This window comes from Saimiri boliviensis, chromosome 17 (genome assembly GCF_048565385.1).
Source record: "Saimiri boliviensis isolate mSaiBol1 chromosome 17, mSaiBol1.pri, whole genome shotgun sequence".
NCBI lineage: Eukaryota > Metazoa > Chordata > Mammalia > Primates > Cebidae > Saimiri > Saimiri boliviensis.
In genome coordinates, this window is record NC_133465.1 from 52,063,808 (window position 1) to 52,182,984 (window position 119,177).

At 41.4% G+C, this 119,177-nt stretch overlaps 2 protein-coding genes across 13 annotated transcripts; one reads left to right on the plus strand and one right to left on the minus strand.

Moving 5' to 3' along the window:
- Positions 1 to 1,080: 1,080 nt before the first annotated feature.
- CDC27 (cell division cycle 27) lies at positions 1,081 to 72,712 on the minus strand. 7 transcript variants are annotated; one of them, XM_039476186.2, is made up of 20 exons: positions 72,623 to 72,712; positions 64,727 to 64,802; positions 53,774 to 53,921; positions 51,446 to 51,571; positions 39,347 to 39,444; positions 38,031 to 38,185; positions 37,714 to 37,925; positions 35,781 to 35,895; positions 31,745 to 31,857; positions 24,685 to 24,784; positions 23,162 to 23,369; positions 22,781 to 22,950; positions 20,083 to 20,235; positions 18,214 to 18,422; positions 12,973 to 13,090; positions 9,484 to 9,612; positions 8,397 to 8,471; positions 6,346 to 6,502; positions 4,328 to 4,396; positions 1,081 to 3,879 (listed from the first exon to the last, which is right to left on the minus strand). In XM_039476186.2, the coding sequence occupies exons 1-20, from the start codon at positions 72,647 to 72,649 to the stop codon at positions 3,821 to 3,823; spliced, it is 2,517 nt and encodes an 838-aa protein (XP_039332120.1). In that variant the 5' UTR covers positions 72,650 to 72,712; the 3' UTR covers positions 1,081 to 3,820. The 7 variants fall into 7 exon arrangements, with proteins under 7 accessions (XP_039332120.1, XP_010328577.1, XP_003942471.1 ...); XM_010330275.3 differs by having other exon boundaries at positions 1,081 to 4,396; XM_003942422.4 differs by having other exon boundaries at positions 1,081 to 4,396; positions 22,781 to 22,953.
- Positions 72,713 to 72,804: 92 nt separating this feature from the next.
- On the plus strand, positions 72,805 to 109,765 carry MYL4 (myosin light chain 4). Of its 6 annotated transcripts, none has more exons than XM_039476187.2 (9): positions 72,805 to 72,941; positions 90,749 to 90,863; positions 93,205 to 93,367; positions 97,604 to 97,631; positions 105,010 to 105,159; positions 107,784 to 107,957; positions 108,475 to 108,552; positions 109,102 to 109,145; positions 109,598 to 109,765. In XM_039476187.2, the coding sequence occupies exons 3-8, from the start codon at positions 93,239 to 93,241 to the stop codon at positions 109,128 to 109,130; spliced, it is 588 nt and encodes a 195-aa protein (XP_039332121.1). In that variant the 5' UTR covers positions 72,805 to 72,941; positions 90,749 to 90,863; positions 93,205 to 93,238; the 3' UTR covers positions 109,131 to 109,145; positions 109,598 to 109,765. The 6 variants fall into 6 exon arrangements, with proteins under 6 accessions (XP_039332121.1, XP_074244910.1, XP_010328576.1 ...); XM_074388806.1 differs by lacking the exon at positions 72,805 to 72,941 and adding an exon at positions 90,489 to 90,505; XM_074388809.1 differs by lacking the exon at positions 90,749 to 90,863 and having other exon boundaries at positions 109,585 to 109,765.
- The last annotated feature ends 9,412 nt before the right edge of the window (positions 109,766 to 119,177 follow it).

Consider the following 119,177-nt stretch of genomic DNA (forward strand, 5'->3'; position numbering starts at 1 on the left):
AGGTGGGCCGGGCGCGGTGGGTGGCTCACGCCTGTAATCCCAGCACTTTGGGTCAAGGCGGGTGGATCACGAGGTCAAGAGATCGAGACCATCCTGGTCAACATAGTGAAACCCCGTGTCTACTAAAAATACAAAAAATTAGCTGGGCATGGTGGCGCGTGCCTGTAATCCCAGCTACTCAGGAGACTGAGGCAGGAGAATTGCCTGAGCCCAGGAGGCGGAGGTTGCGGTGAGCCGAGATCGCGCCATTGCACTCCAGCCTGGGTAACAAGAGTGAAACTCCGTCTCAAAAAAAAAAAAAAAAAAAAAAAGCTAGAGAAAGCAAATCACAGTTACCATTAAATATGACATGAAACCTCCAGAGGAAGTCCAAAACTAAAATATAAGATTCTGAACATACGTTAATGCCAAAAGTGCCCAGTTGTATCATTTAATAGCTGAGCCTGTTTTCTCTTTTGTAAAAATGGAGTAATACCTACCTTCTAGTGCTGAGGATTGAAAAAACCATCCACGAAGCAGGTAACACAATCCATAGAGCAGGATCTCAGTAAATAAAGCCTTTTAACAAAGTTTGCCCTTAGAAAGAAAAATAAAACCTATACTGAACCTTTATGAACCATGAATTCTCAGTTAGACAAGCCAAAGAATAGTTCCACGTCTAAGCTGCTGTTTACACTTGTTCAGCTGACATTAAATGGCAGGTCCCAGGGAAGGTTATGAAGTCTGCGTTGTTCCCCTTAGAGGTGCCCAGCTCATTCCACCTTCCTATGTTTTTCCCTGTTACTGCCTTTTCTTCAAGTCTGAATAAAACTCTTCAGCTCTCTGTACTTTCTCTAAGATACCAAAAAAACAAAACAAAACAAAACAAAACCCTTTCAAAGTAGAGTAAAGTTTAGTTTCTACATCTTTCTTCTTTTGGCTCCTGACCTCTTTAAACAGATTCTAATTGGAACAAAAAACCTTTATGTCCCTTTTGAAGAAATTTCAGAAATCAAGTGATCAAATAAGCAACTGACTTGCAGATTCGCAGCTGCTAAGGGGCTTACATAGTTTGAAAAAAATGTATTCTAAAAATTACCATTGTTTTTGTCATAGTATTTATTTTGATATTCCAAATAATGCTAAAAAAGAATATGACCATTTAAATATATAAATATATTAAAAGAGAGTGTAAATTTTAAAAAATCAGATAAACATTGCCCTAGATTTTGTGGAACATAAAACTGAATCTCTCATTATTTTTCTGTGCCTTATTATTAAAATACAGATGGCACAGCTTTCATATAGCTTTAACAACTTGATTATAAATTGCTTTTAAAAGTAATTTATTTGGATTTTCCATATCCTTTAATGAATTGCAAATATATTAACAGAAAAGACTTTCCCCCACAAGACTGTACAATATCTGAAATGAGTCAGTTAAAGCAAAAAGAAGACACAAAGTTACATTGTTTCAATGCAAACAGACACACACATCACACCCACACTTGCATTTTCCCAGGTTTTCACAAAGAAAATGGGTCACCATATTTCTCAGTGAAGACCCATACTCTACTCTGGCTAATCAGAGACTTCCAAACTTTTTTCTTCAAAAAGAGCATTTTTAATAGACTAAATACTGGTTATCACTGAGTTTTTGTTTAAGGTACAACAGCAGCATGGTTCAAATGTTACTTGTAGTTCTTCGAAAAATTAAAAATTTTAAGTGATAAATACAGAAAAAGTAGGGACCACCTTTCATTATTCTGAGTACCACTGTTCTCTTGAAAACACATTCTAACCTTCTAAAATCCCAGAGTTAAGAACCATTTCCAAGGGGAAAAACAAACCCAAGGCCACAACATAACTTCGGAACAAGTGTGTGTGCATATATATACTAATGCATTAGATTGGTGCAAAAGTGCTTGCAGGTTTTGCCATAAAAGAAATGACAAAAACCACAATTACTTACTTATGCACCAATCTAATATATATGTGAAACAGAGAAAAGGATGTCAAACTACTTAGTTTAATTTCTGTAAAAGAAACTTCTGATGTTTGAAGCAAACACTTTGCTTGATCAAAATGTGTTCTTCTTCTGGTTGTTTGATCCCCATTCCATGCAAAAAACAAAACAAAACAAAACAAAACAAAGACAAAAAAAAGAAACTGCAAAAGCCACAAAGTGTTACTAGGTGGGAAATAAGGTTTCAAATACCTAAATAACTTTGAAAGTAGGTATGCGGAAAAATAAAATCAGGCCAAGCTTGGGCAGAAAGTGTCCCTCAACCAGCCATTGCCATGGTGTGTCTTACAAAACTATCCTTTTATCCTTCGTCTCAAAAAATCAGTATCAGAAAGACTCTCACCTCTGGCACAGGACATAAATTCCTACTACAAAAAGATAATTATACTTCAGCAAATTATGTTCTAAGCTTAGCTTTCTTCAGACTTTATAATGCAGAACTCAGGTTGAAGCTTTCTATAAAACTAAATATGATACTGTTATACAGCACCTTGTGCTCTGCCAATTAAAAACATAAAATAATCTAAAATTAAATATTACAGAACTAATGGATAATACAATAGCGTATTTGTTAGAATCCAAGTGCTAGCCTCTGGGAATTTTTAATTATATTCATTTTCTCCCAACTGTTCCTTTTTTAAAAAATTACTTTTTTAGACAGTACATATACACAAATTTAGGTACGGAATTCTGTTAAATATCTCTCTGGCACCTGATATCTAAAGACCCCGACTTAAATTAACTTATAATTGTATCTAATCCATGTTCAAATGAGATTAACAGTAAATTATAGAAAATTACTGAGTCTACAGGCTAAAATTTTTTTCACATCTTTTGTGATCCACCTTATTTTCACAGCTTGACTAACAAATACAGTTAAGTTTGTCCTTCATCAAATAATTCAAAATAATAACTGTAGGCCTGTCATTTATAAGAAACTATAATTTGTTATATTCTGACATTGGCACTTAATAAAATGTTAACAACTAAAGTTTCTCTAAAAATATCAATACATTACAATAAAGGAGATACACAATTTAAGACTGTTTAAATCTGTTACTGTGGAATTCCAATAATTATCATCTTATATGCATAATTAGATCCTTAAAATTGTGGCCATTTCCCAATATTATGACAAACTCAGGAGAGAATCTATCTCCTCATAAGAATGTTTTTTCCCCCTCAAGCTAAAATTTTGCAATATTCTAACTCCAATTACTCTTAGTAAACATTCTGGTGACTCACACTACTGAAAAAATCTGAAGCAGAGAGTCAAAAAGAATGGAAATGATCTCACCCAAGGGTAACCGCACATTCTTCACTCTGCTTAACCATTCAGAAAAGTCAAAGGGATAATGTCTTGAACAAATAAAGATTCAAGGTTATGGTATAATTCTGATTATATTAAGGCTTTCACTATCATGATCTCTTAAAGTCTCTCCACTTTAGTGTTCTTACTTTGATTGATATGGTGACCTTAAGTGGTTGTTAAGGGCCTTGTTTTGGCTACTCAGTGGGGAACCACTCTATCATCTCTGAATGTTAAAGGTGATCCCACAGAGCTCAAAGAGAAGAGGCAATATGGTAAAAACCAATTTTAAAGTTTGCAATACCAAGACAACAATGATCAACACTTTGAAGCAAGATGAATAAAATCCTCGGTTAGACATTAAAGCATTCTTGCCAAGAATAAGTGTACACTGTATGGAGGGATATTTGATTCCTACATACAAGTCCCAATATGCTCATTACATTTGTTTATAGGAGACACTGCAAGTTTAAGGTAATTTACATTCCTTGGCAATCAAGTTACTGTTATAGGCAATGTCTTTTATTGTTCCATCTGGCACTTGCAAACACCATTCTTGAAGAACCTAGAAATGAAGGTCAGTTACTCTGTTTATCAGGAACAGGACCAAATAAAAACAAATTTTGAAAAAGCAACCAAGAAATTCTGGTTCATCACTATTTTCCATATCTAATGGTTCCTTCAAGATAAAACATAACTCTTCCTTCCATGATAGCTTTCAAACAAGGGAGATTAAAGAAAAACAGACAAGTTCCCCACCCTACCCCCTGTAAATTGTCATTCATACTGGTAAAAGAGCCAGTCTTGTTAGCAGCTATATATTGCACTGCCTTTCATTCTGTATACAGTCAGGGTCCAATGAAAGTGGCACACTCATGGTATAAGTGATGGATGATGACTCAGAGTCGGCTCAAGAGTAAAGACTCAGTATATATGGAGGGACAAGAAACATGTCAGCACTAGTCACACATCCAGTTGTAAAAGTCTGATTTCCAGAAGTTAAAATTCATCACTTTCAGCTGCATGAAGTTGTGTGTCATCCGCATCTGTCATGCTGCTCTCCTGGGATTCATCTGTTCCCACTTTAAAAATAAAACCAAAGTCTACAGTAAGGTTTCTGACAAATATATCTTTTTGGTTCATGAAAACAAGTAAGAAAAATTGTGTTATATTCAGAGATAAAACCCTAACTAAAGGCCCTTAAAAATCCTCATAGCCTTTAGTAAAACAGAATTCAAGTTCCCTAATTTTATAATAGGTCTGATATTAGTTTATTGCATTTTATCTTTAAGGTTTTAACTACCCAAACTGTCTCTCCCTAATGAGTTCCTTATTCCTGCCCTAGGAATTACAACTAGCTAGTTCTCTGAGACATTAAAAAAAAATTGACATTTCCCCCAACCTCCAATCACGGAGTTCACTTTAAGGATACTCCATGCTAGTCCATAAAAACATAGACTATAAACTTCAGTTTCAAAAGGTTTATAGGGAATCAATCAATCAATCTCTCTCTCTCTCTCTCTCTCTCTCTCTCTCTCCCTCCTTCCCCCTCCTCCCTCCCTCCCTCCCTCTCTCTATCTCTGTATCTATCTTGCTCTGTCACCTAGCTAGGTTGGAGTGCAGTGGCACAATCACAGCTCACTGCAGCCTCAAACTCCTGGACTCAAGTGGTATGATCCTCCTGCCTGAGCCTCTCAAGTAGCTGGGACTAGAAGTGTACTACCATACCCAGCTAATTTTAAAAATTTGTTTAGAGACAGGGTCTCACTATCTGCCCAGGATAGTTATGAAATCCTAGGCTCAAGCAATCCTCCCACCTCTGTCTCCTGAGTAGCTGGGATTACATACACAAGCCAAAATGATGCCTGGCTTATAATTTTTTTTTTTTTTTTTTGAGACAGTTTTGCTCTTGTCACCCAGGCTGGAGTGCAACAGTGTGATTTCGGCTCATTGCAGCCTTTGCCTCCCGGGTTCAAGTGATTCTCCTGCCTCAGCCTCCCAAGTAACTGGGATTATAGGCTCCTGCCACCATGTCCTGCTAATTTATATATTTTTAGTACAGACAGGGTTTCACCATGTTGGCCAGCTGGTCTGGATCTCCTAACCTCAGGTGATCCACCCACCTTGGCCTCCCAAAGTGTTGGAATTACAGGTGTGTGCTACTGTGCCTGGCCCCATGGCTTATAATTTTTTTTTTTTTTTTTTTTTTTTAAGATGGGATTTCACCATGATGGCCAGGCTGGTCTTGAACTCCTGACCTCAGGTGATACACCCACCTCGGCCTCCCAAAGTGCTAGGATTACAGGCGTGAGCTACTGCACCCGGCCAGCTTATGGTTTTTTTTTTTTTTTTTTTTGAGACGGAGTTTCGCTCTTGTTACCCAGGCTGGAGTACAATGGCGCGATCTCGGCTCACCGCAACCTCCGCCTCCCGGGTTCAGGCAATTCTCCTGCCTCAGCCTCCTGAGTAGCTGGGATTACAGGCACGAGCCACCATGCCCAGCTAATTTTTTGTATTTTTAGTAGAGACGGGGTTTCACCATGTTGACCAGGATGGTCTTGATCTCTCGACCTCGTGATCCACCCGCCTCGGCCTCCCAAAGTGCTGGGATTACAGGCTTGAGCCACCGCGCCCGGCTTCAGCTTATGTTTTTAATTAAAGCCTTTCTCCAAGTTTTCTGGAACAAAGGCATCTAATCAGAATTTATCTTGTCAGTAATTTCTCCATCCTCTTATTTAAAAAACTACATTCTTATGAAGCAGATAAAACAGTACCGGTTACATATTCAAACATAAATTGAGGGCCCAAGTAAAAATTAGCAATGAATTTGTCAAAGTCATACAGCAAACTAGATCCAGAACAGACTAATTAGCTGACTCTATATGCATTTTGTTATTACATCACCCTGTTCAATTTCCCTAAATTTGGTATAATGAAAACACCATGGTTAGAAAAATAAAAGAGTAGCCTACAAATCCTTATGCAAAAAGGTAACTTTCTAAATATTCAAAATCAAATGTATGATACTTACTGATCTGCTCTTCTTGGGTTATTGGCTCCTCATCATCTGGAAGATAGCGCTTATCAATTGCCTCTTTAATTTGGTTATTGGCTCCTTTAGGATCTAAATCCATAGCCCAAGAGAAATTCATCAGGGCGAGGTGCGTTTGACCTAACTTCTTGTAAACCTAAAAATAAACAGCAGCACTACATTTTTCATTAAGTTGTGAGCTTCAACTATAAAATTCTAAATATTTATTTATTTAATTTATTTTTTTGAGATGGAGTCTCACTGTTGCCCAGGCTGGAGTGCAGTAGCACAATCTCGGCTCACTGCAACCTCTACCTGACAGGTTCAAGTGATTCTCCTGCCTCAGCCTCTTGAATAGCTGGGTTTATAGATGCCTGCCACCAAGCCCAGCTAATTTTTGTATTTTTAGTAGAGACAGGGTTTTGCCATGTTGGCCAGGCTGGTCTCCAACTCTTGACCTCAGGTGATCCACCCACCTCGGCCTCCCAAACTGCTGGGATTACAACAGGTGTGGGCCACTGCGCCTGGCCTCTAATATTCTAAATATTTATAATTTAAATTAGGCTCCTGGTGTACATGCTCTAAGCTCATTCTAAGGGTAGGACACTTTCATCTTACAGATGAACTCATACTAGCTTCTGTGCTCCTTTTAATATAATCAGATGTTATTTTCAGAATTTCTTGCTTCTATCTTACAGGTAGTAAGTTTCCAATAAATATCACTGACTGGAACAATGATAATGGGATTAAATGGATTATAAACTGCTTAATGAACTTTCATTTACAGTGTTTTAAATGGAGTTACATATATATAAACTCTTTTTTTTTTTTTTGAGATGGAGTTTCGCTCTTGTTACCCAGGCTGGAGTGCAATGGCGCGATCTCGGCTCACCGCAACCTCCGCCTCCTGGGTTCAAGCAATTCTCCTGCCTCAGCCTCCTGAGTAGCTGGGATTACAGGCATGTGCCACCATGCCCAGCTAATTTTTTGTATTTTTAGTAGAGACGGGGTTTCACCATGTTGACCAGGATGGTCTCGATCTCTCGACCTCGTGATCCACCCGCCTCGGCCTCCCAAAGTGCTGGGATTACAGGCTTGAGCCACCGCGCCCGGCTATATAAACTCTTAACAACTGTCTACAGGCACCTTAACTAATGGGCATCTGGGGGGCCAGTCTATAAAAAACTGACTAGTCTGGGCTTGGGAATCTCAGAAGCCATTTTGCCTAATCAAGACAACACAGTCCCATTAATGTTCTTTTTATTTATTAATTTCTTTATTTAGACAGAATCCTGTTCTCACGCCCAGGCTGGAGTGCAGTAGTGTAATCTTGGCTCATGGCAACCTCTGCTCCCTGGTTCAAGTGATTCTCATGCCTCAGCCTCCCAAGTAACTGGCATTATAGGTGAGTGGCACCATGCCCAGCTAACTTTTTATATTTTTAGTAGCGATTGGGTTTCACTATGTTGGTCAGGCTGGTCTCGAACTCCTGACCTCAGGCAATCCACCTGCCTAGGCCTCCCAAAGTGCTAGGATTATAGGTGTGAGGCACCATGCCCAGCTAGGATATCATTTTCTTAAGTGTTAAAAATTAAATCTGTTATTCCCAGAGCACTCAGTTTGGAGGTTTAGTTGAATTTGCTCAATAGATACTGTACAGTAAGTATATTTATCCTTTTTTTTTTTTTTTTTGAGACGGAGTTTCGCTCTTGTTACCCAGGCTGGAGTGCAATGGCGTGATCTCGGCTCACCGCAACCTCTGCCTCCTGGGTTCAAGCAATTCTCCTGCCTCAGCCTCCTGAGTAGCTGGGATTACAGGCACGTGCCACCATGCCCAGCTAATGTTTTGTATTTTTATTAGAGATGGGGTTTCACCATGTTGACCAGGATGGTCTTGATCTCTTGACCTCGTGATCCACCCGCCTCAGCCTCCCGAAGTGCTGGGATTACAGGCTTGAGCCACCGTGCCCGGCCTATTTATTCTTATAAAATATAAAAGGTCAATATTTGCTATGAAAGTCACAGTTTGGGACCATTGCCCCAGTCTTTACCTTTCCTATTAAGAAGTAAACGAGGGATTCTTTGGGAACAATTTGTTTCAATTCTTCAAGTTCTTGTAAAGCAGACTGAAAAAGAAAAAGAAAAACCTTAAAGTAGCAAAATGTTTGGAAGTTTTGGCCAAGCAAGTATTTTTACTTACTCGATTTCCCAAATCATCTTCATAAAAGCTAACTAAATCTTAACCAATATTCTTCCTTATTGCATCAGTTCTTATTGTTGTGAAAATAAAATGCATACTTATATGACAACAGGTACTAAGAAATGGCAGGCACTCTAGTACACTAAACACACACGCACGCACACACACACATACACACACACACAAACACACACACACCCCCCTCTTTGTGAAGTACACAAGTGGTGACAATTCTTGCTTTTTGATTATCTATCTATCTATCTATCTATCTGTCGGTCAATCTATTTTTATTTATTGAGATAGAGTCTTGCTCTGTCATCCAGGCTGGAGTGCAATCGCATACTCTCCGCTCACTGCAAGCTCCGCTTCCCAGGTTCAAGCAATTCTCCTGCCTCGGCCTCCCAAAGTGCTGGGATTACAAGCTTGAGCCACCGTGCCCGGCAGCTATATAAGGAATCTTTTTTTTTTTTTTTTTTTTTGAGACGGAGTTTCGCTCGTTACCCAGGCTGGAGTGCAATGGCGCGATCTCGGCTCACCACAACCTCCGCCTCCCGGGTTCAGGCAATTCTCCTGCCTCAGCCTCCTGAGTACCTGGGATTACAGACATGCGCCACCATGCCCAGCTAATTTTTTGTATTTTTAGTAGAGACAGGGTTTCACCATGTTGACCAAGATGGTCTCAATCTCTTGACCTCGTGATCCACCGCGCCCGGCCTATAAGGAATCTTTACAAGGGATAACCACATATTCCTAAATATCCACACACCTATCCTTCCTATCAATATTTCACGAAGAAATAAAAATCACAAAAAATGAAATTAACAGCTCTGGAAAAATGCCTCAGATTAAAATTAAGTAACTTTTAGTTTATTGAAAACAAGGAATAATGTTGTTTTTAAGCAATACAACACTGAAGACCCTTAAAATATATAACTTACCTTATATTTTTCATTTGCAAATAAAACTGAGGCTCTGTGAAATTTGCATAGAGGGTTCTTGGGATCAATGACAATGGCTTTGTTTAGGGTATCCAAAGCTTTCTCTGATTTTTTGAGTGCATGTTGAACCTATAAGAAATAAAGATCATGTTAATGCTCCCTCTTGATATTTATGAAGAAAGGTGAGAAGCAATGTGACTCAAAACCAACATAAAGATAATCAAATTATCAGAGATAAGGTTGTAGGGCCTAACTAGGTTGTCCACTGTAGTAAGTGGATTTAGTAATTGATTACCAAATGATTAATAGATGATCTCTAAAATCGCTTCCAATTCTAGTTCAACTATTTCACTAAAGATGAGAATACTGAAGTCCAGAGATCCTAAGTAATTTGCTCTGTGATTAAAATCTAGGTCCTCTGGTCCTTCATTACATATCTATGATGATAATTAATATTCTATCTTTAGAGCAGATATTTGGTTACTTTTTTTTTTTTTTTTTGAGACAGAGTCTCATTCTGTCACCAGGCGCCAGGCTGGAGTGCAGTGGTGTGATCTCAGCTCACTGGCACCTCCGCCTCCCAGGTTCAAGCAATTCTCCTGCCTCAGTCTCCCTAGTAGCTGAGACTACAGGCACGCGCCACCATGCCCAGCTAATTTTTAATTTTTTTAGTAGAGACAGGGTTTCACCATGTTGGCCAGGATGGTCTCGATCTCTTGACCTTGTGATCCACCCGCCTCGGCCTCCCAAAGTGCTTGGATTACAGGCGTGAGCTACTGTGCCTGGCCTTGGTTACTTTTAAGTCTAAAAGGCAAGCAAAACCTTGGTATTCTATTCATAAAAAAGATCTGTACCATTTAGCCAGATAATATTCACATTTCATCAGGTTTATGCAGTCTTTCAAATATTAGACTTTTCAAAACTGCATTTAAAAAAATTCCTGTTTACAAACCTTGTTTTACTCAGATCCATTAAATTTTCAATATTTTAGGAAGTTATTTGAAAAATGATCTTTCTGCTTTACGTAATTGAAAATCACTGATCTCTAATACTGGGAAGCAAATATTAGACATTTTAAGTAACTTAAAATTTTTTTTTTTTTTTTTGAGATGGAGTTTTGCTCTTGTTACCCAGGCTGGAGTGCAATGGCGTGATCTCGGCTCACCGCAACCTCCGCCTCCTGGGTTCAGGCAAATCTCCTGCCTCAGCCTCCTGAGTAGCTGGGATTACAGGCACATGCCACCATGCCCAGCTAATTTTTTGTATTTTTAGTAGAGACGGGGTTTCACCATGTTGACCAGGATGGTCTCGATCTCTTGACCTCGTGATCCACCCACCTCAGCCTCCCAAAGTGCTGGGATTACAGGCTTGAGCCACCGCGCCCAGCAGTAACTTAAAATTTAAAAGATTGAAACAGTACCAAACTTCACTATTCATTCATATGTATATAATGATGTTCTGCTATGTTCCTCCTTGGACAAATTATATGTTACAAATAAAGTGGGCTGGGTTGGGCATGGTGGCTCATGCCTGTAATCTCACTACTCTGGGAGGCCAAGGTGGGTGGATCACCTGAGGTCAGGAGTTTGAAATCAGCCTGGCCAACATGATGAAACTCCGTCTCTACTAAAAATATAAAGAATTAGCTGGGCTTGGTGTCGGGAACCTGTAATTCCAGATACTCAGGAAGCTGAGGCAGGAGAATCATTTGAACCTGGGAGGCGGAGGTTGCAGTGACCTGAGGTTGTTCCATTGCACTCAAACCTGGGCAACAAGAGCGAAATTCTGTGTCTACTAAAATTCCACCTCAAAAAATAAAAATAAAAAATAAAGTGAGGTGAATGAATGTGGCTGCGGAACTTTAACAAATATCACAGTAATAAGAATGTGACAGTAGGTAGGGCCAACATCTGGTTGCTAAACTCATCTATGCAATGATCTTTGCAAATATTCTGCCCACAGGATTGAGAACCTAAATATCAGTTCTCTAAAAGAGAAAAGCTTACTCTCTTACCTGACAATTTCTTCAAATAAACCACTCAAAAATTTAAAACAACCTGTTCTACAGTAACTTTGGAAGAATTCCTATTTTTAAAAAAACGTTCAACTTCACCAAAAGGTGTCTAGATACTCAATTTTGAACTGAATAAATAAGGTGATGAAAACACAAAATAATTTTAAGTAGACACAGCTCTAGATATTTTGTGTAGTAGCTAACTATAAAAGAAGTTACTGTCAATTTCTTTTTTCTTGCCCTGTCTTATGGTGCTAAACTATGTCGATTTTTAAGAAAATTATCATGGTCAATTTTAGTACACTCAATAGAGAATTAGAATTCTCCTCTCCCCAAGACAGTGACATTTCAAACTAACATAATTCCTTGACACTGTATGCCCATTCCCATAAAAACCAAACTTGCTAGGGGGAAAAAAGAGAGAAGGTCAGGAGAGGGAGAGGGAGAAAGGGATGAGAGGACGAGAACAAGAACTTAAGGTACCGTACTTAAACAGAAACGAATAAATGAGATTTTAAAAAGCAAACAAACATAATGTACATATCTTTTCTCCTATTAAAGTACAATTTACTTATTTTCTTTTAAGAGATGGAGTCTCATTCTGTTGCCCAGGCCGGAGTGCAGTGTCACTTTCTTAGCTCACAGCAGCCTTGAACTCCTGGGCTTAAGCAATCCTTGTGCTTCAGCCTCCCAAGCAGCCAAGACCACAGGTGTGTGCCACCATCCCAGGCTAATTTTTAAATTTTTTGGTAGAGACTGGGTCTCACTATGTTGCCCAGGCTGGTCTTGAACTCCTGTCCTCAAGCAATCCTCTCACCTTGGCATCCCCAAGTGCTGGGATTACAAGTGTGAGCCACTGTACCCAGCCAAGGTACAATGTTACCAGACACACTTATAAAATGTAAATATAAAAATGATTCTGCACATTGCTGTAGTGCAATGGCTTAATCTTGACTGGCAGCAACCTCCTCCTCCTGGGTTCAAGCAAGTATCCTGCCTCAGCTTCCCAAGTAACTGAGTCTACATGCATGTACCACCACACCTAGCCAATTTTTGTATTTTTATGAAAGGTGGGGTTTCACTATGTTGGCCAGGCTCGTCTTGAATTCCTGACCTCAGGTGATCCACCTGCCTCAGCCTCCTAAAGTGCTGGGATTACAGGCATGAGCCACTGTACCCAGCCTGGAGATCTCTTATATGAGTCACATAACAACTCTATGAGGTAAGGAAGTAGTACACGACATTCATAAAATAGAAGAGCTCGGAGAAATGAAGTGACTTGTGTAGGGGATAAGGGCAATTCTGTGATTTTTTTCTTAGGCTAAGCCAATTGAAAAGTATTTTTAGTTGTAATAAACTCCAGAATACTGTTTCAACAGGAAAAAAACCCAAATTTTATTATAGCAATTAAATCAATAACAAACATATTTCAAAGGGGAGATTAATAGAGTATTAATGTTTAGAAAGCTACTTACTACTCCAATGTGGCAAAGTAAAACTGAACTTTGAGGGTTGATATCAAGTGCTTTTTGGAAATGCATTTCTGCGAGGCTGAATTTTTCTTGCTTGTAATAAATCATTCCTAAACCATACCTGGAAGTATAAAACAAAGTATAATTTTAAAGACATAAACATTAGGTTGCTAATTTAGTTCAATCAGTAAAAGGACAAGTATAGAATCTGGCATTTTAATAAACCAGGGTAATGATACTGGTGGTCTTAGAGGGGAGAACAAAAGTATCAGTTATGATAAAAACCACTAAATCATTTTATTTAGTTATTTATTTATTTTTATTTATTTATTTTTTTAATTTATTTTTTATTTTTTTTTAAGCCAGTCAAATTTAGCAGTGGGGGGTTGTATACCAACTTCAGTGACACTAATGTTAATAAGTTCTGATAACCCACTACCATCGGACCAGCTCATTTTATTTATTTTTAATTAAAAAACATTCTTTTTTTGAATTGGGGTCTCACTCTGTCACCCAGGCTGGAGTGCAGCAGACCAATCATGGCTCACTGCATCATTAAACTTCTGGGTTCAAGCAATCCTCGAAGCCTCAGCCTCCACAGTAGCTGAGACTATAGGCATGAACCGTAACATCTAGCCATTAAAGCATTTTATTATTTTTATTATTTTTTAAAGACAGCATCTAACTCTGTTGCCCAGGTTAGAGTACAGTGGCATAATCATGGCTCACTGCAGCCTCGACCTCCCAGGCTCAAGTGATTGATCCTCCCATCTCAGCATCCTGAGTAGCTGGAACTACTCCATCGTCCTGGTGCACACCACCAGGCACGACTAATTTTTGTATTTTTTGTAGAGATGGAGTTTTGCCATGCTGCACACACACACACACACACATACACACAGTATATTATATATGTATAATATATAAGATGTATATTATATATGTATAATACATAAGATGTATATTATATATTATATGCATACACTTTTTTTTTTTTGAAACGGTATTTTGCTCGTTTCCCAGGCTGGAGTGCAATGGCATGATCTCGGCTTACTGCAATCTCTCCCTTCAGGGTTCAAGCAATTCCCTTGCCTCAGCCTCCCAAGTAGCTGAGATTACAGGCATGTGCCACCACACCTGGCTAATTTTGTATTTTTAGTAGAGGCGGGGTTTATCCATGTTGGTCAGGCTGGTCTTGAGCTCCAGACCTCAGGTGATCTGCCCTGAGCCACCACACCCAGCCTATATATATATTTTCTCTTTTGAGTCAGTCTTGCTTTGTCACCCAGGTTGGAGTGCAATGGTGTAATCTCAGCTTACTGCAACCTCTGCCTCCTGGGTTCAAGCAATTTTTGTGCCTCAGCCTTCCAAGTAGCTGGAATTACAGGCATGTGTCACCATGTCTGGCTAATTTTTTCGCATTTTTAGTAGAGACCGGGTTTTGCCATGTTGGCCAGACTGGTGTTGAATGAATGGCCTTAAGCGATCCGCCCGTCTCAGCCTCCCAAAGTGCTGGGATCACAGGTGTGAGCTACCATGCCCAGCCTTCTTATATTAATATATTTTTAATTTTTTTGTGGAGATGTGGTCTCACTATGTTGACCAGGCTGGTTTCAAACTCTTAGCCTCAAACAATCCTCCCATCTTGGCCTCCCAAAATGATAAAATTACAGGTATGAGCCACCATGCCCAGACCATTCAAACATTTTAAAGAGTCACTTTTATAAGCCAAAACAATAAAATAAAATCAAATAAAACTGTAATAATAAGGAAAAAAGAAACCACATCCCTAAACTCATCACTACAACATAGATTTTGTTAATTTAAAAGACAGCATCTTGCTCTGTCACCCAGGGTGGAGTGCAATGGTGTGATCATAGCTCGCTGTAGGTAACCTTGAACCCTTAGGCTCATGCGATCCTTCCACCTCAGCCTCCTGAGTAGTTAGGACTACAGGCATACACCACTATGCCTGGCTAATTGGGTTTTTTTTTTTTTTGGGCAGGGAAGGGGTCTTGGCCAGGCTAGTCTCGAGCTCCTGGCCTCAAGTAATCTTCCCACTTCTGCTTCCCAAAGTGCTGGGATTATAGGTATGAGCCACCATACCTGCCATATTCTAGATTTAAAAACTAATTTTTTTATTTTTATTTTTATTTTTTGAGATGGAGTTTCGCTCTTGTTACCCAGGCTGGAGTGCAATGGCATGATCTCAGCTCACCGCAACTTCCACCTCCTGGGTTCAGGCAATTCTCCCACCTCAACCTCCTGAGTAGTTGGGATTACAGGCGTGCACCACCATGCCCAGGTAATTTTTTGTATTTTTAGTAGAGACGGGGTTTCACCATGTTGGCCAAGATGGTCTCGATCTCTTGACCTCGTGATCCACCTGCCTCGGCCTCCCAAAGTGCTGGGATTACAGGCTTGAGTCACCGCACCTGGCCTTAAAAACTAATTTTTTTGAGTGGTTATTATATGTGTGCCAAGAACATTGCTAAATTAGGCCGGGCGCGGTGGCTCAAGCCTGTAATCCCAGCACTTTGGGAGGCCGAGGCGGGTGGATCACGAGGTCTAGAGTTCGAGACTATCCTGGTCGACATGGTGAAACCCCGTCTCTACTAAAAAATACAAAAAATTAGCTGGGCATGGTGGCGCGTGCCTGTAATCCCAGCTACTCAGGAGGCTGAGGTAGGAGAATTGCCTGAACCCGGGAGGCGGAGGTTGCGGTGAGCCGAGATCGCGCCATCGCGCTCCAGCCTGGGTAACAGGAGCGAAACTCCGTCTCAAAAAAAAAAAAAAAAAAAAAAAAAAAAGAACATTGCTAAATTAATCTCATTTAATCCCTGGAGGAATCATAGGTACCATTATCACCCTTATTTCAAATAAGAAAACTGAAACTTAGAGAAATTAAATAACTTGCTTAAAGTTATATAGCTAATAAAGATTCTAACCAGGTCCTTCCTTAATGATTCTAAGGCCTGAACTCCTAACAATGCTATTTCCACATTTTTTGTACAAATGCATATATATTTTATATTATTATAATTATAGTATACATAGTGCCATGTTTGGCTTTCTTCCCCTCCCCGCTTACTACTATCAAAAGCATGCCCCTATACTTATAGACCTCGAAATTACAATTTTAAAAGGCTATGTAATAGCGTATTAGGTTGATATACAGGTATTTCTCCTGAATTTTCAAAATGTCAAATGAGTATAATGTGGATGGTTTATATTATGGAGACTTCTCACAGTCATAATTAGATGATAATGATGATGGAGAATAAGCACCAAATGAATAAGAAAAGAGCACAACATATCTGCTTTATTTGATTGGCTTTATCATTATAATTGTGTTATAGATGAAGGAAAGGTATTAAAAACTATGCTAAAGATAGTGAAGGTGATAACAAAAGAAAGGGTATTTTGTAGTTAGAATAAAGTTGCTCAGTATTTAGAGTCATCTAAATACATCAGCATTAAACTTCTCCCTAGTAAAAGCTTGCGAATCTGAATAATCCCCCTTTAAACACAATTTTTGATATAGTTAAGTTTTTTTAAGAATGTGACTACTGCAAAATAGCAGAACAAACAATACGTGTTTTAAAAAAAATCACAAGAATCAACTAGACTTGGGAAAAAACAAAAACAACACAAGTCCTACTAAGAAATGACTTCTTGCTGGGCGCCAGGGCTCACACCTGTAATCCCAGCACTTTGGGAGGCTGAGACGGGTGGATTATGAGGTCAGGAGTTTGAGACCATCCTGGTCAACACGGTGAAAACCCATCTCTACTAAAAATACAAAAATTAGCTGGGCATGGTGGCAGGCACCTGTAGTCCCAGCTACTCGGGAGGCTGAGGCTGGAGAATTGCTTGAACCTGGGAGGTGGAGGCTGCAGTGAGTGGAGACTGAGCCACTGCACTGCAGCCTGGCAACAGAACAAGACTCCTTAAAAAAAAAAAAAAAAAAAAAAAAAGAATTCTTCTTAAAATATAACAGAGAACTTCTACCTATCATAAGAGAAGGCAGTATTGGCAATTTGATAGCTACATTGGTCAGTAAAAGCTAGCACTTTTTTTTTTTTTGACATCTTTCAGACAATGTAAGTACTACTGCAAAATAAGATGTAATCCATTAAACATATTCTCAAATCAAAAAATGTTTTAGTAATATAATGCTTCCAATTTAGAAGCAAATAGAATGATAAAACTTAACTCCTATAATAATTAACCCAAAAGATAACCATATCTCACAAAAAACTATTGTAGAGTTATGATTTCAGAATTGTATTTCCTCTTGATATTTAAACTATTAAGTCCAGAAAAATACAATAAATGTCAGCAGTAAGTATGGTGTTGAGGCAGAAATAGGAACAAATTTTTTCATATCTTATTCAGTTGATAACAATATGATCCAGGTAGTAATCTCCTATGTGTTTACTTACATACGAGCACAAAAAAGTAAAATACAGTTACTACTAAATAAAAGGGTACACTAAGTTCTTAATAGTAACTCAATAAACTAGAACGCTGTCAAAGAACAGCAACTAGTGCATTTTTTCAGTTTTTTTTCTATTATCCAGTAAGTGAATTATGCTATTCCTTTCCAATTTCCCAATCACTTTTTGTCCTAATCACCATTTCAGTGTACTAAGAAAAAGTAACGAATCAAGTAACAAAACCAACTGCACTACCTCCGTAGGTTTGGTAGAAGACTGACACTGTTGAGTTTAAGAATCTGGTATTCCATTATCATCAGTTAATTTAAGAGTTTGTTGGCTGAGTGAGGTGGCTCACGCTTGTAATCCCAGCACTTTGGGAGTCTGAGGTGGGTGGATCACGCGGTCAAAAGATTGAGACCATTATGGCCAACATGGTGAAACCCTGTCTCTACTTAAAATATAAAAATTAGTTGGGAGTGGTGTCATACGCCTATAATCCCAGCTAATCAGGAGGCTGAGGCAGGAGAATTGCTTGCACCTGGGAGGCAGAGGTTGCAGTGAGCTGAGATTGTGCCATTGCACTCCATCCTGGGCGATACAGCAAGACTCTGTCTCAAAAAATAAAAAGAAAAAAAAAAAGAAATAATATAATGTTAAAGATATACATCTCATAAGAAAGCATTTGGATAGAAGTTATTGACCAATATGTACCATCCCTAAGTATTAGTAACCAAATTCATGACAATAAAGAGCTATCTAATAAGGAAAATTAGTGAGTACCAGCACCATCATTAGCACTTACCATGCATTATAGTGTCTAGGATTGACTCTGATAGCATTTCGAAAACAAGCTAATGCTTTGTCCAATTCTTCAGTTAAGACAAACTCATGCCCTAATAGAGTATAGGCATAAGCATAATTTGGATCAACTTGGATAGCTCTCTGGAAGAATTTAATTGCAATATCATGTTCCCGTTGCAGACTGAAACAGTTTCCTGCAGCACACCAGGCCTTAAAAAAATGGGAACAAAAACCAAACAGAATTAAAGTTTTATTTTTTTTTTAAATATGACTAAAACCAAACCTCAACTCAGAACAGAAAGACAAAAATGGAAAAGCTTCAGTAGTCAATTCTACTTATTCACAGATTCCATATTTGTGAATTTGTCTGCTTGCTAAAATTTATTTATAAAACCAAAGTCAATACTTGTGCTTTCATGGTCACCAGAAGGTATGTTCTCATTTGAGGTCGAATAATGTGACTGTACCTTCTTGTTCTAGCTCTCCTGTATAGAAGTGACCAGGGGACAGAAACTCTGTGGGGTAGTTTACTGTGGTGCAAGAAGCTTTGGTTCTAAGAACAGTTGGACAGAATTTGAATCCCACCGCTGGCAATTTTAAGTAGGGTAGCTTTCAGGCAAGTCACCTCTGAATCTCATTCTCTCTCTCTTTCTCATTTATTTATTTATTTATTTATTTATTTATTTAGAGACCTGGTCTTGTTCTGTCACCCAGGCTGGAGGGCAGTGGTGTGATCTTGGCTCACTGCAACTTCTGCCTCCTAGGCTCAAGTCATCCTCCTCCTGTCTCAGCCTCCTGAGCAGCTGGAACCACAGGCACCTGCCACCATACCTGGCTAATTTTTGTTTTGTGGAGAAGGGTTTTGTCATGTTGCCCAGGCTGGTCTTGAACTCCTGAGGTCACGGGATCTGCTGGGATTACAGGTGCGAGCCACCATGCCTAGCAGCGTTCTCTCTTTTGTAAAGAAAACAGAATCTACAAGGATGAGTTGTTTTTAGGATTCAAGATAATGATCTACAATCTATCTGTTTTTCTCCATCACCTCTAGGAACATTGGTTCAGTAGCACTAACTCGGTGTTCATGTTGACTACAGAATTACCACGAATAATGGGAATTGACTGTATTTAATTCTAAACTTAGACATGTCACAACAGTATCATTAAGTATTTTTGAGATGCAATGAAAACAACCTTATAAGATTAGAGCATGGAAATTAATTGTACCTATGTCTTAAAATAATACTAATTTATTTTAATTTAAAATTATTTTTTCAATCTGTGTAACTTCTGCTCAATGAACTCTAATCTTGGTGACAACAGCAAATTTTTTTTTTTTTTTTTTTTTTTTGAGACAGAGTTTCGCTCTTGTTACCCAGGCTGGAGTGCAATGGCACGATCTCGGCTCACTGCAACCTCCGCCTCCTGGGTTCAGGCAATTCTCCTGCCTCAGCCTCCTGAGTAGCTTGGATTACAGGCACGTGCCACCATGCCCAGCTACTTTTTTTTTGTATTTTTAGTAGAGACGGGGTTTCACCATGTTGAACAGGATGGTCTCAATCTCTTGACCTTGTGATCCACCCGCCTCGGCCTCCCAAAGTGCTGGGATTACAGGCTTGAGCCACCGCGCCCGGCCTGACAACAGCAAATTTAACATAGTCAAATCTTGATTAATCCTGAATGAAATATCTGCTTCGTGATTTTTCTATTTGTGAATCTGCACCACACATTCTAGGCCTTTCTCTTCCTTCCTAAATCCCTGTCTAGATAGAAAAAAAAGAAGAGTGGGTGACACTAAACGGCGTTTGAATTCTTTGGTTCATCTCCATCAGTTGAGGGTAGCTATATAAGCAAAGTATTTTGGTTAACATACCTCTGGCGAATTTTTATCCATGTCTGTTAAGTCTTTTGATAGAACTGAAAGAGCAACATCTTTTTGAAGATGCCAAAGTGTTGTAGAGTAGATCTCCATGCCTTCAACTCTATAATTCTCAATCCTTCTAACCTCTGAGAATATTCTTTCAGCCTGAAATTAAAAAAAAAAAAAAACTAGTAAGAGAAAACAAGCTGATACAATTTATAGATATACACAGAGAAAGCCCTGGTTATTATCTTCACAGGATCTAAATGCTGCCTTGTATTATGGTTTTTATGTGAATGAGTATTAACACAAGGACAAATTGAGCAATCTACTATGGCAAGTCAAATACTGATGTAACCATATTGATAATCAACCTAGTATTTATACACAAGCCATAGTAAGAACATGAACTCTGAAAAGAAAATTTGAGTTTCTACCAAAAAGAAGCAAAATCTATACAAATCTACAATTCAAAAAAAAAGTCAGTATTTCCTTCTCAAAAACCACATTTCCAAGTTTTAATAATGGCTTTACAAAATAACTCTTTTAGGAAAGACGATGGAAGAATGATTTCTGTAACGTAAAATCTATTTTTGGACTGATTTTTATTGAGAGGTTGTGTTAGAAAATTTAGAGGAAAGACTGGCTATCAATCAAATTGAGCCCTGAATATACACACCAATATTTCATCTGCTAAGAATTATAGGCCCTGCCTACTAATTGCCCTTTCCTTTGTACCACTCTCTTGACTTAGGGTCTCTCCTCAGCTGCCTGGTGAATTTTTTCCCTCATCACATTCACAGCTCCCAGAACTATGTTTCTCCCGCTGTAGTTTGAGGATTTAGATTATATAAAACCCATTAGTTTCCTAGTTTATCAATTTACCAAGTTCAGAATTCTCAGCTGCCAGAAAAGGTCTAGGTACTAAAAAGGAGAAAAGAAATTATCACAGTTTAGTTTAGAATAAGAAATATCTGGACTGTTCTTAATGAAATGAATATGACAGAAAGTAAGAGCATTTTAAAACTGAGTACTTAGTTCCAAGAAGTGGCCACATGATATCTATATTAGCTTGATGATTTGTAACTTCCCTGAAACTTCTTAAAAGTTGTAAAAGTAAGTGTGCAGCCTTGACCTGCAGGGCTCAAGTGATCCTCCCACTTCAGCCTCCTAAGTAGCTGGGACCACAGGTGAGTGCCACCACACCCAGCTAATTTTTTCATTTTTTGCAGAGACAGGGTCTCACTATATTGGCCAGGCTGGTCTCCAACTCCTGAGCTCATGTGATCCCCCTTCCTTGGCCTCCCAAAATACTGGTATTACAGGCATGAGCCACCACACCTGGCAAAGTTTTTCACACAGTCATGGTAACAAGATAAAAGATCTAGCTATCAGCTAAATATAGGTAGGTACCTTTTGGTTTCAAAGTTTTCAGAATCTGTTGCTTCCTTTGAAAAATGACTATGGTATAGACAAAAAGAAAAATAGGAAAAACCTTATGAAATTAAGTTGAAACAGAGGCTTTCTTTAGTTAAATATCTGGGTCACCGCTATAACTAGGGGAAACAATAAAATTCATATATGTTAAAGTAGCTGTGAAACAATAAATTAGAAATAATTTTTTTAAAGGGCTTTTCCAAACACAGCTCTTGCCTGTCTGTGTATATACGACATACCAATAAAGGACCATAATCTAAACATGGGTTTTTTAACAATGAATAAGACTTGGTCTTCAACTCTCTTTTCTGTACTATTCGAAATTAAATTATATGAATAAGAATCCTCTGTATGTATTCTTGGTGAGAAAGAATGCCTCTCCCCTAGATTTTTGCATGAATCAGCAAGGGAAAAGTAACCTTCCCTCTGAATACATAAAAATAAAAACAAAGCAAAACAAAAATACCATACTTCATTGTCACCCAGTTTCCTCACCATGCTTTACTTTTCTTCATAACTTATTGCTACCTGTTCTTAAACATTTATTGGCTTACAATCTGTTTGTTGCTAGACTGTAAGCTCCACAGAGGCAGGAAATTGTCTGACTAGCTGTAATATAGAGCCCAGAAGACAGTCCAGGATATAATATGCACAGAAATATATACTGAATAAATGAACTGAACTGAAAGTAAATTAAGCAAAAAATGAATCATATCAACTTTAATCCATATTAGAGACATTTTATTAATATATAGACTTCTAGAAGGTTTCTTTTTTTAAGTTGGCAGGGAGAAAATGCTTTGGAAAGAACTGAGTGGTAATTTAAGTTGGGAATTAGAATTTTCTTTGGCTTTAGGTTAATTATTCTTTCCTTTTCTGGTATAGATAGATAACTTAAGAAATAAATTTAATTAGAATCAAAACAGTAAAAGCCTTGTAATAAGGATACTGTGCCCTCAACATACTACATGTCAAAAATTCATCCCAGTAATTAACTCTGTATATTGCAGAAATAATATAAATCCTATTACATGGTAAATATGTATTGATGACTGAGGCCTCTATAAATCTATTCCAAGAAGTTTCAAACAATTTAAATTACTCCTTAACACAAGAAAGAACTCTATCTATAAATTATAAATGTGACAAAATATATAGACATTACATAATAAATACTGATCTTTTAGATCTAGCCTTCTCAAGCATGGGCATTTATTTTTAAAAAACTGAAATTATCTCTAGAAAGGCATATACAACCATTTTCTATACTTACTTGCATGTACTCTGAAAGTTCAAAATACGCCCTTCCAATTTGGCACAATACCCAACCAGTATTGTAGTGATGAGAAGGTAGATGGCTCAAAATATTTATAGCTTCTTTGCAGTTGTATGAACACAAGGCTAAATAACCTTTTCCCATTTCACGAAGAAGGCTCATCAAACCTTCTAGGAGAAAACAATATAGTAAACAAAGGAAAAAACACAATAGAACAGTTTGGTTCTTTAGAAAAGCTAATTACAAACTAATCCATTAAAAATTCCAACATCTATATAGAAAACAATGAAGGTACTGTAATGAACATAAAGAAATTTACTTAAAATAAGTACATAATAAAATGAAATACAAAGATGACATTAAACACTTAAAACAGACCTGCTGCTGCTTTTTGTAGATTAAAAGCCTGAATCTGAGGTGTGATTGTGGATATTTTCCCTTCTGAAATGATGGAAGAGTCCAATTTTGTAATTTCCAGGCTATCATTTATGTTAGGTTGAGTTATTCCTCCTTTATTAGTTTTACTTTTTGTTTTTCTATTTGGGATTTTAGGTGGAAACTTCATTTTTAATTTTTTGCTATTCTCCTGTAAAAGGGAGGAAATTTCACGCTTGTTATACTCATGTATTTTAGACTACTCCTCTGCCCTTTCTCCAGTATTAGATATAAAATGTACAATATTCATTAAATCTATATTTTTTTCAGAAGAGAGTTTATCAAGACAAAGGTCATCAAAGTCATTTAATTTTAAACACAATAATTCTGAACATAAATTACATGAACTAATAGTGATGAAGGTGTGTCAGCATTATATCCTCTTGTGAAAGTATATCAAACTCTCATTTATTATTTAAAAGTAAGAAAATAAATATATGAAATCGTATCTGATTTTCTCGGAGCATTATAATAGGTCATAATATTGTTTTGTTTTGTTTTTTGAGATTGAGTGTTGCTCTTGTTGCCCAGGCTGGAGTGTAATGGCTCAATCTCAGCTCACCACAACCTCTTTCTTTTTCAGATAGAGCATTGCTCTGTTGCCCAAGCTAGGGTGCACTGGCACAATCTTGGCTCACTGTAACCTCTACCTCCAGGGTTCAAGCAATTCTCCTGCCTCAGCCTCCCAAGTAGCTGAGATTATAGGCACCTGCCACCACAGCTGGCTAATTTTTTCGTATTTTTAGTAAATACAGTGTTTTGCCATGTTGGCCACGCTGGTTTTGAACTCCTGACCTCAAGTGATCCACCCACCTTGACCTCCCAAAGTACTAGGAGGATTACAGGGGTGAGCCACTGCACCCAGCCAGGTCTCCAGTTTTAACTTTTATTTTCAAATAATTTTAGACTCACTCTTCCCCAAATGATAACATCTGACATAACCATAGTATATCATCATACCCAGGAAACTGAAATTAGTACAATATTATAAATTAAAGCCCTTATATGGATTTCATCAGTTTTTATATAAACCCCTGCATATGTGTGGGCACATTTCTATAAAATTTTATCACATGACTGGATTTGTGTAATCAACCACCACAATCAGGATACAGGACTGTTGTACCACAAGGAATTTCTTTTGTGCTATTATTTAATAGTAACATCCTCCCTACAGCCCTAACTCCTAATAGCCACCGATCTGTTGTTCAGTAGTATAATTTTGCCATTTCAGGATTATTCCTATGTCATTTTTAACTTGAGAAAAAAAAACTTTTAATTATCATAATATTTACCAAAGGACTATAATTAACTTCGCAAAAATTATAGATGGCCCTCTAAATCAAAACATTTTAAAATTCTGCATAGTCTCTTTATTAACTTATTAGGGATGGAGTCATCAATGAACAGAAATTTTAGGCGGGGAAGCATTAAGTAAATGTGACATACAGAAATCTTTAAATTACCTTGGTTGTGGAGCTGTCACTAGTAAAGAGTCGTGAACTTCTTCGAGGCAGTGCGTTTGGGGGAGATGTAATAGTGGGGCTCAATACCTGAGGTGTTGTACTAAAAAAAAAATTATAAAGGAAGACATTGATTTTTTTACTTGATTTATGACCATTAACCATTGTTTCAATTCAGGTCTATTTTAAAAATATGCATGAATTATGTAAGTACTCTAAAGCTGACGAATTTGGTCAGTCCTTTTTGTGGTTTCTCTATAAAAACGGTATTTAAAAATGAGGGACTCAGACTGGCTTTCCTCTTCCTCAGCTTGCAGACAACCTATTATGGGACTTCACACTTTGTGATTATGAGTCAACACTCCTTAATAAACGCTCCTTCATATATAAAAAAATAAAAATGACTCATTACTATAAAATAATAAAGATTATAGCACAGATCTTCACTCTACCTGAAATTGTTAATTTGCACTAAAAATAATCCACATAATATTCTGGGTCAAAAAATGATAAGCACATCTATAAATCAATTATCATTACCCCTCATTTGCAACTATAAAAAGTTATAATAAAGAAAAGATAGTTGGGCAAAGATAGTCTAAATGTGGCATATTTGTCAACAAATAAATACCACTAGAACAACTGATATTTGAGAAGTTATCTCCCTGTAAATTCAAATAAGCTACATCAAAGGTTTATTCTGTTTAGAGCAAAAGGAGCCTTGGTACATTTTTACTTTAAAGGCAAACCCAGAGACATGAGAATTCCAACCTTAACAGCAAGCAAACTTAAAATCTGAAACAATCTAGAATTGACATTGAGTAAACTTACCTACTAAACTATTTAAACTTTATAATTTATGGGAAATCTAACAGCTACCTGAGTCTGGGTCAAAGAATTTCAGACAATAAAAAGAGACACATATTTTCAACTTTTATGATATGTACATATATAATTTGCATACATAGAGGTATATGTTACACATGCAAATGAATTATTTTAATCTACATCTCATCTGATAAACTAGAAGTTTGATAACGAAAGGCTGCAAAAGTTCAAAATTAGACTTTATGTGGTGAAAATGACACACAACCTTTCTTGGGTAATTTAGCTAAAAGTACTATGCCAGTCTAATTATCTCTTAAAAAAACTTTCTAAATAGAAAGAACAGACTTCTGCCAGTCATGAGAGAGTAATACGTAATAGATTTATTCTCCCATCTCAGATAACTACAAACTGAACCAAATATATGGAACAATGGTTTTCAGGTAGTGCACAATAAGTAAAACATGGCTGAGGACAGTTCTAGGGCCACCATGCAGGAAAAAAGAATGCAAATAGAGCTCAGTGGTTCCATTGTGTTGAAAATGTTAAGAATCTGAGAAAGCCCAAGCAGCCAGAATTTGCAAAGCAAAGTACCAGAGAGAAGAGAGAGGTAGAAAGAGGGGCTTCCCTAGAGTCTTCAGTTGAAAACTCATAGGTGTAGGTATTTGAGTGTTATATAATAAAGAATTTGTCTTGTCCTTGTCCCAGGCTCCTGAGATCTACTAAGACCTTGGAATTCCTCAAGTGACAGTTGTGTCTTTGTTATTCATTGTGAATCCCTGGGACCGTGCCTAAATTTATGCTAAGAAAGTAACTCCTAGGTAGTTTCCGGATGGGGGATGGCCATGCTGTAAAGGTCAACCATGGGGCCATGTGTTCATGCATGTAATTCCAACACTTTGGGAGGCCGAGGTGGGCGGATCACCTGTGGTTGGGTGGATAACCTGCAGTTACCAGCCTGGCCAACATGGTGAAACCCCATCTCTACTAAAAATACAAAAATTAGCTGGGCATGGTGGTGGGTACCTGTAATCCTAGCTACTCGGAAGGCTAAGGCAGGAGATTCACTTGAACCCAGGAGGCAGAGGTTGCAGTGAGCCAAGATCACGCCATTGCATTCCAGCCTGGGTGACATTCCAGTCTGGGTGACAAGAGTGAAACTCTGTCTTAAAAAAAAAAAAAAAAAAAAGGCCAAATTTGAGCCAGCAACACCAGCCTGAGCTCCTCCATGAAGGAAACCGAGTTCAGTCGTATGGCCAATGATTCTATCAATCATGCCTACATAAAACTACAATAAAAAAATTTTAAATACCCAAACTTTGCTAAAATTCCTGGTTTGTGAACATACTCATTCACTGGGAGGGTGATTCCACAAAGAAGACATGAAAGCACTGTATCAGGACCTTCCCAGATCTAATCCTAGGGATCTCCTAATGGCAACCTCTATAATAAAACTATAATCATAAGTACAGCGCTTTCCTGTACTCTGTGAGGTGCTCCAGCAAATTACTGAATATAAGGGGCAGTCGGAATCCTTAAATTTGTAGCCAGTTGGTCAGAAATGTGGGTGGCCTGGGGAACCCAGAATCTGAAACTGATCTCTGAACTGAGGGCAGTTCAGATGGTTTTTGTTGTGGACTGTGACCTTAACCTGTGCTGTCTGGGCTAAGTCTGGGTAGTTAGCATCAGAATTACACTATAGTACTATAGTGAAGAAACTACCCAAAGCTGGGGAACGTATTATTGATTAGAAGTAGACAGAATAATTACCAGATCTCACTCCAAGCTGGGAATAGCTCATACTTTGAATAGAGAGTGAAGAAACCTCATAGTAAGCTGGTTTTTGAGACGAATACTCAAAGGGTACTTCCTCAATGGTGGGACAAGATTAGCCCAGACTAAGACTACTTTTGTCTGGACAAAATTTTTGTTTTTTTGAGATGGAGTTTTGCTCTGTTGCCCAGGCTGGAGTGCAATGGTACGATCTCAGCTCACTGCAACCTCCACCTCCCAGGTTCAAGCGATTCTCTTTGATACGCCACTACATCCAACTTATTTTTGTATTTTTACTAGAGACAGGGTTTCACCATGTTGGTCAGGCTGGTCTCGAACTCCTGACCTTGGATGATCTACCACCTTGGCCTCTCAAAGTGCTGGGATTACAGGCGTGAGCCACCATGCCCAGCTTTGTCTGGACAAAATTTAAAAGGCAAGACCGGAAGGGATCAAGCTGTTTCCAAGCAACTTTACTGAATCTCAGAATAAAACTTTAAAATACCTAAAAGAATGCAAAAGTATCTAGTAATCAACAATGTACAATTTATAGCCAGGCACGGTGGCTCACTCCTATAATCCCAACAACTCAGGTGGCTGAAGCAGGAGGATTGCTTGAGGCCAGGAGTTTGAGAACAGCCTGAGCAACACAGCAAGACACCACCTCTGCAAAACTGAGAAAAAATCAGCCATATGTGGAAAGTGCTTGTAGTCCCAGCTACCCAGGAGGCTGAAATAGGAGGATCTCTTGAGCCCAGGAGTTTTAGGCTGCATTGAGCTATCATCACACCACTGTACTCTAGCCTGGACAACAGAGTAAAAGACCCTGTCTCAAAGAAAAAAAGTAAAATTTATAATAACTGACATCCAATTAAAAAATACAAGGCATACAAAGTTGAAGGAAAATATAATCTATAATAAGAGGAAAAACAATCAATAGGAAACACCTAGAAATAACAAAATATCAGACTTAGTAGACAAAAACATTTAAAAAAATACAAATATATTCTATATGTTCAAAAACATACAAGAGGCCAGATGAGGTGGCTCATGCCTGTCAGTCTAGTACTTTGGGAGGCTGAGCCAGGACTGTTTAAGGCCAGGAGGTCAAGACCAGCCTGGACAACATAGCAAGACCTTGTCTCTACAAAAAGTAAAAATAAAAATAATTAGCCAGATGTGGTGGCACTGCCTGTAATTCCAGCTACTCAGGAGGCTAAGGCAAGAGTCACTTGAGCCAAGGAGTTTGAGGCTACAGTGAGCCATAGTAGTGCCACTGCACTCCAGCCTGGGTGACTCAGCCAGGGTGACTCTGTCTCAAAAAAAAAAAAAAAAAAGAAGAAGAAGAAAACCAAATCTATCTTCTAGAGATGAATGTTTGTAATTAAAAAACCCCAACAACATTGGATGTGTTTAATAACATATTTGACACTGCTGAAGAAAGATTAATTTGAAGACATAGCAATAAACACTATCCAAAATGAAACACCGAGAGGAAAAAGACTGAAAACAAAAATGAAGAGTATTAGTAAGCTGTGGGACCTCAAGCAATCTAATACACAAGTACTTGGAGTCCTAGAGGGAGAGTAAGATATGAACATATTTGAAGAAGTAATCCTTCCAATTTAGCCAAGCATTATGAAAAAACTATAAACCCACAGATCTAAGCAGCTCAATGAATCCAAAGGCTGAGAAATAAGAAAACTACACTAGAGCTGGGCGCAGTGGCTTATGCTTGTAATCCCAGGACTTTGGGAGGCCGAGGGATCACCTGAGATCAGGAATTCAAGATCAACCTGACCAACATGGAGAAACCCCGTATGTACCAAAAATACAAAATTAGCTGGGTGTGGTGGCACATGTCTGTAATCCCAGCTACTTGGGAAGCTGAGGCAGGAGAATTGCTTGAACCTAGGAGGAAGAAGTTGTGGTGAGCTGAGATGGCGCCATTGCACTCCAGCCTGGGCAACCACAGTGAAATTCCATCTCAAAAAAAGAAAAGAAAAGAAAAGAAGACTACACTAGGGCACATTATAATCGAATTGCTTAAAATTATTGATAAAGTTCCACATGAAGAGTCATAAAAAAAAATTAGTGATAAAGAAAAAAACCCTTGAAACAGAGAAAAGACACATTACTACATACAGAGGAAGAAAAATAAGACTGACAGTAGATTTCTTGTCAGAAACATATGCCAAAAATCCAGTAAAGCATCATCCCTAAAAAAACTATCAATTAGAAATTCTTGGCTGGGTATGGTGGCTCATGCCTGTAATCTCTGAAATTTGGGAAGTTGAGGTGGGTAGATCACCTGAGGTCAGGAGTTCAAGACCAGCCTGGCCAACATGGTGAAACCCCACAAAAATTAGCTGGTCATGGTGGCATGCGGCTGTAATCCCAGCTACTCAGAATGCTGAGGCAGGAGAATCGCTTGAACTCAGGAATCGGAGGTTGTAGTGAGCTGAGATAGCCTCATTGTACTCCAGCCTGGGTGACAAGCAAGATTCCGTCTCAAAAAAAAAAAGAGAAGAAGAATGAAATTCTTACCTAGTAAAAATATTGTTTAAAAATAAAGATGAAATGAGAATTTTTTTCTGATACACAAAAGCTGAAAAAATTCATTACCAGCAGAACTGTACTATAAGAAATGTTAAAAAGAAGTCCTTCAAGGTAAAGGCACTGAAAGTCTGAAAATCGCCAGGCATGGTAGCTAACGTCTGTAATCCCAGCACTTCAGGAAGCCGAGGTGGATGGATCACTTGAGGTCAGGAGTTTGAGACCATCCTGGCCAACATGGTGAAACCCTATCTCTACTAAAAATACAAAAATTAGCTGAGTGTGGTGGCACACACCTGTAATCCCAGCTACACGGGAGGCTGAGGCAGGAGAGTTGCTTGAACCAGGGAGGTGGAGGTTACAGTGAGCCAAGATTGTGCTACTGCACTCCAGCCTGGGTGACAGAGTGAGACTCGATCTTAAAAAAAAAAAAAGACTCTATAAAACTGACCATTTAAGGCAGAACCCATAACAATGCACTGTGGGGTTTATGACATATACACAAATTAAATACATTACAATCATCCCTCCCATAAAGACTAAGAGAGGAGCACGAATATATACTGTACTATACATGATATGGTCTATTACCTGAAGGCAAACCTTGATAAGTTAAAATGTATACTACAAACTCCAAACCACCTCTAAAAAGACAAAATAAAGAGCAATTGCTAATAAGGTAATACTGAATTGCACTTTCCCAAAAGACACATTGAAGTCCTAAGCCCCAGTACAAGTCAATGTGATTTTATTTGGAAATTTGGTTTTTGCAGATGTCAGTGAGTTAAGCTGAGGTCACCCAGGTTGACCCTAATCCAATATAACTGGTGTCTTTACAAGAAGAGGGAAATTTAGAAATAGAAACACACATGGAAGATGACCATGTGGAGACAGAAGTAGACACTGAGTTAAAATAGCAGATGCTAAGGAACACCTGGGCTTATCAGAAGGTGGAGGAGGCAAGGAAAAATCCTCCCTTAGAGATTCTGGAAGGAGTACAACTCTGCCAACACCTTGATTTTGGACTTAAGGCTTTACAACTGTAAGAGAATAAATATCTGTTGTTTTAAGCCACTAAGTTATGGTACTTTGTTATGGTAGCCCTAGAAAACCAATACAGGCAATTAAGGAGATAAAATGGAATCAACAATACAAAGAACACAAAATTATTAAGAGCTGATGTTTATTAGTGTTAGTATATTTGTTTGACTCTAAGTGAAATGTACAAATCTTGTTTACATATAATGTTGCTTTGCAGGAGGCCTCAAGCTCCTTTTCACAACAGAGCCTCAGGCAATCACTGCAAGCTGGCACTCAAGAGGATTAGACTTACCATTCTGGAAGCATTACAGGAACATAGAGGTCTTTAGACAGTTAACGTATATGCACACCTGTGTCTGTTTTAAAATTTAGGTACATGTTCACAATTTCAGAAAGGATAAAGAAGACTGTATCTTTCTTTTAAAATGTTAGCTATAATCTATTGAGTCCCTGAATAGGAAAAGAAAATCCTATCTAGTAACATTTCTGTGTGGAAATAGATTCATTATTTGAAGGTTTATTCATCTGTTAATTTTATGATCTGTTTATAGACATGCATAAGGGGAGAAAGGGAGTATGAAACCTATCTGTACCTAAACTATTGAGTCCATGTGCCTAAGAAGAAAATTACAAATCCATGAGACAATCAGAGTAAACTAAAACACTGCTTAACTATTGTTTTCTGTGCATTACAAAACTCAACTCAAAATTACACTAGTGTTGCATGTTACAGGTTTCAAATTTTACATATTCAAAATTTATAGTAGTTATTTTAGAATCCATGAGAGTCATTATCTGCCTAAATTGAAGAAATATAAAGAATCAAGTTTTATGGCGAGAAAAGTTGAACAATTACCATGATAAATACCTTGTTTGTGGACCAGAGCTTTGTGTTTGTGCAAGAATTGGAGTTACCTCTCGGCTATTTCCACTCTGTGAGAAGACAGACTTTGTTCCACTTTGGCCGATTCTGGCAACAGACTGTAAAACATGAAAAGTTTAAGGTTTGTGAATTATAGACTGCACTGTAAATGATAAAAGACACCACTATACTCCTATCTACATTTTCCCAATACAAGCAGCCATAATATACTGTCACTTTAAACAAACAATGTCATTATTGTTAATTATTGTTACATTAGTATAAACATTAGTCTATTTCCCTGTTTTAACCTCAGAGTATTTTTACCTCTATAATATCTTTTCATCTTTCACTTTTAGTTTCAAAGGCTAAAAATTCCCAGAAGTTACTCTTTTCATCTCATTGTTACTCTTTTCATCTCCATTACATATCTTCTCTATTTGGGGTTAACCACTAAAAAATTTTAAGACAGTACAAGTCTCAAGATTTATAACTTATCTTACTATACACAGAAAAAAATAATAATACAATAAGATTTTATATTCCTTTGGCTTTTGGTAACAGTTCTAGAGGAGTTCAGAGGAGTAGATTTAAAAAAAAAAAAAAAAAAAAAAAAAAAACCACCCGATTACTTTCTTTCATTAATTGGTCTCTGTTCCCTTGGAGAAAAAAAATCTTTGCTTGGCTCTTCAGTCTTCTCTAATTTATCCCCTTATTTCTATTCATTTCCACCATCTAGCTTATTTAAATGATCTATGACTATTTTATCAGTAAATATATTTCCCATTTGGCTACCAGATAATTTTCTTCAAAACTTAACTGTTACCCTGATATCCTGTACATAATCCTCAAACTGCATATTATAAATAATCACTAATAATCACTGTCTGATCAGATATAAAAACCTTACTTTAGCCTTTCCTGCATTCAACATCACTGATCATGCCCTACTTTTTTTTTTTTTTTTTTTTGAGACGGAGTTTTGCTCTTGTTACCCAGGCTGGAGTGCAATGGCTCGATCTCGGCTCGCCGCAACCTCCGCCTCCTGGGTTCAGGCAATTCTCCTGCCTCAGCCTCCTGAGTAGCTGGGATTACAGGCACGTGCCACCATGCCCAGCTAATTTTTTGTAATTTTAGTTGAGACAGGGTTTCACTATGTTGACCGGGATGGTCTCGCTCTCTTGACCTCATGATCCACCCGCTTCGGCCTCCCAAAGTGCTGGGATTACAGGCTTGAGCCACCGCGCCCGGCTCATGCCCTACTTTTTGAAACTTTGTGTTACTTCCAAAACATTACATTATTTGTCCTGCCACTTCATTTGCTGGTCCTTCATCCTTCTACTATTTTTGACTCAGGTTTACTCTGTTCTCCTTAGCTACTATTTCTTTCCCTAAAAGAGCCTGGTCATTTTAATAGCTTCAATTATTATTTCTATCAGCAGGTCACATTTTTTCCTTTATGACTAACTTTCTACTGAATATTTTTACTTAACCTACCAACTTCCTTATTCATAGAGGAAAAAAGTCATAAGCCTTTCCGTTTCCAAACTGAGATCACTACATTCATCCAAGGTACAGAACTTAAGTCAATTCTAGCCCTTCCTTATTTATCAAAGAACTATGTACACTGCACTCACTACCTGGTTTGATATTTTCAGTTGACACTGCACACAGACCTACATGCATGACTTTTCTGGGAATGCCTTGTAATAGCGTTAAGAAGAAAACAGAGGCAGAAGAGGATGCGATAGCAATCTTATTATTTGGGCACTGAAATCATGTGCCTACTCACTGCCTTAACTTGCTTTGGTTATTACGGCTCTTCTAGTTTTGGCCTAACTCATATGGCATGCTAACTACCATTTCGCTTCGCCTTCTTCATAACTGTAATGTTTAAAACAATCCATACACAAACTACTTTGCAGTCCCTCTTATTCTTGGAGTTCTTATTATCACTCACTAAGGAGTTATTATAGAAAAATATTTTTGCCGGGCATGGTGGCTCACGCCTGTCATCCCAGCACTCTGGGAGGCTAAGTGGGGGTGGATCACCTGAGGTCAGGAGTTCAAGACCAGCCTAACATGGTGAAACCCCGTCTCAATTAAAAAAAAAACAAAACAAAAATTAGCTGGGTTCGTGCAGACGCCTGTAATCCCAGCTACTCAGGAGGCTGAGACAGGAGAACCTCTTGAACCCAGTAGACCGAGGTTTCAGGGAGCCAAGATTGTGCCATTGCACTCCAGCCTGGGCAACAAGAGCAAAAAAACTCCATCTCAAAAAAAAAAAAAGAAAAAAGAAAAAGAAAAACCTTTTGCAGATTCTAAGGATGTTCACGAGTAAAACAGTAAAAAACAACTATAAGAAGAAACATGTTTCTATTAAGAGGCTATAACTGTTATTCACATATTAGTATGACTTGTTTAGCTTCCATTTCTTGAATATCTATTAAGCATGGCAATAGGTATTTTAAATATAGAACCTAATTTAATTCTCACAGAAGATACCTTGTGTCACAGATATGCTTTTAAAAAATGGTACTGGCTGGGCACGGTGGCTCACGCCTATAATCCTAGCACTTTGGGAGGCTGAGGCAGGTGGATCATGAGGTCAAGAGATCGAGATCATCCTGGTCAACATGGTGAAACCCTGTCTCTACTAAAAATACAAAAATTAGCTGGGCATGGTGGCACATGCCTGCAGTCCTAGCTACTCCAAAAGCTGAGGCAGGAGAATTGCTTGAACCCAGGAGGTGGAGGTTGAGGTGAGCCGAGATCATGCCATTGCACTCCAGCCTGGGTAAGAAGAGTGAAACTCCGTCTCAAAAAAAAATAAAAAAAAAAAAAAATGGTACTTTGGCCTCTTTTGCCATATACCTATATAAGGGAACATTATAAAACAAGAGCCTCAGATGGGCAGTGACTCATGTTTATAGTCCTAGCACTTTGAGAAGCCAAGGCAGGAGGATTGCTTGAGCCCAGGAGTTTGAGACCATCCCTGGCAACATAGTGAGATCCTGTCTCTATTAAAATAAAAACTAAAAAAATTAGCTAGGTGTGATGGTACACAGCTATAGTCCTAGCTACTTGAGAGGCTAAGGTGGAAGGATCACTTGAGCCTGGGAGGTTGAGGCTACGGTGAGTCATGGTAGCATCACTGCACTCCAGCCTGGGCAGCAGGGTGAGACCCGGCCTCAAAAAAAAAAAAAAAAAAAAAAAAAAAAAGCCTCATGCAACATGCTACAACATTTACTCTAAGTAAGTATACTACCAAACATTTTTCATTTTAAAACTATATATCCACGATCCACCATAAAAGCCTTATTATCAGAAACATCTGGCTTTATCTGAGCAATTTTTTTTCATATAATTAGTGTTATTAGAAAAACATATACACAGTGGTGGGGACAAGTAAAAACTAAGGCAGACATAATTTCTGTTACTTATATTCAAGTAATATAAACAATCTTAATTTTTTTTTTTAAGGAATTTAAGGCTGGGGGCGGTGGCTCATGCCTGTAATCCCAGCACTTTGGGAGGCCGAGGCGGGCAGATCACGAGGTCAGGAGATCAAGGCCATCCTGGCTAACACAATGAAACCCTGTCTCTACTAAAAATAAAAAAGAATTAGCCGGGTGTGGTGGCATGTGCCTATAGTCCCAGGTACTCAGGAGGCCGAGGTAGGAAAATCGCTTGAACCTGGGAGGCAGTGGTTGCAGCAAGCCGAGATAGTGCCACTGTACTCTAGCCTAGGCGACAGAGCGAGACTCTGTCTTCAAAAAAAAAGGAAAATAAAAGTAAAAATATGAATACACTTATTTAACTATATGCTGAAATAAACTAAATTTGTGAGATACACTTGAAGTCTGTCTCTTATGATAACCAAGAGGTTACAACAATAATGACATTCTTTTATATTTAGATCAACAAATCTAAGGCAAAAGCAATTATATAACATTAGATTCTCCCTGAAATTATCTTTAAAAGACTGAAATGAACAAGTTGCTTTAATCAATACCCAAACTGAATTTTACATGGAAAATACCTTTTTTGAAGGGGCTCCGGTGGATGGCACGTCAATTACAGAAGGTGTATTAGTGTAGTTTTGTAAATAGGATCCATCTCCAGGACTTGGGGTTTCTAATGGCAAAATCCCAAAACTGAGAAGAGGTTGAAATCAAGGTGTCAAAAAGTCATCAAGGCATATATAAAGCAGCAGTATACTTAAATTAGAAGGTCTAAAAGGAAGAGAATGGCAAATCAGTCTTAGGGACAATGAGGATCTGAGGGGCAGATTAAAAATAAATTAGAAAAAGATATCAAACAAGGAACTAAACTGAGCAACAACTACTGATCTCAGCAGATTTATTAGAAATAAAGAAGAGTGGCTTTATAAATCTAAGATACAAATGATCAAATTACTTCAAATTATTGGAATTTATGGGATTGGGACACAACTATAGAGAAAATGTCTTTAGAGACCATTAGATAACTGTAACTCTCCAGAGTTGCAATCTCATGGTCATGTTATTTTAGTAGTACCCTGGCCTCAGGACTCCATTCATAGAATTTGTGCTAGCATATAATGTTTTGTTTTTTTTTTTTTGAGACACAGAGTCTCACTCTGTTGCCCAGGCTAGAGTGCAGTGAAATGATCTTGGCTCACTGCAACCTCCACCTGCTGGGTTCAAGCTATTCTTGGGCCTCAGCCTCCCAAGTAGATGGGATTACAGATATATGTCACCATGTCTGGCTAATTTTTGTAATTTTAGTAGAGATAGGGTTTTATCATGTTGGCTAGGCTGGTCTTGAGCTCCTGGCCTCAAGTGATCTGCCCACCTCAACCTCCCAAAGTGCAGGGATTACAGGCATAAGCCACCATGCTTAACCCGTTCTAGCACGTAATTTTTTATTTTGACACTTTTGGATATGTATCTTCTGGGCTGAGTTCCTGTTTTTATATATACATATACTTCTACTAATTTTGATAAAATATTTCATATTAATAGGTGTGACAGCTAGGCTCAGTGGCTCACTGTAATCCTAGCACTTTGGGAGGCCATGGCAGGAGGATCACTAGAGGCTACGAGTTCCAGATCAGCTTGAGCAACATAGGAAGACCCCATTTCTACCAAAAATTAAAAAATTAGCCAGGTGTGGTGGCATGTGCCTGTGGTCCCAGCTACTCAGGAGTCTGAGGCAGGAGGATCACTTGAGCTCAGGAATTTGAGGCTGCAGAGAGCCATGACTGTGCTACTGCACGCTAATCTGGGTGACAGAGTGAGATCCTATCTCAAAACAAAAAAAGGTAGGTGTCAAATTTCCTCCATGCTTTGGAAAAGAGCACTTTAACAGTAATCAATGGTGTCCTGATTATAACATTTAATGAGGCTCACTGCTATCCACTAATGCACAGCCATAAAGACAGTATCTTTTAAGGTGTCTACTACCTAATTAAGGAATATTTAAGAGTTTTAATTTTTTCTCCAATATTTAATATCAATTTTTTTTTTTTTTTGAGCTGGAGTCTTGCTATCGCCCAGGCTAGAGTGCAATGGCACGATCTCAGCTCACTGCAAACTCCACCTCCCAGGTTCAACCAATTCTCCTGCCTCAGCCTCCCGAGTAGCTGGTATTGCAGGCACCCACCATTACGCCTGGCTAATTTTTGTATTTTTAGTGGAGACAGGGTTTCACCAGATTGGCCAGGCTGGTCTCGAACTTGTGACCTCAGGTGATCTGCCTGCCTCAGCCTCCCAAAGTGCTGGGATTACAGGTGCTAGTAAGCCACCATGCCCAGCAATATCAAAATTTTTATGATGTGCTGTTTTTTACTTCATTTTCTGAAAACAGAATGCTCTTGTTTCCACAGTGATTTAGAAGTGGCTGTTGTAGTAATCTGCATCACTAAAAATATGAGTTACTAAAAGATCATTTGGTATTATAGCATATTTGAAATTATCTTTTGTTTGACTTACCTTGGGGTTAATGGGCTAAGAGCTGCTGGTCCTCCTAATAAACTTCGACCAGTTTTTGGTTTATTTTGAACCTGTTTAGATAATATGGAAGTTCCTGTTCCCAGTGGCACAGTATCGGGTGAAATTACAGCTGAATCAATATAAGACACTGATGAATCTGTATTCAAGGAGTACTTTGAATTGGAAGATTCTAAATTCAATCTGTTTAATTCCTGAAACAGAAAATTTCTACCATGTCATTTACAATATATTATTTAGTTCAGCTCATTCTTTGTAGTTCTCATAATATTTTGAACACTAGAATGTAAGACACTTACAATTGTGTCCTGGGGTGTTTCCGTAAGAACTGTCTCTGGCTGTCTGTGAGATAAACTATGATTAGATACTAGTGTTGTGCAGGAGTTAGGCAGACAGTTGCTAAAGTTCTGTAAAGATGTTAGTTTAAATGTTTGGTCAGGATCTGGCTTTTCACCTGTGAAGACCAAAAAAAAAAAAAGTTTGTCTCTGAGGAAATGAGGAATAAAATTTTTTCAAGTATGCATAAATCAGTGGAAATAGGAAATAGGCCTTATCAAAAATTTTAAATTCTCTTGTCCACTTCTGTTAATCAAATTTACCCACTAAAAGGCCATCTATCAGTATATCATAAAAGTTTACCAGTAGGATAAAGCTGTAAATTTAGAAAATAAACTAACTACAAGAACACTAATTTTAAATATAACAAATCACAGAAAAATGCAGATTTCTGTGTTTGTTTTAAAGCTGAAAATAACTAATGTCATTTTTCTCAAAGTAAATGAGGTTGAAGAGTTAAAACCCGTTATGTTTTACAATAAAGGTTGAAGCACTTCTTTTTTTTTTTTTGAGACGGAGTTTCGCTCTTGTTACCCAGGCTGGAGTGCAATGCCGCAATCTCGGCTCACCGCAACCTCCGCCTCCTGGGTTCAAGCAATTCTCCTGCCTCAGCCTCCTGAGTAGCTGGGATTACAGGCACGTGCCACCATGCCCAGCTATTTTTTTTTTTTTTTTTTGTATTTTTAGTAGAGACGGGGTTTCACCATGTTGACCAGGATGGTCTCGATCTCTTGACCTCGTGATCCACCCGCCTCGGCCTCCCAAAGTGCTGGGATTACAGGCTTGAGACACCATGCCCGGCTTGAAGCACTTCTATGTATATAGATGCAACAATGTTGAAAAATGGTCCTTTATGCATCCTAGGCCAAATATACCGAGAAATTCCATCCCTATACTGTCCAGGTTTTGTAAGTTTCTGCTGCAGGCATTCTATTAATTGCATTAGAAATTCTATTAATTTCCTTTTTCAAAAAGCAATTTTAGCTAGTGTTAAAGACACAATATAACCCATTCTAGACTACCAGACACTAAAAGCAGATTGGCTAAACAGAAGAAACTACTGGATTTAATTTTTGTGGTAGAGTAATTTTCAGTTACATGATTCTTGAAACATACATACGATTTTAGCTTATTTCTTATTCTCAATTTTAACAATCCTTAGCTTTGTACAATATTTTTCTTGGGGATAGATGATTTGTATTGCTCTTCAAAAATTATGTAGCGGAAAAAAGAGAAGAGGAGATGGGAACCCACTCACCTCTCAATCGTATCCACTTACCTATTTCACATAATGATTCAAAGGGAGACCAGAGGAAAGGATTTAAACTAAGGCTCTTTTGGTAACATTCTGATCCTTTGGCAAGCCGATCTGTTTTGCTGTGGAGAGAAACAAGTAGATTAAATAAGCTACAAACCCCAAAACTTCTATCATAAAGAAACTTTTAAGATAAAAAATTAGGTAGAAGTTACAGAAGTTCTGAGAGCACTCTTTGTGATACTTCTCTAAATTACCAGTTTCTCCTATCCGCTAATCTCCAAGTGAAAGCAAATAGAACACTAATCAAAAGAAATGCTTACAAAATAAACTATCATTGCCGTCTTGAATATTACCATTACTTTAAACTTCCTGTCAGATACTAGAGTTATTGAGAGAGATGTGAAAAACATCCAAATTCTTCAGTGTTTTTTGTTTTTGTTTTTTAATGAGACAAGGTCTGGCTCTATTATACAGGCTGAAGTGCAGTGGTGTGATCTTGGCTCACTGCAACCTCTACTTCCTAGGCTAAAGCCATCCTACCTCAGCCTCCTGAGCAGCTGGGATTATAGGTGCCCACCACCATATTTGGCTAATTTTTGCATATTTTGTAGAGACGGGGTTCTGCCATGATGCACAGGTGGGTCTTGAACTCACAAGCTCAGGTAATTCGCCTGCCTCGGCCTCCCAAAATGTTGGGATTATAGGCGTGAGCCACCACACCTGGCCATTTTGTACTTTTTGTAGAGATGGGGTTTTGCCATGTTGCCTAGGCAGGTCTTGAACTCATGAGCTCAACTGATTCACCTGCCACAGCCTCCCAAAATGCTGGAATTACAGGTGTGATTCCATACTTGGCCTCAATTTTTAATCTGTCTTTCCCAGTGGTAAGTCTGAAAGTGGTTTAAATGCTTTAAATACAGAATATTTAAATGATCAGGTTTTTTCTTTTCCAAACAAAGTAGAGGTGGTAGGTCTTTTTCCTCCCCTTCCCCATCAAGATCTGTTTGTGGAGGTAGGTCTTAATGAAAATGAAAATTTATGTTTCTTTCTAAATCAGGTATATAAATGCTTACATTTGAAATCTGGACAGTATTTCTGGGAACATACATACTTGGAAAAATCTGGGGATTATCAGAACAGCATTATTGTCTCTCTAGCTTTGTTTTGCGAGTCTGGTTCTGTTGCCCAGGCTGGAGTGCAGTGGCACGATCTTGGCTCATTGCAATGTCTGCCTCCTGGGTTCAAGTGATTCTCCTGCCTCAGCCTCCTGAGTAGCTAGGATTACCGGTCCATACCACCATGCCGGCTAATTTTTATATTTTAGTAGAGACAGGATTTCACCATGTTGTTCTTGAACTCCTGGTCTCGAGTGATCTGCCTGCGCTGGCCTGCCAGTGCTGGGATTATAGGCGTTGAGCCACAGTGCCTAGCCTCCTCTTACCTTTTAATTAGGAAGATGGAAGGGGTTAGAGGCTAGTGAGACCCATTAGAACTTTCAGGTAAAAAATATAATTTACCTGGTCTGAGGTTCAAATGCTTCAATAGCAAACGGAAAAAAATTGAGAACAGCAATTTTTCCAAAATTCTAGAGTTTTATATAGAAAGGACCAGATGAATTCTAACCAAGATTTTCAGAAACCCTTAAATGAAACTATCAGGTAAAAAACATACATCATCTGTTTACGTGTGGAATTTTAGTATCACCTCAGAGAACTATGAAGAAGGTACCTGTGGGGAACCAGATACTAGTCTGCCTCAATCACAAATTTTCAAGTGAGTAAAAACTACAATAAGTGATATGGCAAAGAAAGTACTACCAGTTAAAGGATATCTAGCTTCCCACACTTGCGTAATTTAAGCTGAAAAACAAATGGATAAAGTAGGAAGCAGAAGTAGGATGCAGACTTTTGGAAAACTTAAATGAGTTTCTTTTTTTTTCTTGAGACGGAGTTTCGCTCTTGTTACCCAGGCTGGAGGGCAATGGCGCAATCTCGGCTCACCGCAACCTCCGCCTCCTGGGTTCAAGCAATTCTCCTGCCTCAGCCTCCCGAGTAGCTGGGACTACAGGCATGCGCCACCATGCCCAGCTAATTTTTGTATTTTTTAGTAGAGACGGGGTTTCACCATGTCGACCAGAATGGTCTCGATCTCTTGACCTCATGATCCACCTGCCTCAGCCTCCCAAAGTGCTGGGATTACAAGTGTGAGCCACCGCACCGGCCTTTAAATGAGTTTTATCAAAGTCTGTATCTAAGATCATTTAGATAAAATTTACCTCCCTCCCTCCCTCCTTTCCTTCCTTTTTTTGATAGGATCCTGCTATCTTGCCCAGGCTGGACTCCTGGCCTTAAGTGATTCTTGTGCCCTAGCCTCTCAAGTAGCTAGAACCACAAGTGCATGCTACCATGGCTTGCTAAAAAAAAAAAAATAAAAAAAATAAAAAGCCGGGCGCGGTGGCTCAAGCCTGTAATCCCAGCACTTTGGGAGGCAGAGGCGGGTGGATCACGAGGTCAAGAGATCGAGACCATCCTGGTCAACATGGTGAAATCCCGTCTCTACTAAAAACACAAAAAATTAGCAGGGCATGGTGGCGCTTGCCCGTAATCCCAGCTACTCAGGAGGCTGAGGCAGGAGAATTGCCTGAACCCAGGAGGCGGAGGTTGCGGTGAGCTGAGATCGTGCCATTGCACTCCAGCCTGGGTAACAAGAGCGAAACTCCGTCTCAAAAAAAAAAAAAATTAGTGTTGTTTTGCTATGTTGCCCAGGCTGGTCTCAAACTTCTGGGATTATAGGTATAAGCCACCACAATTGGTCTGAAGTTTTTAAAATTTAATTGTCGTAAGACTGGCATAATCACCTACAAGGGATAGAGCAGTAACTTAGGAAATGAAGCAAGGGCATACAAAAAAACATTTGCTGAAACAGGGTGGAACGTGACAAATCAATGCTTGGGAACTTTTAACATAAGATTAAGCAAAAGAAAATACACAGCCAGACAAGGTGCCTCACGCCTGTAATCCCAGCACTTTGGGAGGCCAAGGTGGGTGGATCACTTGAGGTCAGGAGTTCAAGACGAGATTGGCCAACATGGTGTAACCTCGTCTCTACTAAAAATACAGAATTAGCCAGGTGTGGTGGCAGGTACCTGTAATCCCAGCTACCAGGGAGGCTAAGGCAGGAGAACTGCTTGAATCTGGGAGGTGGAGGTTACAGTGAGCCGAGATCACACCACTGCACTCCAGTCTGGGTGACAGAGCGAGACTCTGTCTCAAAAAAAAGAAAAATAATAAATCAAAAATACAGTGAAATCTCATTGTTTGAGAATTATCCTAAGCTACAAATATGTCAATGACTATTTCTTCTATATTTTCTTCTTATAGTTACTAAGTAAAGCCATTCCGTCAGTCCTCAGTCCCTTCTTTAGAAAATCTCTCTCTGATGAGAATCCCTTCTACAGAGGTGACAACTAAATCTACTTTTCTGACTTCAAATTTACCTTTCCTCTGCCTAATGGGTGGTTTCATCTAGGTTTACTTCCTTATCTAAAGCTTAGTAAATCCAAAATCAAGTTCAGCTTTTCTCCTGCAAATCTGTTCTATTTCTGCGTTTTAAGGACACCGCTATTCTTACAAGTTCATAGACTCAAAAATCCTACTTAGAGATAGCACTGACTCCTTCTTCTTCTTTGACCTTCAATTCATAGCCAATCAGCAATGAAGCCACAATTCAGGTACTTTCATTTTATTTCTGGCTTAAAGTTCCCTCTTTATTTTCACTGTTAGGATCCCTATTGCTTCTCATCTAAACCATCAATAGATCCCTAATTAATGTCTCACTTCTTCATCCCTTCAATTCATGCTATTTAGGCCCTTTCTGTTTCATAACACTAATCACAGCCTGCCTATTTATCTTTTCATGCACTCTCTCTTGCAAGTGATTATAAGCTCTCTGAGAATGGAGAATTAGTCTTTTGTCATTTTTATACTACCTGCTTCCTGTTTTGAAGTAGCCCTGTCCCCTTGCTTTGCTAGCAGAATGTAACATAAAACAGACACTTTTATTAATAATTTTTAAAGTTGCATTAGTGAACTGTATGAATTATTTACATGGCCAGAAAGGAAGTAGACAAACATTGATTAATTTAAGCCAAGACAAAATAATCTTTAGGAGAAAAATATTCTGGAAAAGTAAGAGGGTAATCCTTTGTGATGAAAAGTCTCATTTCCAATACTATTTAAATTAAAATTATATTTTCTTTCTATGTTAGTGGGGGAAAAATTCAAATTTGAAGTTGGCAAGGCTGATTTTTATAATGAGCCATGATTTCATTAACAGACCCTAAAACAGAAGAAATTTAAATCAAAATTAGTGTCTGCTAAGAAATTAGATATACACGTGGATACATACACGTATAAATCATATAAGAGCTAACCAGGGAAGAAGTCTGGTGTGGAATTACAATAATCTAGCATGGGAGATAAAACTTCTAATTATTTGATAGAGAGATAAAAGGGGACAAAGATTTAAGAAAATTAAATTGCTGGAGTACTCTAAATTTAGATTGAAATTTTTACTAAAATTGAGTGATACACACAAAACCCAGCCAGAAGTTTCCTAAATGACTGGGGCAAAAAATATTATTTAAGTGGTATTGGGAAGAAACTGGTTAATTTAGGAACCAGACTTAGTATCAATTGCATGCTAAACATAGAATTCTCATATGCTGTAACGGACAAGAAGACTGAAAAATATCTATACTGGAGATAGAAAAGAAAACCTAACACACCTTAGCTATAAAACCACATGTCTGTATCTAGATTACTAGGTGCAATTCTGGCATATAATGGCTAAAAATGAAAAGCCAGTATTGGGGTAGGGTTGTTCCACTTTGCATAATCTTGTAATCTTTATGATGAATAAAAATAACCCTTGACTGGGTGCTGTGGCTCATGCCTGTAATCCCAGCACTTTGAAAGGCTGAGGTGGGAGGACTGTTTAAGCTCAGAAGCTTAAGACCATCTTGGAAAACATTGTGAGACCCCATATCTATTAACACAAAAAAATATGAAAGAATCCATCCATATTCCTCTGAAGGAGAAAAATAAAACTTCCTTCTTCACATGTATGTATATATACACATAGACACACACCTTTCTGAGGGCTTGATTTAACTGCATCTTTAAAAAACTTTATTTTTATTTTTATTTATTTATTTATTTATTGTTTTGAGACAAAGTTTCGCTCTTGTTACCCAGGCTGGAGTGCAATGACGCGATCTCGGCTCACCACAACCTCCGCCTCCTGGATTCAAGCAATTCTCCTGCCTCAGCCTCCTGAGTAGCTGGGATTACAGGCACGCGCCACCATGCCCAGCTGATTTTTTGTATTTTTAGTAGAGACAGGGTTCAAGCTTGTAATCCCAGCACTTTGGGAGGCCGAGGCAGGTGGATCACGAGGTCGAGAGATCAAGACCATCCTGGTCAACATGGTAAAAAACTTTATTAATGATTTTTCTTTTTTTTTTTTTTTTTGAGACGGAGTTTCACTCTTGTTACCCAGGCTGGAGTGCAATGGCGCAATCTCGGCTCACCACAACCTCCGCCTCCTGGGTTCAGGCAATTCTCCTGCCTCAGCCTCCTGAGTAGCTGGGATTACAGGCACGAGCCACCATGCCCAGCTAATTTTTTGTATTTTTAGTAGAGACGGGGTTTCACCATGTCGACCAGGATGGTCTCGAACTCTCAACCTCATGATCCACCCGCCTCGGCCTCCCAAAGTGCTGGGATTACAGGCTTGAGCCACCGCGCCCGGCCATGATTTTTCTTAAAATAATAATACACATATAGTTGAGTGACACATGACATTCTGTTCAATGACAAATCACATATGTGACAATAGTCTCATGAGATTATTTGTTTTTTTGAGATAGAGTTTCACTGTTGTTGCTCAGGCTGGAGTGCAATGGCGCAATCTCGGCTCACTACAACCTTCACCTCCCGGTTTTAAGCGATTCTCCTCCCTCAGCCTCCCAGGTAGTTGGGATTACAGCCGTCTGCTACATCTGGCTGATTTTTCTTTTTGGTATTTTTAGTAGAGACGGGGTTTCACCATGTTGGCTAGGCTGGTCTTGAACTCCTAACCTCAGGGGATCTGCCTGCTTTGGCCTCCCAAAATGCTGGGATTACAGGCATAAGCCACTGCACCTGGCCCCCATAAGATTATAATACCATATTTCTACTATATCTTTTCTTTGTTTAGATATACAAACATTTACCATAGTTTAGGTAACATGCTGTACAGGTTTATAGCCTTGGAGCAATAGGGTTACACCATGTAACCTAGGGTTAAACCTAGATGGTAGTAGGTTATACCATCTAGGTTTGTGTATACGTACTTTATGATGTTCACAAATGACAAAATCACTGAAGGACGTATTTCTCAGGACATATCCCCATCATAAAGTGACACAAGACTGTATAGCATATTTGTAATTTTTTCTTTTTTTGAGACGAAGTCTCACTCTGTCACCAGGCTGGAGTGCAGTGGCATAATCTCAGCTCACTGCAACCTCTGCCTCCCAGGTTCAAGCAATTCCCCTGCCTCTTCCTCCCAAGTTGCTGGTACTACAGGCACGTGCCACCATGCCCAGCTAGTTTCTTGTATTTTAGTAGAGATGGGGTTTCACCATGTTGGCCAAAATGGTCTCCATCTCCTGACCTCATGATCTGCCCACCTTAGCATCCCAAAGTGCTGGGATTACAGGCGTGAGTCACCATGCCCAGCAACTTTTTTTAAAACTTTACATTGCAATAATTTTAGACTTACATAGAACTTGCAAAAATAGTACACAGTTCCCATGTACCCTACACCCAGCTTCCTCCAATAATATCTGACATAACCATAGTACAATTATCAAAACTAGGAAACTGACATTAGTATAAAACTGTAACCCAGGCTCGACATAGTGGCTCACACCTGTAATCCCAGCACTTAGAGAGGCTGAAATCTTGCCACTGCACTCCAGCCTGGGTGACAGAAGGAGACTCCGTCTCAAAAAAAAAAAAAAAAAAAGAAAGAAAGAAAACCTGTAAACTAAACCACAGAGCTTATTTGAATTTTAGTAGTTTTTACAAGTGTACATAGAGAACATTATCACATTTACAAATTGGTATAACCACCACTACAATCAGAATATAAAACTGTTCCAATATCCCAAAGAAACCCCTAAATAGTTAAATTCTCCTCCTAACTCTAACCCTAGAACCACTTATCTGTTCTCCTTCATTGTAAGTCTGTTAGATTAATGTTATGTAAGTGGCATTATATATTTAAACTTTTGAAATTGGCTTTTTTCACTTGCCATAATACCCTTGTAATCCATCCGGGTTACTATACCTATCAGTATAGTAGTTTGTTCCACTTTACTGCTAGTGGTCCATCAGATGGACTAGCTCATCTATTTACTTATTGAATTTGGGTTGTTTCCAGTTTTGGGCTTTTACAAATGAAGTTGCTATTAACTCTTATGTAAAATACCACCTTACATTTCCTCCAGGAGTGTACAAGTAATCTTGCTGCACTGCATCCTCACCAGTGCTTGGTATTCTCAGCAGTTTTTATATTTAGCCATTCTAATAGGTATGTAGTGATATCTAATGGTGGCTTTTTCTTGCTTTCCTTAATGGCTAATGATTTAGAACATCTTTTCACCTGCTTATTTACCATCCATATATCCTCTTGGGTGAAAAGATCTATTCAATTATTTTGCTTATTTCCTAACTGAACTGATTTTTAAAGAGAATTATTTATATAGTCTAGATACAATCTGTGTTTATGTGATTTGCAAATATTTTCTCCCAGGCTGTGGCTTGTATGTATTTTCTCAATGTCATTTGCAAAATAAACAGTTTTGATAAAATTTACCAATTTTTTTCTTTTATGTACTGTCATTTGAGTGTTTATGTTTAAGAATTCTTTGCCTAACCCTAGGTCATAAAGATTTTCTTCTAAACATTTTATAGTTTTCTATTTTACATTTAGATCCATGATTTGAGTTAAATTTTTAATAAGGTGTGAGGTTTAAGTCAATTCTCATTTCTTCTGCCTATGAATATCCAGTTGCACTGGCACCATTATTTGTTAAAAAGGACATCATTCCTCCACTAAATTGTTTTTCACCTTTTTCAAAAGTCAACTGACCATTCAAGATCCTGATTTCAATTATTTTGGGTATGTTCCCAGAAGTGGAATTCTATTTTTAATTTTCTGAGAAACTGATTTTTTTTTTTTACGTTATCACTAGATACATCTGATTTTCTAATTGTTTTTGAATATTTTTGTGTATATATTCATAAGGGATACTGGCCTATAATTTTCTTTTTTGGAACAGTATTTGGTTTTGGAATCAAGAAAATGCTGACCTCATGAGCAGGGCAGTATTTCTTGTTCTATTTTCTGGAAGAGATTATGTAACATTAGGGAAGAATTCTGACTACAAATTAAAGTTTCTTTCATAATTTTAGGATTACTCAGATTAACTTGTTCAGATTTCTATTTCTTAGGTGAGTTTTGGTAGTGTGGCCAATTAAGAAATTGGTCAATTTCATTTAAGTTGTCTTCTCTCTCTTTCTTTTTGGGGGTCAGTTTTGGCAGTTTTACCAATCTTTCCAAGGACTGGCTTTGGTTTCAATGATTTTCTCTATTGTTTTTCTTTTTTCAATGTCACCGATTTCCACTTTTTATTATTTCCTTCTTTCTGTTTGCTTGGATTTACTGTGTTCTTCTTTTTCTAATTTCTTATGGTGGAAGCTTAGCGGAGTTGAAACTATTCTTTTATAACAAATATTTAGTGCTATAAATTTTGCTCTAACTTTAGCAACGTCACAGTTTTTAATGTCATATTTAATACCCCTTTCATTCAGTTCAATGTTTTTAAAATCTCCTGTGAGGCTTCTCTTCAATCCATGATTTATTTATTTATTTATTTCTGAGATAGAGTCTCGCTCTGTTGCCCAGGTTGGAGTGCAGTGGCGTGATCTAGACTCACTGCAACGTCCGCCTCCCAGGTTCAAGCAATTCTCATGCCTCAGCCTCACAAGTACCTGAGATTACAGATGTGTGCCACCACGCCCAGCTAACTTTTGTATTTTTAGTAAAGATGGGGTTTCACCATGTTGGCCAGGCTGTCTCAAGTTCCCAACCTCAGGGGATCCACTGGTCTTGGCCTCCCAAAGTGCTGGGATTACAGATATGAGCCACTGTGCTTGGCCTCATGAATTATTTAGAGGTATGTGGTTCAATTTCCAAATGTTTTGAGATTTTCTTATCTATATGTCACTTTTTATCATCTAATGCAAGTCTTTTAGACAGAGTAGTATTTATAATACTTCATTTTAGTTAATAAAGTAAAAGAATATGGTACTCTTTAGTAATATTTCTCCAACATTCCTTATTAAAATTTTGACAACTTCCTTCATAAATCATCCGCCCTCTAGTTTTTGTACAAATAATTTGTAGTTTTCAAACAACTATTTTCCTTCGGAAGTCACTCTATAGATATGACATTTGTCAAATTTTACTTTTTTTTTTTTTTTTTTTTTGAGACAGTTTCACTCTTGTTGCCCAGGCTGGAGCGCAATGGTGTGATCCCAGGTCACAACCTCCACCTCCTGGGTTCCCAAAGTGCTGAGGTTATAGGCATGAGCCACTGTGCCCAGCCAAATTTTACTTTCTCTATCAAGTCTTTCCTAGTTACCATTACCCCTCTTTTTAACCAGGTAGTACTGATTATTTTCTCATTTGAACAATAAACTGCTCAAATTTTATTGCAGAACTTTTAATGTGATAATAAAAACTAACTCTGAGTGTGGAAAAAGCAACATTTTATTTGTTCCTATTCTCTCTCAATAATAACAATCATCGGCTGCGCGCGGTGGCTCAAGCCTGTAATCCCAGCACTTTGGGAGGCCGAGGCGGGTGGATCACGAGGTCGAGAGATCGAGACCATCCTGGTCAACATGGTGAAACCCCGTCTCCACTAAAAATACAAAAAATTAGCTGGGCATGGTGGCACATGCCTGTAATCCCAGCTACTCAGGAGGCTGAGGCAGGAGAATTGCCTGAACCCAGGAGGCGGAGGTTGCGGTGAGCCGAGATCGCGCCATTGCACTGCAACCTGGGTAACAAGAGCGAAACTCCATCTCAAAAAAAAAAAAAAAAAAAATAACAATCATCAACACAGAAGACTTTTGTGACCAAATGTGTGTGTTTTTTTTCCCCTAAAACACACCAAGCACCGAACACCAGCTGCATGTCCGCTAATTCAATTCTGACACCATCTACCTGCAGATAGTCTCAGATCCCAGAGGTTAAGGCTCAGTCTGCAATACTAACCTGCCCCACCTTCAGACACCAGTCACAAGTCTGGGCCTTCGGAACTTCTGATCAACTAGCTATAAATTGGGATTCCCACAACCCGCTACTTAGGTTTGATGAATCTCCTAGAGCAGATGACTTATTATAAAGGATATTACAAAGGATACAAATGAAGAGTGCATAGGGCAAGGTATGGGGAAAGGAGGCTGCGGAGTTTCCATGGCCTCTTGAGGCAAGCAACCTGCCAGGAACCTCCATGTGTTCAGTTTTCTGCAAGCTTTCTGAACCCTGTGGTTTTGAGCTTTTATGGAAGCTTCATTACTTAGGCATTACTGATTAAACCACTGGCTGTTGGTGATAATCTTATCACCAATCTAATGGTGGAACTTAATCTTCACCTCCTCTCACCTCCTGGGAGTCTGGGGCATGGGGACGAAAAGTCCCAACCCTCTAATCCTCTCTTGGTCTTTTGCTGCCAGCACCAATCCTTAAGCTAACCTAGGAAATGCTGGCTACTAGTCAAAGTGTTTGCATACAAAAATATATCACTGTGGAGTTTCTAAGTGTATTTGAGGAAATTAGGTCAAAGACCAAGTATCTATGGTTCACTATATCACACTTAAAAACTTTCGTTTACTGTTTCTCTTCTACTTTATTATAAACCTTTGAGGGTGGAGGCTCTCAGTCATTTATCTTTATATTCCCAGTGCCAAGTGCTTAGCTATAATGGAAATAAATCTCAAAGTTTCTTGAATAAATGACAAGAAGAATCATAGTTGCATGAACTAAATTCATTATTCTGAGTCCTTAAGGTAAATGAATACATTGATATTACGTCTTTGCTGACTCCTGTTCGCAAGAGTGCTGTTAATGGCTAAACATACCTGTTACACCTGAAAATGCCCCCAAATTTACTCAAACAATTTATTCTGTTAAAAAACACATTTTACAAGGTTTTAAAAAATAACCACTATTCAAACTAGCCTCAATTTACCTTAAACTAGATGCTACCCTAGTACTTTAGACAAGCAGTCCTCAGTTACTTCTCTCACAGGGAGACATCTTCTCCCACAAATGACATGTACACATGTGATGCATTCCCATTGGTAGAGTTACCTGTTATTCTTTGCCTCCGCCTCCCAAAGTTTTGAGATTACAGGTGTGAGACAATGGACCTGGCTATCTTTTCTTCTATTTCCTCAGTGGATCACACACTCTTTTCGCCCAAGGTAAAAAAACTAACATGGGGTTGGGCACGGTGGCTCATGCCTGTAATCCCAGCCCTTTGGGAGGCCGAGGCGGGTCAATCACCTGAGGTCAGGAGTTCAAGACCAGCCTGGTCAACATAGTGAAACCCCGTCTCTACCAAAAATACAAAAACTAGCTGGGCGTGTTGGAGGGCACCTGTAATTCCAGCTACTTGGGAGGCAGAGGTTACAATGAACTGAGATCATGTCATTGCACTCCAGCCTGGGCGACAAGAGCGAAACTCCATCTCACAAAAAAAAAAAAAACCTAATGTGTTAGGCAGGGCTACTGTAACTATTATCAGTAAAGCTAAGTGGAAAGTACAAAATTAGATTAACATCTCTACTATTTTATAGGTTTAATAAAGTCAGAGAATCAGATTATGTACTACTCAGCCAAGTGCTATTTGATAAACACCGATTAACATAGGTTTTTTAAAACTATAAAACATTCTTGTATGGAAATGCCTTTCTGATAGCTTGGATCGTTCTTACTTACCAATACACATGTCCCAACAATGAAAGAGTAAAGCAAGCTGAATCACCAAACTCAGTAACAATATCATCATGGCTTTTCTGCTTATTAAACACTCCACCAGATAAGATTTGTTCCCCTTCTGCAAGCCTTTAAAATACAAATTGAAAGATTTTAAAAAACCAGTATAAAAAGCAGTTCACGTAAACATATTCTTCATTACCAAAGTACATTAAACGATGGAGACATACATTTTCTTTCTTTCTTTTCTTTTCTCTTTCTCTGTTTCCCTCCCTTCCTCCCTCCCCATCTCTCTATTTCTTTAAAGAGTCAGGGTCTTGCTTTGTTACCCAGTCCAGAATGCAGTAATGCAGCCATAGCTCACTATGGCCTCAAATTCCTGGACTCAGGTGATCCTCTTGCATCAGACTTGTGAGTAGCTGGGACTACAGGTGCACACCACCATACCCAGCTAATTTTTAAATTTTTTGTAGAGACAGGGCAGGGTCTCATTATGTTGACCAGGCTGGTTTCAAACTCTTAGGCTCACGCAGTCCTCTCATGTTGGCCTCCCAAAGTGTTGGAATCACAAGCATGAGACACTGCACCTGGCCAATTTGTTTTTTCTAAAAAAAAAAAAAAATTTTTAAATTAGAATAGTGGCAAACACATATTTATAATCATTTGGGAGGCTGGAAATTTATGATCATAAAATTTCGCTTTTACCTTTTAAAACAGAATCAGTTACATTTAGTGTATGTACAAATCCAGTCTGAGCCACATATTCAATACTCATGTAAGAAGGAACAGAAAATAATTATTATACTATGGGAGAAAATATAAATGGTTCTTCATTAACAAACATGGTGGTCCTTCTTCCTTAAAATATAAATGTATATGCAAATTAAACAAGACTAACATATTTTAATTAAAAATTGCATACTTAGGCCAGGCACAGTGGCTCACGCCTATAACTCCAGCACTGTGGAAGGCCGAGGTGGGAGGATGGCTTGAACCCAAGAGTTCAAAACCAGCCTGAGCAAAATAGTGAGACCCTATCTCTACAAAAAAATAAGAAAATTAGCTGGCTGTAGTGACACGTGTCTGCAGCTCCAGCTACATGGGAGGCTGAGGTGGAGGATCACTTAGACCCAGATGGAGGCTGCAGTGAGCCATGATCACTCTGTTACACTCCAGCCTGGGCAACAGAGCAGGACCCTTTCTCTAAAAAAAAAGAAAAAAAAAAAGGAACTGGCAAATTACATAAGAAAGTAGATTTTTAAGAATTCAACATTAGGAACACTGAAATTTAAAAATAATTCAAGAACAAATGTCTCAGAAATTTCAGAAATTTTAGCTAGCTTTAATGAAAAAGTCAGTCACTGGACAGATAGTATAGTTATTGATCAGTCTATGGTGAGACTTACTTGTATCCCCTTGTAAACCTACAAGCCAATTATACATAAAGGCTTTTACAAATATTTAATACCATTTACACATGTGACCATTTAGCTCCTTTTACCATCATTCCATCTCTTACAGTACAGAAAAGAATTTAACAGAACATAACTATCTGTATCTCTAAATACCTCCAAATTTGGTATAGGGACTGCTGACTTGGCGTTAAGTGTAATGTGCAAAACAAGTACTCAATAAAATGATCTTGAAAGGAAACTATACAATCACCTAAACACAGGGGAGTATGAATCTTAAGTGAACTGGAGAGTTTTCAGGCTTATTCAAACTGGTCTAACACTGAAAGCAAAGAAAACAAAGTATTTGTGATCATTTAAGAAACCAATTAGAGGCCGGGCGCGGTGGCTCAAGCCTGTAATCCCAGCACTTTGGGAGGCCGAGGCGGGTGGATCACAAGGTCGAGAGATGGAGACCATCCTGGTCAACATGGTGAAACCTCGTCTCTACTAAAAATACAAAAAAATTAGCTGGGCATGGTGGCACGTGCCTGTAATCCCAGCTACTCAGGAGGCTGAGGCAGGAGAATTGCCTGAGCCCAGGAGGCGGAGGTTGCGGTGAGCCGAGATCGCGCCATTGCACTCCAGCCTGGGTAACAAGAGCGAAACTCCGTCTCAAAAAAAAAAAAAAAAAAAAAAAAAAGAAACCAATTAGAATTAGTTATAACTTAAGTTTCTCCAGAGTTAAACTCTATTATTTATTACCATAACAATCAAATCTCCATAATATAAACAATATCATAGGCAACAGTATAAACATTTACTGAAATAGATGAAAAAGAGGGAAGAAAGGGAATCAGAGTTTAACATGAAAATAATTTTATCGAAAATTCAATAGTGTAAGTAAAACAAAATAGCTAAAACATATTTTAAAACTTACTTGCTGAGATCAACACAACATTTTGCAAGCAGGTATTTGCACTGCGGTGTAGTACAACTGTGTCCTTTCAACAGTCTATATGCTTTATATGCCTTTCCTGAGCGGTAATAACAGGTTGCCAGTAAAAACAAGGCTTCTTCTGAGTGTACTAAAAACAGACATTTTTTAAAAAGGCTATTGTTCAGTATATTGAATGATAATCAGTTTATCATGCAATAAATAAATTTAGCAAAAAAAAATTAGGCAAATTAGGCATGCTATTTTAACACAAAACAATTACTTATTAATTCAAATTTGAATTGTGGAGAAACAGTTTGCTTATAGCAAAGTTAGTTCCTTAGCTCTCGATTACTTTTCTCTCTAAGGAAGCAAGGAAATAATACAACGAAGACAAACATGGTATTCTCTGTAAATACTTAAGAAAAGCAAACATATATACAAATATCCCTGCCTTTAAACAGACTACCAGTAAAGGATCTTGTTTTTAGATAGTATTTCTCTAATAAATCTTTTGGGAGAAGTCAAATTTCATTAGTAAGAGAAACTTGAGTGTAAATAAATCTAATTATCAGTATGAAATAATTTTTACATTTAAAAAAGACCAGATTGAAAAAAAAACACTTGTTTTGCTTTAACATCAAATATACATTAAATTATATTTAAGATATTTAAGATAAAAAATTATAAATTGTGAATGCTCACACCATTTTACATTCAGTCGATAGACTTGTATAGTAACAATAATTACATTACAATGGCAAGACCTGAGTTATCTATCGATCTGTCCCTCTTTTTTACATTATGAAATGTCCTCTGCCTTCTTAATGCAATGTGGCATTTTTCACCCTTATTTATTCTATGTCTCTACCAAACTGATCATCACTTCACTTCTATCCCCACAATCCAGATGAGGGTCTACAGAGGCAAAAACAAAGGGGATAGAAAGAGGTAAAATCACAAAACTGTGCTTCTTAAAATGGTTTATGAAACAATCCCAGTGAGCTGACGGATCTCCTAAGCCAGTGGTTCTCAAAGTATGGTCCTTGTACCAGTATCAGCATGACTTGGAAACTTGCTAGAAATGAAAATTGTTGTGCCCCATCTCATACCCACTAAATTAGTAATCCTGAGAGTAGGAACCAGCCTGGGCAACAGGAGTGTAATGGCTCGATCTCAGGCCACCACAACCTCCGCCTCCTGGGTTCAAGTGATTCGGCTGTCTCAGCCTTCCAAGTAGCTCGGATTACAGGCATGGGCCACCACACCTAGTTAATTTTGTATTTTTAGTAGAGACGGGGATTCTCCATGTTGTTGGTCAAGCTGGTCTTGATCTCTAGACCTCAGGTGATCCACCCATCTTGGCCTCCCAAAGTGCTGGGATTAGAGCTGTGAGCCACCACGCCCAGCCACACATCTTTTAAAATAGTTAATATCATTCTAAGATTTTGGATAAAAAAGTAATTTGAAATTTTATTTCCCAAGTTTCTGTCACAGATATGTGCAGGCAAAGACCAACAGAACCTTTCTTCTCTAGCCCATCTTATGTTTTTTTTTTTTTTTTTTTTGAGACGGAGTTTTGCTCTTGTTACCCAGGCTGGAGTGCAATGGCGTGATCTCGGCTCACCGCAACCTCCGCCTCCTGGGTTCAGGCAATTCTCCTGCCTCAGCCCCCTGAGTAGCTGGGATTACAGGCACGTGCCACCATGCCCAGCTAATTTTTTGTATTTTTAGTAGAGACGGGGTTTCACCATGTTGACCAGGATGGTCTCGATCTCTCGACCTCGTGATCCACCCGCCTAGGCCTCCCTAAGTGCTGGGATTACAGGCTTGAGCCACCGCGCCCGGCCCCATCTTATGGTTTTTAATGAAACTACAGTGTAAAAAATAAATAGTAAATGATAAGAAATTTTGGCACATGTGTTAATGAGATGTATAGTAGTATTAGAGCTGCAGGTGTGAAAAAAAGAATGGGGTGCTCACTGCAATAGGAAGAAATTATTAATTTTACTGACCTACAACTTCTCATTTACATAAGTTTGCAGGGCGCAGTGGCTCATGCCTGTAATCCCAGCACTTTGAAAGGCCGAGGCTGGTGGGTCACCTTAGTTCAAGACCAACAACTTGGCCAACGTGGTTAAACCCTATCTCTATTAAAAATACCAAAAAAAAAAAAAAAAAAAAAAAAATTAGCTAGGTGTGGTGGCAGGTGGCTGTAATCCCAGCTACTTGGGAGGCTGAGGCAGAACCGCTTGAACCTGGGAGGCAAAGGTTGCAGTGAGTGAAGACTGTGCCACTGCACTTTAGCCTGGGACAGGGTGAGACTCCATCTCAAAAACAAAAAGAGAAAGTTTGATTTCCTCTAGATTTTATAATGGTCTGGTTTCTTTTCACCGTCTAAGTTTTTAAAACTATTGATTATACCAATAAACAAGGGCTCCCACAAACTAGCTTAACTCCCAGTTATAGTAATGCTGTCTTAATTGTTTACAAATACTTGATTATGTATAGGTCCATTTTCACGGCAATAAAATTCCATAATAATATAAAAATACCAACTATTCTTTTTGTGTATATGTGTGTGTGTATGTAATTTTAGTGTAACACTGCAATTAGCTTTTTGAAGCATAATAACTTAAAAATTATATGTTCAAATGGGAATATGGATTGGTGATTTAGGCAAAACAAAAATAATAAAACTGGCTGGGCATGGTGGTTCAACGCCTGTTATCCTAGCACTTTGGGAAGCTAAGGCAGGCAGATCACCTGAGTTCAGGAATTCAAGACCAGCCAGGCCAACAGAGAAAAACCCTGCCTCTACTCAAAATACAAAAATTAGCCAGGTGTAGTGGCACATGCCTGTAATCTCAGCTAATCAGGAGACTGAAGCAGAAGAATCGTTTGAACCCGGGATGCAGAGATTGCAGTGAGCCAAGATCGCGCCACTGCACTCTAGCCTAGATGACACTGTTTAAAAAATAAAGATAAATAAATAAATAAATAAAATAAAGAAACTGTCAGATAATGAAGTAAATCCAGAACAACCTGAAGTGTTGTGACATGGGTGGTTTCTTAGGCTCCTCACAAGTAATTTGGCAGCAGAGAAACATAACAGTACCCCAAACACAACTAATGAACCAGTGGTAAGCAGCCATAAATCTAAAAAGCATGGAATATGTTTACTGGCTAGGATCGACAAATAGATTTCATCTGGAACAGTAACTCCAACTAACTGATAATGGCTGTCTGAAATGCCATGTTCAGAAAAATTCTGAGGGTGATCATGGCCTAGCTAGTAAGCACAGCGATCAAAATAACAGGGTCTGGAAACAGTTACAGATGTTTGCATGCCACTATTTACCATCCTTTACTTACAGCCTTAATTAAAATATGGGATTAGAATTATAAGGTCCATAATATATTTTATAATCATGAATGAAGTTAGCATTGACTCCATGAAGTCACTCTTAAAGTAATACTGAGAAATCGATCATGTAATAAATTATGCTATGTCCATGTGATGAAAAAAAGGACATAGAAAGATTTCCAGAATGCACTGTTAAAGTGAAAAAACAAACAAATTAAGCTTGTAATCCCAGCACTTTGGGAGGCCAAGGCAAGTGGATCACCTAAGGTCAGCAGTTCAAGACCAACCTGGCCAACATGGTGAAACCCCCAGCTCTACTAAACATACAAAATTCAGCTGGGTGTGGTGGCGTGCACCTGTGATCCCAGCTACTTGAGAAGCTGAGGCAGGAGAATTGCTTGAACACGGAAGGCGGAGGTTGCAGTGAGCCGAGATCGTGCCACTGCACTTCAGCCTGGGTGACAGAGAGAGACTGTCTCAAAAAATAAATAAATAAATACATAAAAAAAGAAGTTGTGGGACACTACTGAAGTTCCTCTTCTCACAAATAGGTTCGGCTTCAAGAGTTTAAAGGTCATTTGAGTATAAGTTTAAAAAAATTAAGACAGGTTTAACCTTGCATCATCCAGATACATTTAGATCAAATAGAAAGGTAAATTAGTCCTTCAATGCTTTTAAACCAGGTGACACCTTTTCTTCACACTGATTTATAATCTAAATATGCAGCCTTTCTAAAATGGACCATTTTGACAAAACTTAAAATTTGTTGAGGTAACTGTTCTTTACCTAGCCTTGATAAACTACACAAATATCACCAAAGGCCCCCAACGTTAGAGTACTCTGCTGGCTACCCTGTCATGAACTCTGATGTTGTGTGTATTTAAGAGCACAGAACTGTGGAACCATCTATGATTTATGACACATGTTTCAAATTGATTATATAGGCCAGGTGCAGTAATCCCAACTAAGGTGGGCGGATCACTTGAGTCCTTGAATTGGAGAGCATCCTGGCAAACATGGCGAAACCTCATCTCTACTAAAAATACAACAATTAGCTGGACATGGTGGCGCATGTCTGTAATCCCAGCTTCTTGGGAGGCTGAGGTACAAGAATCGCTTGACCCTGGAAAGTAGAGGTTGCAGTGAGCTGAGATTATGGCACTGTACTGCAGCCTGGGCAACAGAGCAAGACTCTCTCAAAAGAAAAAAAATAAAACAAACTGATCGTCCATTAAGTTTTTAAATCAACTATAAGCAGCATGGCATGTGGATTAAAATGCTGACTCTGAAGCTAGAACTGCTTGGGTTCAGATTTGGCACTTCAATTTATTAGCTATGACTTAGGGCGAGTTAACTTCTCTGACCCTCATTTTTTTTTCACTGTGAAATAAGGACTATGAGTACCTACTTTTAAAGGCTGCTGTTAATATTAAATGACTTAATACATGTACAGCAATTAGGATAGTATCTGACATATAGTGAGGGCTATATGTGCTATTATTTTAATTACTGGCCTTCTCTTAAATTTACAACACCTGAATAGACATTTGATATTAATGCAGGAGGTACTTATGTGCCACTGAGCCACACGCTCAAGTAATTAATTCTATTTCATCAATATTTTTTGCTGTTATCAATTGCATGGAGACTGTTCTTTTCTTATCTTGCATTATTCATTCTGCTGTTCACAGTCATTTCTACTGTTGAACATTTCATCTACATATGCAATTTTAGCATACTAATACTATTCTCTATTTTTATCTTTTCTACATTTATTTACATCCTGCATTTCAATACTGATTTTATACATATTGTTAATAATGGGGTTAACAGTGCTCTTAAGTATTTTAAAACCAAGCTTACAGTAAAAAGACCACAAATACAAGAAGGCTGGAAGAAGTTTTAAGAGGCTCCTTAGTGTTTGAGGCAGAAAGTGGCAATACAGAAGAAAAAAGATAGCCAGATTATATAGGGCTTTGGAAACTGTATCGAGATTCAGGAATAGATCCTTACAGCAATTAGATACCTCCGGAGGGTTTTAAGAAGGAACATAGATTTGGGAGGAGAAAAGGAACAGGCAGGGAAAGGGAGATAAGGAAAACCAGTTAGTGGTATCTTAGGTTAGATTTGAATATATTGATTTCATATGTCTGTGAAACATACAAGTTAATTCAATGAAAATAATTAAGTCTTGGATCAATAAAGGCCTAAAAATGATACATTATCCAACATCTTTAGTAGAAATCTGGATATTCTTTAATAATTATCTTAACACAAGCTGGTAAATAGTGTTTTTAATATGTTGCTATTTGTATGCATATATTTCTGTGAGTTTAGGCTCTCAGTATCCTGGTTAAGAGAAAAGAAACAGATGCTGAACCTTTTATTCTGGTTTAGTTTTCTCCCACTGAACCCAATTTATTAAAATTGATACACCCAATGCAATCTATACATCTTACCCACTAAACACTAAGACAGGTAGAAAACTGGCGAACAATCTTATGGTAATTTAAAATGTATTCAAGCAGAGCGCAGTGGTATGTGCCTATATTCCTAGCTACTTGGGAGGACAGCTTATGCCCAAGTGTTTGAGGCCAGCATGGGCAACACAGAGACCCTGACTTAAAAAATAAGCAAAAAGTGTTTAAAAAGTACTAATATTAAAAAATAAAGACTGGACACTCTGGCTCATGCCTGTAATCCCAGCACTTTGTGCGGCCAAGGAGGGCAGATCACTTGAGGCCAGGAGTTTGAGACCGGCCTGGCCAACATGGTTAAACCCCCTCTCTACTAAAAATACAAAAAGTACCTGGGCATGGAGTTGGGTGCCTGTAATGCCAGCTGCTCAGGAGGCTAAGGCAGAATTGCTTGAACCTGGGAGGCAGTGAGATGAGATTGGGCCACTGCACTCCAGCCTGGGCAACAGAGGGAGACTCTGTCTCAAACAAACAAAAATATTTTGCAGTGTGGGATGTAAAACCCATATTAAGATAAAACACTGGACCCTAAGCAATTTTGAGCTTTGGGCTAGGACTCTCAAAATAACCTAGGAATCCATGTTGACACAGGTTTTCAGCTGTTTCTCTTTCTTTTCCTTTCACTAGTTACAATCCTCAGTCTCATGGAGTTCCATTGACAGCAATTACTTAATGAAAAAAATGCACATTAAACTTTTATCTGGTTGATTTTCTGAACGTAATTCTTATTTTATATGTATGTGTATACAAATACACACACACGTATACATCTCCAAGAACCTACCATAGTAGTTGCATTAATGTATTTTTTTCCTCATAGTCGGACACTATTTCTGTTTGTTCTATAGCACTTACTTCTATTCATTCCTAACACTTAATCAATTAACAAAGGAGAAAAACCTTGGTCAAGGGGATCAGATATTGGTGGTGAGAAGAAAAATACATGCTTACAATGGAAGGGAATTTATTGGAGAGAGATGGTAAAATCTGGACAGTTTTTCCAAAACAGCAAATCTTAACTTGCTAATGGAATGTGATATCAATTTAGTGGTTATCAACCTACATTAAAACAACAACAAAACCACTTAATGGAAAATATCAGAGTGTATCATTATCTAATAAGGGTAAAAAAAATCTGGCCAGGCACAGTGGCTCCTGTCTATAATCCCAGCACTTTGGGAGGTGGAGGTGGGTGGATCACTTGAGACCAGGAGTTCAAGATTGGCCTGGGCAACACAGTGAGACCTCGTGTCCTCAAAGAAACAAAAATTAGCACCAGGAGCGGTGGCTCATACCTGCAATCCCAACACTTTGGGAAGCCAACGGCGGGGCAGAACGGAGCAGGGGGGATGATCATGAGGTCAGGAGTTCGAGACCAGCCTGGCCAACATGGTGAAACCCAGTCTCTACCAAAAATACAAATATTAGCTAGGCATGGTGGCAGGTGCCTGTAATCTCAGTTACTTGGGAGGCTGAGGCAGGAGAATTGCTTGAACCAGGAGGCAGAGGTTGCAGTGAGCTGAGATCGTGCCACAGCACCCCAGCCTGGGTAACAGAGAAAGACTCCGTCTCCAAACAAACAAACAAACAAAAACTAGCCAGGCAAGCTGGCATGTGCCTGTAATCCCAGCTACTAGGGAGGCTGAGGCCAGAGGACTGCTTGAGCCTGAGAGGTAAAGACTGAAGTGAGACAAGATCACGCCACTGCACTCCAGCGTGGGTAACAGGCGATCTCAAAAAATAAAAGTAAAAATAAGAATTTAAAAAACTCTGAAAAATCACTGTATTAGGATATGCTAGAGGAGAGAAGGACTTGTAAAGGACTTTCTATGTGCCAGAAACTACAGCAGACTCTTAACATATTTTACCGTATTTAGTCCTCAAAACTATCTTGTTAAATAGATGATTTCTCTTCTCTTTTAAAGATAAGGAAAATAAGGCTCAGAATGACTTTTGCTTAAGATCAAATGGTGAATGAGTATCTCAGTTCAGATTCTCTCTTATATCAGTCTGCTATTCTTTCTCTCTTATCCCATAGTCTCAGGCCAATTATGAATCTCTTGAGAGAAAGACAAATGGGCGACAAAGAACTAGTGAAACTGGGAAATTATTTCAAGAATTTGACTTACAAAATATCCTACCTATCAACTGCTTTAGCCTCATGCCTTGCTGGATGTCTTTCTCCAAATATAGAAACTGCTGCTAGTGACATAGGAGGCCACTGAGCAAACAGGTTACATCTAGCATATCAACTGATACTGTCCAGCCAAGAAAACTGTGTTGCCAAGAATTCTGAGGTTGGTTCAGTGGGAATGAGTACTGTGATAGATTAGTGATGCCTACTATGGTTGCAAATCAGAGAAGTGGCAAGTATTTGTTACCCTTGGTAAAGTGGAATCAGACAAATCTACTAGTTACTGCCAGTGGACATTAGTCTGTTTCTTCATCCAGAAAATAGCAATAGCAATGTCTATTTTATGTGTTTATTGAAGATTAAATAACTAATATTAAGTACTTAGAGTACCTAGTACACAGTGAGAATCAATAAATAATAGACTTATTGTTGTCATTTTACTGAGCCAGGATAGTATGTGCTCCTACTACACTTAAATTCTAAAATCTTCCCTCATAAAAATACAGTTAAACAGAATGGTTAGGTTCTATATTGAAAGAAACTAACATTTAGTGAGCAACTTTCCAAGTGCCAAGCATTGCATCAGGCACATAAATAATGTGGATTAAACAGCTTTGTGTGGACTAATCTGGGAATCTTGGAATCAATTCTATAGGAAAATGTAGTTGAATTCTAAACCACGAATTTACACTTTTTAAGAAACTAGAAACTGCCTATTCTTTAATGATAAACAAATACATAAAGGAAATACTGTAAGACGGTGGCCGAGTACAGTGGCTCACATCTGAAATCCCAGCTCTTTGGGAGGCGCTGAGGCAGAAGGATCACTTCAGTCCAGGAGTTCAAGGCGGCAGTGAGCTATGATTGCGCCACTACTCTAGCCTGGGTGACAGAGACCTGGATGCAACAAAAATTTTTAAAACGACAGCAAAATATGTGATCTACTTAGGTATCAATTAAAATATATTTAAATAGATTATTTACAATAAACATTGTTTTTGCATAAGTGAATGGAGTAGGTTAATCTATTGTATCATCTTCTTTTTTTTTTTTTTCTGAGACGGAGTTTCACTCTTGTTACCCAGGCTCGAGCGCAATGGCACGACCTCGGCTCACTGCAACCTCCGCCTCCTGAGTTCAGGCAATTCTCCTACCTCAGCCGCCTGAGTAGCTGGGATTATAGGCACGCACCACCATGCCCAGCTAATTTGTTGTATATATATATATTTTTTTTTTTTTGAGACGGAGTTTCACTCCTGTTACCCAGGCTGGAGTGCAATGGCACGATCACGGCTCACCGCAACCTCCGCCTCCTGGGTTCAGGCAATTCTCCTGCCTCAGCCTCCTGAGTAGCTGGGATTATAGGCATGCACCACCATGCCCAGCTAATTTTTTTTTGTATTTTAAGTAGAGACGGGGTTTCACCGTGTTGACCAGGATGGTCTCCATCTCCTGACCTCGTGATCCACCCGCCTCAGCCTCCCAAAGTGCTGGGATTACAGGCTTGAGCCACTGCGCCCGGCCTTTATTTTTTGTATTTTTAGTAGAGACGGGGTTTCACCATGTTGACCGGGATGGTCTTGATCTCTTGACCTCGTTATCCACCCGCCTCGGCCTCCCAAAGTGCTGGGATTACAGGCTTGAGCCACCGCACCCGGCCTGTATTATCTTCTTTCTAAGCCTTCCATTCCTTCTCAGCTTTATAAATCTTTTCATTGGGACCTCAAATTTTCGGTGCATACATCTTCCTTACTGAATTCCCATTCTCCACCCAGCACCTGACAGCTCTCTCACAAGGACAGTAATAACCTTATATCACACTATCTCAGAGTCAAGTTAAAGTTGGTTTCCACTTAACGTCTCAAAACTACTTCCAACCATTGTCCTTTGTCCTTTTGTGAAATTTCCTGCCCCTGAGGTTTAGGACTTGTTCTCCTAACTCTCCAGCTACTAAACTCATACTGTTTGACATGTAAATTCCATTTAAAAATATATAACCTAAGGAAATGACTCAAAAGAAAAAAAAAAGAAAACCTGCTCACAATGATCTATATCAGCAACTTAGAAAGGGAATGATAATGATGGAAACAAAACATACATTATCAGTAGTTTATTAAGCATTTACTGATTATCAAGCCAGATGGCTATGTGAAGTGTTTTAAATACACCATCTCACTGAATATTTCCATTCTAAGAGGGAATAATTATTTTACAGATTTTCAGATTAATTAAAGTAACTCGTCCAAGGTTATAAAACTGTACATTTAAGTGACAGGTTAGGATTGATACCAAGGCTATAGAGTCTAAATCCATGTTCTTCATCACAGAATATAGACTCTTAAAAACAAAACCAAAATACACGGCATGGTAGCTCAAGCCTATAATCCCAGCACTTTGGGAGGCCAAGGCAAGCAGACTGCCTAAGCTCAGGAGTCTGAGATCAGCCTGGGCAACATAGCAAAACCCTATCACCCTATCTCTACTGGAAAATAAATAAATAGATAAAAGATTAGCCAGGCCTGGTGGCCCGTGCCTGTAGTCCCAGCTAGGTGGGAGGATGGCTTGAGGTTGCGGTGAGCTAAGATGGTGCCACTATACTCCAACATGGGTAACAGTGAGACCCTGTCTCAAAACAAACAAACAAACAAAAAAAACAACCCCCCCCACAAAAAAGAAAAAAACAAAACAAAACAAAACAAAAAAACCCACTACCACCACAACAAACCCTGGAAAAAAAATACTTAAAGATAAAAAAATGATTAAGTAAATCATAGCATAGAAACCTGAATCAACTCTACATAGTTATTAAAAGTAGCATGTAAGGGAATTACACAGCTAAAAAGATTTTATCAACTAGTGTCAATCAGAAAGAAAGAACAAGAAAATGATACCTAGAATCTTGTAACAGTGATAAAAAGTTATGTAATTTTTTATATGTTATTCATTTATCATTCTACAGCAATGAATAGATTTCAAACCTTCTGCATAAAGGCGTTCTGCGAGGAAAACCGCATCTCGGTAAGCATAGTGGTTTAGTGCTTGCCATATAGCAGCCTGCAAATGGGAGGAAAAATAACATAAATATACATTCATACAGGCCTTCAAAGTAACTACTAGCACAGAGCTTTACACTGAATACTGAAATTAATAACCCTAATTTAAGTGATCCACAGAATAAACTCCACAGTGAGCTGGGTAAGGCTCTTCACAGTATAGTTCCCAACGTATCTGAATTTCCTCCCTCAACCCTCTATGGACTTTTAGGATTCTGTGCCTTTGTACATCCTTTTCCTCCACTGGGCAATGTGGGCTCCCCTCACCAATCTTCCCTTATAAATTGCTTGTCCCTAAAGACCCAGTTTAAATAATATCGACCTCATAAAGTTTTCCTAGCTGATGTCAAGCCATTTCTTTTTTAAGATACCTCTTCTAATAGAGTACTCATAACATAGTTATTTGTTTACAGACTGCCAGCCCTACTAAACTACAGACTCAGCAGCAGTGGTTCTCAACCACTTTATGGGATATACACATCAGAGATATTAAAATGTATGTCATCCTTCCACAAAAACTTCCCTATCTATTACCTTTAATGCCACTCAATTCTCCTCCACTTTAAGGAAGCATAATGGAATGCAAATGAGTAAAGTTATCATAGGAATAACTTTTAATTTTTTGAATATATGTTTTCTCTTTTAGAATTACGAAACATATAACCTAAAGTATATATGAGATAGAAGGGCATTTTAAGTAACAATAACCAAAAACATTTAGACCCAGGTACTCACCACCCAGCTTAAGAAATAAAATATCTCTGAAACTCCCTGTGTGCTCCTTGTTGATAATAAAACCTCTTCCTGCCCTAAAGAGGAAACCACCACACTGAATTTTATTGACCTTTCTCTTGGTTTTCTTCACAATTTCATACATTTGTACGTATCATCCTTAAAACATTTACTTTTCCCGTTTTTGAACTTTAAATAAATACAATCATAATGTATATATTCTGCTATGATTTGCTTTTGAAATGTTTTGAAAATTCATTCTTTTTTTTTTTTTTTTTGAGACAGAGTTTCGCTCTTGTTACCCAGGCTGGAGTGCAATGGCGCGATCTCGGCTCACCGCAACCTCCGCCTCCTGGGCTCAGGCAATTCTCCTGCCTCAGCCTCCTGAGTAGCTGGGATTACAGGCACGCGCCACCACGCCCAGCTAATTTTTTGTATTTTTAGTAGAGACGGGGTTTCACCATGTTGACCAGGATGGTCTCGATCTCTTGACCTCGTGATCCACCCGCCTCGGCCTCCCAAAGTGCTGGGATTACAGGCTTGAGCCACCGCGCCCGGCCCGAAAATTCATTCTTGATATGTGTAGCTAGAGTTCATTTTCACTGCTGAATAAATAATATTTCTATTGTATAAATATACCAAAATCCAAAATGTATTTTATCTATTTTACAGCATGTGGACATCTAGGTTATTTCTAGGTGTTTTTTTTTTTTTTTGCAATTACAACAATGCTGCAAAAGTCTTAGATTCATCTCCTGGGGTACATGTTTAAGAATCTCTCTAGCGCACCATGGTGGTATGAGCCTTTAGTCTCAGCAACTCAGAAGACTGAGCTAGGACTGCCTGAGTCCAGGAGTTCAAGGCTATGATCACACCTGTGAACAGCTGCTGGAGTGCAGTGAGAGCAAGACTCCCATCAAAAAAAAAGCCGAAAACGCCAGGCGCAGTGGCTCATGCCTGTAATCCCAGCACTTTGGGAGGCCAAGGTGGGTGGACCACGAGGTCAAGAGATCGAGACCATCCTGGTCAACATGGTGAAACCCCATCTCTAATAAAAATACAAAAAAAATTAGCTGGGCATGGTGGCGCGTGCCTGTAATCCCCGCTACTCAGGAGGCTGAGGCAGGAGAATTGCCTGAACCCAGGAGGCGGAGGTTGCGGTGAGCCGAGATCGCGCCATTGCACTCCAGCCTGGGTAACAAAAGCGAAACTCCATCTCAAAAAAAAAAAAGCCGAAAACAATCTCTCCAAATTAGGATACGTATTTAGAAATAAAATTACTGGGTTGTTGAATATGCACATGTTCATCTTTACTAGGTAATGTCAAATCATTTTTAATAATAAACTACTTTTGAGAAAGCTCACACCTGATCATTACACAAGTGTTACTTATTTTTAACACATACACCAGTTTATAATTTGTTGAATGATTTAATATGGTTACAATGGAAACCAGTAAAATCTGGTTACTAATCACTAGCTAACATTGTACCAGTACATCTAAATTATATATGCCTTAGATACAGTAAAGGCTCAACAAATTTTGTTGAACAAATAAGCAAATGTTAATACTGCTTTAAGTATTATTAATTATAATTTTAAAAAATAAAAGTAGTAAATGACAGCCCTTTCTAGTTCCTCAAGAAAGAATAGTAATAAACTTAGTTTGGGGTCTCCAGAGCCTCTTGTTTAACCTTCGTTTATACAGCTTAAATTTTATAAAGTCTCAAAGATGTCAAACTTTATCATTCCTATCTAGATACAAGGAAAAAGATGAGATTAGGCACCATTATTATATGCTCTAATTGCACCAAGTACCTTTCCTTTGTAATACTTGCCACTGCTGTAATTTTGTATTAATCTAGGGGAGTGATGTCTTCCTCACCATATTATATACTCCAGAAGGTAGGCGCTACGTCTGTTTTTGCTCACTATTATACTCCCAGCATCTATCATGTGCTTTTAAAGCAGGTGCTTAGTAAATATATGTTGAATGAATAAACAAATGATCTTTAACTTCTGGCAGTCTTCCACTGTTAACACTCTTGTACGTTAGTCTTAGTATTAAGTTTCTTTGTATTCCTGGATGTATATCTAATAATTAAGGATCTCTGGGAGTCTCTATTGAAAGCAACTCTGTGATAAATAGAATTATTAGTTTATTATGCAAATAATTACCATCTAATTACTCCTTTATAAAATCTGGGATTTCCCAAGAACCTACATGTTTAGTTTTGTTGTAAGTTAAAGAAAATGGTGAATAGAACGAAGATACCAAAGATCTGATGTTTGGAGACATGCTCAAATTTGTCTGCCAGCACTTCCAGTAGTGGGACTTTGTGGGAAATACTCAACTTTTCTCAGCCTCAATCTCTTCATCTGATAGATGGAGTTTATTTCTTGGAGTTGTTTGTGGATTAAATAAAATGATCCATTTATAATGCTCCTTGTATATTGACGGTCACACATTAAGCACTTAAAACCTTTTCCTTGTCAATCTCTTAATATAAATTCAAGAAATACGTAGCTTCCGTTGTATAACATCTCATCAGCATACCTGCTACAACTGCTGATTTTGCAACATATAAGCCACAAAAGACCCAAATGATTTACAAGCAATTTTTTTTTTTTCTCTTTTTTTTGAGATGGAGTTTCACTCTTGTTACCCAGGCTGGAGTGCAATGGCGCAATCTCGGCTCACCGCAACCTCCGTCTCCTGGGTTCAAGCAATTCTCCTGCCTCAGCCTCCTGAGTAGCTGGGACTACAGGCGCGTGCCACCATGCCCAGCTAATTTTTGTATTTTTAGTAGAGACAGCGTTTCACCATGTTGACCAGGATGGTCTCGATCTCTTGACCTTGTGATCCACCCGCCTTGGCCTCCCAAAGTGCTGGGATTACAGGTGTGAGCCACCGCACCCGGCCCTTACAAGCCATTTTAATACTATGGACTACTAGGAAAATTTCACTCATATACTAAAGTCATAAAATCCTAGAACTTTGAAATTTTTTCTGTCTTTTTAAAGAAATGACGGGTAGGAGCTGGGGAAAAAAATCAAGGAAAAAAGGTATCATATTCAAGAGTTCCATCCATTTCCGATTTAAAATCAAGCTTTGCTCAGAACATCATTCCTTTATCACCAATTCTTAAAAGCATCAGAAAAAACCTGCCATGTAGAGAATCCCACATACAGCTTCCATCCCACTTTGCTCACTCTAAGTTCCTGATTGATGGTGTCTCTTGTGGGGTGTTTGAGGGGAGAACAGATTATTATCTAAGGCACGATACATAAGTAGTAGCTGATGACCAACACAGCTAAAACCAGCTCCTCTGCCCAACTGATGGCGTAGAACTTCCCCTAAAGAACAATACCCAGTGCATTACCGCTAGAGTTCTACAAATTAAAGCCAGATGGATGAAACGCTGCTACAAGAAAGTTATGAAGCCAAAAGAACAACACTCCTTCTTCCTCTCCGTCAAAAAATATTTAAGAGAAATCCGACTGATTAATGGGTTAGTCCCCAGTTGCACTAATTTAAAAGATAAATAAACCAACAGCTTAAAGTTGCAAAATTCCTTACCAGTTAACTATTCTTAAATATATTATTTTAAATAGAAACAAACCTCTATAAGTTATACTCAGACTTACATGTAATCACCATACATTTTTTGTTACAGAAAGTTTATTATAAAAAAATTTTATACTTGTTTTTGTCAAAATTTTTAATATATTTTATGTTCTTGTTTTTGTCAAAATTTTTAATACATTTTATGTTCCTGTTTTTGTCAAAAAAGCTAACTTTTTAAATTTTATTTTTTTAAAGAGACAGGTTCTCCCTATATTGCCAATGTTAGTCTTGAACTCCTTGGCTCAAGCAATCTGCCCGCTTCAGCCTATGAAAGTGCTGAGATTACAAGTGTGAGCCACTGTACCCAGTCAGCTGCCTTTTTAAAAAGACTTTAAAAGAAACAGATAATAATGGCTTCAGAAAATGTATGAAGATATGAAGAAAAAAAATCACAGTTGAAATTTCTTATTATACATTATAATCTAATTTCTAGGACACTGACTTAGTTTAGGTGCACATCAGTGGTTCTTATTGTAGGCAGTTTTGCCTTCTTGCTCCCAACTAACGCCCCAACATTTAGCAATGTCTACAGGGTATTTTTGGTTGTGACAAATGGAGGGGTCATCTGGTGGGCAGAAGCCAGGGATGCTACAAAACAGTCTACAATGCGCAGCTTCCAACAAACTAATAGCTTGTGTGCCAAATGTCACCAGTGTCCAGATTAAGAAGCCCTGGTCTACATTATCACGCAGTTGGATTATTCTACTAGTCTGTATGTCTAACTCTTGTCCCTTCTTCCTTTTCCAATAGCAACAGATTAATATTCCCAGATATTAACCTGGGAATGGTGCTTTTATTACATAATTCCTCTGCTCAAAAACTCTTCTGCTCATTTAATAGTTATTCATTACCAATGTACATTAAATCTAAACTTCTCATTCAAAGATCCATACTCTTTGAATCCATGTTAGATGTTGTCCCTCAACATTTTACCCCCAGCCAAAAGTACTCCTTCACCATGTAACGATCTCTAAAACAATATCATGTATATAATACCCAATTGCTATATTGCTTATGAAATCGATTTTCAAAAGGCTTATTTACAACTTCATCCAACACCTCTGTGAAGTCTTACCCCTAGGAATAATTGCTAAATCTATATAAAATCTCTTTGCTTCTTTTTTAAATACCAATTTCATCAGGTGACTTTATAAATACCCAAAAAGCTCTCACTGACGTCACTCAAGCTAGTGTGTCTTTCCAAATAGTTACCATTAAAAATAAAAGAACTGACAGAACTTCTGCCTCATATGTGAGATTTTTGTGAGGACTCAAATGTAATACTCTTCGGAGAGGTAGTAATTTGAGACAGAGTTTTAATTTAGGCATATATGGTATATCAGACTGGCCATTCTATGTTAAAACTTTAAAGAAAAAAAATGCAGAAAATAGTTGTTCATCTTTTCTGTCAACTTCTTCCTATGCCTAGTACATCAACTCTGAGGCATTCCAAGAAAGAAAACAATTTTCCAACTTATTCTCATTGCTTTCCAAATACATGCAATCTGTCATCATAGTTTTTTTTTAAAGACAGTATTTTTATATCTGTCCTATTTTTATTCTCTTACTTACTAATTCTTTCCCATTTGCAGCACTATCCTTGATCATTGATCTTTATCATTGTTGCCAAAGTTGCTAGTTATTCTCACTGCTCCAAATCATCCCTTCTTGAATGGCTGCTTCTTATACTATACAACCAAAAATCTCACTTAGTCATATCCTAAAGCTTTCTACCGCTATCTCAAAAATCTAGTGAACAGTGCTACTGGGAAAAATAGGCAAATTTGACCTTTAAGCCTTAAAAATATCTAAGTGTATAATTACTGCTAAGAGTACTTTAAGTACAAACAGGAAACCTCATGGGTATCATCTCGAAATAGGCTACATATTTCTTTTCTTTTCCACGCTTTTATAATGTCTGAAATTATTAAACGGTGGTTATAGACTGTCAATGCAACTAGTTTATCAGTTTAGAAGACTTCTGGAGCCAGAGAAAGCAAAAAACAACAACAACAACAACAAAACAAAAAAACCTCATTAATTATTAAAATGAAATTACAAGGATATGCAACAGAAATTAAACAACTTGAGTAATCTGCTTATCTATTTAAGCTCATGCTAGGCCTAAAAAAATTATGTATATATAATCACCTTATCTACAGCCATGGAATAAAAAAGTTTTTAAAGAAATGTTATACCGTTAAGAAGAATTTGGATGGAAATCGCTCTAGAAGAACTGATACAATTTACAGAAGGGTAAATTTCATAAGGTATAATCTTACGTTTTATGAATTCAAACACTAATAGCTGCTACATGTAAACAGCTGGAGAAGAAATGAGTATTTCATGCTGTGAAGAAAAATTAAATAAACAGGAAAGTAGTGGTATGTTAAAACATTTACTATTTGATACCTCAAGCCTTTTAAGGGCAATATGAAGGAATTTATAAAAATGGGTTTGCTTTGTAACTTCAAAATGAAGTCCATGACTCAATGACAGCAGTTGATAGAGGTCAATTCTGATCAAGGCAAACATCACACGGTAGGATGAAGTCTCCCAGACCTGGTCCATTCCCAAGGCACAAAAGAGTCCGTTTCTCCAGCTGCGGGGGGGCGGGGGGAATGACTTGGCAGCGCATCACATACTCAAAACCCAATAGGGTTTCTCTCATGTAACACAGCACGGGGAGTCAAAGCAAATCTTGGTGTAAGGGCGGCGAAACGGACAGAAAACACATTTTTTGTCTTTCATTTCCTGAGTGCCTTGCAAACACGCACAACAAAATGCTCCGGATGCCCCTCACCGAGGGTGAAAACGCCCCAGAGGAGCCCTTTCCACCCGCCGCCCCGGTGTAGGGGCTTGCACCTCCGCCCTGAGGCTTGGAGTTGTCTTCTCCAATCGTCATTGTCCGGTGGGAAATTCCCCGAGAAAGGCGACGTGGGCTAGGAAGTCCGCTACCAAAATAGAAATGAGTACGAAAACGACCGATCCTACTCGTCCCCTCCACCCTCTCACGTAAGACAAAAACAACAACAACAAAAAACCTCCGCAAACTTGCCCCACCATCGCTAACATCATCCAAGCTCTGATCAAATGTGCTTCTCGGTCATCGTGGAGGCAAGAGAGCGTCCGGGGAGCGTTTTCAGACCCTCTTCCCCCACCCCGGGTCCAGCCAGGCCCCTGGACTGACAGGAAGGGCTGGCCGGACGTTGGCTCGGACGCGAACGGCGGTTATGCTCAACGAAGCCGCCTACACTAAGGGTGAAAGGAACGAAGGGCCCGAGGTAACGCGGCTCAGGTTGCGGCCAAGGCCTCCGAACTGACGAAGCATAGGCAGGACTCGGCGGCAGGGGAGGCGGGAGAAGCAGCCCGGCCTAGGCCGCACCAGGCCGCGGAGTGGCCCTACGCTGCTTCCCGACAGAGGCTGTGAGCCGGGCCTCAGAGAAGAGAGTTATCATTACCTGGACGGGTTCCTGCAGCACCGTCATCCTCGAGGATCACTTTCTGCAGCGCCTCAGGCCCCCCCGGTTAGCGGCTCCGACCCGGCCAGCCCCGGCTCATTTAAACTCACCAGCGACCGTTACCGGGGGATGGGGGAGGCCGAGCGTTGCCGAGTGCCTCCGAGCGGGACACGGAAACACCCGAAGTGGAGAAAGCCGAGCGGGAACCAGACGGAAAAGCCCGAGGTATATCGGAAATGCCCGAGGTGGGTCGACGAGGAAAAAATTATTGCCGGAAATTGTCGAGGATTACCGGAAACTACCGAGTCTGACCCTGAGCGTAAGTTCCTCTTCTCAGCCACGCCTTCAGCCACGCACACCACGCCCAATCGGCCGTCCTAGGGCTGGGCCACGCCCAAGCAGCAACCAGCAGGCTGGGCGTGGCGTGACGGAACGGGCGGAGAGCGTTACGTGGCGGGGCTGCAGTGTGGAGTCGCCAGTCGGCCCTTCTGGATTAATTGGTGTGCGGTAGATTATAAAGCAAAGGGTAAAACAGCAGAGTTTGGAGCTGACTCTAATGAATCAACAAGTATTTGTCTATTGAGTTTAGATCATTCGTCCATTCCAGAAGTATCTACTCACGGCTCTGGGGGAAAACTAAAGAAATCTGGGAAGATTGCCACTCCCCGAAAATAAAGGATGGCTCGTCTTCAAGGAGATTAAGGCCTATTTAAGGGAAAAGCAGGAAACAGCGCTATATTATGTGGTGCCTATTATAAATAATACAAAAATTCAGAGAGGGAAATTGTGTTAAACTGAGCAAAGTTTTATGGAAGGAAAAAAGTTTAAACTGAAGTTTGAAGGATGGGTAGAATTAGAGGAAAAGGAACTATAGGATTAAGTGGAGGGAAGAAAAATGAGATCAGTCTGCTAAGAAGGCATTAATTGGAAGTACTTAGGTGGAGAGATCACGGAAACGCTCAATAGGCCGTTAGAAAGTTTTATTTTTGATGGGAGAGGCATTCTGCTGTGGTAGAAAGAGTAGGGGGTCGGAAATTCAGAGGCCTGGTTTGGAATTTTATCTTTAGCACTGACAAGTCCTAGGTCGTTAGGCAAATTACAACCACTCTGAAATTCTGTTCGCTTAGTTTGAGAGAGAGAAAAAAGGATTAAGAGAATTCGATGTATCACAAACGTGGCTGTGTCTAGCACGCACTGTAGACGCTCATATTTCCTTTATGTCCCTCCTCTCCCCCCAAAAAAGTGAACCAGGGAACTGTTGAAATTTTGTTTTTCAGCAGATGAGGAAGACAGCTTTTAAAGGTTACTTTACTAGTCAGGAGTTCTCTAAGCTAGATGTGGACTCGTGATATATTGTGTTGCTTGGAAATTTCCCTTTGTGGTTCCCACCTTTTATGCAGATGCCGTTGTTAGAATGGGTCACTCCTTTCCTTTGGGTGATGTTGGAGGGAGATCTTTTTCTTTCATTTGTTAAAACAAGGCTGACAGAGCTACACTGCATCCTTCTCCACTGCCTTCTCTTGTCTATGTGTATGTACTTACAGCCCCTCAAAGGGCAGGTGCTAAGGTGATTTTTGACTGCCCTGTGCCCAGTTGCTTTAGCAGGATTATGCTGGATGACTTAGGGTGGTAACAGACGTTTATACTGACCTATATAGTAGCCACTAGCTATTTAAAATTTAAGTTAAAAGAAAATGAAATTAAAAATGAAATCTTCAGATGCCCTAGCCACATTCCAGGGACTCAGTAGCCCTGTATGTGGCTAGTGACTGCCACGTTAGACAATCACACAGACACAGGACATCACCAGCATTGGCTTGACTAGGGCTGGAAGAGCCAAGATGAGTTCACTCACATGTATAGGGTGTCAGTGCTAGCTGCTGGCTGAGTGCTTCATTTCTCCTCCACATGACTTTTCTCTTCACATGGGCTCTTGTCAGTCAGTGGTCTAGCTCCAGCTTCTTGACTTGGTGGCTGGCAACAAAGTGGGCAAAAATAGAAGCTGTGAGGCCCCTTAGGCCTAGACCTGTGACCATCATTTCTTGTTGGTCAAAGTAAGACTCAGAGTTACCCTGTATTCACCAGGAGGAGAAATAGAGTCTACCTCTTAATAAGAAGATTGGCAAAGTAACACCACAAAAGGCATGGGCCATGGGAGGGGTTGTTGGGTCATCTTTGGAAACAATCTACCATGCTAGCTGTGAGATGAGAGCATCTAACATTGGGAATGGAAAGGAGGGGAAGAGTAAGAGCTATCACTCTTTAAATGTGACCCCTCCTTTTTTTTTTTCTTGAGACAGAGTCTTGCTCTGTCACCCAGGGTGGAGTGCAATGGTTTGATCTCGGCTCACTGTAACCTCTACCTCATGGGTTCAAGCAATTCTCCTGCCTCAGCTTCCTGAGTAGCTGGGATTACAGGCACCATGCCCAGCTAGTTTTTGTATTTTTTTAAGTAGGGGTTTCACCATGTTGGCCAGGCTGGTCTCAAACTGCTGACCTTGTGATCTGCCTGCCTCAGCCTCCCAGAATGCTGGGATTACAGGTTGTGAGCCACCGTGCCTGGCCAAAAATGTGACCCTTTTAACTGAACACAGTACTCCAGATTTATTCTTTTTTTTTTTTTTTTTTGAGACGGAGTTTCACTCTTGTTACCCAGGCTGGAGTGCAATGGCGCGATCTCGGCTCACCGCAACCTCCGCCTCCTGGGTTCAGGCAATTCTCCTGCCTCAGCCTCCTGAGTAGCTGGGATTACAGGCACGCGCCACCATGCCCAGCTAGTTTTTTGTATTTTTAGTAGAGACGGGGTTTCACCATGTTGACCAGGATGGTCTCGATCTTTTGACCTCGTGATCCACCCACCTCGGCCTCCCAAAGTGCTGGGATTACAGGCTTGAGCCACCGTGCCCGGCCTTCCAGATTTATTCTAATCAATTCAGAATGCAGTTGGACTATTTTTATTATCTGGACACGTCTATTAAAGTGGACTACAGTCGTATTTACATTTTTAGCAGTCACATGTCACTGTTTGCTCATGCTAAACTTGTGTGGTAATTTTACAGACTCAGCTGTTTTTTACACAACCTGCTGCCAACCCAAGTCTTGCATGTGTGCTGCAGAGTTTTGTAAACCTAAATGTAGGAACTTACCACAGAAGATACATAAAGATGATACTTTGTATGTGAAAATGTGGATCTAGAGTCAGCATTTAAAGAGTCTCTGATGCTTGGCACTCTGGCTCATAGGTTTAGAATTTGCTTAAAGCTTTTTTTAACCTAAAAAAGATCAGCCAGGCACAGTGACTCATGCCTGTAATCCCAGCACTTTGGGAGGCCCAGGCAGGTAGATCACGAGGTCAGGAGCTCAAGACCAACCTGACCAAGATGGTGAACCGCTATCTCTACTAAAAATACAAAAATTAGCTGGGCATGGTGGCAGGTGCCTGGAATCCCAGCAACTTGGAAGGCTGAGGCAGAGAATTGCTTGAATCTGGGAGGCGGAGGTTGTACTGAGCTGAGATCACACCACCGCAATGCAGCCTGGGCAACAGAGAGAGACTCTGTCTCAAATTAATTAATTAATTAATTAAAATTTAAAATGAAATAAAAAAGAGCATCTCCTTTCTGACTGTTGTTGACCAGCTTAATACATCTATTGTGGTTTCTGCTCATCCACAGCAAAGCCATATTGTTTGAAGTACTTTGCCGGGGTATTTTGGAGCATTTTTACTTCCTTCTCTGCTCTTCATTGACCTACTTAAACTCACTATTCGTCAAGGACTTGGGCATCCTGCTGTCATCCATTATCCAATATGTTTGGCTAGTGAGTAGAGTTGGATTACAACAAGCATTATTCCAAAACTGGAATTGGAAAATTATTTTTTCTCCTTAGCCTGCTTCTTGGTCTATTTCGTATTCAGTCAGATTTGAAGGCTGGCATTTAGGGAGCTATTCAAAAAGCTAGCTGTGGTATCATCAGCAAGATGTAGGTCCCACTGAAACAGAGCCCGGAGTAACTGTACTCTCCTGAAGTCCTTCAGTCCTCCTTGTCTGCAGCCTTCATTCTGTCCTTGTTGCATGTGGTCTTATGGCCTCCTTACCTGACCTCGCACCCCCGAGCCCCACCCCGCCCTCACCATGTTTACTTTGGTCAAATCATCTCCTTCTTTTGGCTTCTCTAATGACACTATCTCCTAGCTTTCCTCCTACTGCTCTGTTTTTGTTTGTTTGTTTGAGAGAGTCTTGCTCTGTCATCCAGGGTGAGGTGCAATGGTGCTATCTTGGCTCACTGCAGCCTCTGTCTCCTGGGTTCAAGCGATTCTCCTGCCTCAGGCCCCTGAGTAGCTGGAGTTATAGGTGCACGCCACCACACCCAGCTAATTTTTTGTATTTTTAGTAGAGATGGGGTTTCACCATGTTGGCTGGGCTGGTCTCGAACTCCTGACCTCAAGTCATCTGCCCACTTCAGCCTTCCAAAGTGTTGGGATTACAGGAGTGAGCCACCATTGCTGGCCTGCTGCTCTGTTTTTAAATCAGTTTCCTTTGCAGCCCCTCTGCCAGCGCCTTTAATGTTAAGAGTGCTTCAGGGACCTGTTCTAGGCCTTTTTCTTACCCTACACATTCTTCCTAGGCAAACCCATACATTCTTTCTTTTTTTTTTTTTTGAGATGGAGTCTCACTCTGTCACCTAGGCTGGAGTGCAGGAGTGCAGTGGCGTGATCTTGGCTCACTGCAACCTTCGCCTCCTGGGTTCAAGCAATTCTTCTGCCTCAGCCTCCCAAGTAGCTGGAACTACAGGCACACACCAACATGCTGAACTAATTTTTGTACTTTTAGTAGAGATGGTGTTTCACCATGTTGGCCAGGCTGGTCTCAAACTCCTGATCTCAGGTGGTCCACCCACCTCGGCCTCCCAAAGTGCTGGGATTACAAGCATGAGCCACTGCACCCAGCCCCTATCCATTCTTGTGGCCCCAGTTTCTTCTCTACAAATGGTTTCAAAATTTATGTCTCCAGTCAGACTACTTCTTAGAGCTCCAGGCCCAAGTGACTGTCAACAGGACATCTCTATCTGGATGTCTCACAGGTACTTTGTTCGGAATGGAATGCCTCATTCTCCGTGCTTAAAATATTTTCTATCCCAGTTTAAGACATCACCATCTTTTCCATTGCCCAGAGGATTAGATAAGGGTTAGTTTAACAGGGTTTGTACAGATTTCTTTCAGCCTCAGCTCTGTCTCTGGTGATAACAATGGCTTTCTTCTGGTATAAGGAGGGCAACTTTCACATGAGAGTTTTGTCTCCTGGTATCAGGAAGAAAAAGGAAGGCCAGAGTGCTCTTCTTGCATACGCTATTTTTTAATTCCACGCTATTTTCAAAATAATCCTTATGCCAAAGTGGCATATCTCAGTGTGGCGTATTTTGACTCTACAACTCCAACATCTAGTCACAAGACCTACCAATTTTACCTCCTAAATATACCTTCATGTTTCTTCCTGTGTGTTTCATAACTACCTCCAAAAATAAGTCTGATCATGTTAAGACTTCTCTCCCTGTCTTCTCCCACCCCCTAAATTCAGGACTTATCTTCAGGATATAGTCTGAACTCTGTGTTACAGGGTCCTCCAAGGTCTGGTACCTGCCTCTTTATTCAGCCTTATCTTACCCATCTCTCCTTTATATTCCACCTTCCAACTACATGGAATTTTTTTTTTTTTAAAGGGTCCCCTAGCCGGGCGCAGTGGCCTGTAATCCCAGCACTTTGGGAGGCCGAGACGGGTGGATCATGAGGTCAAGAGATCAAGACCATCCTGGTCAACATGGTGAAACCCCGTCTCTACTAAAAATACAAAAATTAGCTGGGCATGGTGGCGCACGCCTGTAGTTCCAGCTACTCAGGAGGCTGAGGCAGGAGAATTGCTTGAACCCAGGAGATGGAGGTTGCGGTGAGCTGAGATCGCGCCATTGCACTCCAGCCTGGGTAACAAAAGCGAAACTCCATCTCAAAAAAAAAAAAAAAAAAAAAAAAAAAGGGTCTCCCTGTGCCACCCAGGCTGGAGGCTTACTATGTAGCCTTGACATCCCAGGCTCAAGTGATTCTCTAACCTCAGCTTCCCAAGGAGCTGGGACTACAGGTGCATGCCACCACACCTGGCTATTTTTTGTATCTTTTGTAGAGACAGGATTTCACCATGTTGCCCAGGCTCTTCTCGAACTCCTGAGCTCGAGCAGTCCCCTGTCTCAGCCTCCCAAAGTGCTGGGATTACAGACATAAGCCACTGCACCCAGCCCCTACATGGAACTTCTTTTCTTTTTTTGAGACAGAGTCTCATTCTTGTCACCTGGGCTGGAGTGCAGTAGCACAAGCTCCGCTCACTGCAAGCTCTGCCTCCCAGGTTCAAGCGATTCTCCTGCCTCAGCCTCCCAAATAGCTGGGATTACAGGTGTCTGCCACCATGCCTAGCTAATTTTTTGTATTTTTAGTAGAGACAGGCTTTCACCATGTTGGCCAGGCTGGTCTCAAACTCCTGACCTCATGATCCACTCACTTTGGCCTCCCAAAGTGCTGGGATTACAGGTGTGAACCACCATGCCTGGCCTGACCAGCTAAATTCTGTTTATTCTTCAAGCCTCAGCTTCAATCTTCAATATCACATCCTCAGAATATTCCTAGACCTACCTAATCTAAATTCTTTTTTTTTTTTTTTTTTGAGACGGAGTTTCGCTCTTGTTACCCAGGCTGGAGTGCAATGGCGCGATCTCGGCTCACCGCAACCTCTGCCTCCTGGGTTCAGGCAATTCTCCTGCCTCAGCCTCCTGAGTAGCTGGGAGTACAGGCACGCGCCACCATGCCCAGCTAATTTTTTGTATTTTTAGTAGAGACGGGGTTTCACCATGTTGACCAGGATGGTCTCGATCTCTTGACCTCGTGATCCACCCGCCTCGGCCTCCCAAAGTGCTGGGATTACAGGCTTGAGCCACCGCGCCCGGCCTTAATCTAAATTCTTAGCTCCACCCTGTTATTTGCTCTCATGAGATCTTTGCTCTTTTCTTTAATATTATATATGGCATTTTAATCATATTTGTCTAATTTAAGCTCCATTGAAGGCAGGGACCTTGACTTAACTATTATGTCTCCATCACCTAGCTCAATGCTTCACACAAATATTACAAATATACTAAAGTATTATAAATATATAAATATTTTTGAAATATCTGATGATTGAATGACTTCACTGCTTAATTTTATCTCACTGATCTAAACATGATGCTTTTTTTTTTTTTTTTTTTTGACTTTCCCTTTCTGGGCCCAGAGAATATGCTGGTCTTGCATCTAAGTCGTTAAGGGATTTAAAGTCAAGGCAGTATCTGAAGTATTGAGGCTAATCAGAAAATGCATCTTGATTGAGATGAGCTCTGAGATGTGCTAAATGGCCTATGACTAGGAAGACTAGGACTTACTCAAAAGCACAGGGAAATAAATAAACTACAAATAGCCCCCAAGTTATGATTTTTTGACTTTACTATGGTGTAGAAGCAATATGCATTCAGTGAAAACTGTACTTCAAATACCTATGCAACCATTCTGTGTCTCATTTTCAGTACAGTATTCAATACATGAGATATTCAACACTTTATTATGAAATTGGATTTGTGTTAGATGACTTAGCCCAGCTGTAGGCTAAGGTGAGTATTTCGAACATGTTTAAGGTGGGCTTGGCTAAACTATGATGTTCGGTAGGTTAGGTGTATTAAATGCATTTTTGACTTGATATTTTCAACTGACGGTGGGTTAATTGGGGGTCAGGGAGCATCCGTAATAAAGGCAGGAGACTATAAGCAAATTAGCTTGTCTGGACTGGAGGCTGTATAAGCTTGGTTGAAATGGTGGTGTTGGAGACAGCTGATAAAAACCTTTGGGTTCCTGGCTGATGACTTTAGTTTTAATAAAATAGACCTAAGGAGCTGTTGATGATCATTGAGCTGGAGGGTGACCTCATGAGAACAGAATTTGAGAAAGATTATGCTAACAGCTGAGGATTATGTGCATTGGAGGAGAAAAAGACTAGGGCCTGGGAATGCAGCAGAGAGGCTGCCAGGGACTCTGGGCAACTCTAAATGTTCACTATTCTGGGATTCTAGATGGTTGAATCTGAAAAAGATAGAAAATTTAAACAGTTTTGAGTTACTGATTTAAAATGAGAAATATTCTTATCCAATTCCTTGTCCTGAAGGCATTCAAATTCTAACCAGAGGCTGCTTGCCGAGTACAGACTTAGAACAAAAAGGGTAAATTTAATGATCTTAGTGGCTATTGTCTTTTTTTTTTCTCAGAGTGACGTATATTCCTGACTACTAGATAAAAAATCTCTGTAGCGCCTGGAGTGGAGGGCCACCCAATAATAGGTTCTTTGCTGCTCTCTTTTCTAACTAGGTTCTAAGCAGCCTAATTTTTCTCTGGGTAAATTGCAGAGCAATGTATTAAATATGGATTGATTATATTTTAGTATTGAGTATACACCATAGTTGCCTTGATAGACTTTGTTTGTGTTACAGGTATGTGATTTGGGAGATAAAGGCTGATCTAGGTTTAAACTAGACTGAGTTTGGAGAGCCTCAGATGAAAAATATCCAAAGGTTAATTGAAAACGTGAAGCTTGGCCAGGTGCAGTAGCTCACGCCTGTTATCCTAGCACTTTGGAAGCCCAAGGCAGGAGGCTCACTTGAGGCCAGGACAGGCTGGGCAACAAAATGAGACCCTAATTTCTTTAAAAAAAGAAAAAAAAAAATTAGCCAGGCATGGTTGTGCATGACTCTAGTCCTAGCTACTTGGGAGACTGAGGTGGGAGGATTTCTTGAGCCTAGGAGTTCGAAGTTGCAGTGAGTTAAGATTATACCAGTGTATTCCAGCCGGAAAGATAGAGCAAGACTCTGTTTAAAAAAGAAAACACACACACACACAAAACAAACAAACAAACCCCACAAAAACAGCAAAAGAATTTGGGACTGGAGAGAGTTTTCAGTCAGAACTAAATTCAGTCTTTGAGTTGTGAACCCTCTTTCGTTTGTGCAGTCCTCCCGCCTTGGCCTCCCAAAGTACTGGGATTATGGGCATGAGCCACTGTGCCCAGCCTGCAGGTACTTTTACTAAGATGAATAAGAGACCATCCCTGGCCCCAGGGAGCTCACTGGTGTAGAGGATGCAGACATATGAATACATAGTTGTAATATAATGAGAAATAGTTTCACAAAGATTTTACAAGGCATTACATTAACAAATGAGTACCTGTAATCCCAGCTTTTTGTGAGACCTTGTCTCAAAAAAAAAAGTACCTGCATACTATAGGTGCTCAATACATGTTAGTTGTAGTAAACCCTTTTTTGTTTTGTTTTTTTGAGACGGAGTCTCGCTCTCTCGCCAGGCTAGAGTGTAGTGGTGCAATCTCGGCTTACTGCAAACTCTGCCTCCCGGGTTCAAGCGATTCTCCTGCCTCAGCCTCCTGCGTAGCTGGGACTACAGGCGTGTACCACTATACGCAGCTAATTCTTGTATTTTTAGTAGAGAAGGGTTTTCACCATGTTGGCCAGGATAGTCACGATCTCTTGACCTCTTGATCCGTCTGCTTCGGCCTCCCAAAGTGCTGGGATTATAGGCGTGAGCCATGGTACCCGGCCTTTTTTTTTAGACAGAGTCTCTGTCACCCACACTCTAGAGCAGTGGTGCCATCTTGGCTTACTGCAACCTCCATTTCCTGGGCTCACACCATCCTCCCACCTCAGCCTCTGGAGTTGCTGGGACTACAGACATGGGCCACCACACCCGGCTAATTTTTGTGTTTTTTGTAGAGACAAGGTATCACCATGTTGCCCAGGCTGGTCTTGAGCTCCTGGACTTAAGTGATCCACCTGCCTTGGCCTCTCAAAGTGCTGGAATTATAGGCATGAGCCATCGTGCCTGGCCTCAATAAATGTTATTTGAATGAATGAATGAGAGTAATCTGAATGAGGGAGAGGAGAGTTGGCAGAACTTTGGTGTTACATGTGTAGCAGAGAAGGCCCAAGACAAGCACACTAGATCTAGTCACAAGGAAGTCTAGAGAGGAAGACTGGTGGTATGCTAGAGAGGAAGTCAGAATTCAAGAAGTAAAAGAGGAAGTCGGTGGAAAGGGAAACTGAGAAAAGAGAATAATCTTTATCGTTAAAAATACATCCCCAATTGCTGAGAAAGAGGACCTGCTAAGGATCTGAGCCTCTTTTTGCTTACTGAAGCTACCCATGCTGTGTTTCAGGGCCATCTCTTTCATCGATGTTTCCTTGCTTCCTTGCCCCCTTGGACGCTAGGCTTCTTTCTGAGAGAGAACCCCTGTGTCAGTTCTGCCAGCTCCCACTGCTGTCTTAGAGTCCTGCATTCTAGTCTCACGTTGGTCATCAGTCAGTATGATGTTGGGCAAGTCACCCATTTCTCTCTGGACCTCTGAAGTCCCTTGTAGCTGTTAGCATATCTGGGATGATGCAGTTTGGATAACTGGTGAGGATTCCAACTTGCTCTCTGCTGCTTTGCAACTATAAATCTGTACCAAACACCAGCTATCCTGCCCTCTGCTTTAGATCCCTAGGTAGACTCTAACCCACTTTAGGCAGGGCCCCTCCCAGCACCTTCTCACAGAATTCAGTTCACGCATATGTCACTAGACAGCGTTGCCTTGATTGCAGCACAGAAATGAGCTTCAACCATTTAAACAATTGAGCAATGAATCCAACATATAGCATTCTCCACCTATGCTAAAGCAGCCAAGGAAATGAAGTTTGAGGGGATGATTTAAATTGTTGGCAGGGCACAGTGGCTCATACCGTAATCCCAGCACTTTGGGAGGCCAAGGCAGGCGAATCACTTGAAGTCAGGAGTTCAAGACCAGCCTGGCCAACATGGTAAAACCCTGTCTCCACTAAAAATACAAAAATTAGCTGGGCATGGTGGTGGGCATCTGTAATCCCAGCTACTCAGGAGGCTGAGGCAGGAGAATGGCTTGAATCTGGGGGGCGGAGTTTGCAGTGAGCTGAGATTGCACCATGGCACTCCAGCCTTGGCAATGGAGTGAGACTCTGTCTCAAAAAATAAATAAATAAAAAGAAAGTGTTGCGAGAGCTAGTTTTACTGTGGTCTTTGAACTTTGATTTTAGACACCTTTCCCCTCCTTTTCTGCTTTCATCTTTGGTGTTTGGGCCCTTATGGGTTATTGAGCCTTCAGGTTATTCACTGCTTTTTTTTCCTCCCTTCTTTGTGGGAAGGAATCTTATATACAGAGGATTGGGTTAATCATCCTCTTGATTTATGGCCTTCTTTCTTTAGTGGTCCATGCAAGGCCTTTCTTGTTTAATTACTAATTTTTTTTTTTTTTTTTTTTTTTTTTCTTGAGACGGAGTTTCGCTCTTGTTGCCCAGGCTGGAGTGCAATGGCGCGATCTCGGCTCACCGCAACCTCCGCCTCCTGGGTTCAGGCAATTCTCCTGCCTCAGCCTCCTGAGTAGCTGGGATTACAGGCACACGCCACCATGCCCAGCTAATTTTTAGTATTTTTAGTAGAGACGGGGTTTCACCATGTTGACCAGGTTGGTCTCGATCTCTTGACCTTGTGATCCACCCGCCTCGGCCTCCCAAAGTGCTGGGATTACAGGCTTGAGCCACCGCGCCCGGCCTAATTACTAATTTATTTTCCTTTATCTCATTGCCCCATCCATCCAAACCACACCCACTATAGACAATTATTGAATATTTTTAATGTGTATTTTTTTGTTTATATGTGTTCTTGGATAATGGGTAATGCTTCTAGTATGTGTGAATTATTTAAAATTTTAATAATATTTAACTCAATACACCCAAAATATTATCAACATGTCATCAATATGAGATATGTTAGTCTTTTTTTTTTTTTTTTTTTTTTGTGAGACAGTCTTGCTTTGTCACCCAGGCTGGAATGCAGTGGCTCAATCTCAGCTCATGGCAATCTCTGCCTCCTAGGTTCAAGTGATTCTCCTGCCTCAGCCTCCTGAGTAGCTGGAATTACAGGTATGCGCCACCATGTCCAACTAGTTTTTGTATTTTTAGTAGAGATGGGGTTTCACCATGTGGGCCAGGTTGGTCTCGAACTCTTGAGCTGAAGTGATCCATCTGTCTTGGCCTCCCAAAGTTCTGGTAATACAGGCATGAGCCACTGTGCCTGGCCCACATTCTTTTTTTGTACTTCAAAATCCAGTATGTATTTTACCGTTATAGCATATCTCAATCTGGATGGTAAATTTTCATTAGAAATACTTAATCTGTATTTAGATTTCATAAAATGCACAGTTGAAAAAGTTGATTCATATACCTAAGTTGTTCCAAGCATACTTAAAAGTTTTCTAATAATCAAGTATCAAAAAAAGTATTTTTCTTTAATGTTTACATGCAAACTGACAAAACTACCTCATTTAGCCGTATCAGTCATATTTATTAGCAGAATTGACTTGAATTTGAAGCAAAAACATGTCAGTTTTGAAACTACATCTGTCCAGGTTAAGTAAATTCACTAACTCTTGTGTCAATTCAGCATTATTAACTTGAAATTCAAAGAGATATTGTGTAAATTGAAAACCAACTCTAAATGTATAAATATTAACAAAAAGCAACTCTAAATTTATTAATATCAACAAAGCATTCTTTAAACTTTTCTTGTTTTTGTAGCTAATTTACATAATACTATTTATTACAATTAGAATCTTCTGCATATTTATGTTGAAAGAATGTGTATTGATGTGTATTATGAAAGGTTTCAACTTTAGCATAATTTTTTTTTTTTGCTGCAAAAGTATAGCATAAATTCTTGTACTTCTCCAGATAAGTCAGAGATGTTTTCTTTCCTGAAGCTTAAATTTATTTATTTACTTTTAGACAAAGTCTCATTCTGTTGCCCAGGCTGGAGTGCAGTGGCATAATCTCGGCTTACTGCAGCTGCTGCCTCCCTAGTTTAAGCAATTCTCTTGCCTCAGCCTCCTGAGTATCTGGAATTATTGGTGTGTGCCACCACACCCAGCTAATTTTTGTATTTTTAGTAGAGAGAGAGTTTCACCGCATTAGTCAGGCTGGTCTTGAACTCCTGATCTCAAGTGATCTGCCTACCTCAGACTCCCAAAGTGCTGGAATACCTAACTAAAACATTTCTACTTCTATCCTTCATATCTCTTTTTAAAAATTGTCAATTGAATATAAACATACTATCCTCCATATCCTCCAGTTTTTCTTTTATGTTTTCTATTTCTTTGCCTTCTTTTTTTCCTTCTGGGAGATATTCTCTCTTTTGTTTTTCAATTCCCTAATTTGCTTCCCAGCTGTATGTATTCTACCAATTTTCAAATCTATTGTGTGCTCTATTTTGGTGACTAATTTTTCATATATAACATATCTGCTTGTTTTCTAAATTAAAAAAAAATGTCATCTATTATACTTTTTATAGTTGATATTCTGTTTGTTCTTTACATTTTCTTGTCCTGGTGTCATATTAGTAATATTTTCCTTTATCTCTTTTTTTTTTTTTTTTTTTGAGACGGAGTTTCGCTCTTGTTGCCCAGGCTGGAGTGCAATGGCACGATCTCGGCTCACCGCAACCTCCGCCTCCTGGGTTCAGGCAATTCTCCTGCCTCAGCCTCCTGAGTAGCTGGGATTACAGGCACACGCCACCATGCCCAGCTAATTTTTAGTATTTTTAGTAGAGACGGGGTTTCACCATGTTGACCAGGATGGTCTCGATCTCTCGACCCCGTGATCCACCCGCCTCGGCTTCCCAAAGTGCTGGGATTACAGGCTTGAGCCACCGCGCCCGGCCCCTTTATCTCTTTTTTTTTTTTTTTTCTTTTTCTCTGAGACGGAGTTTCGCTCTTGTTACCCAGGCTGGAGTGCAATGGCGCGATCTCGGCTCACCGCAACCTCCGTCTCCTGGGTTCAGGCAATTCTCCCGCCTCAGCCTCCTGAGTAGCTGGGATTACAGGCATGCGCCACCATGCCCAGCTAATTTTTTGTATTTTTAGTAGAGACGGGGTTTCACCATGTTGACCAGGATGGTCTCGATCTCTCGACCTTGTGATTCACCCGCCTCGGCCTCCCAAAGTGCTGGGATTACAAGCTTGAGCCACCGCGCCCAGCCCCTTTATCTCTTTTAGCATGATTTTGGGGCTACTTTTAAAATATTGGTCCATCTGTTGTCATATTCCCACTTAAGGTACACTGTGTAATCAAGTAAGTTGTGTGCTTTTAAATTAGTTGTGCTACTCAGGTTCTTGCTATTTTGTCCTTGGCCATGAAGGTTGTTCTGTCCAACAATACATACTAGTGCCATTGAGCTTAGAAGTTGAAGGCTGGGGGTGAATGAGCCCTAAAACTGAGAGCCCTAGGCCCCCAAACTCTCAAGTCAGTCAGGCTCAGCCTCATAAAATAACTCTTCATGTCAGGGCTTCACCCTTTGCCCTCCAGCCAGGGAAAAGCCGCTTTAGGAGTACAGGCGTGACCCACTGTGCCTGGCTGAAACACTTCGTAGATTGTGATTCACCTGCCCTGGAAATTTAGAGGTTTAACAGTTTTCTTTTTCTTTTTTTTTTTTTTTTGAGATGGAGTTTCACTCTTGTTACCCAGGCTGGAGTGCAATGGCGCGATCTCGGCTCACCGCAACCTCCGCCTCCTGGCTTCAGGCAATTCTCCTGCCTCAGCCTCCTGAGTAGCTGGGATTACAGGCATGCGCCACCATGCCCAGCTAATTTTTTGTATTTTTACTAGAGACGGGGTTTCACCATGTTGACCAGGATGGTCTCGATCTCTTGACCTCGTGATCCACCCGCCTCGGCCTCCCAAAGTGCTGGGATTACAGGCTTGAGCCACCGTGCCCGGCCGGTTTAACAGTTTTCTAATAAGGGTTAAGGAGGGGAACATCTGTCTAGAGTTGGGTTGTCCCCTTAGCTGTTTTTATCACAAGCACAGTGTATCTCCAGTGCTTTGCTGCTACTCTTACCAACACCTGGACCACAGTTTCAGTCATGGCAAGTGAGGGAGTAGCACTGTTTGTTATAAGACAGCGGTGGAAGGAAAGAAATCAGAACCCTGAGAGCTCCTTTTCTTTTTTTAATCATCCCACAGCTGTGCCTGGCCACTTCCTGCCCCTACTCAAAGCTACCCCTCTACCACACACACACCAATTCAAAACAAGGCTCTCTCCTTGGGGCTTCTCGAGGGATTTCTTGGGGTTTCTTCGTTTCTTGTATTTTCTCTTTGTAATTCTTCTGCAGGTGACCTTGGGATGGGGAGCCACAGTCAGAGTAGTTCAATAAGGATCCAAGCTTAAAGAGCTTGAGTACTTGCTCTGTGCTAGACACTGTTCTATGTGTGCCACCTGTATTAACTCATTCAATCCTCACAACTACCTTGTGTGGTTATATTAACAGCCCTATTTTACCGAGGAGAAAACTGAGGCATAAAGAAGTTAAAAAATAGCCAGGTGTGAGGTGTGGTAGTGCGTACCTGTAGTCTCAGTTACTTGAGAGACTGAGGCGGGAGAATCACTTGAAGCCTGGAAATGAAGGCTGCAATGAACTATGATTCACTGCTGTACTCCAGCCTGAGTGACAAAGTGAGACCCTGCCCCCACCACAAAAAAATGTTAACCAAGCCAGGACTCTACACCAGGCAGTCTGATTCATGAGTCAGCCTTAACCTCTGCCTTGCAATAAAACCCAAATTATCCAGTACTCTCAATGGGGACAATTGACATAGTGTTGGCCAGGACATTGCCCCATGATGTCCAGGCTTATGAGACATTGGTCAGAGGAGAGAGAGAGAGGGTGACAGGAACAAGGCATTAACAGCCAGGCTGGCTGTCAGTAGCATTTGATCCCAGGCAGGAGATTCTAATGGATCTCACTCTAAGCAGGACACAGACAGGCTCTATGTGGTTAGAGATGAAGGGAGGAGGAGGAGGAGGAGGAGTGAGTGTTTGCGAGCTCAGCCCACATGAGGGCTGATGTCAGTCCTCTTTTGTGCATTTGTGTCCGAATTTGACATCTGATGTAAACAGTTGGTGTTAAATTCTGTCCTGTGTTTCCAATCCGCTGAATTGGGAGTCCCTCATGGGAGCATTTGGGTGGGCCTCAGCAGCTCTGGCTCAGGAACCACCAGATGCTTCCCAGAGAAAGTTGTTCGGCTGCCCGTACCTCCTGCCACACTTGCCTCTTCACACTTCTACATCTCCTTCTTTCCTTTGCTCGGATGGGTCAACACATATTGTAGGGCAAGCCCGTGTCATAGGACCTGTAAAGATACTTCCAATTGGTAAGATTTGAAGGCGAAAGTCACTGACCATGAAACAGAATGAAGACCATAAGAAGGTGGAAGCTTAGACTCTAGTTACTGGGCTCTAATGAACCGTGGCGTCATGAATTTTAGTAAAAACAAGGCCAGGGGTTGCTGTCTTGCTTCTTCATGCCTGGCTCTTTCCCTGAAGCCACAGCTCTCCTTGAATTGTTTCTGAAGTGCCAGGCACTTTTTTCACTGGGGCTGCTGAAAACAAATCAGAAACTGATTTAAGGAGCATCTCCTCCCCTGATGGGGCGCCTGTGGCCTAAGGCTTCAAGTGGTTGGGTGCCTTCTCTGAGTGTTCTCCGTCAGGCAGGCGACCTCGCCCTAGAGATGTGCCACATGCTTTCGGAGCCACAAATATTTCACACCATGAGCTCCCAGCTGCTGCCCTTCCCCTCTCTTTCATTCCTTTCCACCTCTTCCTCATTCCTAATCCCACACCTTAAAATCCCTTTAGCCACTGTCACCTTACCTTGTCCCTTTCTCGTGTGGACCTCTCTCTGGAAGTTCCAAATCTGGGAAGCCTTAATGCACCTCTAGCTTCAACCTGCTTGGCAGAGGAAAGTAAAATGAACATCTGCGAATGTTTCCTACATGGCAGAGGTTGTTTGCAGTGCCTTATGTTATTTCATACAAACCTCATGACAACTTAAAAAGGAAATGTTTACTCTCAGAGGTCCTGAGGCTACTTAGGCTTAGATTAGAAAGTGCCAAAACCAGGCTTCAGACCCATCACTGTCTACCTCCAGAGTCCACAGTCTTTGTATGATTTTGGATGTCTCCAGAGCCCCATTCAGCTTTCTCAGCTTTCTAACCTCATAGCTCTGTTCCCATGCAGAATTGATCTTTCACTTCTTGGAGTTTAGAAAAGAAAGAAGGGGCAGGGAGGAAATAAAGGAAGAAAAGAAAAGAATAACCTTCCAGCTTTTTTTTTTTTTTTTAAGGAGAATACATCTTTGTTGCATAACTAGAACAATAACATAACTTGTTCTGTGTGCATGTGTGTTTTAACTGGAAGGGGGCATGTGTCATTCAGTGATTATTTAAAAAAAGGTGAAGCCATGGAACCATAAGAAAATGATACCATGAAACACAATAAAGACCATAAGAAGGTGGAAGCTCAGACTCCAGTTACTGGGTGGCAGTGACTGAAGTGATAGTGGTGGAAGGAGCTCCAAGGCCTGGCCTTTCTAGGTCCCTTGCAGCCAGAATCATGTCAGTAGAGACTCAGGATTCTGTTGAACATGGTGAGAAAGCTTCTGATTATGTTTCCTTTTAAAATAAGCCAGCTAAGGCCTAGAGAGGGGAAGTGGCTGGCAAAGTCAGGACTAGTGCCTGAGTCTCCCAGCTTCTATCCTGCAGCTTTTTACAGAAATCTCAGGTTGTATATTTTTGCACAAACTCTGCAGGATGCAGTCCAGGGAGGGATGCAGGTGGAGGCAGAGAGGGTGGAGGGCCTGGGCTTCCCCTTTTTCTCCTTCCTCATCACCAACAACCTAAACTCCCAATGAGGTAGGTCAGGGAGAGGACTGACAGGGATTACAGAAGAGTTCAAACGAGGTACAAGGGGTCAAGTTTGGTAGCTGACAAGGAAGAGAGGTGAGGCAGAAGATGAGGGGAGCTGGTGAGGTAAACAGAGCAAAGGAGCTGCCCTCCCAGCTCAGGACCAGGGCTGAACTAGAGTCTGGGCCCTGGTCTTGTTCTAGTTCCCCTTGAGCAAGTCCTGGCCCTTTTTCCTGTCTGTTTCCTTTGAAGGCTTCTATGCCACCACCAGTGAGCGTGTACAGGCTGCAGGAGGAGCAGTGAAGAGCAGGGTGCTACAGAGAGCACTGCACCCGGGGAACGAGAATTAGCTGACCCAGCTCAGCCTGTAAGTAGCTGAATGTCTTGAGACAGCTTAAATGTTTCCCTGGACCTTAGCTTCCTTGCCTGTTAAACAGGATGGCGCCAGATGACCTCTAAGGGTCCTTCTGGCTCTGAAAGCAATGATCTGGGGCATGGAGCCTGTGGTTAGAGAGCTGGGGAATGGGCAGGTGTGGGCTCCAGGTCACCCAGCATTGCAGGCTTAGCAGCTAACAGCAACCAGGTGTTCTGTGGCCTAGCAATCTGACTTTATAGGTGAGGAGACTGGCCCTAGACAGGCAAAGTGATTTTTTTGCTTCTCTCAGCTTTATTCCCCTTTTGCCTTTGAACTGTAGAGTCTAAAGATTCAGCACATAGCAGTTTTGTGTAGTGAATACATACGCTTTTTTGTTGTTAGTTTTCTGAATATTTTATTGACTTTCAAAGTTTTTTTTACATAAACGGTAAATGCTCGTTATGAAAATTTCCATTAATACAGGAAGTGAAAAAGTAGAAAACTGCAAAGTGCTGTTATCCTCCCACGCTTACCCACTAGGTCCCCAGAGGTGTCTCTGTAAACAGTTCAGTGTGTATCCATCCTGACCTTTCCAGTGAATGCATGAACTTGTATGCCCTTCCCCCACAACTGGATTATCATACACATTATTCAAGCATAAGCTTTGGAATCAGACATATCTAGAATCTAATCCCAGCTCATAGCTAATTATTTGCATGACCTTGGCTAAAGTTATTGAACCAGTTTTAGTTTCAATCTCCCCAAGTGTAAAATGAAAATAATAATAGTATCCACCTGGCCTGAAGTGGCAGTTTACACCTGTAATCCCAGTACTTTGGAAGGCCGAGGCTGGTGGATCGCTTGAGCTCAGGAGTTCAAGACCAACCTGGGCAATTTAGCAATACCTCATCTCTACTAAAAACAAAGCAAAAAAACCCCCAAAATTAGCCGGGTGTGGTGGTGCCCACCTGTAGTCCCAGCTACTCGGAAGGCTGGGGTGGGAGAATTGCTTGAGCCAGGAAAGGTGAGGCTGCAGTGAACTGTGATTGCACCACTGCACTCTCACCTGGGCAACGGAGTGAGACCTTGTCTCTGTTAAAACAAGCAAACGGCCGGGCGCGGTGGCTCACGTCTGTAATCCCAGCACTTTGGGAGGCTGAGGCAGGCAGATCATGAGGTCAAGAGATTGAGATCATCCTAGTCAACATGGTGAAACCCCGTCTCTACTAAAAATACAAAAGTTAGCTGGGCATGGTGGCATATGCCTGTAGTCCCAGCTACTCAGGAGGCTGATGCAGGAGAATTACTTGAACCCAGGAAGCGGAGGTTGCGGTGAGCCGAGATTGCACCATTGCACTCCAGTCTGGGCAACAAGAGCGAAACTCCATCTAAAAAAATAAAAACAATAACAACAAGCAAACAAAATAGCATTTACTTTATAGGATCGTGGTAAAGATTTAATGAGATTTTATATGAGTAGCACTTAACAGTTCCTGGTACTAGTAGTAGTAAGCACTACACACACACATACCCGCACACACACACTGACACACACAGAGCACAGAATGAGTTAGACGTAGAATGAAAACTAGACCCCTAGTTTTCTGACCCTCAGTCTCTTCGACTTTCTACCACACCTCTCTGCTTCTCTCCTAGGTGCCTAGGCATGGGTTAAAGGCTCACTACTTGTTGAATGAATGATTGAGGTGGTGGGGGTGGGGTAGATCTGGGGATCTGAGGTCTGTGAAGTTTCTGGGATGCCTGCTCTGGAAAATGGAGGCTTTCTCCCTGTGAGTTGTGGGGTGTGGGGCAGTGTGGGTTGGCTGGACCAGCTGTTGCTTCAGAGCTCCATGCCTGGAGAGTTGGGCCTCTGGGCAGAGCTGAGGGCCCAGAGTGGCTCTCAGCTTAAAGGATCTTGGCTTAGAAGGAATGCACAGTGGGCTGCCTCTGCTCAGGAGGGGCTAAAAAAAGCCTCACCCTCCCCTGGGCTTTGTGTGAGGGTTATCAACTGCTCAAGTCAGCTCATCTCTCCGGCTGCTCTGGCATATTTGAGAAGGTCTGTTTTCCTGGTCCTTCTGCGTTTCCACCAATTGGCAGGAAGGGATCAGCCTGTTCTAGAGGTGAAGAGAGAGGTGTGGGGTGAAGGGGAGGGGGCTGGTGGCCCCAAACCTGGTGACAATATGCAGTTGCCAGCTGTACCCTGCTGGCATTTCTTCCTTTTATAGTCAGCAGCAGTTGCTGTCGCTCTCACCCAGCCCCTCTGTGGGGGCTCCTGCCCAGGATAAAAGGGAAGGGAGGCGGCCCAGGCGCCTATCTCGTCTCCCAGACACCACGTCTCTTGGTTTCTTCTCAGATCTCTCCTCTGACAAAGATCCCAACAAGACAACATGGCTCCCAAGAAGCCTGAGCCTAAGAAGGAGGCCGCCAAGCCAGCTCCAGCTCCAGCCCCTGCGCCAGCCCCTGCCCCAGCTCCTGAGCCTCCCAAGGAACCTGCTTTTGACCCCAAGAGTGTAAAGGTAAGTGAGGCTTAGGCATTGGGATGGATGTGGGATGACATTCAGAGTCCTTTTGCTCTGGAGCTTAGAGATCTACTTCATGTGGGCTGGACTGGGATGAGGACTAGGGCGTCCATGCCGCAGACGACAGTCCCATGGGGGAGTGGAGAGGGTGTTGGGGCTGAGGAGGGGGATATTGGGCCATAAACCTTTTCCATCAAGAATGAGGTGCTGGTCTGAGGGAGACCTGTTCTGCTACCCTAGATTTGTGCAGCTAAGCTGGGAATGGTTGGGGGGGTGAGGTACAACCAACCACCCTTCCACCCTTTTTTTAAGGCATTGTGAGGACCACCATAGCAACGTAGAAGAGACTAGCTAGCCGTTTCGTAGGAGGTAGTGGGATGTCTTTATGGAGAACGGACACGTCATGGCAGCTGCCAGTGTAGCTTGGAGTAAGTGATATAAACAGTCAGGGAATGTCCTGCCTGTGCATGGAGGACAAACACTCTTATGGCATGTGAGGGCAGGGTGGAAAGGAGGTTGTGGTTAAGATAAGAGTCCTCTCTTTCTCTTTCCTTACCCAGATGGGTCTCTTTCTCTTAGCCTGGGTTCCTATCTGTAGCATACAGAGGACTGGCCCACCCCAGGCTGAGACCCTCTCTCCAGTCGTGTCAGGAAATTGGGCCTGGTTCCTCTGCCCCACCCTGCTCTCCTCACACAAAACATTCCTCTCCCTGGAGCTGGTGTGGGCCCTGCCTGCTGACTCAGTCATTTTAGACCTCCCACCTCTCTGGCCCAGCTGCTAAAGGAATGGAACTGGGGGGAGACGGGTGGGCTGAAGAGGGCGGGGCCAGAGACCTCTGGAGAGGAGCAGTTTTAAGCTTTGGCACCAGAATGGGAGAGGTCAAGTGGCTAGTGGTATGAAGAGCTATTAATAACAGGTTGTGAGTGCTGAGCCCCCAGGGATCTCAGCCTTAGGATAGGGCTGGGGGTGGCAAGGGATAAGGTCAAAAATAAGAGCACAGGACCAGGTTCTGTGACAAGCAGGCAGGAAACCAAAACCCAGAGCTCTAATCGTATGACCTCTCTGCCCTCTGAGGATTCCTCCTGTACCCAAAGCCGAGGATACCCTACAATTATTATGCCAAAGACCCAGTCCCCTTAAGGGGCAGGAGTTAGGTGGAACTGCTTGGCCAAGAGATGGAAGCAATTGCTCCGTTTCTGAGCTTGGTTATGGCTCATTCTGGGGAACCTGAGGCTACTAGTTGACCCTGAAAGCACCTGCCGGTTTTCTAGATCATACCTCACCTCCCTCTAGAAGCTGAGCCTGGCGGGAAAAGCTGACTGTTTCCCCTTTCAGGATTCCTCCTCACCTTGATTTCTGATCTGTTCCGATAAAGCACTGTGCCTTTGGGTGGGTTGCCAGGCCTGGTCTCTGGTGTCTGGGCAATAGTTGCCTAGTGGAATTAGACTGGTGTCCTTCCCTTGGCCTGTTACTTCTTTCATTCACTCTCCTCTCCCAACTTTTCGCCTGTGACAAATTGCACCCTTGGTTGCAATCCTCTTTTCTACGTCTGTGTCTTCATGGGGTCTGTTGGGGGTGCTGAAGTTGCTTTGAAGCAGGAAAAAAAAGGTATCTTTTATGAGAGCCATTTTCCCTATTATTGTGTTATACTTACCCAGTTCCTTTGATTAGAAGGTTCTTTGCTCCAAGATAGAGCAGAAGGCAGGTGAAGTGACTCATGCCTATATGAGGCCGAGGTGGGAGGGTTATTTCAGACTAGGCGTTTGAGTCCAACCTGGGCAACATGTCAAGACCCTTGTCTCTACAAATAAATAAATAAATTATGAAAAAGATTCCAAGATAGAAGAGAAGCAAACTTAAGCCCATGTGTATAGTTATGACCATCTATTGATATTTTATGTTTTTACATTAGTTACTCTTACATGTTTATTCCTGGCACTTAAAGCATTGTGAAGTAAAGCAAATGGTTCCTTTTCCTCAGAGAGTAAGTGCAGAGCATCCTTTACTCCATCTAGGGGGTTCCTTTAACTTTCTGACCACCCCTCACTTTTGGCAAAGTCTATTCCTGGCCACAGCTAGTTTTCTTTCCAACCTAGTTAACTCCCACTGCCCCAACCCATCCCCAGCTCATGGCTGCCACCTCTGGGTCCTCATGAATGGAGACTAGTTCTCGATGAGGGGACAGGACAGGTGCAGCACAAGTAGCAGCAGAATTAGGACTAGGAATGACGGCACTTGAAGAAGAGGCTCCAGGATTGGTTACCACCACCACCAGTGGAGAGGGGATGGGATGGGATGGGGTCGGGTAGGGTGCATAAGGACCACAAGGTAACTTACAGAGTCTTAAATTAAAATGACTTGGGCCTGGTGTGGTGGCTTACACCTTTAATCACAGCCTTTTGGGAGGCCGAGGCAGGTGGATCACCTAAGGTCAGGAGTTTGAGACCGGCCTGGTCAAGTCAGTGAAACCCCATCTCTACTAAAAATACAAAAATTAGCAGGGTGTGGTGGTGGATACCTGTAATCTCAGCTACTGAGGCAGGAGAATTGCTTGAACCCGGGAGGCAGAGGTCACAGTGAGCCAAGCTCATGCCATTGCACTCCAGCCTGGGTGACAAGGTTGAAACTCCATCTCAAGAAAAAAATTAAAATGATGACTCTTGGCTTGGGCATTGTCATTCACTCTCCTCTTCTGTACTCAGCATTGAATTATTATGCATTATGAGGGGGAGATTGAAAATGTATCGCTTCATTCAACAAATATTTTTTGAGTGCCTACTATGTGCTGAGCATTTCAGTGAACAAGAACAAGAATCCTCGCCTGAGTGATGGTGGCTTCAAGGAGACAGAGTGCACATAAAGTCATGACTGCAAACAATTAAGAAGCGTGGAGGGCCCATTGCTGTCCCAGAGTGCCTAAGAGTGTCAGAAGACAAAAGTACAACACATTTGGTTTAAAGATCCTGACTGGCTTTTATGTTTGAGTCCAGAATCTGGCAACAATGAGCCGAGCAGAGGAGGTGATATTATAGACAAAGAAGAGCTGAGGGAAGCAGAGACTAAGAGCAAAATGCAAACTGGTCATTGCAAAGTTACTTTTCTTGTAAAGGTTAAAGCAGGTGGCACTTTCTTATCACGCTGGCTAAAACTGTCCTGTTTGGGGATTTGGCTATTATCTCTCATTTTCCTGATTTCTTGGAAAATCAGATGAATGACTTAGTTTCGGTTTGGTGACCTGGAACTTCAGCACGAGTGAATCTATTTTGGTTTGGTCTGTTGGGCCTAGTGTAGGAGCTCAGTACAAACCAATGGCCTCTTATAAATTGTACTTAACGAGGGACATGTGCTGAAGGAGGGGTTGGAGTGGGTTGGTATATGGGAAGCCTTCATTGAAGGGAGTGGATTAAATCAGAATCAAATAGAAACAGGAGTCAGAGGATGGGGAGCGGTGTCCCCAAAGTGGGCAGAAATACAGCATGTCAGAGGACTGTGGACTAGGAAGAGATTGAAGGGGCAACAGTGCGGGCAGTTTGTGGGTGGCTAGATGAAGAATTTACCTTTGCCCCAAAGGCATTGCAATAGGGACTCAGTGTAGGTTCTAGAATTATCCAGCGAATTTCTCCTTCCCTTTCCCTCTTACCTGGAGTCATCACTTAACAAGTGGTTTTGAGAGAGCTTTAGAGTCTCCATTACAGTTCTCCCTCAGTATCTGTAGGGGATTGGTTCCAGGACCCCCACAGATACTGAAATCTGAGGATGCTCAAGTCTCCTATATAAAGTTTGCATATTTGCATATATAATCTAGGCACAGTCTCCTGTATACTTTAAATCATCTCTAGGTTACTTATAATATTTAGTACAATGTAAACGTTATGTGATAGTTCTTGTGTTATGTATTTTTTTGTATTATATTTTATTGTGTGGTTATTTACTGTTTTCTGAGTATTATCAGTCCAGGGTTGGTTGAACCTGGGGATGCAGAACCCGTGGATACAGAGGGTTGATTGTATTTCATAGCCTGTTAGCTGTGGCTCATTCTTAAAGAGACTGGTGTTTTACCCTTAGTACCACCTTCAGCAGGCCACTGATAAGTGGGAAAGGAGAACTGTCTCAGTGGCCCGCTGGAGGTGGCCAGACGGTAGTGAAAGCCACTTCTGCTTCTTTGTCCCTTTGGGAGCCTTTACAGTTGCTTTTAGCAATCTCAGCCCTCACTCCTATTTCCCTCCCTACAGATAGACTTCACTGCTGACCAGATTGAAGGTGAGTATGGACAACCCCACCTCGCCATCTTTATTGCCCTTTCCTGGTGGAGGAAGAAAAGGAGGAGGAGTTGTTGTTCTCATGGTAATAGTAGTCACTGTCATCCTCATCATAGTAAACCTATATTGAGCATCTACTATGTGTTAGGCACAGTCCTAAGCACTTTCTGTGGATTAACTCCTTTAATTCTCATAACAACACCATGAGGTAGCAATTGTTACCTCCTCCATTTTACAAGTGATAAAACTGAGACACAGAGAGAAGGGGTGACTTGTCCAGTCTCACACGGCAGTTACCAGTAGAACTAGGATTCAAACTCAGGCAATCTGATTCTGGACTTGTGTTCTCTTTTTTTTTTTTCTTCTTCTTTTTTTGGATCTGTGTTTTCAACTACTCTGCCAGACTGCTTGGAGTGTAATAGATGCTCAAGAAAAGTGAGTGCCTTTTTTTCTCCACCCCAGAGATCTAAGATATTTGGAAGCCTCATTTCTGTTCCCATTATTGGAAATCCCTCCTTAGTTGACCAGCTTCCCCTCCTCCCATGATGAAGTCTGCCAAGATGCTAACCCACTAATGGTGGCAAGGCCAATGAAATATTTTATCATGTGATGCTACGTGTCCCCAGCCAAGCAGGACTCACTGTCATTGCAGTATCCTTCTGCTTCCCCCACCAAATGCCTCCAGGATATAAAATTATAGGCATTAGAAGGGACCCTGAAAAATCACCTAATTCAAACCCCTCGTTTGAAGCACATAATCTCTTTTAAAAATTAAATGAATACTTACACATGGTAAAAAAAAAAAAAAGCAAAAAAAGCATACACATATTACTTTAAAATAAATAATAAAAAATAAAAGTCCTTGTTTTTTTCATGCTGATTCCTCTCCCAAAGACAATGACTGTGAACAGGTGTTCATGTATCCTTTCAGAAATATATATATATATATAATGATACACAAGTTTATGTGTATGTCTGATGAATATATAAAGTTTATACAAATCAAGTCATGTGATACACACCATCCACCTTTTATTAAACATATACTTGGATTTAATAATATATATGATTCAGTAATATTATCTGGATATCTTTTCACAATTAACACAAACAGTTCTACTTTATTCTTTTTTTTTTTTTTTTTTTTTTTTTTGAGACAGAGTGTCGCTCTTGTTACCCAGGCTGGAGTGCAATGGCACGATCTCGGCTCATCGCAACCTCCGCCTCCTGGGTTCAGGCAATTCTCCTGCCTCAGCCTCCTGAGTAGCTGGGACTACAGGCATGCGCCACCATGCCCAGCTAATTTTTTGTATTTTTAGTAGAGACGGGGTTTCACCACGTTGACCAGGATGGTCTCGATCTCTCGACCTCGTGATCCACCCGCCTCAGCCTCCCAAAGTGCTGGGATTACAGTACTTTATTCTTTTTTTTTTTTTTTTTGAGACGGAGTTTCGCCCTTGTTATCCAGGCTGGAGAGCAATGGCGCGATCTCGGCTCACCGCAACCTCTGCCTCCTGGGCTCAGGCAATTCTCCTGCCTCAGCCTCCTGAGTAGCTGGGATTACAGGCACGTGCCACTATGCCCAGCTAATTTTTTGCACTTTTTGTAGAGACGGGGTTTCACCATACTTTATTCTTTTAAACAATTATATAGACTCTCACACATAGATTTAGCCTTTTAATTTAATCAGAACTATATTGATAGACTTTCAAATTGTTTCCAGTTGAAGGGTATCAGCTTGCTTTCCCCAGGTGACCTTCCTAGCAGTGGGTTAAAGGATGGCGCACTTTAAATTATAATGGTTATTGCCAGGTTGCTATCTAAAAAAGTGACACCAGTTTACCCACAAATACAACATGAGAGCTGGCACATGCATTTTGAAACTAGTGAATTGAGCCTGACTCTGTTTATATAATACTCAGTGGATACTCACTTGCAATCAGTAGTTTCAGGGATGCTGTGAAATTCTTTTTTTTTTTTTTTTTTTTTTAAAGACAGGGTTTCACCATGTTGGTCAGGCTGGTCTTGAACTTCCAACTTCAGGTGATCCACCCGCCTTGGCCTCCAAAGTGCTTGGATTACAGGCGTGAGCCACCGTGCCCGGTCAAGCTGTGAAATTCTTAAAATCAATTTTAATGTGTTTTAGTTAAATATATACTTATGTGGATATAAAAACACAATGACACTAATGAGGACTTGAAAATCAACTGATGGTTTAAAATTTTTATTTCTCAAATGGCCAGCTGGAACAGATGGTTGTCTCTTCTCTCCTAAAGATGTTCAGGGCTGATAGGGAGGGGATAACTCATTCTGATCTTTTATCCCTCCAACCTTGAAGACATTTTTCCTACTGTTGAGTCAGAATTGTTTTTCCTTCAATTTTACCCCAGCAATCTTTTCGTTTGTTTTCTTGGCGAAGCTGATAATAATTTTCTCATGTTATGGTGGAAAGAACATTATTTAGAATTAGGAGACTTTCGTATTAGCCCTAATTCTGCCACTACTGGCCGTCAGATGTTGGACAAGTCAATTCTTTAAATCTTAATTTTCTTTTCTTTTTTTTTTTTTTTGAGATGGAGTTTCGCTCTTGTTACCCAGGCTGGAGTGCAATGGCGCGATCTCGGCTCACCGCAACCTCCGCCTCCTGGCTTCAGGCAATTCTCCTGCCTCAGCCTCCTGAGTAGCTGGGATTACAGGCATGCGCCACCATGCCCAGCTAATTTTTTGTATTTTTAGTAGAGACGGGGTTTCACTATGTTGACCGGGATGGTCTCGATCTCTTGACCTCGTGATCCACCCGCCTCAGCCTCCCAAAGTGCTGGGATTACAGGCTTGAGCCACCGCGCCCGGCCAAATCTTAATTTTCTTATCTACAAAGTGAAAGTATTTGGTTTCCAATTCAGAAATTCTGGTCCATTCAGCATCCTCTAGATATCCTCCATCTATATGGAGATAGTTTTCAAATCCCTCCTAAGATTTATATTTTTCTAGGTGATATGCCCCAATTTATTTAATTATATTATTTTATTTTGAGACAAAGTCTCACTCTGTCACCTAGGCTGGAGTGCAATGTTGCCATCATAGCCCACTGTAACCTTGAATTCCTGGTTTTAAGCAGTCCTTTCACCTCAGTATCCTGAGTAGCTAGTATTATAGGCATGTACCATTGTTTTTATGTTTTGTAGAGATGGGAGTCTTGCTATATTGACCAGACTGGGCTCCAACTCCTGGCCTCAAGCAATCCTCCCCACTTGGCCTCCCAAAGTGCTGGGATTATTGGCATTAAGTCACTGTGCCTGGCCTCCCAATTTCTTTTGTGCTTTTTAAAAAAATCTCATAGGAATGACCTTCTAACCCTTGACTTCCTTCTCATCTCTCTCCAGATTTCTGTATTCTTTTAGAGAGGGGTTACTACCACTGGACTCATTGCTCTAGTAAGCAGCTGACTGCACTACTGCAGAGTATTGAGGAAAGGTCTCTTCTGGACCCTTGAACATCTCCTCTAATACCTGAAGATCACACTGGCTTTTTTTTTTTTTTTTCTAGTTGTAGTCCTAAACTTCAGAGTTTGTATTTTTATTTTTATTTTTGTGCATACCAGGCTTTCCAGCAGGCCAGGCGACCGGTTGGAGCATTAGCAGTTACAAGAAGCTGATCTCCTCCTCTTCCTCCTTCTTCCCCATCATTTCCTTGGTTTCCTTAGTGGCTGATCATAAGTCACATCTACATTGGCTTTTAAATGAGGACAATAATACCTATAGCATACATTTTTAAGTAAAGATTGATGAAGTGTTCTATGCAAAATTATTTGCTCAGAGCCTGGTTCATGGTAAGTGCTCAAATCATAAGTCATTGTTCTTTTTACCTTCCTCTTCAGGTTTCACCCTCCTTTTTTTTTTTTTTTTTATCGAGATGGAGGCTTGCTTTGTCACCTAGGCTGGAGTGTGGTGGCAAGATCTCAGCTCACCAAAATCTCTGCCTCCCGGATTCAAGCAGTTCTCTGCTTCAGCCTCCCAAGTAGCTGGGACTACAGGTGCATGCCACCATGCCTGGCTAATTTTTTCTATTTTAGTAGAGATGGGGTTTCATCGTGTTGCCCAGGCTGCTCATGAACTCCTGAGCTCAAGCAATCCACCCACCTCGACCTCCCAAAGTGCTGGGATTATAGGTGTGAGCCACTGCACCCAGCCTCACCCTCTTATTAAGCATCATTACATTTTTTTTTTTTTTTTTTTTTTTTTTGAGACAGAGTTTCGGTCTTGTTGCCTAGGCTGGTGCGTAATGGCCTGATCTCGGCTCACCGCAACCTCTGCCTCCTGGGTTCAAGTGATTCTCCTGCCTCAGCCTCCTGAGTAGCTGGGATTACAGGCATGCATCACCATGCCCAGCTAATTTTGTATTTTTAGTGGAGATGGGGTTTCTCCACGTTGGTCAGGATGGTCTCAAACTCCCGACTTCAGGTGATCCACCCACCTCGGCCTTCCAAAGTGCTAAGGTTACCTCTGTGAGCCACCACACGCATTGCATCATTACATCTTCTTTTGAGGAGGCTTCCTCTTTTGTTAAACCTGATCTCACTCTCCTGAATGAGCTAGGAGATCAAAAAGTCTGACTTCAGATTCAACTAACTAATATAAATTTATTGAGTACTGAATTTGTGTCAGACACCATGCTAATTGTTTTGAAAATTGAAAAAGATTAAATCCTGGCCAGGTGCAGTGGCTCATACCTGCACTTTGGGAGGCTGAGGCAGGTGGATCACTTGAGGTCATTAGTTCTAGACCGACCAACATGGTGAAACCCTGTCTCTACCAAGAATATAAAATATTAGCTGGGTGTAGTGGTGTGCACCTGTAATCCCACTACTCAGAAGGCTAAGGCAGGAGATTGCTTGAACCTGGGAGGCAGAGGTTAAAATGAGCCCAGATTGTGCCACTGCCTTCCAGCCTGGGCGACACAGCAACACTCTGTCTCAAAAAAAAAAAAGAAAAAAAAATTAGTTCCTTATAACAAGCCTATGAGGTAGGTGTTAGTTCCCTTTTACAAAGGAGGAAACCAAGGTTCAGCAAGGTTAAATGATTTGGCCAAGATCACACGGTTAAGTGATCCAAACTAGGATTAAACTCAGTAAGATAATACCAGCAGAATTGTTTATGCATTTACTATGTACTGGACATTGTGTTAAAGATTTTTACGTACATTATTGTATTTATATACATAGTATAGTTACATACATTATTATATTAATTTGAATGTATTTTTTTTTAATTTTTATTTTTATTGAAACGCAGTTTTGCTCTTGTTACCCAGGCTGGAGTGCAATGGCACAATCTCGGCTCACTGCAACCTCTGCCTCCTGGGTTGAGGCAATTCTCCTGCCTCAGCCTCCCGAGTAGCTGGGACTACAGGCGTGAGCCACCATGCCCAGCTAATTTTTTGTATTTTTAATAGAGACAGGGTTTCACCATGTTGACCAGGATGGTCTCAATTTCTTGACCTCGTGATCCACCTGCCTTGGCCTCCCAAAGTGCTGGGATTACAGGCATGAGCCACCGCAAATTAGCCCGGCCTAATTTGAATGTAATTTAAGAAACCTATGATGTGGGTACCATTTATAGAAGAGGTTTTTAGAGGTTAAATATTTGCCCAAGGTCAAGTAAGCAAGGGGAATGAAATTGAACTCAATTATTCAGCAATGTGAAAGAAACGTGGTTTTGTATCTTTTAAATTCATATAAGGCCTAATAAAGAGTTGAAAGTAAAGGTCTGGGGAATTTCCTATGATATGTGGAATGATTTGTAAATAATCCATATGTAGCCACTAAGGAGAGAAGTACTTGGAAAGGATTAAAATCATCTTTTTTCCCTAAGTAGTTTATTAATTCTCTTTTTGGCTTATACTGTTAATCTGCTTAATAAACCACTTCTTTGTGGATAGCATAAGGTAACTTCAGTGCCTCTCCCAGGCCAAATTACCTCCACTAATGAACTGGTTGAATCCCATTCAATGAAGAATTGGGCCTGGGTGTGGTAGCTCACGCCTGTAATCCCATCACTTTGGGAGGTCAAGGAGTGCTGGGTCAAGGAGGACAGATCACTTGAGGCCAGGAATTTGAGACCTGCCTGGCCAAAGTGGTGAAACCCCATCTCTACTAAAATACAAAAATTAGCCAGGTATGGTGGTACACACCTATAGTCCCAGGTACTTGGGAGGCTGAGGCACAGGAACTGCTTGAATCAAGGAGGCAGAGGTTGCAGTTGCAGTGAACCAAGATTGCACCACTGCACTGCAGCCACGTTAACAGAGCAGGACCCTATCTCAAATAAAAACAAAAGCAAATCAATGAAGAATTAAGGTTCTTTGGAAAAGGGACCAGGATTGCCTTCCTTTGGTCTTGGTCCAGGGATACTTGCCCTGCTGCCTTCAAGGAGTCCAGTCCCTGTGGTTCTGAGCTGGAAAGTAGGAAACAGAACTAGGAAACGTTTGTAACCACCACCTGTCGATTCCCTTATCATATGGTGGACATTGCTTGGTGTGCTTTGTGATCCCACCTGCAGCCTCCTCAAGTGATCACTGTATCTCCAGTTAGAGCTAAGAAAACAAGGGCCCACAGAGGTTAGTAGTTTGCCCAAGGCTGTATGTGGGTCGATGGCAGAGCTGGGGTGGTCGGACCATGCCTCATCTGGCCTGGGAGCCGTCTTTCAGCCTGGAACAGGCAGTACTGATAATAGCTAACTTTCCAGCAGGTCTTATCATGCTGTAAAGTACTTCCACAGAATGCCACCTCCCTTTGCTTTCATGGTGACAGGGCCAGGGAGTAGGGGGGTGTAGATGTCACTCCCTTTGTGTGCATAGGAAGTTGAGATCCAGCCCAGCTTACCCTGTGCTCTGAGGTAGAGCCAAGATAAGAATTTAGGAATCCTCAGTTCTGGGCCAGTGCTATTTTCACTCTTTTGTCATTTCAGCAATCAGGAACCTCACCTACACCAGAGCAGGATGTGTGGGTGGGAGGGGCCAAGGCCAGGGAGACATTTGAATTTGTTTTGTTTTGTTTTGTGAGATACAGTCCAGCTTACTGCAACCTCTGCCTCCTGGGGTCAAGAGATTCTTGTGCCCCAGCCTCCCAACATTCAAATTTTGTAACAACCAAGCAATAGCAGAGATTCCAGACCCAGTCCTGGAATGGGTCGCAGAGGCACCAGGCTGCCTCTTGGGTTGGCAGAAGATGGGATGGGGAAAGGTTTGAGGGAGGGCCTGGGATGATGGACAAAGAGAAATACTGGAATATTTTAACAACCACACTTGGGTGGAGGCTGATTGGCCACCAGCCACCACTTTCACTGGGAATCGAGGGGTACAGCCAGGTCTTTTCTCCACAGAGTTCAAAGAGGCCTTTTCACTGTTTGACCGGACCCCGACTGGAGAGATGAAGATCACCTACGGGCAGTGCGGGGACGTGCTGCGGGCCCTGGGCCAGAACCCCACCAACGCCGAGGTGCTGCGCGTGCTGGGCAAGCCCAAGGCTGAAGGTCAGTGCGGCCGCAGGGCAGACTTCTCCCAGGTCAGCCTTGCAGTGTCTGGCTCCCCGCTCGTCCAGATTTGTCTCTGCCATCTGCGCTCTCTATTCTTCCCTGTTAGGCCCCCAGGATCAGTCTCCCCTCCCCAGGTTACCCTAGCCCCATTCTGATGATTTATTTAGAAGTTCCCATACTTAAGTGACCCTTGAGGAATGTAACCTGGGTTTCTTTTCCTCTCAAGATTGGGAGCTCCTGGGGGGCAGGAGCCACATTCTGTTGCCTCAGTGTCTGACGCCCCCACCAGGGTGTCAGAGACACAGCCATGGGCAGGAAGGCTGGGTGGGAATCTGGAATAGCGGATGGTTCCCACTCCCCAACCCAGGAGCTCTCAGGAGAGGCATCTGTCACAGCACTGAGATATCCTGAGCTGTATTACAAATAATTTGTTTCTGATAATGGTTACAGCACTGACATTTGCAAATTATTTGTTTGATATATATTAGAGGAGCTTCAAGATTCTTAGCTCTACAGGCTTCCTCTTTCATTCATTTGCATTTCAATGGGTTTTGGTGAGTGAGTGTTTAGAATGATGAGTGAATGTTTAGAAAGCAGTGCAAACCACCGGCGCGGTGGCTCATGCCTGTAATCCCAGCACTTTGGGAGGCCGAGGCGGGTGGATCATGAGGTCAAGAGATCGAGACCATCCTGGTCAACAAGGTGAAACCCCGTCTCTACTAAAAATACAAAAAACTAGCTGGGCATGGTGGCACGTGCCTGTAATCCCAGCTACTCAGGAGGCTGAGACAGGAGAATTGCCTGAAGCCAGGAGGCGGAGGTTGCGGTGAGCCGAGATCGTGCCATTGCACTCCAGCCTGGGTAACAAGAGCGAGACTCCGTCTCAGAAAAAAAGAAAAAAAAGAAAGTGGTGCAAACCGATTCTTTTGTAGTTCCTAAGTGTGATCATTGAGTGTTCATACGCATTTTTTCTTTCTTTTTTTTTTTTTGAGACGGAGTTTCGCTCTTGTTACCCAGGCTGGAGTACAATGGCGCGATCTCAGCTCACCGCAACCTCCGCCTCCTGGGCTCAAGCAATTCTCCTGCCTCAGCCTCCTGAGTAGCTTGGACTACAGGCGTGCGCCACCATGCCCAGCTACTTTTTGTATTTTTAGTAGAGATGGGGTTTCACCATGTTGACCAGGATGGTCTCGATCTCTTGACCTCGTGATCCACCCGTCTCGGCCTCCCAAAGTGCTGGGATTACAGGTGTGAGCCACCGCGCCTGGCCTTGTTCTTACTCATTTGTGAGCTGCGCCACCGTCAATCCTTGTTACGACAGATGAAAAGAGGTGCGAGGAAGTGCGTCCCATTTGTGAATGTCATCTGTTATGTGTGCCAGTGAAGTTAACAGCTGCTGTAAAACACACACACACATACACACACACACACACACACACACACGCTTCTCCTCAGTGGTGTTGGCATGGGGCTTGGGGTGGGGTGAGCCTCTCGGCAAGAGTGGGCTTCCTGGGGCCCACATTGGTTCTCTCCCCGTTCCTTGGTTCTGGCCCCTTCCCCTTTTCCTCTGGCTGAAGATAACCTTGGGGGTGAAGGATGAGGCCAAGAAAGGATCAGAGGGTGAGGAGCTTGCTTCTCAGAAGTCAGAAGCAGCCAGGTGCGGTGGCTCAAGCCTGCAATCCCAGCACTTTGGGAGGCCGAGGTGGGTGGATCACGAGGTCAAGAGATCGAGACTATCCTGGTCAACATGGTGAAACCCTGTCTTTACTAAAAATATAAAACATTAGCTGGGCATGGTGGCACGTGCCTGTAATCCCAGCTACTCAGGAGGCTGAGGCAGGAGAATTGCCTGAACCCAGGAGGTGGAGGTTGCGGTGAGCCGAGATCGTGCCATTGCACTCCAGCCTGCGTAACAAGAGTGAAACTCTGTCTCAAAAAAAAAAAAAAAAAAAAAAAAAAAAAAAAAAAAATGTCAGAAGCAAGTCCTGGGTGCTTATAAAATAAAGAAATGCCCACATTTGTGGTAGTTAAAAATAGCTTACCTCTATTAAAGTAAAGCTTTTTAACACACTACCATGTGGGAGAAGTGTGCTATTCACAAGAGAACTGCAATTTTATAAACTTACTGAATCAGAGTAGCTTCACACAGTGTGGTCTAGTGATGGGACCCCACGCAGAGTGATGAAAACATTTCTTTTTCAATCCTGTTGGTTTGCCCCTGTGACTATAGGTCTGTCACACCTCAAGAGTATAAACTGAGTATGAGGCCCTGGGCCACGTGGCACCTCAGGCCCCTCACATCCTGCAGCTGTCGCCCTCAGTTGCTGTGCCTGGCTGGCCACCTTGTGCACGGAGGCCTGGATGGAGGGTTTCTTTTTCCTTCCACCCTATTCCTTTCACTGAGAAAAGAGTGCCCTGAGACGGTCTTCCCAGCTCCCAAGCCTTGCTTGGATCGGCAGCTCTGTGTCTTCTAGGAGCACTAATGGGTGCCCCACCCGGAAGTGGCTGCAGTCCAGGCCCTGGGAGCTGCCAGATGTGCGGTGAGGCCCCCTCCTGATCCTCTGCTCCCCTGAACATCTGCTCACGTTGCTTTCTCTTTCTTTACCCATGCCTACCAAAAGAGATGAATGTCAAGATGCTGGACTTTGAGACGTTCTTGCCCATCCTGCAGCACATCTCCCGCAACAAGGAGCAGGGCACCTATGAGGACTTCGTGGAAGGCCTGCGTGTCTTTGACAAGGAGAGCAATGGCACGGTCATGGGCGCTGAGCTGCGGCACGTCCTTGCCACCCTGGGTATGGCAGCTAGGCAGAGATGAAAACCTAGTGGGCGGAATGGAGGGGTGGGAGGTGCCGAGGTGACATATGCTGGTGGGAGTGTTATACAAGGGTCTCTGCATCCTGAGGATAATGACCTGATCCAGGCCCTGCCTCCCTGAGCTCTGCAAGAACAACCATCCCTAGCTGGGTTTGCTCAGCAAGAACCAGTGTTTGGGAGAGGAGGAGAAAGGAGGTTGGCAGAGCAGGGGTTACTTCCGGGGCCTGAGCGGTGGGACTCTGGGCTTCTGTCCTTGTCTTTGCCTGAAACACTGAGGCCCTGGCAGCTGTAAGGCAGAGGGGGAGGCTTTGGAGACTAGGCAAGACCTTAAGACCCTGGCCCCACCCTTCAAAGCCTTTGGGAGAGGCTTGGTTTCAACTGCCTCCCAGATCCAGGTAGTCTTGGACCTTCAGACTTAAGGGGGTACTTGAGTATTGCCAATTCCTCCTTTGCCATCTGTAATTAAGAGTCCACCACCTCCCAAACCCACCGCAGGAGAAAAGATGACTGAGGCTGAAGTGGAGCAGCTGTTAGCTGGGCAAGAGGATGCCAACGGCTGTATCAATTACGAAGGTATTAAGCTGTGCCTTGCTTCCCAGGGCAGCCAGGATGGTAGGATGGGAACAGCTTGTGTGGGTGGGCCCAGGAACTGGAGGGTGTGTGTCTCAGGTGTGCTTTGGTAGACCCCTCATTGGATGTTGTTCTTTTTTGTCTTGTGAGTGAACCTCCTAGTGTCATGGCGGGAGCATGGATTTTGGAGATAGCTCTGTGGTATATTAGCTGGTGCCCTTAAGTCACTTATTTTCTCTGAGCCTCAGTCTTCTCATCTGAGGGATGGGGTGATGCTGGCACCTTTCTCAAGGTTGTGGGGATTCACAGAGATAATGTAGCTCTTTCCATTTGTATTGAGAATCAGCACAGAGAGTGGTCCCAGAGTAGAGTTTAGATGTCTGCCCTTCCTCCACCTTCTCCCCACTAACCCCCAAATAAGAGCAGGAACTACATAGTCTGGAGAAAGGGGAGCACGAGGGTTGGAAGTCAGGCAGTGTAGAAAAGGGACAAGTGGTTTATGGGCCTAGAGGTGCTGAGCCACACGGCGGCTGATTCTTACTTCTTTCCTAGCCTTTGTCAAGCACATCATGTCAGGATGAGGCAGAATCTTCCGGGTGAGTGCAGCCTCTCCCTCCTTGTCCCTTCTGGGGTTACACAAGGGCTTAAGGATAATGCCACATGCCCTAGAGGGCATCTGCCCCAGTCCTGTCCCCTTAGGAGGAAACCACTTGGGAGCAGGACATGAGGACAGTCCTGCTCACTCACCGTCTCCTGTCTCCTGCCCTCCCTTGCCTGTTCACCCTGTCTTGACCCTATCCATCACATTCTCCTGCCTCTCCCACGACTTCTCAAGGCAACGCCCTTCCTTCAGGCCTGGGGCCTCCTGTACAGGCTCCTGGGGATGAGAAAGCCAGATCCCAAGTGGAAGAGAGGGTCCCCGGCCTGTGCTCTTGACTCTGTTCTTCCTCACTTCTTTCCCTCAGTTTCCCCTGTAAGCCCCCTGGGGGTGGGAAGGGGGTGGGTATAGGAGGAGAAAATGCCCTTTCCACCTAGCACTTTCTTTCAGGTGCCTGGCCCTTGGCCTTAGCCATACCAGGGTGAGTTAGAGAGAGGTCCCGGATGTGAGCTGAGACAGTCCTGGACTGATCACCACGCCAGTGCCCCAAGGACCTCACAGCCCCTCCCTGTTTAATAAACAGCTCCAATATGGCCAGGCTGGGCTCCAGGATTCTGACCAGTCTCTGCTTTGTTTGTTTTGTAAAACTAATCAACAAATTGAGTTGGTTTGTGGTGTGTGTGTGTGTGTGTGTGTGTGTATGTGTGTGTGTGTGTGAGATGACGTCGCCTGAGGGCTTGTGTGTGCTCAGAGAAATGAGTAGTATCTGGGAGCTAGGAGACAAGGACAAAAGCCTGTGGATCTGGAGATACTGGGGTCAGACCCAGGAGACCAAGCTCTGGAAGGCCAGCAGCTTGAGGGCTTGTCACCTGTAGGAGTTTCATTCCCTTCACTGCTCACCCTCTGCCTTATCACACCTCCAGGTGGCAGCAGGAGGGGCCGGGCTGAGGTAGGGACTCCTCCTATGGTCCTTGCTGTTGCTGCTTTTTAAAAAAAAATGTTGTAAAATACACATAAAATTTACCATCTTAACCATTTTTCTTTTTTTTTTTTTTGTGCCTCCCAAAGTGCTGGGATTACAGGTGTGAGCCAGTGTACCCAGTTTCTTCCCCCTCACCCCCAGACGGAGTTTCACTCTTGTTGCCTAGAGTGCAATAATGCAATCTCGGTTCATCGCAACCTCCGCCTCCCGGGTTCAAGTGATTATCCTGCCTCAGCCTTCTGAGTAGCTGAGATAATAGGCATGTGCCAGCACGCCCAGCTAATTTTGTGTTTTTAGTAGAGATGGGTTTTCTCTATGTTGGTCAGGCTGGTCTTGAACTCCCAACCTCAGGTGATCCGCCTGCCTTGGCCTCCCAAAGTGCTGGGATTATAGGTTTGCGCCACTGCACCCAGCTTTTTTTTTTTTTTTTTTCTTAAGACAGAGTCTCACTCTGTCGTCCAGGCTGGAATACAGTGGCATGATCTTGGCTCACTGCAACATCTGCCTCCTGAATTCAAGCAATTCTCATGCCTCAGCCTCCTAAGTAGCTGGGATTACAGGTGTACCACCCCGCCCACCGGCCCCCGACCATACCTGGCTAATTTTTTTTTAAGACGGAGTCTTGCTTTGTCGCCAGGCTGGAGCACAGTGGCACAGTCTCGGCTCACTGCAACCTCCGCCTCCTGGGTTCAAGCGATTCTTGTGCCTGAGCCTCCCGCATAGCTGGGACTACAGGTGTGTGCCAAATGCCTGGCTAATTTTGTATTTTTAGTAGAGACGGGGTTTCACCATGTGGGCCAGGATTGGTTTCGAACTCCTGACAGCAAGTGATCCACCCGTCTTGGCTTCCCAAGGTATTGAGGTTACAGGCATAAGCCACCACGCCTTGCCCAGTTGTACTTCTTTCTTTCTTTTTTTTTTTTTTTGAGACAGTCTTGTTCTGTTGCTCCGCTGGAGTGCAGTGGCGCGATGCGATGTTGGCTCACTGTAACCTCCACCTCCTGGGTTCACGTGATTCTCTTGCCTCAGCCTCCCAAGTAGCTGGAATTACAGGAGTGTGCCACTATGCCTGACTAATTTTATATTTTTAGTAGAGACAGGGTTCCACTGTGTTGTCCAGGCCAGTCTCAAAGTCCCAGCCTCAAATGATCCACGCATCTTGGCCTCCCAAAGTGCTGGGATTACAGGTGTGAGTCAGTGTGCCTGGCCCTAAAGCCACTACGGTGTTTTTTATTTTTTATTTTTTATTTTTAATAAGAAAAAGAATAAAGAAGAGGAAGAAAGAGAAAGAGGAAGAGCGAGAGAGGATGGGGGTATTGCTTTATTGCCCGGGCTAGAATGCAGTCTAAATATGGGTATGCCTATAATTGTCCTTAATAATGGAGACATAAAAGAAAATGAGGGAAGAGAATAACAAACAAGGAGCCAACCAAGATTTCTTTTAAACTTCTAAGTTGATATGATATGGTACTGATAAGAGTGTATATTTTGTATATTTAAAGTGGAGAGTTCTATAAATGTTAATTACATTTACTTGTTCCAGATCTGAGTTCAAGTCCTGGATATCGTTGTTAACTTTCTGTCTCACTGATTTGTCTAATATTAATGTTGAAGTCTCCCACTATTATTATGTGGGAGTCTAAGTCTCTTTATAAGTCTTGTATGTCTGTGTATTCCTGTATTGGGTGCGTATATATTTAGGATCTTTAGCTCTTCTTGTTGTTGCATTGATCCTTTTATCATTATATAATGTCCTTCTTTGCTTCTTTTGATCTTTGTTGCTTAATTGTAACTTCTGCTTTTTATTTATTGATTTTAGCTCTCTGTTTGGTTGGTAAATCCTTCTCCATCCCTTGTTTTGAGTCTTTGTGTATCCTTGAATGTGAGATGGGTCTGGATGCAGCATACTGATGGGTTTTAGTTTTTTATTCAAATTGCCTGTCTGTCTTTGGATTGGGGGATTTAGTCAATTTAAATTTAGAATTAATAATAATATATGTGAGCTTAATACTGCCATTTAATATTAGCTGGCTATTTTGCCCATTAGTTGATGTAAATTCTTCATTATATTGATGCTCTTTTTGATAATTTTTTTAGAAAGGCTGATACTGTTTGTTCCTTTCTGTGTGTAGTGGTTCTTTCAGAAGCTCTTGTAAAGCAGGCCTGATGGTGATGAAATCTCTGAGCGCTTGCTTATTCACAAAAAAGTTTATTTTTCCTTCACTTGTGAAGCTTAGTTTGGCTGGTTGTGAAATTCTGGGTTGCAAGTTCTTTTCTTTAAGGATGTTGAATATTGGTCCCCACTCTCTTCTGGCTTGTAGGGTTTCTGCTGAGAGATCTGCTGTAAGTCTGATAGGCTTCCCTTTGTGGGTAACCTGACCTTTCTCTCTGGCTGCCCTTAGTATTTTCTCCTTCATTTCAACCCTGGTGAATCTGACGATTATGTGCCTTGGAGTTGCTCTTCTTGAGGAATATCTCTGTGGTGTTCTCTGTATTACCTGGAGTTGAATGTTATCCTGCCTTACTAGGTTGGGAAAATTTTCCTGAATAATATCCTGAAGCGTATTTTCCAGCTTGGATTCATTCTCTTCGTCACATTCAGGTACACCTATCAAGCGTAGATTAGGTCTTTTCACATAGTCCCATATTTCTTGGAGACTTTGCGCGTTCCTTTTTATCCTTTTTTCTCTAATCTTGTCTTCTTGTTTTACTTCATTGAGTTGGTCTTTGACCTCTGATATCCTTTCTTCTGCTTGATCAATTAGGCTGTTAAAACTTGTGCATACTTCACGTAGTTCTCGTATTGTGTTTTTCAGCTCCATCAATTCACTTATATTCCTCTCTAAATTGTGTATTCTTGTTAACATTTCGTCAAATCTTTTTTCAAAGTTCTTAGTTACTTTAGATTGGGTTAAAACAAGTTCTTTTAATTCACAGAAGTTTCTCATTATCCACATTTTGAAGCCTGCTTCTGTAATTGGAACACACTCGTTCTCCATCAGCCTTGTTCTGTTGCTGATGAGGAACTGTGCTCCCCCGCTGAGGGAGAGGCGTTCTGATCTTGGGTATTCTCAGCTTTTTTTGGCTGTTTTCTTCCCTTCGTTATAAATTTATCCATCTGTGGTCTTTGTATTTACCATCTTTGTAGTTGGGTTGCTGAGTGGACGTCCAACTTATTGATTCTCAGCGCCGAAATCTGAGCAACCCGCTGTGCCGACTAAATCAGCGGCGTTAAAATTGATGGGCTTTTCTGACTCTGCACCAAGAACCGTCGCTCCAAGGCGCTGGCAAAACCGCCTCGCTGGTCACAAGAGTCGCACTAGTGACCCATGGGGCTCCTCCGCTGGGAATCTCCTGGTGTGTGAGCAACAAGAATTCATGTGAAGATGTGGCGTCCTCTCATTCTTTGAGCTTTCACTGGGAGCTACAATCCCGAGGTGCTAGTGATCAGCCATCTTGGATCTCTCTCCCTATTTTTCTTTTTGAGACGGAGTCTCGCTCTGTCGCCCAGGCTGGAGTGCAGTGGCACAATCTCAGCTGGCTGCAACCTCCACCTCCTGAGTTCAAGCAATTCTTCTGCCTCAGCCTTCCGAGTAGCTGGGACTAGAGGTGAGCGCCACCACGCCTGGCTAAGTTTTGTATTTTTAGTAGAGATGGGGTTTTACCATATTGGCTAGGCTGGTTTTGAACTCCCATTGTATGGATGGACTGCAGTTTGGTTTGGTCCTTGCTTTTTTAGATGCCTCTTCCGCTGAATGTGAAGCTCCAAGTACCTGTGTTAGTCTTGCATGTTCTGGAAATCTCATTGACTCCAGACCCAGGATTCCAGCTCAGTGCCCTGGAAAGAGTCAAGGTCAGAGGTCATGAACCTCAAGCTGAGAGGGGAGGGGAGCGGGGAGAGGCTCGTGCAAAGAGGAGAGACGCCAGAAAACCAGCAGTTGGGAAGAAGGAGCAAGATGATGTGATGAAGTTAAAGACACATGTATATGAGTAGAAATATTTATATGGGACCTCAGGGGTCCAGTCATCTGAGAAAGGGAGTCGCTACATCCCTGAGAATTCCCCAAGGTGAAGTAAATACTTCCCATGGCCTTTCTGTTGCATAAAACTGTCAAGCATACAGCTACAGAACTCTGTGGAACAACTGTGAGTCCAGCCAAGGCTGCCTGCCTGTCGTGGGAAGCTGAGAACCATGAGCCCAAGTTTGCCCTTCTTAGGATGTACATTTCTGGCTGGGGAGATAAGATCAAAGTCTATATATATGTCCTTTGTTTCCCAGATTTTCTTTGCATTCAGCGGAAGAGGTTTCAGCTTTGGTAGTGACTGATTGAATCTCAAAACCAGAGATCTTTATACAGTTGAGGAGGGGTTCATTGAATCCAGTGGTTCTGAAACTTTGGTTTAGCCCCATAGCCTTTTGTTCAAACTAAATTTTATGGGGAAGTCGGTGTGTGTAGCCGAAGAGAACAGAGCTTCTCTGGCTGAGGAGAGGGGCTGGCTTCAGGCTTCTTGGAGCCTCTAACTGGGCTCCTTGGAACGGAGCCAGTCAGACTTTCTAATTGTCAAAATCAGGAAACCAGATCCTTAGAGCTGAAGTGACTTAATCAAAGTCACAGCTAGTGTTGACAAGGTCCCCTGAATTCTACATTTTTTCCATTTTTGACGTACCATTTTCAACCTGCCTTTGAAACGTTTTCCAAGCTTGGCTCTTAGGACTCTTCCTTGTCCCCTGCCTCTTGGACTGCTCTTTTTGGCCTTACTTTCTGCTCCTTTTCTTGAAATAACACCTCCAACTTGAGATGCCAACGTTTCTCCTTACACTGGGGCCTTGTCAGGTTTCCCTCTCTCCCTTCCGTTTTTCTTTTTTAACATTTAGTTTAGGTTCGGGCGTACGTGTGCAGGTTTGTTACATAGGTAAACTGCATGTCTTGGGGGTTTGATGTACAGATTATTTCACCATCCAGGTAATACGCATAGTACCTGATGGGTAGTTTTTTGATCCTCATCCTCCTCCCTCTTTTCTTTCTTCAGCAAGTATTTATTGCCCACTCTATTCAATTGTAAGGAATTGGAGTTAAGGTTCTCAGTGATTAGAAAACAAAGTGTTTTCCTTGCCCAAAGTAGCTTCCTATTCACTTAAGCAAGCACATAAATATCCAGGGATAAATAGAGAATGATCCCCAAATAGCACAGGGATAACTCCATCTATGTAACATACGGTGTAAGTTTTAAGAAACCAATCAGAGGAGGAACCAGAAGGAACTGAGGTATTAGAAGTATTTTATCTGGGAGAAGAGCTTTCAGTGAGACCTTAAAGGAAAAGGTGCCCCAAGGTTGGTGCTTAGGTCAGGGAGAAGAAGAGCATGAACAAAGGTCCTGATTCACTAATTCAGCAGATGCTCATGGGGCACCTGCTGTGCACATGGCACTGGCATGAGCCTTGGGGATACACTGAACCACACAGACATGGCCCCTGTCCTCATGGAGCTATTAGTTTAGTGGGAAGACTGGCATTAGTTATGATGATGTGACAATATCAGCCAACATTTATTGAACACAGTATTGATTAAGATTACATTTGACTGTGAGTTATGAAGACCAAAACACAGTGGCTTCAGAGAAATGGAAGTGCGTTTCTTCCTCCCATTGCAATCTAGACATTGGCAGTCCATGGCTGGCACAGCGGTCATGCTCCACAGTCTTCAGGGACCCAAGTGCTTTTATTGTATGGCATCTCAGTGTGTGACCTCTACACATGGTCTAAGGTGCTGCTCTGGCTCAGCCGTCACTTCCACTGAGGGATAGTTCAGGAAGCATTTTCTTTTTTTTTCTTGGGATGGAGTTTCACTCTGTTACCAGGCTGGAGTGCAGTGGCGCGATCTCGGCTCACTGCAACTTCTGAATCCCTGGTTCAAGTGATTCTCCTGCTTCAGCCTCCTGAGTAGCTGGGATTACAGGCATGTGCCACCATGCTCAGCTAATTTTTGTATTTTTATTAGAGATGGGGTTTCACCACATTGACCAGGATGGTCTCGACCTCCTGACCTCGTGATCTACCTGCCTCAGCCTTCCAAAGTGCTGGGATTACAGGCATGAGCCACTGTGCCCGGCCCAGGAAGCATTTTCTACTTGGCAAACTTCCTCGGGAACCAGTGCAACTTATTCACCACTTCTGTGGTGTTGGGCTTGTTCATCTGAAGACAGAAGACACTCCTGTCCTCCTAGTCATCCCTCCCCAACCCCCTACTTTGCCCGGCCCATAACTAAGGATTTGCCCCACCTGGGAAGAGGTATGCATAAAAGGTGACTAAATAAAGTTCACGATTTTCTTCAATTAGACTGACTTCCACTATTTCAAACCCAGATCCAGATGATGTACAGTTGACCCTTGAATAGCATGGGCTTGAACTGTGTGGCTTCATTTATATAGAGATATTTTTCAGTAAAAGTTACACTGAGTGTGCCTGTCCTCCTGCGTCTCCTTTCACCTCCACCTCCTTTTCCACCTCTGCCACCCTGGGACGGCAAGACCAGCCCTTCCTCTTCCTCAGCCTACTTGACATGAAGATGAGGAGGAGGAAGACCTTGAAGATTCACTTCCACTTAATGAGTAGTAAATATATTTTCTCTTATGATTTTCTTAATAATCTTTCTTTCCTCCACTTACTTTATTGTAAGAATACAGTCTATCATAGATGTAAAAGATGTATGTTGTTTATGTTTTTGGCAAGGCTTCCAGTCAACAGTAGTTAAGTTTTTGGGGAATCAAAAGTTATATGCACATTTTGGGTTACACGGGGGTTGGTGCCCCCAATCTCCATGCTGTTCATGTGTCAACTGCAGTTTATGGAAATAGGACTGAGCCTACTGGGGGCCCTTCCACCGCGCTGAGGGGTGTCTGAATGAGGGCCTGAGAAGGTAGCATCTCAGGCAGGATGAGTGTAAGTGGGTCAGAAAGAGGAGGAGAAGGATGTCCCAGCTCTGGGGAAGATTTAAGGGGGGCTCTGTCCTGGAGCCAGCAATGGCACCATCCTGAGGGGATGATGACAAATGAGGGGACACAGGGGAGCTGCTTCTGTGGAAGGGGGAATATGACTGTTCCCCAAAGGCCAGGCTCTCTGCCTCCTCGTGGACAGATGCTGAGGAGAAGTTTGTCCAGAAAGTTGTCAGAGAGGATGGGTAGCTTCGTGGAACATTCCCACTGTCAGAGGGAACAAACAGCCAGTGACCTTCAGGTGGAAGGTGGGAAAGGAGCAGAGGGGGACAGGGTATTCAGGGGCCTTTGCTAAGTCTCCTCCCTGTTCACTGCCACAGGCCCCTGATAGAGGCCAGAGCCTGTACTAACCCCCCGAGAGAACATGAGCAAAGCAGCCAATGGAGCGAGGATGATCATGATATGAGGTCTCCTGATGTCAAAGGTGAATTTCAGAGAGATGATAATAAAGAGCATTATCAGCTTACTGAACACCTACTATGTGCTGGCACTGTGCTAAGCACTTCTCATATCATTCTATCATAGCAGCTTAGGCGTTATTATCCCAATTTATTAATTTAAAAATATATAGGAAGAATAATGACAACAAACACAACGCATAATTTTTCTAGTTTCCCCTTTCCAGTTAAAAATGGTAGCATGGGCAGGGCTCGGCAGCTCACACCTGTAATCCTAGTACTTTGGGAGGCTGAGGTGGGCGGATCACCTGAGGTCAGGAGTTCAAGACCAGTTTTGCCAACACTGTGAAACCTCGTTTCTACTAAAAATACAAAAATTAGCTGGGTGTGGTGTTGGGCGCCTGTAATCCCAGCTACTTGGGAGGCTGAGGCAGGAGAATCACTTGAACCTGGGAGGTGGATGTTGCAGTGAGCCGAGATTGCAACACTGCACTCCAGCCTGGACAATCAAGTGAGACTCCATCTTAAAAAAAAAAAAAAGAAAAAAACAGAAAAGAAAAAGAAAAAAAGATGGCAGCATGGCATAGTAATATTCCTAAAACACCATTTTAAGCAAGTTTATTCCCCTATTAGGACTTAAAAGAGCTTCTATCCCCTACTGGGTCATTTCCAAACCTTTCTATCTAATTTCTAAGACCTTTATTTGCCCCCAATCTGTTAGAGGCACCCCGGGCTGAAGCCAGCTGACCTTGCTTTCTGTTAGCTCCCCGATTCTGCTTCTCTCTCCTCCTCCCTCCTCACCCCACGACCTCTTGATTCATCTTTCTTCCTCCTCGCTCCTGATATGTGCCCCATTCTGCTCATCCAGTTATTCCCACCCTTCAGGACTCAGGTCAGGCTCACCCCTTCCCTGGAGATTTTCCCATCTGCATTAATTAGGGATGGCTACAATTTAGTCTCCCTAACACAGTCGCCACATTGGAACCGTAGAGCTACAGGAGACCCTGCAGACTTCTAGTAGAGTGTAATCACCTGAGGCCATGGTTAGCACCGTCATCACGTGTTTGGCATCCTACACAAACCCGGATGAACAGGGCAAAGTGTGTTGGTGGAGACGGCTGGTGGTGCAAGACCTACCTCCCACCACCAGATGGCAAACTTGCAACAGGGCACTTCCCACGGGACGCCCACGTCTGGGAAATCACAGAAATTTCTGAGAAGCAGAGGAAAACCGATTGCCAGTGTGGGCTGAAAGGAAATTTCAGAAGGCGCTTAGTCTGTCTCTGTGCCTTCAGACAAATGGAGTTTTTGTTTACTTTCGAAGACTCACAGTAATTTGTTCACTCGCTTCAGTACCCCCACAAAGGTTTTGCAATGAGGGGTCACAGAGAGGACAGTTGCGACATGTGGGGACCTGACATCCAACCCAGTGCAGCCAAGTCACAACCCTGCTCAGCCTCAGTTCACAGGTTGCAAAATGAGGGAGTTGATTAGATCATGGTTCATATCCCTTCCAGCTCTCTGATACTAATCATTTAGCATTCAACGAACTCCCTCTCACTACAGTCAGCCTTAGCCCATTTGTTTTATTTTCATCCTTATTGATGTGTGTGTTTAGAACCTTCATTCAAAATAAATTATTGAGTGCACAGCAAT

What these genes read in the sequence shown, in the direction of transcription:
- CDC27 (XM_039476186.2), bottom strand. Translation starts at nt 72,649, where the DNA reads ATGACGGTGCTGCAGGAACCCGTCCAG. An exon ending in TTGTTGGGACATGTGTATTG is followed by an intron (nt 39,445 to 51,445) that starts GTAAGTAAGAAC and finishes TTCTCTCCACAG; the next exon opens with CAAAACAGATCGGCTTGCCA. An exon ending in AGCTCTGGTCCACAAACAAG is followed by an intron (nt 24,785 to 31,744) that starts GTATTTATCATG and finishes TTTTTTTTTTAG; the next exon opens with TACAACACCTCAGGTATTGA.
- MYL4 (XM_039476187.2), top strand. Translation starts at nt 93,239, where the DNA reads ATGGCTCCCAAGAAGCCTGAGCCTAAGAAGGAGGCCGCCAAGCCAGCT. An exon ending in TTGACCCCAAGAGTGTAAAG is followed by an intron (nt 93,368 to 97,603) that starts GTAAGTGAGGCT and finishes CCCTCCCTACAG; the next exon opens with ATAGACTTCACTGCTGACCA. An exon ending in GGGCAAGCCCAAGGCTGAAG is followed by an intron (nt 105,160 to 107,783) that starts GTCAGTGCGGCC and finishes GCCTACCAAAAG; the next exon opens with AGATGAATGTCAAGATGCTG.